The sequence below is a fragment of the Pyrus communis genome, chromosome 1 (genome assembly GCF_963583255.1).
Source record: "Pyrus communis chromosome 1, drPyrComm1.1, whole genome shotgun sequence".
NCBI classification, from domain to species: domain Eukaryota; kingdom Viridiplantae; phylum Streptophyta; class Magnoliopsida; order Rosales; family Rosaceae; genus Pyrus; species Pyrus communis.
The window spans coordinates 37,531,127-37,657,189 of record NC_084803.1 but is presented as its reverse complement, the minus strand read 5'-3'; the positions used below and the strand labels follow the sequence as shown (position 1 = coordinate 37,657,189).

Genomic DNA, 126,063 nt, shown 5'->3' with positions numbered 1-126,063 from the left:
TTGCTTGCCCTTCACACTTGAGATATGGAAAATTAGCAGATGGTTTATAGTAGTGATTTTGATCATGATATGTAAAATTAACTACCACTAAATCTAATTGTGCCAATTAAGATGCAGAAATGACGGTGGATCTTCTACAAAGATGCATTTTAAATACCTCCGGGGAAGCTTCCTCTCAAGCTGCTGGCGAAACTTGAATTACTTCAAAAGCATTGATGATTAGGCGTATTGGTAAACGAATGGGGGTAATGTTTGGACCTAGATTTGTCATCTCTCGTTATAGTCAAGTTAGCGCGCTAGCTTGAGTTAATTTACAAGTCGGCCACTCGAGTTCGAACTCGTCCTAATCCAAGTGAGCCAATTTATTTTCTTACCATGTTCATGGTCCAACGGAGTTTTTCAAAGTTAACAAAATTAGTGTGTATGATGAAGCAAGAATAGAGTTTCGAAGTTCTAAGCTTGAAATGTCAAAAGAGGCATCAGGTTCAAGCTAGCTAAATGTAGCTCCCTCTTAACTCGTTTTAGAGCCTTATTTTTCAAATTAGAATAATTGATTCAAATTCAATGATTATATTTGAAAACAACCAACAGTAATTTAATTTAATTAACCATTAAATTTAAAGTATAAACTTAAAACTAATAAATTGTTAAACGTTGGAGATGGTATATGAGCATGGTCTGACTCTGTTTATTTAAAAATAATTTTTTTGCAAGAGTATAATTTTGAACGAGACTATATTATGCCATTCATTTATTTAATTAATTTTTATTTTATTTTAAGCTCAAGATCAATTGGCCATGTGAGTTCTATTTATTTGAACCAAGAGTTGGTGCTGACGTGGGCTTTGTTATTAATTTACGGATGAGGGATTTCAACCGAACAATTTTTTTTTTTTTTTGAAACTACCGATCGACAAGCGGTGAGAGTAGATACAATTTTCTAATCCCACCGTTGGAGTTTTAGTCAAGTGAAAGCAGAAAGAACGATGGGAATTTACTTTATAAATTCTATTTCCAGTTCGTGTGGTTTTGAGTACAGCGAGATGAATTGGGCATTCTTGACTTTTGATCAGATTGGAATTAGTTATGATTACTGTAGTTTTATAATTGTTCAATCCCTAGATTTCAGATTGATGATTAATTTTCATTCACCAGTTGAATTTGAATTTTGATATTTGGTTCTTTGTGCTTGACCAAAATTATTTGCATATGAATTAATTTCTGACCATGAATGGGATTCTATAGATGCTTTGAGAATGAGAATCATGAACTTATATTTTGATGATGAATATTGGTTTGTGTGGCTTCCTTGTAAATTAGCTATTTGTTTGACGTGACTAAGTTGATGAGTAGTTAATTTGTTTCTCACTATGCTTAATTGGCCGCTTGTTTATGTATACTGAACTATGGATATATAGATGGTAGGAATAGCTGGGTTTAAGCCTAACCATGGTAAATGTGTACCTGACCACGTACATATGTACATAAGTTATTTTTGTTAATATCTGATAATTCATGAATTGACATTGGATTTTAGGATACGACAATTAGTGGTGGAATCAAAGCCTTAAGAGTTTTCTTACATTTGTTTTCAACCATATTTCTGCTTATTCATTGTGTAGGTTTAAATTTTCTTCGATACAAATCCAATCTTTATTTCAATTCATTAAGTCATAGTTATAGACTCAATTGGTAATTCAACCCCGGTGGATTCGATGTAGTATTTACAAATTTCTACCATAACTGATTCGTGCACTTGCGATTAAATTTAGTTTGAATTAATCTATTTACTAGGTTGGTTTAAATTCACGTCACTAGCCATAGTTTTGCATTAGATCACTCGCTTTCCATTCTACACTAGGTAAAATTTATCTTTTTAATTATTTTTTGTAATTCGCTTTCATTTCATGTTTGCATTGCACTTCAATTCAATAATTTAAAGTCTATATCACTATTTTAATTTTGTAATTTCGACTTATTTTCCACCTCGCACTTCAAATTTTAATTTAGATTATTATAGTTTACATTTGAGTTCCTTTTCGAATCAATCCCCACAACCAGTTCGCTCGGATTGATACGATTCATTGTACACACTCAGGTCACCTACCACACCCCGATAACCAAATCCACTACCCATTCATTATATCTATCACATGCAAGTATCTCGACCTACCGATTTCTTGCCCTTCACAAAAACATATGAATTCACACATCATGTAACAAGACCCATCAAAGTCCTTGCACATAAGGCACAGGGATCCACGACCAAGACGCATTCCTTCCTCAATATGCACAATGGTTTTGAAAGAAGTCAAACAAACCGCCAATTACATTTTACTCAACTGGCCTCCAAGCTATGAGTTAGCATGCCCGTAACACAAACTTGAAGGACCAAGAGATTTTGAAATCCTCAGCTTTGCAATTGAGATTGATTTTGAGACTAACATCTATTGGCACACCCTTTGAGACTGAACACACTATCGTTATATGTCGAAAGACATGAAAATTCGGCTTTCATGAACGCCTAAGAAATTTAATGCTAAAGTTAAAGGTGGGTTCAATTCATTTGGTTCGGTTGTTTGCCAAAACCGAAAAACCAAATGGAAATTATTTTTCGGTTTGGATCGATTTTGTTTTCTTCGGTTTTTTTCTTGGCTTGGTTTGTTTTCAGTTCCATTTGGTTTCAGTTCAATTTTGATATTTTTTAACAAATTTGAAAATTGGTTTAAAAAATAAAAAATAAAATATGAAAAATCATAGCAAGGAGGATGAGATAAGTATGTGCCATAAACTTCGATGTGGTTCTCCAAGTTTGCAAAAATACTGTCGCACAAGAGTTTTATGATTAAGAAGTTGTCCAAGCAAATGGACTAGGATTATCTCTCCTCTTCTTTCCATCCCTTCCTCTCACACTCTTTATTTTGCTTTCTTTTTCTATAAAAAATTAATACAAGATGTTGACGTGGCTTAACCGTGACTGTTCAAATAGGAGGAGAGAGAATGAGAGGACAAAAAGAGGGGAAAGAACCCTTATCCCCAAGCAGATGAGGCAAGACAGGCGCATCCCCACTTGATCCGTGTGAAGGCTGACAACACAATCAAGTACAATGCAAAATGTAAGCACTGATGTCGCGCCAAACTCGGACTCTAAGGTGCTTTGGTACAGAGCCTTATAAGAAAACTTGTAAAATGACGTTGTTTTAAGACAATTTGGTTCAGCTTTCAAATCGCTAAAATCGAAACTGAAGTACTTCAGTTCGGTTCGGTTTTCTAATTCAGTTCGGTTTTTTTATTCATTTTTATTCAACTAGTTCAATTTATTTCAGTTTTTCATTTTTTGAATCCACCCTAGTTCAAGTAAAAAAAAAAAATTAATAATTACATTTCATCTAAATTAAGAAAAATAATCCAAACTTCTAAATCACGCCCCGACCAAATCTCCTTCGTTGCAAGTCTCCCACTTAACACCGGGTGCTGTTAGGAAGACCAAATTTGACACGCCCCGACCCCGATATTCCTAAATACCAGGATAGACACGTACTGGCCAACACCTAAGGGTGATGAAGCCATTTTAATATGCGTCTAAGTGATAACGGTAAACGAAAGTAAGTAAAATATGTAAATATAAAGAAATAAGCAAATGCGAAAATGTGTTCAGAGCATACAACTAATCAAGAATACCATGAAAGAATTATTATAAATACGAACAAAGGAATGAGTCCTACATTGGGAAGACTCGAATATACCTATGGGAGAGTGCCTTGACGCTGGAATCGTACGCCTCGATTCTAAATCCTGAAGGGACGCAAACAAAGTGTGAGTGAACCAAAGTTTATAATATAATAATAAATAAAATTGTTTTTCTTTTGAACATACTAACCCCCTGTTTTGAAAAGCTCATATAATATTACATAATAGGTTTGTAGACATGTAAATTTCATTGCATACAAATGATGCATCACAAGGCTCCACGTGGCATATGACTCATCACAAATGGACAAGTCATCAATGACATGTGGCACAAATCAAGCTAAGGAAATGTAAAACATTCCTAAAATTCGGCAAAAGGGAGAAAATCCCTCTTAAAATCGGCAAGGGGCCCAAATTGCTCCCAAAACCGGAAAGAAAGTTAAAGCATCTTCATAAAACAAGCAAGAATTGAAGATTGCTCAAAAAATAGGCAATAATAAGGCCTATAAATTTCGGCCAATATGAGGAAGGTGGCTAAAATTAAGACACAAAACATGCCTAAATTCTCCCATGGACGAATCAAGACACAAATCAAGGTCAAATCCATCCAAAGGCATGGCTTTGGAAGTCTTTAAATACAAGGATCCAAGACACACAAAGGGGTCGAAATTTCTACATTCAAAAGAACCTCTGCACAAATCTTTGAAGACTAACACGCTGCCAAAGCTCTCTTCGAAGAACACGCAACCAAAGCTAATGCTTTCTTTCGACCAAAGCTGAAGCATTCCCTTGAAGAATCAACAAGCACTTGTGCCGATTCCTTCAAGACTTTGTTGCAAGCTCAAAACTTGTAACGACGTTCGATTCAAGATCAAGTCGCCAAGACCCTTGAATCAACAAAGTCCTACATCAACTCTGCATTTGTTGCAGCCTTAAACCTGAGGTGAAGACTACCCACACATTGTTTCAAGCTCAAAACTTGAAGCAATCGTTTAATCGTTCGTCCTAGATCAAGTCATCGTGACCCTTGGATCAACAACCTACACATCTACATCAAATTTGAAAACTAAATCAGAGGAAAAGTTGTAAACAGAGATTGTAACTTACAAATTCAAATCAATACAAATCTACTTTGTACATGTGTTCTCATTTCATTCGATACAGAATTTTCGTGTTTACAATGTTTTCTAAAAACTCTACATGCTATGAAAACGTTCGTACGATAAGATCAATAAAGTACTCAAACTAACAAACTAATCCCCTCCCAAACTAGCTCTAGCCCATTCGGGCAATTGGGCTAAAGAGGAGCCCGTGGAAGATGGCAGGTGGGAGTCCAAGGCCCGACTGCCCGAGTTTAGGACTAATGCAAGGCTAATATCAGCATGACGTCAGCCACGTTCTAAAAATATTTGCGCTAAGCATGTGGCTAACAAGTGCGTGTGGGGGTGTGTCTCTGACACATTTTTAGATGTTGGGACTCGCATGTCAGCCCCACTTAGTTACCTTTGAATCTGGGCCTTTGATTTCCAAATCAATGGTCTAGGTTTTTAGACTTTAAAAATTAAAAAAAAAAAAACAATGGAAAAAAACCATAAATGTTATGGTGGGCCATGTGTCATTCTGGACGGTTGGATTTCAAATTTTTTTTGTAATCCAACGGTCCAAATTAATTAAGTTAATAAATTAAAAAAATATATTAAAGCTCCCAAAATTTCAAAAAAAAAAAATATATATATATATATATATTATAAATACCTTAACATTTTCTCCACTCTACACTACATTTCAATATTTTCAACAATTATAAACAATTAAGAATATGTCGCGCGACAGAATTGGTTAAAAATCTTATTGTAATCTGTGATATCTCGTCCCTAAAATTATGACTGGGACTAGTTCTTTATTTCTCCAAATTTGAGAAAAACGAAGTGAGGGTTACTTTAGTCATTTCCAATTTTCTCGACCTTTTTGGTCAACTCTTGAATTGGTTAGGTAGAGTTCGAACGGAGAAGTTAGAGTCATTAAAGTTGGTGGCATTTTGGTAATATTACCAAAATACTATAAATGGGAGGGAAACCTCCAGAAAAGGGGGAGGGGTTTTCAGAAAATGGGAGATGGAAACTGCACTAACCCGTTTTAGGGGGAAACTTGACCCATAAACCCACCAAACTTGACCCGCTTGTATCTTTTTCATCCGAGCTCCGTTTTGGATGATCTTGGTGTCCATAGAAAGCTCTTGATGAGCCCTACATCTCTGTGATGTTAGATTTTCCCATTTCTTTTCCATCTTTGCAGTTCGAGGTCGCAAAGTCCACGACTTTTCCGGTGGTTTTATCATTTTTCCGGCGATTCCGGCAACGATTTTCTTCGAGTGAGGTATGAAACTTCATCTACCCTTCATAATCTTCAAGTGGGTATGCTTAGTTTGTGCTTTCGTATTCATTTTAGAGTTGGGTGTTTAGAACCCTAGAAATTCGGTTTTCTCCGATGAAATTGGACGGTTTCCGGTTAGAATTTAGCGTCGGCCTAGTTGTGAAAAGTGTTTCCCTTGTTGAGCTCTAGCTACCATGTAAATTTGAGCTCATCTAGTTAATGTTGAAATTCGGGGTTTGTAAACCCTCCATCTTGACTTCCACCACGTATGGCGGTGTGTGGGATAGTTCACAAGTATTATCTAGGTTTCAAATACCTTCTAGTGACCATGTGAACCTATGTCTAGCTTGGTTTCCAAAGATTCAATTGTTTGGTGTGGTGATCAATTTGGACCGCCACTTGTTTGTGTGATTGTCGACAATTCGACCATTGGATCAAAATGAAACTTTAGTATGTTATCCTTGAAGCATAATGTGGACTTTGGGAAGTTATGGATCGTAAATTTGATTTGCGGATTGTTGTGGACCCCATCGTTGACCGAGAATTGATTTATGGTCAACATGTCTCGGAATGTTCTAAATAATAAAATTAGTACTATGGGAGACTTAAGTGAAGTCTAGTGGGTCTACATTGGTTAGAGAGTGACTTGAACATATGTGATATGGTTATTATCTTGATTTCTTATATTGGTATCATCGGTGAATTTGACTTGGTCTTATAATGTGATTCTATTGAAATGTGATTATATATATATATATATATATATATATATATATATATATATATTTGTATATATTTAGCCATAGACCTATGTTTATCAAACATGATTTGGCTTGTGTACTGATGATGATCGTGGTATGTGAATTGACGTGCATATTTGAAAGGTGTTTGATGTACATAGATGGTATGTTATGATGAAATGTGAGTGACTTTAATATATGTGAATATGAAATGGTTTTATAATCATTTTTCCTATAAATTGTTAATTTTCATATTTAGCCAATGATGTTGTTATATGAAGTGGGATTTGACGTGCATATTGGAAATATGGTTTGTTTTGTTTGATTGGCTTGATTTGATGAAGGTGAGGGCTAGTGGTGGACCGTTAACCCATTGTCATGGGGTTTGTTGCTTTGAAACATGTGTCAATGCTCGTTTCATTATTTCATTTCTTGTTTCATTGAGCCTTTATAACTTGAGTAACTTGATTCATGTGTTGTTTCATTAATTGGTGGTTATGCAATGCACTCTGCGATTCCGTTGAGTGATGGTCCGGAATCATATCCTGGTTTGGATTCCGCTGAGTGATGGTCCAGAATCCTTCCTACTCCACTCTGCGATTCCGTTGAGTAATGGTCAGGAATCGTATCTTGGTTTGGGTTCCGTTGAGTGATGGTCCGGAATCCCTCTTACTCCGCGATCCCGTTGAGTGATGGTCCGGGATTGTATCCACATTACTTCATTGAGTTTAGTTTGAGATGGTTGCAAAGGTGTAGGCTTTGGATGAACAGTGTCGCCCTAATTATACTTTCATTGTGTGTATGTGAATATGGGTGTGAGATGTTATGGTTGTTTGAAATGAACTTTTGGATGTCTGGGTGACTCCCTCAGAGTTTTCAAAAGTAGGTTATTGATTTCTTATGAAAGATTTATATTCAAGGTTTATAAATTATGATTGATGGCTAGTTTTATTATTGTATCACATGCTTATTTTATTGTCCCTCACCCGAGCCTCTCAGCTTGTCTGGGTGCCTGATTTGCCAGTGCAACAATTCCATAATATTTGGCATTGACTTTACATATGACAGGTTTGGGTAGATTATGAGAAACCGCTTGATATTTTGGTTCCGTTGAGTGGTCCGGAACCCAATGTTGTTGGATTCCGTTGAGTGGTCCGGAATCCTTGCTCTTGTTCATTCCGTAAGGTGATCTTAGAATCCTAAATTCGAGTAGATGGGAATTACCCACAATAGATATTGTGAAAATAAATTAGAATCGTCATGTTATTATTCATAACCCAAGTTGGGAATTATGTAGAGTTCATTAATTAAATTCGTGAAATGATATGTTATCTCACTGATTGATTAACATAATTAAATATTAACATTGTGCTTTGTGATTCCTTGATATGTTACAAGCTATGTATTGAGATATAATGTTGGAAGTATAGTGAATTGGTAAGATGAAGTGAAATGTGATTTGACTTGTGTATTGGAAATGGTTATGACACATGATTGTAATGCATATTGAATTGCTTGAGAGATGTGAGGTCTAGTAATGGACCGATAAGCCATTGTGATATGGATTTGTTGTTCGAGATTGTTTCGTTGATTTTTTGGGAATTGAGTAACTTGAATCATGTTTTGTTCCTTCGAGCCGTTGTTATGTTTCTTGGACTTCTGTTCAGTTCTGTTGTGTGGTCCGGAACTGAGTTCGGCTTGGATTCCGTTGAGTGATGGTCCGGAATCATATCTTGATTTGGATCCCGTTGAGTGATGGTCCGGAATCCCCTTTGATGCCTTGATTTCGTTGGGTGGTCCAAAATTTCCCTTTTTCAAAGATGTAGTCTTCGGTCGAACTGTGTCACTCTAGCCCACGTGTTTCGACGTGTTGTATGTGTTATTGATGATGTGATGGTTGGCATTATTAATTGACGGGATTGTGGAATGATGTTGGATATGAGTGTGGTTATCATGAGGATTTTAGTTGATTAATATTTCTAGAGAATCATGTGTACTTTGTTAATTCTTAACTATGTTACACACTATGAAATGCGATTTTATGTGGAAAACGTGATGAATTACGTGATGGATGAAGTGGAAAGGTTAATCGTCATGTGGGATTGTTATGTTGGATATCATGGTTATTGTTATGATTAGACTTGTTGATAAATGTGGCTAGAGAATGGTATTGTGCTTCGTTGGTTCTTTGAAGTGATATATGTTGTGAATTGTGGTATCATGTTGTGACATAATGATTTATATATAGTTGGAGGGGAAATCATGTTTTTCAGATGGGTTTGTTATGTAACCCTGAGTCTAGTATTTTCATGCTTGTCATGTTCTATTGATTGATTGAGAAATGTTATACCTTTCGACTTAATCGGACTGTGTTATATGTCAATTATTGTGCATGACGAACTACGAATGGCTTGATCCCTGTTTAGGGTACGTAGGCAATCTAACGGGGAGGTTAGATGCAGCCATAAAACATACGAAAATTAACTATGCGATTCGATTTTTGGGTTGTGCTTGCCCATATCCCGGAGGTGGGATATGATAGATACGGATTTTTGGTGACGTCACGTGTCAATTCTGGACGTATGTCGGGATTGGGGCGTGACATAATCTATCTACAAAAATTTTACTTTCGGATAATGACATATAGCGTGACAAGATTGGTTAAAAATACTCTTCGAAATTTAAAATTAAATTTTATTATTTTATAAAATAAAAAATACTAATATTTTGTAACTATTGCAATGGCTATTTTGTCTAAGAATGAAGATGCAAAAGACAATTACTGTTCATTGAAGATAATTACTATTCAATGGAGAGGATTCAATTGCCAATTGCCAGGTGTGCCTTCCTACACTGGAAGTGCTCTCAAAGCATCCCCAAATGGAGCTTTATCCTCCTTCAAGTTACCACATTTGTAGCTCTAATGAAAATTTTCATTTCTAATGAGCCGGAAATTGGGGCTACATCTAGCACATGGGCTAGCAACTTCAATTCTTGGGTAGCAAAAAGTTAGGTTACATCTAGCTCCAAAAAGTAGGATGACCCACATCAAATTAAGGGCCCAACCTTGGTTCTTTGTTTGTTTTTAGTTAAGAAATGGGTAAACCCCATTTTTAATTCCAAAACATGATTTTAAGGTTATTTTTCAACCATTTAGGATTTTAAGGTTTTATTTTGAACCGTTTGTTTGATTAAGAAAACATACACAAACATAGGCTATTTTTTTGTGTGATTGATTAGAAAAAGTACATAGTGCTTTGTGTTTAATTTTTTAGATTGAAAATTTCATAAAATAGTGATGAAATTAACATTGGTAGTTTAGAGACCTAAACCAAATATATAAACAAATAACATAACTAAATTGTGATAAGATAATCCAATCTAATGTTTGTTATGAAATGAAAATCTTGTTTGATTTCGGAGAATGTGTCAATCAAAGAAATAAACCAACAGATGAGATTGAGATAAGGTAATCAAATTCAATGGTTGTTATGAAATGAAATCTTATTTTGTCTGATTTCATAGAAACAAACCAACGGATGAGATTGAGATAAAAGAGCCTACAACAGTACATAAGTGATGAAATTTAACTTTGTCAGAATTTGAATTTTTTTAGGTTAAAAAGTTCATAAATTAAAATTTAAGATAACAAGTCAAAAAATCAAGTTAAGAAAAATTAAGACAAAATAAATTTACCACATAATCAAATTACTCATAAATAAAATATATAACCTCATATAGAATCCGAAAAATGTATAACTCCTGATTGGAAGAGATTTTTTTTAGAGCTCCAAAATATCTCAGAGCTCAAAATTGAACTATCACTTTTCTAGCCCCTGTACAGAGCCCCTCGTTTGGGAATCGGGATGCCTCTCACAGACAACAAAGCTCAACATGGCTTTACTTCGTCATCTCTCTTTCCCCACTGAACAACTCCTCCCTCTCACACTCCGACCACTCTTCTCTCTCCACCTCTCTTTCCTCCCCCCTCTCTCTCTCTCCCAAACCCACACTTGTTCCTCCTCCTTCAGGGCCAAAAAGCTCGGAATTTCGTCCTTCAATTCTCCGCCGCCGCCCAAGACCAAGCTCTCGACGAAACCCCAGTCCTCGAGGCGGATCCCCTAGAGTTTTCCGACACAAGACTGCTTGCCCAGAATGTTCCATGGCATTGCACCCCGGAAGACATCCGTACTGTATTCGAGAAGTACGGCACCGTCATCGACGTTGAGGTTGTCATTTTTCTCTGGTTTGAAGGAGAATTTTTTTTTTTTTGGGTATTGTGATTTTATTTGATGGGTTTTGATTGTTCTTGTCTTTTTTTTTCTTTTTTTTTTTTAAAATTTTTGTGGTGGTGTTAGCTTGCCATGTATGACAAGACCAGGAACAGGGGTTTGGCATTTGTAACAATGGGTTCGCCCGAGGAGGCTCGTACGGCTCTGGATAATCTCGAATCGTCTGTAAGTATATTCGGTTCTGTTATCTTATGTGAATGCTTGTGTTGTTGTAAGTTTAGTTTTGTGCTTGGTTTGGTCAGTTAGAAAGACTACTAGTTGGGAAAGTGAAATGAAATTTGGGAATTTTATAGTTTTTCGCTGTATGAGAGGTAGCGTTCTACTATTCTACTTGACTACTATTTTGTGTTTGTTTCGTTTCGTATTGGAAATTCGTTGCTCTCCAAAAATATAAGAAGAGAATTACTTTGGAGCTGAATTTATTGGTGAAATTCACTAGTATCCCTTCGACTTTAAGTTTAACCTCTGTTCCGTATTAGGCCCTTTATCTGGGAATGCAATTATTCATCTGATGGAGGTGGCACATGAGTACTAATTTGTTATCTTATTCCTAGAAGGGAGGTCTACTGTTTCATCTCTTCATTTGTAGATGATTAAAGTCATGCATTCAGTAACCGAGAGAGCATAAATGACAATCTCTTAGAGGCGTCCGACACCTCCAGAAACCAGTTAACTCCGTCATCATCGTCATCAATTCATTCCAAGACATCTATACATCGTCATCAATTCATTCCAAGACATCTATACGCCCTCATTCTTTCTCATGGCGTCATTATTTAGCATCATACCCTATCACACACTTACTTCTTTACCTTCTTCCACCTCTTCCATTGGTTTGTGATCTTCTTACCTTTGTTGAACATACCTTCAATTTGTGTTCAACCTGCAGAGCTACTCCAACATCAAATAACAAGGGATTGAGCTGGAACTATGGTGTACGGTACTTCTACTGTGCACATTTTAGTTTTTACTAGTTGTGGAGGTTGTGAAGGTTTCCTCATCCACTGGGTTTGTTCCTCTTCTTGTACCGAGACTTTTTGGTTGTAGGAGAGTCACAAAGTGGCAAATTTTGAAAACAGGAGAAAGCAAGAGAGGATTTAACATGAAGTTTTAAGGAGATGAGAACAGATATATGTTTCAATGGAATGATAGGGTGGTGAAGACTAGAAGATGTTTTAGGGAAAGGGAGAGGGAAGTAGTCAATGGAGGTAGTGCTGCCACCGTTTTCTCAATATTTGAGAAAATTTTCAACCTTCGCTTCTTTCCGTGATCTGTCCTCTCCTGATTTTTCCTGGAATACTCTGTATTGTATAATGATATCCCATACTTGTGATGTGTATGCATCAAAATATCGTGGAATGATTTCCCATATTTAAGATGTATGCATTGCTTTTTGAAGAAAACAAAGTCCTAGATGTGGAGAACAAAAGATTACGGAGGCTATACCAGAAGGAAAGAAATCATTCTGCGTCTGGTGGAAAACATATCGACAATGCATCAGCAAATATGAGACAAGGGGCAAATAACAGCTTTGACCCGTTTGTTCTATGTGTTAATCTGCTCTAACATATGCACTGTTTCTCCGTTGCAGTCAAATAAGCGCAAATCAAGCTCTAACATAAGCAGCCCAATTCAAGTGAAGATTGATTTTAGTGAGCAAGAAGCAGCAAGACAGCCCCTATCACCCTTGCGCTCTAACTCCCCTAACTATAGAACCTATAAGAAGTAGTAAATTTTTCTTTCTTCAAACAGTCCCATTTGTACCTTGTGTATTCAGTATACCTTATGATTGGGGTTAAGATACAGAGTTCGGAATGACTAACAGTTTGATTGTAAGAATCATTTGCTAAGTCTTTTAGTAAATGGTTGGGGATTTTTCTTTTGAAAGGCGATGCCAAGTTCTCGCCTTCACAGCTTCGGTAACTTGTAGGGATGCAGAAGTTACTTTCAGTTGTGAAATTGTTTGCGGTTAGAATGTTCTTGTATCTTACTATCGCCTAGTTGCGTGATGCGATATGCGTGTATATATTTCTTCAAAAATTTGTTCAGAAACAGGTGTATTTCCGACAACGTTCTCAACCTGTTCATGTTCTTGTATCATACGAAAACCACAAAACTAATAGATAGAGAAGTTTAACTAACTGTGAGTTTGTCATGTCACTATTATAGTACTAGATGAAGGGAATTTTAACGTAACACTTCCTCGTATACTGTATTTGTGTTGACCAAATTGCTGTAAAATTGCATACAAATTATGGAGCTGTTGCAAATGGCTATCAAGGAATTCCAAGACCCCTTCACAAATTATAACACCTCTGCCTCACATAACATCTTCCTCGTATACTAAACTCACCCCATACTCCAGCTCTCCCAGTCTACCGTAGACCTCACGCTCAAATGAAAATTCAAGCTCACTGATATTCTGCCACTCATTGCCAGTAAAGAATTCATGCAGTGGAAGGAAGAAGAACAAAAGTTGGCGCGTCTTTATACGACTGTATCCCTCCTGGGCCATTAAACATGCTTTTCCATTGATGCTCAGTTTTATGTTACTCGTATCAACATGTATCCTTTGGAAGACTCCACACACCGCAAATCCCTTTAACTTATGATCACTAGACCACCCTGGATGCAGCTCCACACTGATTGACATTCCCACACTTCTGTGATTGAAACACGCTGGAATTTCACTTCCAGGAACAACAAACTTGCATCCTAAACCAGGACGTTCTGTACTCGTGCAAGCTTGCATCTCCACACGCTTGAAACAGTTAGCAAAAAGTCTATTCACGTCTAGACGAGCTGATTCCAATGCCACGCAATCGTAAGCTTCAACAAAGGATATTGTAGAAGGAAGCCCTGGGATTAATGTTTGAAGACTGTAGCATCCAGACACACCAAGGTATTCAAGTTAGGAAAGTTGACAAATACTCATGGATAAGCTAGAAAAATCATTTCCACCTAGATCCAAATACCTTAATGATTACTCATGGATGGGCAGCCGATATCATTTGGAATTCCTCCCAAATTATTGCAATTACTTAGACTCAAGTGCGTTAAAGATTGCAAACCAGATAAAGAAGGCAGTTCAATTATAGCAGTTCGACTCACATCAAGCCGTTCCAAACTCTCAACATGGCCCAAATCTTCTGGCAATTTTTTAAGCCTCGAGCAACCATAAACATCAAGAACTTTCAGAGACTTTAAGCCAGAAAAACTTCTTGGAAGACGTGCAAGGTTTTTGCAACCAAGCAACCTCATAACCTTAAGTCTTTCAAGCGTCCCCACAGATTGGTCAACTTCATACAATTGGCTGCAACGTAAAAGAATCAGACGCTCAAGATTTGGCAGACCTCTGAAGTCTGGGGTTTCCACAAGATTTGGACAGTGAGAAAGATTAAGGATTTTCAAATTGTATAAATGCTGTTATCAAGTGAAAACATAGCAAAATTAGCTTCGCATGATATTAATGTAGGTAATAAAAATCAATAAGTGAGAGAAGTACCTTTATTCCCTTCCAAAGATGTTCAAGGCGACTACGAATCATGTGAAGTTCCACTAGATACTCTGGACAGAAAGATGATGGCAAAGTTTTTAGAGGAAAGTTGTGCCATTCAAGAAACAGCAAACTATTGGGAAGATATTCAAGCCCGTTAGGGAGGTTCGTATCATATAGCTTGAGGAATCTCAGTTTTTTCATCATTGAAAAGGATTTAGCATTCACTTGGACTGCTCCTTGCTCATCTGCGTCCATGATTATACATTCAATTGTTTCTGTTCCCTAGTCAACATGAATAGATTCTAGGTCATAACATAAGCAAAGCAGTAACCAGTACAACACCATGTTGTATACAAGACATAATAGCAACTAGCAATCCAATTTACTATTTTAATAAAAGCCTCTTACTGTATTTTCGCTCAGGACACGATTGATGTCAGCATTACGCCACAACCTGCTACGCTTGCCTAGATCATCAGGAGATTCTCGGCGGACAATTTCTCGACCCATTTCTTGGAGTAAATCATGCATCGATAGCGTGCCTTTTGAATTAACAGTTAACAGAGATTTCTCAATAAGGACATATATTCCAATATATGGATCTAAAGCACTAGCTTCAAGCGCCTGTCCTACTTCATCTTTGTCCTTCCCAATAAAGAAACATGCAATGTCTAGAAAAATTTTCTTCTCATCGTCATCTAGACCATCGTAACTTATTTTAAGTGTCTCAAAAACTTCTGAATTACAAATTTCTCTTAGTTTATCCAACGCACTGTTCCATGCACTTAAACCTCTTCCGTACAAAAAAGATCCCAAGACTCCAAGAGCTAGTGGAAGACCTTTGGCATAAATTACCACACGATTCGACAAATGAACAAAACTTGGTTCAGGGCAATCTTTCCTAAAGGCATTCCAGCTAAAAAGTTGAAGAGAGTCATCGTTATTGAGTCCTTTAACCTCAAACCGTCTCTCCACTCCGTGTTTAAGTAACAAATGCTCATCTCTAGTTGTAATGAGAACTCTGCTCCCCAATCCAACCCACTCTTGATTTCCAGCCAAATATTTTAATTGATGCAAATGGTTCACATCATCAAGAACTAAAAGAACCTTTTTGCCACATAGGAACCTGCGTATGATTGCTGCTCCATCTTGAACATCCAATATGTCATTTTTTTCCATCCCGATTTTATGAAGAAGTTGATTTTGCAGGTAAGGTAGACCACCTTTTTCAACAGTAGTTCTAACATCAGCTAGAAATATTTGGAATTCAAACACATGAGAGATTCTCTCGTACACAACTCTTGCAATAGTTGTCTTACCAATACCGCCCATCCCCCATATCCCAATAAAGAAACCATCATTCACCGTTGCATCTAAACACAAATCAATAATCGGTTTCGACCTTGACTGGATTGCAACAAACTTTGTCCATGCCATTGCATCTAAACACTTTTTCCATACCACTTGAACAATATCTTTGACAAGCTTTCCTTCAGACCTATGGAAAAGAATAGAGTTAGATATACAAGTTCCAAAATGTTTTTACTATTTTTTGCATTGAATCAAGTCAAAACACAACAATCACCCACCTATATATGATGTGCATTGTATAAGAGTTATCGAACTATAGATGGAATTCGTTTAATGGCATTTATAGCTATGTCCATTGTAATTTGTGATATAATTGGTTCTATTTCTATTCCTCAAACAGAAGTCACACAAGGGGTGTGGGTGTGTGTGTCATTATATAAGGACACGGTTGCGAGAAAAATCAAAACGTTACCAGTCCTTTGAATCCCACCCAGAGAAATTTGCCACTTTCGTTAAAGCATATCTCCAACTTTCCACCACCCTTTCGTCAACCCTAGGGTTGTTTCCATATTTAATGAAGGCTTCTGCAAAACGTCCTGTTTGCTTTCGTACGTCAGAGGGATCAACATTATAAAAAATTGGCAGCACTGCTGCTCTTCCTTCCATGCACTTAAGAATATGTAAAAGTTCAGTCAAGCACCACGTTGATGATGCATAATTTTCTGAGAGAACGATGAGTGCAAATCTTGATCGTTCAATTGCAGTAAGAAGTAGTGCAGGAAGAGGTTCCCCTTTATGAAGTTTAGGGTCATCCATAGAAGTTATTATTCCTTTACTTTCCAATGCGGTGAGTAAGTGGTCTGTGAATCCCTTTCTAGTGTCTTCACCTCTAAAACTCAAATATACATCATATTTCCATTCAGAAGCTGAAGCAGGGAAAGGTGTACTGGTTTCTCCCGTACTCATCACCACGGTACTCCCAAGAGGATTCATCATCATTTTAAGACTTGCCTCTTGGATGTATAGTAGACGAGAAGTTTTCTTCTGTTATGTGGTTTCTCTACTGCATAGAAAACACAAAATATGAATGAAGCTTTACAAATACACTACAAAGTGGCAAACATCCGTTGTTTTCTATCTTTTTATTGCTGTTTGTGTCATGGCTTTATCTTGTTCGGAATACATGAGAAAGACCCCACACACACATTAATGTATAAATGGTAGTATTTTGGACATTGCCAATTCTAAACTACAACGGATATATACATGCTTTAAAAACATATCTGATCATGTTAGACATTAGTGTCTCTTTAACAGAACAACATCAACAACGAAATTTATTAATTAAAAATGAAAGAGCAAAAAATAGCTAGGATTTGGAAAAGTAAAGAAAACTGTTGTGTGAGAGCGAGGTTTGGGAGTTAATTGTACTGACCGGTGAGGTACCACTACTGAGCTAACAATGTTTTGTTGCTTAAAACAAATGGGTCGGTCAGATTCATTGGGACTTAATGAGAGACATAAAGACAGGAGGAACTTATTCGGTTTCCTATTGCAAGTCATCAAATTTATAGTGCACTAGACAGGGTTTGAATAAGTAGGAGCCCATTTGTTAAACTTTCCGTTTTTAGTTTTCATTTTTTGTTAGATACACAAGGGAAATACATGAAAGAAATGAGGATTAAAGAGTGGTGGAGGAATTGTTGTGACAACATGAACCTAAAAACTGAAATCAATTGTAAGTAGATGGGAAAAAGTGAAGTTTAGGCTTAGTTAACACTAGTTAATGGTGCCCGCGCATTGCTGCCGGATTAAAAATTGTATGAAAACTTACGTTTCAAACATGTAAATGATTGCTGTGACAGCATGAACCTAAAAACTGAAATCAATTGTAAGTAGATGGAAAAGAGTGAGGTTCAGGCTTAGTAAACAAATAAAACAGTGAATAAAAATACAACAGTGAATTAAAAATCCAATTTTCCTTGTTTACTTTCCTTTGTCTTCTCGCGTATTAAGCAAACAAATAAAACATTGAATTAAAAATACAATGATTAACTTATAATTAAAGCATTTGAAGTGTTATGCTTTTGGAATAACAAAACAAAACAACCCACACAGAATCTTACATTTTTCACAGATGAGCCTCGACTATCAAAGATGTCGTCTTGAAACCACTCCACCCTCCCGCCACAAACTTATAGGAATCCTAAATTCCTAATCCTGCATTAACCAAAATTCAAACAATTATTCAGATTCCTAATTAAAACTGCATGAACCAAAATCTTAGTAACATGAAGAAGAAAAATACTACTCACACAACAAAAATTGATAATATAAAAACCGAAATTCGTTTGAATGAACTCAAAAAACCAAAATCTTATAGGAGCTTCCTTTTGAGAATCTCAAACTCTAGCCATTTCAAAATAAGTTGTTCGTATTTCCTCGAATACATGCTAAATCTCTCTCTTAGTGCTCAAAATCCAAATGAGAACTTAAAATATACAAAACTACATTTAAGCTGAGGCTAAAATGCACTAAATACCACAATACAGCAAAACAAAGATGAATTCAACACCTTGAATGTGTAAATATTAATATCTCAAACCAATTTGAAACCTAATTTTCGTCCTGAAAAACTTTGATCTATAAAACCCATTGACAATTTTCAACAAAAAACAATCAATTTAGGAAAGCAAATACAATGCAGCAAAAGAGCTGTTCGATTTAGCTCCATTTAGTATGGCCAAAAGCTTGAAAAACAGCTTAGAAGCACAATTCCAAGTATTACCAAAAGCAAGCAACTTTGGGGCAAAGAGCCCACTTTCCCAAACTGAGCTTTAAGTTCATGCCACATGATTCAAATTAATTTATCACTAATCTAAGTTCTAAAATGGTAAAAGTGAGGAAATATACCTATCACCCTGCTCGCTGTGATCTGTGAAATCCAAGTTCCACTACAAGACCCTCTGCATAGCTGCGTAACTTCCGGTGATGAACACCCTGAGAAGGTTTAGAGTAGCAGCAGATAGGTAATAGGCTCTGATCAGTCTCTGATGATCTGGAGTACCATAATAATTTCCACCAAAAAATATACAAATATTTAAAGAAAATATAACTACTCTCTCAATTTTGCTGAGAAATATCTGCCACGCCATTAAATATTTCTTAAAACCTCTGTCTTCACTATCTATGTTGTATAAAAATTGGCAATAAAACCGTAAAAGACCTAATTAATTGATATATGTTTTCAGTAACCAAAAAGTTGCAATTTATTAAATTTCAGAATCCTTGACAAACTTCAATCATGACCGGTGAAGACACGTTCAACCCAGATGGGTCAACAGCAAATCCATGGGGACTTTGCAGTACGCATGAAGCGGAGGAAATTAAGTGCTTGGTGAGAGAAAAAAAAAAAACCAACCCCAACCCCAGATTTAGCAGATAAATGATAAATCACTCGATAAAGCTTGATTACTGGGAAGAAGGAATCTCTGAAAGAGAAACTCACCACTGCTATCACTGAGCCTCAGCACAGAGGCCTTCAAACGCTGAAAAGAAAACGAAATTAAATAACAAAAACGAAATTTGAACACAAAACCTAGCTAGCAACCTGCTAACGTTGCTCAACCTGGGTTCTGGGCGATTTGAACAGGGGCAACCTTAAATTGCTTGCCCTTCACACTTGAGCTATGGAAAATTAGCAGATGGTTTATAGTAGTGATTTTGATCATGATATGTAAAATTAACAACCACTGAATTTAATTGTGCCAATTAAGATGCAGAACAGGCAGAGGATCCTCTACAAAGATGCATTTTAAATACCTGCGGGGGAAGCTTCCTCTCAAGCTGCACGTATCTTCCTGCGGAAACTTGAAATATTAATTCATTTAAAAGCATTGATAATTAGGCGCACTGGGGCTGTTGGGTTGAATTATAAAAAAAAAAAGACAGACTTGCAATATTAATCAATATCTTTAGGAAGGAAGACCGATGACGGAAGCGTGGACTTAAAAGGGTAAACCGATCATTTTACTGTGGGAAAGCTTCCTCGCAAGCTCCTAGCGTAACCTCTTTTAAGACCGATGACGGAAGCGTGGACTTAAAAGGGTAAACCGATCATTTTACTGTGGGAAAGCTTCCTCGCAAACTCCTAGCGTAACCTTTTTTTTTTTTTTTTTTTTTTTTTTTTTTTTTTTTTTTTTTTTTTTTTTTTTTTTTTTTTTTTTTTTTTTTTTTTTTTTTTTTTTTTTTTTTTTTTTTTTTTTTTTTTTTTAAGAATATTACGAAATTGTTGTAGATCGAACTCGCAAACTCCTAGCGTAACCTCTTTTTTTTTTTTTTTTTTTTTTTTTTTTTTTTTTTTTTTTTTTTTTTTTTTTTTTTTTTTTTTTTTTTTTTTTTTTAAGAATATTACGAAATTGTTGTAGATCGAACTAATCTAGGAGATTAGAGAAACAAAGGGCCGGTGGCAATTAGAGAGAGGAGAGAGTGATTTAAATGTGAGGTATGTATGTATCACATCATTGTGCCTTTATTTATGGTGGTAGGATAGGTAAAAACATTTTCCTATATGATTACAACTCTTAATAGGTAATCAACTCTTAATAGAAACATAAGATACATTATCATATCTTCTATGATTTATACAATCATATTCATATTCTAAATATGATTGCAACACTCTCCCTTGAGTGTGTAAATACTTAACAAATTATCGCATCAGATCTTCAGCAGAGAATGTAGAATAGTTGGTGAAGTCATCGGCATAACGGGTGAACGCAAGTCTCAAATTTAAGAAAGTATGCATTTGTAGTAAAACTCACAAAACCTTACTATGGTAAAATCCAAGGTATGGGAAAAACCCATAGACTGAGGAAAAAAGTAAAAAGTATGCGTAATGTCTAAAACAAACGTCAAACAGGACGAAACTAATGAACTCAACAGAGTATGATCATCCCAGGATGGGTGCCTCATTAAAACCTCGTTCCAGTGGGAAAAATGCTTCTAATCGTAGGGAAAAAAGTACATTAAGATCAAGTGAGTATGTTTCTAGATACTTCCCCTGAGTTAGACATAACTTCTAAATAAGAGAACTACAAGCGATTCAACTCAGATAATTTAAACATGCTGATTCCTTAGACAAGCTTCTGAAAAGTAGACTTGGGCAATAACTTGGTGAAGAGATCAGCCAGATTGTCCTAGGAACGGATTTGCTTGACTTCAATGTTCTGATACTACTGTTGTTGGTGTGAGTAAAAGAACTTTGGCGCTATGTGCTTAGTGTTGTCTCCCTTGATGTATCATTTCTTTAACTGCTCAATACATGTTGCATTGTCTTCAACGATTGTCATAGGAAAGTCAACGACAGATGTAAGACCACTAGGGCTTTAAATACGTTCCATGACTTCTCTCAGCCAAAAGCACTCACACGATGCTTCATGCAGAGCGAGAATCTCAGCATGGTTTGACAAAGTCGCAACTAGCGTTTTCTTGGTAGATCTCCAAGATATAACGGTGTCTCTAACAGTAAAGACATAATCCGTTTGAGAACGTGCCCTATGTGGATCAAACAGATATCTAGCATTTGCGTAACCAATAAGGTGGGAATCATTTTGAGTACCATAAGGGGCAGTAACACTTGAAGATTCGCGGGTATAGAACAATCCCAAATCCGTTGTACATTTGAGGTAGCGGAAAATGTCTTTAACACCATTCCAGTGTCTGTGTGTGGGCGCATTGCTGTATCTAGCCAAAAGATTAACAATGAATGAGATGTCGGGTTTAGTGCATTGAGTCAAGTACAATAAAGCCCCAATTGCACTTAAGTACGAAACTTTGGGTTCCAAAATATCTTCCTCATCCTCCTTTGGACACAAGGGATCTTGTTTAACATTTAGAGTCCGAACGACCATAGGTATACATGAAGGCTTCGCTTTATCCTCATTAAAAAGTCGCAACACCTCCTGGGTGTAATTTGATTGATGTATTAGGATTCCATCCGAACAATGCTCGATCTCCAAGCCTAGGCAATATAGAGTTTTCCCAAGATCTTTCATTTTAAAACCGATTTCAAGTGCGTAGCAATTTCTTCAAGCTATGTGGGAATTCTGATGAGGTTCATGTCATCGACATAAACTGCAACGACTGCAAATCCGAAATGTGACTTCTTTATGAACACACATGGGCATAATTCGTTGTTCACATAACCCTGACTTGTCAAATAAATATTCACTCAGACGGTTATACCACATTCACCTAGATTGTGTCAATCCGTAGAGTGACCTCCTCAACCTAATTAAGATACATTCTCATATCTTCTAGAATTTACACAATCATATTCCTATTCTAAATATGACTGCAACACTCCCCCTTGAGTGTGTAAATACTCAACAAACCATCGCATCAAATCTTCAGCAGAGAAGGTAGAATAGTTGATGAAGTCATCGGCACAACGGGTGAACGCGAGTCCCAAATTTAAGAAAGTATGCATTTGTAGTAAAACTCACAAAACCTTGCTATGGTAAAACCCAAAGTATGAGAAAAACCTATAGACTAAGGAGAAAAGTGAGAAGCATGCATAATGCCTAAAACAAGCGTCGAATAAAATGAAAGTAGTGAACTCAACGGAGTATGATCATCCCAGGATGGGTGCCTCATTAAAACCTCGTTAGGTAGCAAAAACCCAGTGGGAAAAATACTCCTAATCGTAGGAAAAAAAAAGTACATTAAGATCAAGTGAGTATGCTTCTAAATACTCCCCCTAAGTTAAACATAACTTCTAAATAAAAGAACTACAATCGATTCAACTCAGATAATTTAAGCATACCGATTCCTTGGACGAGCTTCTGAAAAATAGACTTGGGCAATGACTTGGTGAAGAGATCGGCTAGGTTGTCCTGGGAACAGATTTACTTGACTTCAATGTTTTGATGTTGTTGTTGTTGGTGTGAGTAAAAGAACTTTGACACTATGTGCTTGGTGCAATCTCCCTTGATGTACCCCTTCTTTAACTGCTTGATACATGCTACATTGTCTTCAAAGATTGTCGTACGAAAGTCAACGTCAGCTGTAAGACCACTAGTGCTTTGAATATGTTCCATGACTTCTCTCAACCAAAAGAACTTACACGATGCTTCATACAGGGCTAGAATCTCAGTATGGTTCGACGAAGTCGCAACTAGCGTTTGCTTGATAGATCTCCAAGATATAGCAGTGTCTTCAACGGTAAGGACATAACCTTTTTAAGAACGTGCCCTATGTGGGTCAGACAAATATCTAGCATTTGCATAACCAATAAGGTGGGAATCATTTCAAGTACCATAAGGGGCGATAATACTCAAAGATTCGCGGGTATAGAACAATCCCCAATCCCAAATCCGTTGTACCTTTGAGGTAGCAGAAAATGTCTTTAACACCATTCCAGTGTCTGCATGTGGGCGCATTGCTGTATCTAGCCAAAAGATTAACAGCGAATGAGATGTCAGGTCTATTGCATTGAGCCAAGTACAATAAAGCCCTAATTGCACTTAGATAAGGAACTTCAGGTTCCAAAATCTTTTCCTCATCTTCCTTTGGACAGAAAGGATCTCGTTTAGCATTTAGAGTCCGAACGACCATACGTGTACTCGAAGGCTTCGCTTTACCCTCATTAAAACATTGCAACACCTCCTGGGTGTAATTTGATGGACGGACTAGGATCCCATTTTAACAATGCTCGATCTCCAGGCCGAGGCAATATTGAGTTTTCCCAAGATCTTTCATTTCAAATCTGATTTCAAGTGCGTAACAATTTCCTCAAGCTCTGCGGGAGTTCCGATGAGGTTCATGTCATCGACATAAACTACAACAATTGCAAATCCAGAATGTGACTTCTTCATGAACACGCATGGGCATAATTCATTGTTCACATAACCCTAACTTGTCAAATATTCACTCAGACGGTTATACCACATCCACCCAGATTGTTTCAATCCGTAGAATGACCTCCTCAACCTAATTGAGAAAGTTTTCCGTGATCTAGAACTATTTGAACCATTCAATAGAAGTCTTTCTGGAACTTTTATATATATCGCCGTATCTAGATCCTCTTAAAGATAAACGGTTACCACGTCCATAAGCTACATATTCAGTTTTTCAGAAACTACCAAACTGATAAGGTAGCGGAACGTTATAACGTCCATTACGGGATAATATGTTTCCTCATAATCAATCTCAGGGCGTTGAGAGAAGCCTTACACTATCAGGCGTGTTTTGTATTGCACTATTTCATTCTTCTCATCACGCTTCCTCACGAAAACCCACTTGTAGCCAACAAGATTTACATGTGGATGAGTATGAACTATGGGCCCAAACACCTTACGTTTCGCAAGCGAATCGAGTTCGACCTGGATTGCCTGTTTCCAGTTTGACTAATCGGTTTTAAGTCGGCATTCATTGACGAAATATGGTTCAATGTCATCGCTAAGCATGATATTAGTAGCTACTAAGTAATCAAATGCATCTTCGACGATCATCTCATTTTGATTCCAAACCTCATCCAATACCATGTAGTGGACTGAAATCCGACGATTCTTAAGAGGCCGTCATGTTTCGTCTGAAGCATCACCGTAATCTAGAATAACTTCATGCGTTGGAACAGATGAATGAGCGATGGTCGGATTCAAACTAGGGTCACTAGTTAGTGTTGTTTTCCTCTTTCGGGGTTGTGAATCCTTTGAACCAAGGGTTTTGCCACACTTCAGGGTCGAAGCAAATGATTGGCTAGTCGCCAATGTACCTTGCCGTGTTGAAGGTGCAGCTTTCCCACCTTCGGGGACAGTCCGGCCTTCCCAGGCGGGTTCTTGATGTAAGTGAGGTACATATATCCTTGCAGGTGCGTTTGCAGCGGGTATATATGATCTTGTCACCTTTGCTAGATCATTAAAAACAGATATGTTTTAAGCAATGCTCTAAAGATCTATAATTCGTAGCAACCTCAGTTTCAGATTGGGCAGTATGGGGATCTAAATGAGACATAATGGGAGCATACCATGATAATTCGCTACGTTCTACTGGAACGTTAGCATACTTATCTCACCCTAACGATGGGAAGACCGTCTCATCAAAGTGACAATCCGCAAAACGTGCAGTAAAAAGATCTCATATCAAGGGTTTTAAATAGCGAACAATTGATGGCGAACCATAACCGATATAGATTCCCATTTTTCTCTGAAAACTCATTTTGGTACGTAATGGCGTTATTGGCACATAAATGGCACACCCAAACACCCATAAATACGAGATGTCAGGCTCGTATCCAGTGACCAACTGTAACGGTGAATGTGGTTGAGTAGCAGTGGGCCTTAGGAGGACCAGCATGGCTACGTGCAATATTGCATAACCCCAGACATATACTGGCAGTTTAGTTCGCATAACCAAAGTTCGAGCTATCAATTGATGGCGTTTTATGAAAGCTTCTGCCAGGGCATTTTGGGTGTGAACATGGGGTACATAATGTTCCACATCAATCCCTACTGACATGCAATAATCGTCAAAAGACTATGATGTCAACTCTCCAGCGTTGTTCAGTTGAATCAACTTAATCGAATAATCAGGGTGATGAGCCCTTAGCTTAATAACTTTTTCTAAAAGTTTAGCAAACGCAGCATTACGTGTGGACAACAGGCAAACATGTGACCATCACGTCGATGCATCAACCAACATCATAAAGTATCTAAATGGTCCGCAGTTTGATTGGATAGGTCCACAAATGTCCCCTTGAATCCTCTGAAGAAACTTAGGGGGTTCGTGAATAATCTTTGTATGTGAGGGTTAGGTATTCAACTTCCCTATAGAACACGTTTTGTATGGTGGGAATCCAACGTAACGAGGTAACTGATGCCTATGTGATAATTTGAGGATACGGCGTATCAAGTCATGTCCAAGATGTCCCAAACGATCATGCCAAAGTAGTAGAGTGCTCTGGAACTCAGTCATAGGGCCAGCCGTACTGTGGGCTTTTATGCCGCAAATGGTTGCGATGTACAACCCATTAGACAGACATTCAAACTTCTTATGAATACGCTTCTGGCCATATTCGTACGAAGTGATACAAAGAAATTCAGAACCATTATCTTCAAGGGTTTCAATATGATATTGATTATCTCGAATATCTCTAAAACTCAGCAACGTTCTTCTGGAACGTGGAGAATAGAGTGCCTCCTTAATGGTTAAGATAATACCATTGGACAACATGATACGGGCCTTTCCATATCCTTCAATCAGGTTGGATAGGCCTGAGAGAGTTGTCAGATAAGCTTTCCTGGGTATTAAGTTAGTAAAATAGTGTCGTTCACGCAGATGGTGTGCATGGTTGCACTATCTGCCAGACAACTAACTTCCTGACTAGACATACCTATAAATAAATTGATAAATTGGTCACATGCATAAATATAATTCCATTCATTCAATTAAGCAATTTGAGAAAATAATATCCATCACATAACAATCCATAATTCAAAACAAACCAAATCCAAACAAATTATTCCAAAGACTTAGAAAAATTGTTCAAAATTAAACCATAAACCTATAAAAATATGGGAGAATGGCCGATCACTCCTAGTGGGTTTGGCCACTAGGGGTAAACACCCTAAAAACAAGTCTAATTTATTCATCCGTAGGAGCTGACGCCTCCTGAAAATCCGTTATCTCCATTGATGTAGTTGCATCTTCCGGATGTTCCATATGTGCAAAGTTAGACTCACGATAGAAATGATACTTGGCAATAGCCTCGGGGAAAGCTTCGCATACGCATGACCAATGATCCTTTGATCCGCAGCAATAACACATATCCATTTCAGTGGAAGTTGACTGAACGGGAGCTTTTCCTTTGTTCTTGAAGTTTGGGGCCTTATGGGCAAGTGGTGGACGCTGCCAGGTCAGATTTCCTCCCTTAGGTGCGGCACTCTATTGACCTTGGGCCCGTGGTTGGGCTTGGCACCCATTGCCACGGCCACGATGATTCTTTCGTTGTTTATGGTTGCTAGAATTGGTTGCATGCGCTTCAGGCGCAACGTTCGAGCCAGTCGGTCAAGCTTGATGATTCTTCATCAAAAGCTAGTTATGTTTCTTAGCTAGAAGTAAAATAGAGATTAAATCTAAAAACTTGATGAATTTCTAGGCCCTATATTGTTGTTGCATGACAATATTGGTGGCGTGGAAAGTCGAATAGGTCTTCTCCATGAGATCTGATTCGATTAGTTCCACTTTGCATAATTTCAATAGTCAACGGATTCTACAAACTTCAGAGTTGTACTCATTCACGGACTAAAAGTCCTAGAAGCGAAGATGCTGTTAGTCTTGTCTTGCTTCAGGCAAGTATATGTTTTTCTGGTGATCGAAACGGTCGGGCAGAGCAAGCTAGAAGGTGCGTGGGTCCTCCTCAATGAGGTACTCGGTCTGCAGTGCATCATGGATGTGTCTTCGAATGAAGATCGTTGCAGTAGCTTTTTAAGCTTCATTGACGGGTTTAACGTCATTTGGTTCCTCGATGGTGGCTTTAATTCCCTTTGTAATGAGATGGAGCTTCATGTCTTGAACCTACTTCATATAGTTTCTTCCGGAGACTTCTAAAGCGGTGAAATCGAGTTTGTTCAAGTTCAAGATGTCCCTAAAACAGAGGAAAAAAACGTGATTAGTCATATGGTAAGCCATAAACATATATTGTAGAACATATAGGTTCTATATATATGTATTGGTTTAATTTATGCATAAAAACTACAGGTTTCATATGGTATTTTTTTAATGAAAACTTCAGGTTTCAAAGCAATAAATTTGAAACTACATGTTCAAATTAGTTTTTATGAACAATTAGTTCATAATGAGAGGTTCCTGTAAGAAACATATAATGCAATGGACTAATTTAAATGTAATGGGTTTGAGTTTCTTCGGGAACTCAAGTGTGAAAGCTTCGTTACTACGAAAGTATGTCAACGGTTCAAAGTATAAAAATAAATTATTGAATCATTAATGTCTTAAAGTGATCTTCAGGTCAATAATTTTGGATTCATTATCAGATTAATAGACTGCAGGTCACTTTTAATTAATTCAATAGATTGAGACCAAACGAGGTTGATCGTAGAAGCAAAAATAATAATAATAATATTCAGGTTAAAATTATTTAAAATGCTAAAATAATAGCATTAGGTCAAAAAATATATAGCCCAAGAAAAATTGGGTTGGGTGTCATGAGTAAAGAGCATGGCCCTAAAATTATTTGGGCCTCGGGAGTGGGTTGCAAGCCATAGGCCGGGGTGTGAAACAAAAAACCAGCAGCCCAAGCTGCTGGTTTGGGCCTCAAGGGGCGCGGGGGACTTGGGCCCATCACGGGCTGGCCTGGTTGTGGTGTGGGAAGCCCAGCCACATGGGTTGGCTGAAGGGCTGCGGGCCGAGGCAATAATAAGGCCCAGCAGGCATAAATGCTTGCTGGCAGTCGGGCCAAGACAGCTTGGTGAGCTCAGGACTTCAGGCCCTGTCGCGATTGATCCCAAGGCGAGGCCTGGTTGCTGCAGCGGTTAGTTGGGCTTCAGACCACCGATTGTGCCGACTGTGGTGCCGCACCATGTTCAAGTTTCCCTTTTTTATTTTCGAAATTTCTTAGGGTTTTACAAACCCTAGATTTGCTTCTAATTTATGAATATACTTTGACTCACAAATCCACATAACAATTTAATTGCGTAATGCATGAAAAATATATATATATATATATATATATATATATATATTGTGACAAATATATAAACATATACAATATATATATATATATATATATATATATCGTAAGGAAAATATAAACATATAGGGGTTCATGCATCATGGGGAATATTTTCATGCTTCGTGGACGTTTCAAATATCTTACTTTATTTTAAGCATACCTGATTAGCAGAAAACAATTATAAGCCTTTGAAATTTATAGAAGATAGCCTCATCCTATGATCCATCAATTCCTCAACTTATGGCAAGAACGTGTTGATAACATGTTGTAGGCCTATTTGATCGAACTAATCTAGAGGATCAAAGAAAGAGAGGGCCAGCGGCAATTAGAGAGAGGAGATAGTGATTTAATTGTGAGGTATGTTTGTATCACCCTATTGTGCCTTTATTTATAGTAGTAGGATAGGTAAAAACCTTTCCCTTTATGATTACAACTCTTAATAGGTAATCAACTCCTAATAAGAATATAAGATACATTCTCATATCTTATAGGATTTACACAATCACATTCCTATTCTAAATATGATTGCAACATATATTCATTAAACAACTTAGAATACATACAAACAAAGAATAGTGTGCATACTGGGCCTCGATAAAAACCTTGTCGGGGATTGTAACCTGAAATAAGAAAAAGAGTGTCCCGCATAACGATAGACCTATCCTCAAATGACCAATATAAACGGAAATTACAATCCCTCCTCAAATAAAATATCCTGAATCATATCCAAAGGCTCCTCAAACCACAAAAACTCTTGAGAACTACTAAGACCCATTCGAGCAAGGTGATGCGCTCTTGAGTTACCTTACCTTTGGACATGGCCGAACTCCGAATGCGGCAAACCCATGAGAAAGAATCTCAAATCATTTATAATAGAACCCCATAAAGAGTAGCCATCCTCTTTACCCTTAATAGTAGCCATCACCACACCAGAATCTCCTTCAAAATTAATCTTCACATTTTCAAGATAGTATCTCTTAATCATCAATACCACACAGTGAGGTGTAAGCAGCTCCGCTTGGAGAGCAAATGTTAGTCTCTCAATGGGACCTGTAATGGCTACCAGAAACTCTTCCCGATGATCTCGAAGAACTACTCCATAACCCCCCTTCCAGGAAAACCATTTTGAATCCATACCCTATCAAAATTACATTTGATTTACCCTCTTCAGGTTTACTCCATTTTTGAACCTCTTTGGTAGCCTTCATTGCCACAGACTTATGCTATATGTGAAACTTGTGCATCCATCCCTCGATTCTCAAAAAAATCTCTTGTGGTGCCAACCGAGAACCATTCCATAACACATTGTTCTTATGCTTCCATATTGCCCATACCAACATCAGACATAACTCAAACCCCACCTTAGGAAGTTGCAGCACACTGTTAGATATCTATTGCACAAGAGGTAATCGGTCCCCAGTATCCACCCTTAGTCCTAAACTTCGAAACCACACCGCCATTGCCAAACTACAATCTCTAAGCACATGCTCTGTTGATTCAACTTGCACACCACATACCACACACACCTTTTCACCTATTACTCGCCTTTTGCTAAGATTCACACATGTGCGCAAAGAATCCAGACACGCCAACCAAGCAAAGATATTTACCTTCCCTGAGACACTTGCATTCCATAGTTTCTTCCAAAATTTATCCCCAACACCGTTAGAAAAAGGGAAAAAGCCAGCTACACCATTCCTGTTACTTTCAATTATACCCCAAGCCACTTGGTAAACACTCTAGACTGTGAACTTGCTGCTTTATTCATAATGCCATAATCGTTGGTTTTCGACATCCCGTACGCTAAGCGGAATACTTTGAATTAACTCCATTTCCTCAGGGGGAAATAGATCAATCAACAACTGAACATTCCAATGCTTCATCTCATTCTAGAAAAGACCCTCCACCATGGCCTCTAAGTCCCAATGCATTGGTGGTGGGATCAAAATCTCAAAATAAGACAGTTTCGGCACCCAATTGTCTTGCCATATATGAATCTTCTTCCCATTACCCAATTGCCAACGATGCCCTTTGTGAAGCACCTACCATGAACTATTGGTAGTCAACCATGCTTCCATGAACTCAGTCATAGGAAAATATCAAGCTTTGAAAACATAAAAAGGGAGAGACTCAGGTTGCTGAAGAAAACGCTATGCTTGTTTTGCCAACAAAGCTAGATTAAACACATAAAGATCTCTAAATTTGAGGGCCCCCTCATTCTTTGGTTTCAAATTAAGCCAATGTATTTTCCTTTTACTCGGATCACCACTCCACTAGAATTTTGCTATCATCATGTTCAACTCCTCACACAAACATTTAGGGAGGAGGAAGCATTGCATTGAGTACATAGTTAGGGCTTGGGCCATCGTTTTCACTAATAATTCACATCCCACACTGCTCAGTAGGCCTTCTCGCCAACTTTGTAATTTTGTCCACAGTCTATCTTTCACATACGCAAGGCCAAAAGGGACCCACCCATTCATATGGCAGTACGAGCCCGTCCCCTGGCTCTGATACCATGTAGAATTTTTCAGGTGGATGGGTTGAAGGGCCACTCCAACAACACCGATACTGTCCCCACTTTACCACCTGCTCAATCCTCAGGTGTGAGGTTTTATCACAAAAGGCATCGGTGTTAGTTGGAGTGGAGTAATTCTATTTAAACTCATATTCTCTTCTCCCTCTGTCTGATGTGGGACAAATGGAATTCCAACAATTTTCGAATTTCGAATCTTGAGCTTGAAATGTGGAGAAGATCGTAGCAAAAAGAAAAACTCATATTAATTCCAAATCAAGGCTGATGGAGGCAATCAAGGCAAAGAAGATCGTAACGAGTTTGAATGAAATTAGAATAGATAAATAAGACCATCTCGATCATTTGTTAGATCATCTCCAATGGAGAGGGTTAGAGGTCCAAGACCAAAGGAATTGCTTGATTTACTCAAAAACTCATCTTCAATCGAAGGTTGGGTTATAATTCTTTGGAGTACACTAGGCCATTATTTTGTTAAAAAGGCATCAGGCTGGTCAAATGTAGCTCATTCTTAGCCCTTTTCAGAGCCTTGCATTTCAGTTAGAATAATTGATTCAAATTCAACGGGTATATTTGAAAACAACCAAACGTAATTTAATTAAATTAACCATTAAATTTAAAGTATAAACTAAAAACTAATAAATTGTAGAGGATTGGAGATGGCATATAAGTATGACTTGACTCTGCTCATTTAAAAATATTTTTTTTGCAAAGCTATAGTTTTGGACGGGGATATATTATTCCTTTCATTTATTTAATTATTAATATTTTATTTTAAGCTCAAGATCAATTGGCCATGTGAGTTCTACTTATTTGAACCAAGAGCTGGTGTTGACGTGGGCTTTGTTATTAATTTACGGATGAGGGAAGTTACTTTACAAATTCTATTTCTAGTTCGTGTGGTTTTGAGTACAACAAGGTGAATTAGGCATTCTTGACTTTTGATTAGACTGGAAATAGTTATGAGTACTCTAGTTTTATAATTGTTCAATCCATGGATTTCAGATTGATGATTAATTTTCATTCACCAGTTGAATTTCAATTTTGATATTTGGTTCTTTGTGCTGGACCCTAGCCTAGGATTTTGATATTGAAATTACTTGCACATGTATTTATTTCTGACCATGAATTGGATTCTATAGATGCTTTAAGAATGAGAATCATGAACTTATATTTTAATCCGACCATAGACGAATATTGGTTTGTGTGGCTTCCTTGTAAATTAGCTATTTGTTTGACGTGACTAAGTTGATGAGTAGTTAATTTGTTTCTCACTGTGCTTAATTGGATTTCTGCTTGTTGTGTATACCAACCTATGGATATATAGACGGTAGAAATAGCTGGGTTTAAGCCTAACCATGGTAAAACCCACATCTCTTTGGGAAATTATTAACATGTGTACCTAACCACGTACATATGTACATAAGTTATTTTTGTTAATATCTGATAATTCATGAATTGACAATTGGATATTAGGGTATGACAATTGGATATTAGGGTACGACAATTAGTGGTGGAATCAAAGCCTTAATGCTTTCTTACATTTGTTTTCAACCATATTTCTACTTAATCATTGTGTAGGTATAATTTTTCTTCGATACAAATCCAATCTTTATTTCAGTTTGTTAAGTAATAGTTATAGACTCAATTGGTAATTCAACCCCGGTGGATTCAATGTAGTAATTACAAATTTATACCATAACTGATTCGTGCACTTATGATTAAATTTAGTTTGAATTAATCCTTTTACTAGGTTGGTTTAAATGCACATCACCAACCATATTTTTGCATTATATCACTCGCTTTCCATTCTACACTAGGTAAAATTTATCTTTTTAATTATTTTTTGTTATTCGCTTTAATTTCATATTTGCCCTGCACTTCAATTCACTAATTTAAAGTCTATATCAATATTTTAATTTTGTAATTTCGATTTATTTTCCACCTCGCACTTCAAACTTTAATTTAGATTATTATAGTTTACATTTGAGTTCATTTAAAATCAATCCCCACAACCAGTTTGCTTGGATTGATATGATTCATCGTACACACTCAGGTTACCTACCACACCCCGATAACCAAATCCACTACACATTCATCATATCTATCACATGCGAGTATCTCAACCCTACCGATTTCTCGCCCATCACAAAAACATACAAATTCACACATCATGTAACAAGACCCATCAAAGTCCTTGCACATAAGGCATATGGATCCATGACCGAGACGCATTCCTTCCTCAGTATGCACAATGGTTTTGAAAGAAGTCAAACAAAGTGCCAATTACATTTTACTTGATTGGCCTCCAAGCTGCGAGTTAGCATGCCTGCAACACAAACTTGAAGGACCAAGAGATTTCGAAAATCCTCAGCTTTGCAGTCGAGATCGATTTTGAGACTAACATCTATTGGCATGCCCCTTCATACCGGACACACTATTGTTATATGTCGAAAGACATAAAATTTGGCTTTCATGAATGCTTAAGGAATTTAATGTTAAAGTTAAGGTGGGTTCGGTTCATTCGGTTTGGTTGTTTGGCAAAACCGAAAACCAAATGGAAATTAATTTTCGGTTCAGTTCTATTTTGTTTTTTTTTTTTTTTTTTGGATTTGTTTACAATTTCATTTGGTTCAGATATTTTTTAGCAAATTTGAAAATTGGTTTTAAAAAATAAAATATGAGAAATCATAGCAAGGAGGATGAGAGAAGTATATGCTGTAAACTTCGCAGTGGTTCTCCAAGTTCGTTAAAATACCGTCGCACAAGAGTTTTATGATCAAGAAGCTATCCAAGCAAATGAGGCAGGACAAGCGCATCCATCACTTGATCTGTGTGAGAGCTGACAACACAATCAAGTACAATGCAAAACGTAAGCACTAATGTTGCGCCAAACTCGGACTCTGAGGTGCTTTGGTATTTAGATGTGAGCCTTTATGAAATTAAATAAAAAGGTTTATTGCCATAGATCAAAAGGTTTAATAATTTTGGGTTTAAGCACAGAGCCTTATAAGAAAACTTGTAAAACGACGTTGTTCTAGATAATTTGGTTCAGCTTTTAAATCACTAAAATTGAAACTGAAGTACTTTAGTTCGGTTCAGTTCAATTTTCTAATTCAGTTCTGCTTTTTTTTTTAATTCTTTTTTAACTTTAATTCAATTTTTTATTTTTTGACCTAGTTCAAGTAAAAAAAAAAGTAATAATTACATTTCATTTAAATTACGAAAAATAATCCAAACTTCTAAATCACGCTGTTATAGCCAATTTTATTCCAAATCTCCTTCTTTGCTAGTTTCCCACTTAACACCTAGTGATGTTAGGGAGACCGAATTTGACACACTCCTACCCCGATATTCCCAAATACCAAGATGGGCACGTGCTGGCCTACACCCGAGGGTGACGAAGCCATTTTAATATGTATGTAAGTGATAACATTAAACGAAAGTAAGTAAAATATGCATACAACTAATCAAGAATAACGTGAAAGAACTATTATAAAAATGACACATCCCGACCCGGAATGCCCATTTGAACTCCGAATCGAGCTGTGTTGGCCGACACCTGGAAGGTGACGAAGCCATAAAGTGTAGTGTAGTGGAAAATGTGAATAAATTTAAATCTAAAAGTGCCTAAAATATAAGAGTGTGTTGTGAGCGGGAATGAACCCATTTCACCTTTGTTTTTCACCCCTTCAGGTTTTAATAGCTGAGCTTTCTTATCAATAAAGATTTGTGGCAAATTTTGGTATTGGAGATGACCTTCGATGGTATGATTCTTAATCCACTTTATTGAACTTTACTTACGCACGACAATGTCTAAGTTGCCTATTGCAACCTGTACGACAGTGTCGGAGTTTCCTAAGAGTCGTACAGGTTGCATAGGCAACTCTGACTCGTGTGTTATCATAGATTGATGAGCATCAGTTCAGTCGTACAGGTCGCATTAGGCAATTCCGACTTGTGTGCTAGTATAGATTGTTTAAGCACCTGATTTTACTTATATTAATGTTGAGATTTTGTGCTTTTGGGATGTGATGCCTTATTTACGTTTTGCAGGCTACGATAAGTATTTTCATACTATATGTAATATGTATATTTTGGAAACAATACATGTTTTATGGCGAGGGGTTATAACGTTTTCAAAGGTTTTTATTAAAACTTTATTTTCAGGCCCACTTTCCCTTGTTTTTCACCCCTTCAGGTTTTAGCTGCTGAACTTTTGTATCGACGAGAATTCTTAGTAAATCTCAGTATAATTGCCTACCTTTGAGGGTATAATCCTTATCCTATCTTATTGTATTTTACTTATTCTCTACCGTCACGTGTGAAATGGGTTCATTCTCGCTGACCAGTGCACTCTTGTATTTAGGCACTTTAGGTTTAAATTTATTCACATTTTCCACATCACTACACTTTATGGCTTCATCACCTTTTAGGTGTCAGCTTACATAGCTCGATTCAGAGTCTAAGTGGACATTCTAGGTCATGGTGTGTCAAAAAAGGTATGAATAAAGGAATGGGTCCTACATTAAGAAGACTCGAATATACTTATGTGTGGAGTGCCCTGATGCTAGAATCGTACATCTTGTTCTAAATCCTGAAGGGGACGCAAATAAAGCATGAATGGACGGGTTGCCACTAATAAATGCACCTTAGGCACATTAAATAACCAATTAATGAAACTCTACTAAAATGATTGAGTTTGGGAAAACATACGTCGGATTTGGATTTGGGGTGTCGAAAAACCTAAGGATGAACCTCGAGTTCCCTCACGCGCCACCCCAGCCTGGGAGGCCATAAGCCACCGCAATTGCCTAGTTGAGTCGTTGAAAAAATCCCTTTCGTGGAAGGCGACGAAGCACAGTACCTCTAGTAGAAGCACGTGTACTCCTTCCACCGGGCATTGCAACACCACTCGCAACCCCACAAATATGCCATTTTCTCGCATTCTCCACGAAACCTGCATATTTTGTAGGTGGAAGGCCAACTTCCAAAGCTCATTCTGAGCTCGATACAACACCAAATTGAGTAATTCAAGGTCCTATGTAAAGCTAGAAATATAGAAGAGATATACCATTTCAAGGCTCGACGGAGGCCGAAAATGGCCAGAAAAGTGACTGGAAAGTGGCCAAATGGCCACAGTTTGGGATTTCCAGAAAATGCACAGTGCTTCCCATCGGGTTTTCCCTGTGTGCACGTGTGGTCAGCACCTAAAACTAGCCTAATCCAACACTAAAACATTATCTAAAAGGTTCTATGGGGTTTACCTTCACCGTAGATGGTAGAATTCACCAGAAAACACAAGCACAATGGTAGTGACACATTACAGGGAGAGAAGGAGATGGATGTCTGCCGTTGCTGCAATATAGTGGTGGTCAGTTCTGGCTCAACGGGAAGGGTGGTGAATCCACCTTTTGTGATGCTTGCAAATTACAGAGAACAAGAGAGATATGAGGGAAGAGATGGATGAGAGTTAAGGGAGAAAGATAGATAGGGTTCATGGGAAAGAGAGAAAAAAGGGGAAAAGAAAGAGAGGGCTAGGAGACCAAAAAGCAAGGGTGGCCCCCACTGGCTCACCAAACAAGGCAAGAAAAGATGAAATGGGAAAATACCTCGCGGAACGTAAAATTATCGAAATGCCTTTATAGTTCCGAATTTCGTAAAATTTTCATTCTAGCTCCAAACTCAATTCCACTTGCGCCCACATGTTGTAGTGACGAATACTACAAGGATACGCTAAGGAAAAGAGTCTTACGCAACACAACAAGACAGTCAACAAAATTCAACATTTTTCACCTCAAAGGGCATTTTCGTAAATTCATGTTTTAAAATTATAAAAATCGTAATATTTGGGGATAGGTTGTTACAAAATTTTTAAACCAAATTATGTAAATCAAATAATGTGGTTGTTAATGATTGAATTATTAATGAAGTGTCAATTAACGTTTCTATTACACATTATTTAATTTTTAAATTTAATTTAAAAATTTAGGTCCTGTTTGGTATTTTATTTGAAAATTTTTATCATTTTTCAAAACATTTTTTAAGAACATTTCTTGAAAACAATTTTCTTTAAGACTAAAAAACTTGATTGGTTTTCGATTTAAAATTTTTAAATCTTACAACTTAAACTAGACAAAAAGATCTAAAGAGAGAGGGTCGCATGAGAGGGAGAAAAAGGAGAAAAGAGAAAAGAAAGTAAGAGATGATTGAAGGAAAGAGAAGGAAGATAGAGGATCAGACGAGATAGAGAGGAAAATGAGTAAGAGAAAGAACTGAGAGAATGAAGATAGAGGATTGGAGAGAGACGAAAAAAATAAAATTAAAAAAAAAAAAGAGGAGAGAGAAAGAAGAAAAGAAAGATAGATTTGGAGTGAGAAGGGAGGTGGAAGAGAAAAGAAATGAGTGAGTTTAAATTTAAAAACTCACTTTTTATGTTTTTAGAGAATATATTATATTTTTGAGTTAGTTTTAAATTCAGTTTTTTAAAATAATCATACTAAACAAAATTTTAAAGCTTAAAACTTGAAAATTATTTTTGAACTTAAAAAGTTGAATTCAAGTAGCCAGGCCATCTCCAAATGAGATGTTAAAAATACTACATAGACATACAACGGTAACAATTGACGTGCCGTTTACTCCAACTGAGATGTCAAAGATGACATAGAGAAGAAGACTATGCTAACATGGACAAAGAGATGTCAAATTTGAAGCTGCCTTCAAATTTGATTTTTATTATTTCCAAAAGCATTCCACTTGCCTTATCTTATATGTTAGCATATTTAAGTATTATTTTATTATTTTTAAACAAACAACAACCCAACTTTTATTATTTTTGTTTTAAAAAAAAACATAAGTAAAACAATAAATTTTGGCATACGATAGAAGGAAAATATTAACAGCATATCAAATTACCAATTCAGCCATCAAATTTAAACTTGGTGTTTAGAATCTGACGTTTCATTTGGAGAGGCTGACACCCTACTTGAAACTTCATACTCCCGCCCCCTACTTGAAACCTCAGACTTCACAGACAACAAAGCTTAACAGCAATGGCTTTACTTCGTCATCTCTCTTTCCCCACTGAACAACTCCTCCCTCTCACACCTCCCCTCTCTCTCTCCAAAACCCACAACGCCTCTCCAAGCACACTCCGACCACTCCTTCTCTCTCCACCCCCGCTCAAGACCAAGCTCTCGAAGAAACCCCAGTCCTCGAGGCGGAGCCCCTAGAGTTCTCGGACACAAGACTGCTTGCCCAGAATGTTCCTTGGCATTGCACCCCGGAAGACATCCGTACTGTGTTCGAGAAGTACGGCACCGTCGTCGACGTTGAGGTTGTAATTTTTCTCCATTTTTCTCTGGTTTGAAGGAGAATTATTTTTGTTGGGTATTAATAATTTTTTATTTTATTTGATGGGTTTAATGTTTTTGTCTTTTTATTTTGTTTTTCTTGTGGTGGTGTAAGCTTGCCATGTATGACAAGACCAGGAACATGGGTTTGGCGGTCGTACGGCTCTGGATAATCTCGAATCGTCTGTAAGCAGATCGGGTTCTGTTATCTTATGTGAATGCTTGTGTTGTTGTACGTTTAATTTTATGCTTGGTCTGGTCAGTGAGAAAGACTGGGAAAGACTACTAGTTGGGAAAGTGAAATAAAATTTGGGAATTTTATGGTTTTTCGCTGTATGAGAGGTAGCGTTCTACTTTTCTACTTGAATACTGTTTTGTGTTTGTTTTGTTCGTATTGGAAATTCGTTGCTGTCTAAAAATATAAGAAGAGAATTTTAGTTCTTTGTTTCATGTATATTTGTGTGCACTTTTCCTGTGCCTGTGCTTTGGAGCTGAATTCATTGCTGAAATTCACTAGTATCCCTTCGACTTTAAGTTTAACCTATGTTCCGTATTAGGCCCCTTATCTGGGAATGCAATTATTCATCTGATTGGAGGTGGCACATGAGTACTAGTTTAAGGGCCTAATTTGTTACCTTATTCCTAGAAGGGAGGTCTACTGTTTCATCTCTTCATTTGTAGATGATAAAAGTCATGCATTCAGTCACCGAGAGAGCATAAATGACAATCTCTTAGAGGCGTCCGACACCTCTAGAAACCAGTTAACTCCATCATCATCGTCATCAATTCATGCCAAGACATCTATACGCCCTCATCCTTTCTCATGGTGTCATTATTTAGCATCATACCCTATCACACACTTACTTCTTTACCTTCTTCCACCTCTTCCATTGGTTTGTGATCTTCTTACCTTTTTTGAACATACCTTCAATTTGTGTTCAACCTGAAGAGCCACTCCAACATCAAATAACAAGGGATTGAGCTGGAACTATGGTATACTGTACTTCTACTGTGCACATTTTAGTTTTTACTAGTTGTGGAGGTTGTGAAGGTTTCCTCATCCACTGGGTTTGTTCCTCTTCTTGTACCGAGACTTTTTGGTTGTAGCAGAGTCACAAAGGGGCAAATTTTGAAAACGGGAGAAAGCAAGAGAGGATTTAACATGAAGGTTTAAGGAGATGAGAAGAGATATATGTCTGAATGGAGTGATAGGGTGGTGAAGACTAGAAGATGTTTTAGGGAAAGGGAGAGGGAAGAAGTCAATGGAGGTAGTGCTGCCACCGTTTTCTCAATATTTGAGAATGAGATCATAATTTCTATTCCCTTGAATAAGTTTTCCATATGCCACTGAGTGAGTACTCCCTTCAGTAATGTTAAAAGGACCAAACATACAGAGTATAGTTTAAAGGGTTAAGTGTCTCATTTTGAAGTTCAAGAATCAATGTAACATTTGGGTTAACTAGTAATTTTTTCCAAGTTGATACGTTGGCTTTTTCCTGTGTAATTTGAGCCACTAAATGTATGATGCTTATGCGGCTTCCTTCCCATATTGTCTGGTAAATGATTTCGCTTATTTTGGAATGCCTTATAGGAAATGGAGGGTCGTGTCATAAAGATGGCTTATGCCAGGCCGAAAAAGATGAAGATTGCTCCCCCTTCTTCGCAACCCAAGCCAATAACTTTCAATTTGTAAGTGGAAAATTTGCCGTATGAAGCAAGGTCTAAAGATCTCAAGGAGCTCTTCGATTCAGGGGATTATAATGTTGTTAGAGCGGAATTTGCATTCCAAAATAACCCGCGAAGGTCCACGGGATATGGATTTGTGGGCTTCAAAACCAAGACCGAGGCTGAGGCAGCTCTTTCTGCTTCCCACGGGAAGGTAATTTTCCCCTTGGAAACTTCTTTTCCTGCAGCTGCTTATGGGAAGACGAATTTGTGTGGCACGCGGTAAACAATTTGTTAAAGTACCAAAAACAGAAAGTTCAGAGTTGGGTGATAAATCTACTGAATTGAATTCTAGTGTCGAGGAAGCAAACACAGTTGTCAAATGTCAACGATACAAGCTGAATTTGGCTGGCACGGTGAAATTTCTGAATTTGGCTCGCTGAGATTTTCACCGTCTTTGGGTGGATTCCGTCGCTCTAGTACTTGTACAAGGTTGCTGGAAGGCTAGAGGCTGCTTATGTACGCAAGCTACAAGTTTGGATAGATTGAGCTATTTTTACTATAAAACGTTTTAGTGTCTTGATATGTATCTTGTCACCTAATAGTCCAAAACTTTAGGTTAAACATTCATTTTTGAGATCTTTATTTCTTATACATGTGACATATAGTCTTCATTTTAAAGAAATATACTCGACTCATGCCGATGAACGCCCAAAGAACCACTAACCTATAAAAAGAAACTTTGTAATCTTTCCCTACATTATTAGAGTGAATAATGTGTCTTCAATTGAAAAGAAAAACACAACCAGAAAAGGGACTGAATGCTTTTGACGTTGAGATTTTACCAAAGGATTAGGCACATGCATTATGGCATTGGAGATTTTTCTGGATTTGTTTTGGAACTTGTCCACTTCTAGTCTATTTCTTACAGCATGCTGAAAGTGTAAATAGATATTCCTTGCATCCACCTCATGGAGTGGATACATCTCTATCTATTGTGAATAATGTAATTTTATTTATGATACAAATTTGATAATGAAAATCGTTCAATTTCTTAATTTTTATTTGAAGATTACTCCTACAAAAAACAATTTGAAATGGAGATCGTTTGGTTATTCAATGTATGAAATAAATTCGTAGTGTAGGCACCAAGTAAGATTTTTATGATAAACCATTTATTTATTGGACATATTTGGATGATCAAGTGATCTACAATTGAATGTGTTTTTAAAAAATGATGATTAAGAAACTAAACGATTCTGATTATGAATTATTACCGTGTAAATACATTATTCATAAAAGAGTTGATATGTGCAACTATCCCTAGGGGACTGCATATGCTATCTTTTTCTAATTAACTAGTTGCGGTTTAAAGTACAACTCTCTAGAAACAATAAAAAGGCTTCGCCAATATTACAAGTGCACCAATTCTCAATAACTCTGAAGAAAATTTAAAGTTTGAGAAAAATCCCAAGACTCAATCTTTCATCGACATCGAGTATAAGATTTAAAAGTAAAACTACGAATACGTAGAACCACTAATCACCAAAACTCGTACGTACGTAGGTAAGCTCAAATGTCTCTTGTCGCTTGGAACAATGTATTCATAAATTTTTTTCCTTCCAATTACATTATGTTGACAGAATCGAATAGTTGATCTATCTTAATCCTAATTCTTTGCGTTTTTCTCTCTCAAAACTTGATTAGTATCATAATTCTGTTCCCTAAGCAATTGAGCGTACTAGCCAGATTTCCTTTCAATGTAGTTGGTGGAACCAAATGACCTCAAACAACCATTACCAAAACCAAAAGGGGTGTGCTATTCACACATCTCATTTTACTTTTTACGCACCCCTTGATAATTTCAGTATGTTGATTTTCTTCAATTCATCTGATCCAATGGCCGAAAATTTAAAAAATATGTAAGAAATAAAATGAGGTGTGTAGATATCACATCTCAACCAAGATAACCAAACCCCAAATTTTTACATCTGAAAAAGTTTGGTACGTGGTGAGATGGACCCAGATGTTTTATTTGGGTCATGACTCATCTCATGCATGAAGAGAAAATATATATGCCCATGATGGATGATGGCTTCTAGTAACTTGTTAGGTGAACCGTTTTGCTCAGAGAATGTGACTTCCCATCTCCGACAGATCAAACCCACTTTGACCTATGTTTGTAGTTGGACAAGAATAATAATATTAACCAGAACTAAATTTAATATTATTAAGGTTTACTTTCTATTCATGCTAATTAACAATTAACCCACTTTGACAATTTTTTTTCTTTATATTTGAACTAGGGTTAATTGCAAATTTGATCCCTGAACTTCATGGGATTTTCTAGCTTCGATTCTAAACTTATTTCCATCTTACTTTTGTCCTTGAACGTTTGTAATTTTGTCCATTGAAGACAATCTGTAAGAACTTTGATTCATCTCAATGAAATTTGTCTTATTGCACTAAGTTAATTATACAATCTCAAATCTCTCGAAGTCGAGAATTTTGTATGTGTCCTTGCCAATCAAAGGTTCGGCTCTCCCTTGCCTTTTAGCGTTCTAGGTCATGAAAGTGAAATCACCTCCACCTTGTTTCATTTAAGTGTTATGTCAATGCTCAACGAATAAAGCTCACATTTCTATTAGGAAAATGTTATTGGCTCTTAAAACGTCATTATGCACTCATTTTTAATGTTATTTTTCTCCTATATTTCTTTGTTGAATGCAAGCTGTAATTTGGAGTAACAAGAAGTTTCCATATATGTATGTAATACAACCTCACGTTCAGTTAACCTTTATTATGCTTTGGAAAAATGAAATAACCCTTATTATGCTTAGTGTGTAATACAATTTTTTTTGGAAAAATTAGTATCCGGTCCCTAGTTATTAATGTTCATTGACTAAAACCTTATTAGTTTTTAAGATTTTGATCAAAGTCCCTAACATTAATGTAATAATGAATTTATATGTCAGTTACATAATTTTTTTTAAATAAAAATTAATAATTGATTTAGAATTTTAATACTCACACCTTTATTAAACTCCTAACTAATTTTCAATTCAAAACATTTCCAAAATAAATAAATAAAATAGAATAAGTTTGTACCCATTAGCTTTTTTAAAAAATGTTTTCAATTTTTTAATCTTATATGTACCCATTAATGTAATTTTTTCAAATTTTTAATCTTAAAATGTACTCATTCTTAAATATACCAATTTGTTATATGTAAAATGTACCTTTTTTTTTTTTTTTGTATAAAATCTATTCAATTTTTTTCTAATCCATTTTTCAACTTATATGGGTACATTCTTTTTTCTTTGATTTGAGAATGTATCCATGTCAAGTTTAATCAAAGAAATTTACTAATGTTATTAAGCCTAATATCTTTTATTTATTTATTTATATGGGTACATAGAAATAAATTATCACATTAATTTCAGGGACTTTGATCAAAAATTGAAAACCAACAAGGTTTCAATAAAAAAAATATTCATAACTAGAGACCGCATCCAAAGTCTCCCCTTTGTTTTTTCTCCAATAGGACTACAAAATTTCAAATGTGGATAATCTTTCAAATATTTTGTGTCTAAATATGCTTATATTTGGAGATTGGATTCTATTTGGCATTAATCATAACTCTTATGACCTTAACATGTTAATCCTTTCTTAATTCGCAATCCATCATCAAAGAGATGATGAAAGGTCTACCAACAAAGCCATATAATAAATTAAAAGTATACCACCCCTTCGATCACATTTCTTTTAATTTAATTAGTCCACTTTGGTGCTTAGAATTGGGTTTGAAAAAAAAAAAAAAAAAAAAAAGAAAGATAGAAGTTAGAACATTATTTATCATAACAAACCTAGATGATGATAGCCTTATTACTCATCACATTTATTTCTTTTTTTTTTTTCTTTCTGAAAGTTAGGAGATTAACAATACAAAAAGAAATAAAAAGAAAAACATTAGGTATGAAGTCTAACTAAAGTCATCCTGCAATGAGTTCCTAGACAGAACATGCTGCATTTCAATTAAGTGGACCAAACCCTACTTACTCCAGCCCCCTTCATGCCATTATATAAGTGAGTTCCACTCTATAGAATTATCATCACAAAGGGCCTCTCTCTCTCTCTCCCTCTCTCTCTGGTCGTAGCTGGGCTAGCTCATAAAAAATGGCCAGAATTGGGGGTTTAGCCCTAGTTGTTGCCATGGTCATGCTGCCAAGCTGCTTAGCCACTGTCTACACCGTTGGAGACTCCTCTGGGTGGGCTAGTGGTGTGGATTATACCACTTGGACTAGTGGCAAGACCTTTAAAGTTGGTGACAGCCTAGGTAAAAATCTTATTCCCCTTTAATTATACTATCATGCACATGCTTCAAAATAAATGTTTATGTTATCAGATTGTAAGATAAATTCTTGTTTTGATGTGTCATTTGAAAGTTATATATAGATTATCCATCTAGACCATTTATTAGAGGAGCTCTTGTTTAATGAGTACAGTTTGAGAATTACGTAGAAGATTTCAATCTAGATTGTTGATCAGAATTTTTTTTTTTTTGTTAAAGTGTGGTTTGAGAATTATGTAGGTGTGAAAATTATGGTCTAATAACACATCAGGTATCTAGTGAAAACAAAAGCACCCCCACTTTGGTTATGTTTTAGCTAATTGTGTATATTTTTCCTAAATTTTTGTTACCTGGTAGTTTTCAACTATGGAAGTGGGCACACAGTGGATGAAGTGACTGCTAGTGACTACAAAACATGCACTTTGGGAAATTCAATTACGAGTGATAGCAGCGGAGCCACCACCATCACCCTCAAGACTGCCGGGACTCATAACTACATTTGCGCTACGATTGGGCATTGTGGTATGGGGATGAAGCTTTCTGTGACTGTAGGGTCAGGATCAACCGCAGCACCATCCAGTAATTCAGCATCCGGTGGTTCCGGCGGTAACTCTACAGTTACAACCCCTGCAAGTACCACATCCTCAACAACTGGTGTTGGGATTAGCCACTCTAGCTCTCTTGTTGTGGCTTTGTGGAGTGTCATTAGTTTGGTTGGTTTTTGTATGTTCCTTCTTTCTTAAGTTTGGCAGGTTGGTGAGATGATATCACTCTAAGTGCCAGGATAGAGGCAGTGCTATTTTATTTCTTCTTGTTTAATTTTAAGTACTCTGAGTTTCTTATGTTATGATTTAGTCCAATTTTATAACTTTTTAGGGTCCATGATACATTTATGTAGTATAATTGAGGGTTCATATATATTATGCACTTTGCTTTTGAAGGGCCATGATTCCCTAACCCATCTCACTCAACAACCGTTTTAATGTATAATGCAAGTAAACATTCCAAACGTAAGCGATAATGAATCTTATTCCGATTTTATTTTGGTAGTTAATCGAAATTCGCTATTAAAAATATTAAAAATATGAAAATTTAAAAAAGAAAAATAACCTTGGAGTAATTCAACAAACTTCATTTACCGAAAGAAAATTATTAATAATTACATGAGTGAATAAAAAGTTCCAATTGAAAACTTTTGAATTTTTTGAAATATGATGTTGTAAAGAGAAAATGAAAGAAAAATGACGGAGGCAATGAGCTGGACCACCATTGGAAACAAGGCCGAATTGGTCGGAGCCCAATTGTGACACACAAGCTGAACTGAAGCCCAATGGATGCACAAACTAATAAACCAAATTATGAAATGAAAGTAGACTAATAAAATTCAAGTTATGTCAAAGTAAGAAATGAAAGTATGTACAAAGGAATTTTATATTTTTGGAAAATTAGAAGGGATAAGTTATATGTGTTAATATCCTACATTTTCTATTAGAATTGTAACATGCAAACCACAATCTCAGACATCTCGTCACTTAACTAATTAAAATTACCAAATGAATGTTTATATGCATGTTTCGAATTGTAATTTATCTGTAAAGAAGAACGTCTTCCTATTGATAAGCAGTTGTCTGTCCTCCACTTGATATTAAAACAAGTTCATTAAATACATCTTAAGGCTGCAAATTGGAACACCATAAGCTTGGGCTTATTCCACAAGCTCATTTCCATATGAATAATACTTTCCTCCTCCGCTAAGAACGAAAGTCTTTCTTCCCGGCCTAACGTGACATTCTTTTATCGTACAAACGTTATAGTCAAAATCCGTTATAGTCAAAATCAATCATTTTTTTTATCATCACCTAAATATATATGACATTTGAAAATAATTATTTAATTCAAAAATAGTTTAGTCATCAGTGTGTGTCAAATAAATTGACAGTACGGTTGTAATAATAAGTAGCATCCTTACAATTGAATTGTTAATTAATTTATTAATTTAGATGGATGATTAAACAATCCTCATCAAATTGAATGAATTATCCAGAGATGGTTTTTTTGTTTCAAACAATGACATATTTTTATGGGAGAGAATAAATTAGTATAAACATTCATAAGACTTGAACCTAAAACTTCTTACTTACAAATGTAGAGTATTACCTCCAAACCAAAATACTAACTGAGTTCAAGAGGTGATATTTAAATTATAATAACGAGATAATAATTTCAATTATGATGTTTATATAGTAAAATAACAATATTAACAGTTTTGGACTTGTTCCACATGTCTTATTATCTCACTCATTGTCATTTTTCACCCATAAAATATAACATAATGTAAAATGCTATCAAAATACAAATTTCATGCACTTGTTTAACTTTCATACCGAGTAAGACCAACGCAACATTGTGAGAGGAACGTACACTACTAAGGTTTTTCTCCTAAACTAGAGGAATATAATTGCACATTTTTAAGCAACATGAACCGTTATCAAATCACATTACAGAGTTTCGTGTTTATGGTCATAATTATTTATATTATAAATCACTTTGTAAAGATCATTTTTGCAAAAAATAAACTAAAAGTTAGATCATTTACTCAATCTATTGTAGCAAATATATAGATTGTTTGTAATATTTTTACCAATTTCATTGATTTGTTTTTATAGAATGATTTGTGATATGAACACACAGATTCGATCATAAACAAAAAATTCTTTGAATCAGCTACAAATAATTTTAAGTAAAAACTCTTATTCATCTTTTGAGTAACCTGTTCAAATTTATAAAGGGGAGTTTTAACGAAAAGTCTACGGTATTGTTTACTTTAACGAAAAATCATATTTTTACACTAAAAAACCAATCATAGTACTATTCATTTTACCTTTTATTTTGTCCTTATCATTAAAACTCAAAATTTTCAAATATTTTTCATTAGTTTTTTTTTATAAAATCCAAAGGCCTAACAAATTTAATAATACTAAACCAGCATAACCTAGCTACTCTATTCTCAAAGCTAATGGGTTGCTTTCTGCATGTCAGTTTGTCGCAAACCACGTGGCTTTCGAGACCGTTGCTCTACTTTTTCTTCCCCAAACGACAAAAACCAAATCAATTCAAGAAAATTAAAAAGGAAACTATTTCCACCTGATCCACTATTATGAAATTTAGACTATTAAAATTTGATCTAACGGTTACAGTTATTATCACTTTTAAAATGGCATTTTGTTTGTAACAGTTGAATCAAATTTTAACAATCCATATCCCAAATTAGATGGAAAGAGATCTAAAGATGATTCTTTTCGTTTAATAAGTAAATGATAAACGAACGCTTTTAAAATCTTTACCCACATTGTTTAATTATTCAAACGAAGCAATCTATTATACTTCTCAGAGTAATGTTAGGAAGACAAACTTTGTAAATAAAATTTACAAATTAAATAATATATCACCAATTGAAAATGAGCATGTTTACAATGCTTAAGTAATAATCTAATCATAACCCTCCATATCATTTAGTTATAAAATTTTATCTTCAAATATTGTCTTCTTAGCATTACTCAATTCTCATCCTCTAGAGTTATCCAATGAGTTAAAGAGTCCAATTTTCTCTTTTATACAAAAAAAAAAAAAAAGAAAAAAAGAAAAAAAAAAGACCCTTTAAAAAATGAGATTGTTCATAAATTATTTGTCAACTTATATTTTTAGCATATTATTTTATAATATAAGCACAATAATTAATATAAATACTGTATAAGAGTCTCCTTGGCATTTTTCATGCTTAAATCAAAGATATTAAACTCAACGAATTAGATATAATTAATGATATATATCATTAGATCATAACAAAAGAATTTCCATAGTCATCATCATCAGCAGCGGGAATGATCAAGTAATAATAATAATTATAATTAATAATTAAGGCCGATGGATTAAACCATCAGCCGCAGAACCCCCGTCCGATCAAATCAACACCGTCCAAATAATATCTCCATCACCAATAATAACCCACTCTATAACAACTATAAAACCAAAAATAGTAGTTAAACTCTACCCGCTAATATACGAAACTCAAGATCCGCCCGCCGAATCTCTCTTTCGGTGACCCAACAGCGGAAAAAGGCCTCGTCCGCAAAGCACATCTAGGCCAAGATCGACGCCGCAATGACGACGGCGGCCACGGATCCGGCGGCGAAGCCTCTGTTCACGGCGGCTCCAGATGGGGCGGGAGCCTCAGCAGAAGTAGTCGACTCGGAGGGAGCAACCGAGGTGTCGGAGGTGGATGGGCTGGAGGCGGGTGGGGAGGGTGGAGAGTCGGATGATGTAGAGCTGGATGGGGAGGAGGATGGGGAGGAGGACTCGGATGATGTAGAGCTGGATGGGGAGGAGGATGGGGAGGAGGAGGAGGAGGAGGAGGAGGAGGTGGACGTGGTGGGGGCGGAGGATGGAGAGGAGGATGCATCCGACGACTTGGGAGCCTTAGAGGAGGCGGACGGGGTAGCTGCTTGGGTGGCGGATGGGGTCGCTGCTGGGGTGGCGGATGGTGTTTTGGCAGAGGCTGCTGGGGTTGATGATGGTGGTTGAGTGGAGGATGGGGGAGGAGTGGAGGATGGTGATTGGGAGGGAGAGGATGAGGGGGATTGAGCCTTATCCTCGGCGAAGGCGGAGGTGGCAAGGAGAGCCACTGTCACCATCAACAACGCGAATGAAGAGCTTGCCATTGTGAGTTCTATATGGGAGAGAGAAAACACAGGCAGGGAGAGAGAGAGTGGGAGAGAGATAGGGAGCAGGAGGGTTTGTAATTTGGACAAGGACAGGGTTGAGAGGGAAAGACAGAAGGGAGGAGTATATATAGTGGGGTTTGCGTTAAGTTGGTTGACGGTGAATGCGCCACCGTAAACGTGCATGGAAAGACCAGGCTTTTGCAAAAATTATGGGTCAGGTGAAATCCCAGCCGTCCACATTGGTAGTCCTACAAACGCGTTTGTTTTTTTCTGGTAAAATTCTTATTTCGAATTTCTTTTATTAGCCGAAAATTTATGCGCAATAATGATCGACGTGTTCTTATATTTTGCTTCGATTTTCTAGTTTTTTTGTTTTATCAAAAATAGAATTTCATTTTTTTAACCTCTGAATTAATTTGGTAATTGTGTTCTGTAGTAGCATTATCCGTGCTATTTATGGTAAATATTTCCCACTTTCAAGAGGGTATATGAAAAACGCGAATCTCGTTCTATTTTTATGATACTGTTATTCACATGTTTAATTTTACTTCTTTCACATTTTTGTTAATTTTTTTTTATCATTTATTCTCTTTAATTCATTCAATCCGACGATCGAAAACTAAGAGGGACGTGTGAGAAATAAAAATAAATGTGTGAATAGTACTACCTTGTATTTATACCGTATAGTATTTTTTTTTTTCATTGTAAACAAAAGGAAAATAAAGATTTTAAAATGTGAATAAATTAGGGTTAATCACTCAATCCACGATGGATAGAATTTGCTCTGTAGGTCTAAGTTTAAGTCCAACCTCTTCATACAATCAATTACTTTACTTAATTACAAGTTCGTGCTAAATTGTCGTATGAAATTAAATGTTAGAACTTTGAATTTAAGGTCAAAATTAGAGGTCGGGGCCCAAGTTCTAAGTCCGACATCTAGGGTTGAGGTCAGATTACTTGGCAAACTTACGATATGTTGAAAAACTTAATCATCATATGACTCTTAAAGAATCGATTGAATTGAAATCATTAACCCTACTTTATTCGCATTTTAAATCTTTTTTTCCTTTAAAAACATACTACCCTCATTGGCATTGCAAAATTGTCTTTGGAGCTTACTCCATTTTTATCCAATACAACAATGAGTTAGTCATAATAATTAGGTTATGAACCTCAAGTTATGTGATTCAAACTTAAGATCTTTCACTTATAAGTACAAATATGTTATTAGACTGTAATATGCTAGTGGCAGTCGATATCATTTTAGATTCTTCATAACAGAGAATATGAGAGAATGAAAAATCATTATGCATGACACTTGGCTAATATAAAAATCACTAAGGCCAACTGAACGATAATTAAGATACTTATATCTAGCATCTTGTATCAAATAATTGTATTCCTCAACTCTACTTTCTTCCTTATCGATCCCTCAACCAATGGCGAAGTCAGGGCTTGTCGGCGGAGAGAGGGGATTTAAAAGAGCGCGAGGTTACAAAAAATAGAGACAACTAAATTCTTTTTAGATGGTAGACAATATTAATGTCATTCATAATTTATCAATACAAACAAGTTACAATTGTTGCCTCGATGCTTCATGTCGCATAACAAACTCATTATCAGTAAAAGTAAATACATCTCTCTCAAATTAAACAACCAACAATCAATAATCATATATATTAAACAAAAATTCAGCTAGCTAATCAAACAACAATTCAACAATTCAACTAATCAATAATCAATCCAATTTTTTAGATTGTCAATTAGGGATTTAAATTTGAAATATTAGAGTTTTACCTCAAAAATTACGGTGGCCAGATGTGAGCCTGGTGGCTGACGACTAGTGGTTAGGGCAAAGGTGGGCTGCAATGAAGTGTGATGGTAGATTGGCTGTGGCTGTGGTTTGTGGACCTAGTTGGCTGTTGTTTCCAAGTTTCAAATGGATGCTTGCTTTTGTCAAGTACCAATTTTCTATTCACGTGGGTGTCTATTGCCACCATCATCATGTTTTGAAGCAGTGGGCAAAGTTTGAGCAACTTCGATGAGATTGACCATACTTGTTCCCCAAGATACAAGAACCTGATAGAACATGGAATCAACCAAGTTTCATATATTCTTGGAGTTCCTTCAATTTAGGAATTGGTGTGCGCCACAAGTAATCACACTCCTAAGAGGATGCAATAAATACCCCTAGATATCATGTGGGATTCTCCTGACTTAATACATGATTCTATCCTAAAAAGGTCTCCCTCTCAACTGGTATAAATACACCATTCTAGGGCTCGTCTCTGGTAACGCAATCATCGCATTCTAATTTTCTTGCCCACTGCTTGAGTCTTATACTTGCTTACTAACTTGATCGTCGGAAAGCCTTTGGCCAGCACACAAGGTCTTAGGCTTGCTCACAATTGTTTGATCTTTCACAGTTTATTCGGATTTATGCATCTCCATCACCTCGCCGGTGCGCGAATTTAGTTCCAATAGTAACATTTCAGGCTTTGTGCACAGATGATATGATGGCCCATCATGATTACTATCTTAATGGTATAACCTACAGGATCGCACACTTGAATCCAAACGTCTCCACTACTTCATATCGGTAACAGAAATGGATTGACGCGTGTAAAAGAATTCTGAACAGTAAGATATTTTGATTTACTTCGAAAGTCATGGTCTTTGGGTAACTATCCATCCTCAAGTGGAATGCCCTTTCAAAAGCATAGTTAGTGGCATTTGTGGACCTTGAACTTTATTGTGCTGAGTAAGGTAAATTGGAATACCAGTACCTCAGAAGTCCAATCATGGATGCAACGACTCCAATCAGACTAAGCTGCCTAAGGACCAACAGTGCCACCACACCCTATTGGCTCTGGAATGGTTGGCGAGGCTGGTAGATTTGTAGCAAGCAATGTTTTAAAAAACTCGCCTTAGGGTGCGCCTAGGCGGCAGTAGAGGCTAGGCAGCTGGGTTTTAGCCTCTGTTTTGTGGGGGTGGGCATAGGGCGGCGTTGGGGTGCGCCTAGGGCGTTTTTTCCCTTCAAAATCCATGTTTGTTTCTAAAATGTAGGAGACTTCTAGTTTCAAAGAAAAAGAAAATGAGGGTTTCTCTCTCCAAATCCTAAGTGATAAAGTCTAACTTTAACTCTTTTCTATTTTTTTTTTAAATTGTTGTCCATTCAGATTCCGCCACCTAGCATTTTTGATTTGCAAAGTTTTATTTCTCTTCCAATTCCCTATAACTACTCCACTCAGCCTTTATTTTCCTTTAAATTCCCTATAATAATTGCTCCACTATTTCCTTTTAAATTCCCCTATAATTGCGACATTCATCCTTTATTTTCCTTGAAATTCCCTATAATTGTGGTCACTCACCCTTATTTCTCTTGAAGATCTCTATAATTACTTACAATAAAATAAATAATACATAACATTTTAAGACATTTTGACATAGTTTCTAAGTACAACTAGACTTAGGAATAAAGAAGATGATATAATCTTTGATTTAGTTATAATTATATTTGTTTACAAAGTATTTTATATATATATATATATATATGTATGTATGTATGTATATTAAAATTTTAGATACCATGAGGCAAGGTGGGCCTATCCATGGGATGCCTCGCCTACACCTTCGCCTTTTAATACATTGGTAGCAAGACACATAAACCTAATTCATTCAGGGATTAGATTAGTTTTCTATATTCTTGGAGATTCCTACAATTTAGGGATTAACGTGCGCCACAAGTAATCACATTCTTAAAAGGAAGTAAGATCTTATGCTAGATATCCTCTAGAATTCTCTTGGTTGAATGCGGATTTTATATCCTAAAAGCACTCTCTCCCAACTAGTATAAATACCCAACTTAGGACTCGTCAATAACATTTTCATCACATACTTTGCTCTCTAGCCACTGTTTAAGTTTGAATACTTTATACTAACTTGGTCATAGGAGACCTTGTGACTGATACGACACTGGTACCTTAGGTTAACTACAATCGTTTGTTCTTGTCTGTAGGTGAGCATTCACAAACAATTTCTTCATTCACGATGGTGCAGAAATTTGATTCCAATAGTACTTCAAAAGGAGTCATTATTCCTTACAAACAAATCACAATCTGACATGTACATAAAATAAAAACTTTAATTAGTTACTGTATATGTTATTCAGACATAAATTTACGGTTAGAGAGGGACGACTCCATCTAGATGTAGGTTGCAAACATTAAGGACTTGGGTAGAACGTACTGACTGCCACTATAGCATCCCAAACCGTTAAAAGGTCCAAAATAACTTTGTATTAGCGATTGATTCAAAAAGCCACAATGACGATAAGTCTGTTTCATAAAAGTTTGTCTCGCAAACAGTTGGTAATACTAAACACAGTTGGAAATTCGTTGGTCGCTTGTATAATTGTAAAAGTGGATGTAGACTGCAGAGAGTTGGAAATTCCCAAAACATGTCCACTTTTATATTTCATAAATGTTTATACCAACAATCTCTTCACTGTTCTTGATAAAGATGGATTGTCTAAATGTCTGCTACTGACCATGCTTTTATTCCAATCATGTGGCAAGACACATGCAACATGTTCACGAAATGCGTACAGTGACCGTTACGTCTACATTTACCATTTCAACTTCACCAAAGAACATGTCAATAGTGCAAAGTTATGCTTGCATATCTCCTCAAGAGACTATCTTTGTTGAGCTGCCGCGTCAGACGTCTTCCCACGAGGGTGGAAACCCGGATTCAATGGGACAGCTTCTGTACGCAGCAGCTTGATTTTCTCCTTTTACCTCAGGCATTGTCGTTCATAAGATGAAATAACAGTAACAATAGAACCTGAATTGCATCATTGGATGACCGTACAACTTAACAAAAAGGTCGAACAATAAATCGATCTTTCAATTCAATTGCTTTGATAACATACACGAATTCAATCCGAAAAGTTTTGGATATCGATTAAGTTACAAGTGTTTCATTTCTCCGTATGTAAGTTCACTATAAACCTCGTTTATTTCTAGTAATTACATGCCCTCATAGCTCCCAGCATATACATGGTTGAGGCTGGTTGTTCCACTTATTGGTGATCTGAACTACTCTACTTACTTTATTGGCCCCCGTCACATGAACATGCATCTATAGGGTTCAAGGACTTTAAATATGAAAATAGAAAATATTGTTCTAAATCGCAAGAACCCGAATGCTTCACCCAGCTTCCAGATAATCCAGCTTATTTGGAAAACTCACCTGCAGGCAGCTTCTGATGTTATCTCATCACTTTGCTTGAAGAAGAATTGAGGAGAAGGGGGCCATGTTATAAGTGCCTTCAATGCCCGGGACGCCATCAGGCACAATGTCATTGGGAGACTCCAGATTCGTGTCAACCTGCAATCCAACAGGACTTCTATTCAGTTGAGTTTAGAAATTGGATGATAATGGTACATGAGGGATGATAATCAAAAGCAAAACTAACGGAAGTGGCAATCTATGACTAAGATTTTCTAAGGTCTATATATAGTAAAAATGCAGGTTTTTTTTATGAACACCGTCGAGAAAACAAAGGATTATGCAGAAATGGGAATAAAACCAACCACACGAAACCATCTCCTCTTTACTGGTGGTGCCGGTATTGGAACTGTAATAAAACAGTCATGAGCATTGAATGCCAAATAGATGTCGCCTTCACTACTGTCATGAAACCTGCAAAACAAAAGTTTCAGTATATATGTTTCTGATGCATTTAACAGTCTTGAACTTTGACCCTGAAGGTTAAAGTTTCTATAAAGAGAAATAAAAATTGAACAAGAAAAAACAGAAAACGGAAAATGCTATACAGCAAGCCATAGAAACAAGTCCAAGATCGTGCTGTTAGCAGAAAGGAAAAAATAAGGGAAAAATCAGATGCTTTTCTAGGTGGTAAGTATCCAACTTAACAGCACATGCTCAAAATTACAAAACTGCATTAAGGACCAACAGCCATCAAACGTAAGGACACCTTGAAGCAAGACACGATCACTTAAGAAAATTACTCATCCACTTTGTTTTCTAACTCAATAAGCAAGATCGTGATTCCAAGGCCGAATCGCACAATGAAAATACCATGCCACTCCCCTCATGCAATATCTTGAAAGAAAAATCAAACTTACGGTACCAACTATCTGTACTTTACAAAGAAGATAGGCATAAGTCCTTACGTAAATGCAAGGAATTTGCTCTCATAGTTGTCCCAGTTGTCTTCATGCCATGTCACATCATGCTACACAAATAATTGTTCAATGAGTCTTCAAGGAAGTAATCGTTCAGTTAAAATTAAAGCATGAATGCATAAGAAATAAAACAAAAAGAAAAGGAGAGTACCTTCTCAAGAAAAGTTTCACGACCAAATACATGATGTGCTCGTCTAAACTTTATTGCCTCCTTGAAAAACCTGAAGTGATTGTTGTTCCGTGCCTCCAACTGCCATGCCAAAAAGATTATTTCATGCCAGTCATAGATTAAAGTTGAACAAAAGCCAAACAAAACAATTTACTAGTTTCCAAAGGAAAAAAAAAAAAAAAAAAAAAAAAAAGCAATTTACCTGTCCCCACTGGAAATGGTTAAGAGCAGTATCATGTCCATAACTGTTGTTATTTCCATGTCGAGTATGCCCATATTCATCTCCCATCAGCATCATTGGGGTTCCCTGGTCAAGTGCATTCAGAAGCTTACATCAGCACTAAATGTGCTCAAGTGACAATATTGCAAATTAAGTATTTTAAAGATATAAATGCTGCTAGACCCGAAAACGAATTGTCTAGCAAGAGTACATGATCATACCAGAGGTTTAAGTCTATTTACTGCCAATCAACAGGCAGAAAAATGGCTCCTGGTAGGACCCCATTACAAGGGGCATAATAATTTTCAATGCTTCCAGATTTGGAAAATATAAAGTAAAATCTGAATTTTGAGACCATGTATCTGAACTTAACAAGTTTAAAATAGTTCAAATGGACAAGATAGCGCGTGCATAAATGACACGTGAAGTTAGATTTTGAATAAATTTACCTGGGATATCATTAATGCCAAATGAAAATTTTTCATTTGGCGGGAACGTATAGCTTTAATAGTAGAATCATCAGTTTCTCCTGTCAAATAAATGGAAAAATTGAAATTTCAACGCATGCAAATAGAAACACAAAGGAAGGTATACACAAACTAAAGCCGCAGGGACAAATTATAATATAATTTTTCAATTAAGCAGTACCCATTTATACACAACAATTGCACTAGAGGACTGCCATGTCCCATTTGCACGAGTATGTTCATCTCCTCTTACAGAATATATGTGCAATACTCGAAATTGCACCTACACCATACTTATTTACTTTGTGGTTTTACATAACATGGAAATGGAAAGTTCACTACTTAATACTATCATTGTAATTACAAAGACGAAAACTTAAACTACCTAGGCATTTAGGAAGTTAGTGAAGATGACAAATAATACCAAATCTAATGCCTTGATAGTCCAAAGACAAAAGAGATAGGACATGAACTTTTATTTTTCAGGTGTAGTATTGGTACTAATAACCACCCCCTCCCAGGCCTTCCCGATACACTGACTAATACAATGCTAGCTTGAAATTGAAAATGATGGATCCATTTTGATACCCTGTGGCCTTGACTACAAATGTTCTGTCCTGCCAATACACTAAAGCTGGAATAATAACAAAATATATCAAGGAGCAAGCGCTGAAGTTAGGCCTACCTTCATGACCACAATTCCAGCTCAAATTATCATTACTTCCATCATTTCCTCCTTCTCCATTAGCATCGTTGTGCTACAAAATCAACAATGAATGGACATAGTGGATGATGTAGCCTTAAATGAACAAAAATAAATAAATAAAATGATGTATTAAATGTTGAAGTACCTTGAAATTGTATGAAACAAGATCATATAGAGTGAACCCATCATGGGCAATAATAAAATTAACACTGTGATAGGGTTTGCGCTTATTCACCTGTGGAATAAGTGAAAATAATGAGAAAATGTAACGAGAACTTGCATTAAATCCAAACAAATTCACAGATTTTGAACAAGAGCGAGTAAAATAATACAAATCCAGATTAAGATGTTGCTAAGTTGACCATACAACAACAACAACAACAAACCCTTATCCTAAAACAAAAGAAATAATAATTGTAGTTTAAGGTTGTGAAATCAGATACTCTACATCTTTCTATTATTCCAGATGATAGAATAAAAACCATAAACTTAAAAATGAGTTATGGGGTATTGTAGAAACGAGAAAGGAAAAAAAAAACACATTCAATCATTTTAAGCATGAGCATGAGGGTACTTTGGTTGCATTGCAATAAAAAGTTTCAGTAAGCAGGGTAATGAGACCAGTTGCAATCAAGATAGTTTGTGGAGAAAAAGATCATTTCCAGAACAGAAAGATGTGTGGCTGCCTTGATATGAAATATAAGGCCTTCCGTTCTTTTGATTGTAATGGGGTATCTCGGTGTCCCAACATCACCCGAGACAATAAATCTTGGGGATAAGTTTTCGATCCCAATAATGAACCCATCTCCATGTTCAATTTCATTGAATTTTAAGCTGGGGGCAAATCATCCCCGTTGAAATTCAAAACACAGAATAGACAGCTTAACAAGTTTGCATGGCAAACATCAAGAATACCAAATTGATGGTTACGAAGAAAAGGAAATGATAGTAAACGGCAAACAGTAGTTAATGCAATAGTATTGATGAAAATACTTACTTTGTAAAGGTCAGCAGACCCAGAAACACGAGTTGCAAAACTTCCCTTCATACCAGAGTCGCCCTGTATAAAGGAAATTCAATGAAAAAAATCTAAAAATATATATAAATATGTACATGTTTTGCGTATGTGTGTGTGGCTCTATGTAATTTACAATCCAAATGTTGCTTTAGCTTCCCTAAACACCACAATAAAATACAAGAAAGTGGCGCTAAGATGCTACAAATAATGACAACGATAAAAAGTTAAAATAATGCCAAGAAAAAGAGGGAGAGAAACGTAAATGCAATGCTAAAGAGAAAGGATCATGGAAGTCAAAAGAAATAATGACTAACAGCATTGTATACTAAAAATTTATTCCATTGCATCAGTTTATGGAAAAGCTTCAGAAAGCATCCACCGATATAAATAGATGAACCCGTTCAATCTTATGCAAACCACTCCTTATCAAATTCAGCCTCTTTTGGATTCAATTGAGAGGAAATCCCTTTCATTTATAATCCATACACATACTTCAATATCTTATATCAGTTCTTGTACTTTGCACTAAAGTTAACAACGCGGATAAGTTATAGACTATCTAAGGCAAGTGTCATTTCATGGGAATACCTTTATAAATCTCCTTAGGTCATCACGATATTTCCCATTCCATTCAGCCCACCTGCATTAAAGGGATCTCATAAGTAACAGAGGAGAGCCATCCAAACTTTCACAGGCATAGAAAGATCTTTACAAACAAATTGGTGCATAACTAAAGTTGATAATATCAGGTGCCTTATACTACTAGATACTTCATGGAACAGGCTTGCCATTTACCAGGATTTATAACATTGATGATGGGAAAAAATAAGCTATAACTTCTTCAAAGGAAAAGGTATAAGGCCGAGTGCGCTTCAAAAGAGCAGAGGTAACATCAGAATCTCACAAATTAACTTACTTTGTGACTCTCATCGATAAAGCTATAATTTTCAATCATCCATTTTTAGTATATCCCCGCAAAGAAACTTTGTCTGCAAAGCACTGATATTGGTCCATAGGTCTGGAATGTTAAAATTAATCTCTTGTATTGATTATGTCATTGTAACTAGGAATAGGATAAATGAGAGCTCCAACAAATTAATCCCTTCATAATGAGATGTATCGGATGGTTGCAAAGTCCTTCGTCCTAGACTCCTAGTGGATGCTTGCTTTAGCTACAAAAAAAGTGTGTGTAACATGTATTGGCGGAAAAGTGTTAAAGAAAACATCAAACACCAAAAGGGAGTGCACTGAAAATGTAACCAAGTTGGGACTCACTCTAGTGAGAGCATAACCTCTGAAAAACCGTGAGGGCTAAAAGAGAAAAAGAGTGCCCACCATGTGAAAGAAACAAATTAGGACTTCCCAAGAAGAAGCCAACCTCAGAGTTCTTATATTGTGAGGGAGAGAACAATACGCCTCTACCAATATTGAAATACTAAAAAAACAAAAAAGGTAAAGGAGAAGCCAAGTGCCCCCTTGCCAAAAATAATTTTTTTTCTTCTTCTCTTCCTTGTCAAGGTTCCAACTAGAAAGCCACATTTAAAATCATCTGTTTGCTTTTCATTGTTTCTTTCATGTGGCTGCAATACCACACAAGTTAATAATAATCTAAAATGCATACAGCCGATCCCTGACATACTCGGGTTTATGATAATGTTCGACATCTCTTGGATACAGTAGATAGTAGATACAACTTGGCTAACAAAGAACAACCCCTTCAAAGTCCAAGATTAAACCTTTTGGTGCAAGTCTATGTACGAGGGCTTGTTTATCCAGGGAGGAAACTTTGTGATAGTCTAGGAGTTGGTCGATAAAAGAAACAAATAAGCAAGTTAAACAACCAATCTGGTAGTACGCGTATCCAGTTTTTCTAAGAGTCTTAAGCTCTTTTATGTCTGTTACTAAAAGTACAGGTTTCAGACACAAACTCCTCTGCCAGCATTACAATGAATCTGTAATTTCCTATCAACCAGCCAGTAAAACCACATGTTTAATTGATGCATCAGTAATTGGTTATTTCCTAAACTTCAATTCAAAATTATCATGTTTTTAAGTTTAACTTTTATGCATATTTCTGATATTTCCACCAACATCAAATTTGCATCCTTAACCAAACAATAGAAACACCTCATGCACAACTCCTAACAATACAGACCAAGAAGCCGTCCTTCAATACAATGTGAAGCACGACAAGGAAAAAAAACATAATCCAAAAGCAAAAGACTTAGCTATTGATGGAGACAATGAATTGTTACATTTTCCCAGCAAGTCAGCTTTATTCACAAAGAAGTAGAAATAAAATTAGAGGGTGTAACACAGTCTCCTCTTTTTTCTTTGAGAATAAAGTACTTTTATTTGTAGAAATCTCAGGTTAACAGCATCTCCAACATAACTATGATGAGGTGTACATTTGTAACATGAATTACCTGTCCCAATTTGGAAATCTTCCAACAAGATAAAGGCCTCCACAATCCCAAGGTTCGGAAATGATTTTACATCTTGATAGGATAGCATCTTTTGCAATAGCCTGCTCCAACAAACAAGGGTAAGTCAATCCTCATACAACTAAGTTTCTAGAACTTCACTCAATAACTAGAAGGCAAATCTACATAGAAAAGCACATATAATTATGCCCATAGCAATGGCCACAAACTTGTAACTATAAAAGTAACAACGCATATTTTTAGGAATTCGTAATAACAAAGATATTGATTTAAAACTAGATATATGAAGAGAACTTCCATATGGGTGTATTTGCAGATAACTTACCCTAATAACTGGTGGTGCGTCAAGAGGAGTTCCATCTGTTCCCCGACAAAGAACACTGGCAAGGTCAAATCTAAACCCATCTACATGATATTCAACAACCCTGAAAATGTTTAAAAACGATAAAGTATGAAGCTTGATATGAGCTACCTATTCAGTATATCAATGAATAAAGACCATTTATGAAACAATGGATATTATATTAGTCAATTATGTAGACAATTTCAAACTCTTATATTGGAAATTCTAAGTTAGGGCTGCATGCTCTAATACTAACATGACACCAGAACGGGCGAGTTATATTGTCCGGCCCAATTTGGTCACACATACCCAACATCACCCAATTTAATACATCTACACGTTTGGTTGAGTCTAGCCACGCAGGCCGGGGCTTAATGAGAATATAAAATCCCAAATCGGGAATTCTAAGTCTTGCACCACAATATACAAACTCTTGGGCTTATTGCCAATTGGTTTTGGATTGGCTGACTTAAGTTCAACAATATTAAATTAAATTATGGGTCATTTTCGGCTAAATATTAATTCTTTTCCTGAATCATGGGAGAAGGTATAATTCCATGAAACTACTAAGGAAAGGTATTAGGGAGTAGGAAGGGACTAAAGCCATAGACTTTTATGTCATATATGACATTTGATTAAGTTTATAAGTGTTACATGATAAAAGACATCACAAATACAATTAGGACATTTTTAACCAGATGAATAGAAATGACAGCAGATTGAAGGTGGCTACACAATAGGTTAAAGAACATATACGTTGCAATCCTTTGTTCTTAAAAAACAAAAGAAGATAAATTAGTACTCTATGAATTCTGACCTTACCAATGTCTTAAGCTGTCAAGAATGAGCTCCATGACAACAGGATGGTTACAGTTTAACGTGTTCCCTGAAAACCAACCGAATACAAAATCTTAGAACTTCACATGTTAACAATAATAGTTTTAACCTTTATTCAAGCACAAAGTCAAATCCTGTTTTGCATCCAAAATCCAGCAGTACAGTCCATAAATTTCGTCACTTTCAAAGTTTGCTTCGGTTTAGTGAAATACAGATACTTGCCCTTCATTGACATATCCATTCCATATATATATAAGATATCACATCCATACTATAAAACATTCCATACATTTTGACTTGATAAAAAGGCACCGTCAGAATATCCATCAATTGCTGATGAGACAGATAATTAATAAAAGAGAGTAGAAAGTTCATTTAATATAAATCTCTACAGCAGCAAGAGACAATTTACAGGTAAGGAGACAGTTAGAAAAGACACTTGAATTACCACAGCCAGAGTAGTTCAGTAATTCGCCATTGTTGTTCACGTCCAGCATGTAGTAAACCTGTAGGCGTAGGATGCATCATTTATAAAGAATATCTGATATAATGAATACAATAACTTATTTTAAAATAGATGTCCAGTTTTTTAAAGTTGTACATCCTGCCACAGCCAGAATTTATTCGACAAGAGAACCATGTAGGTTAACTCCGAATTCGAAAATGTAGGTTAACTCTGAATTCCAAAATTCAGAACCCTAAACAGTTGTAGCCTATCCTTATTAGCAAAATTCTAGCTTAGATTAGATGCACGATATTTATAAAGGCTAAAAAGAATCAGTTCACTCTTATATAGTTGACTAAATTCCAGTCTTTTAGACCTAGGAGGTGCAAGGAAATTTTTTCTCTATTTGATGGCAGTAAAATATAGTTGATCTCAGCCATAATTCCAACTGTTTGGGGATTAAAATTTAAAACATATGGTTTGGGGATTAAAACATATGGTCAGTTCATGAAATAATGTAACTTAAATAGTGTAACAGAAGTGTGACACCTTATTATCTATGCCACGAAATGAAGTTGTATAGGGGTTTGCATCATCAGCTTCATTAGTATGATTGTAGACAACATCCAAAATGACCTGTCCAAAAGGATAAAGTTTTGCATTGTCAGCTTCATTACTAAGATTGTAGACAACATCCAAAATGACCTGTCCAAAAGGATAAAGTTTCACTACTGCAATAACAGGAAAATTGCAGAAAAGACATAATTTACCTCTATCCCAGCACCATGCAAGGCTTTAACCATTTGTTTAAATTCCTGAGAAGCTTTAATGGGTCCTCCACCAGCACTTGCATAGCGGCTCATAGGAGCAAAGAAATTTATTGTCGAGTAGCCCCAGGTATTTATCTTCAAAGCACAAGAAGCCATATACACACATTGGTAAACAAATTAGATCGCTTGCCAGGCTGACAGTTAATGCTTACAGGCTTTAAAATTCAGAAAAAGAAAAATACAGGACAATTATTCAATGTTCAATTTATTGGACTTCCTTATGTACAAACAACAACCAAACCTTATCCCACTAAGTGCGGTCGGCTGATTGGAGTTCATCATGTAAATCACAAAAAATAATCAAAATATCATCTTGTTGAAACATCTTGGATATCAACCTATAAGTTCAGAACCACCCAGAATAACCTACTTATCAGTCACTAGCATCTATTTGTGACAATGATAACATCCAGATTTTCATCTCCAACTATGAAGAGAAGTTAAAAGGAAAGCTACAACAATGTATATATTATAAACTTCAGTAAACAAATGAAGAGAAGTAGATTTAAATACCATGTGATCTCTAGGATTTCGTCGCCTCTGAAACTCAAACTCATCAAATTCGAAGACAGGCAGCAATTCCACTGCATTGATACCAAGCTCTTGAAGGTGTGGAATCTAAAGATAAAATGGAGAGGAAATATCAGAGAAGTCCATCAACAGTTGAAATTGAAATATGAACCATCCATAGCATCTTCCAGAAAACAATTAAAGAGCTATCATTCTACTTAATGAATGATAAAAGGATAAGTCTAAGCACGTAAGGCAGTATATGTTGTCATTATTCATGATCTGTCTTTAACTTGCCACACTTTATTGCATGTAAGAAAGCACTAGATGTATTCACATTGCAAATCAATTCTTTAAGAAAATTAGAACTGAGGGCCCCTTGGACAATTTCTTCTGAGGGCATAAAGGTTCACTAGTCTTGTCTCCTGGAAATCGTGCCCGGCAAGAACAACTTGGCAAAAAATTTAACTTTTATTAGACATACTTATGGCCAATTGGGCATCACTTCAAACAAATATAGAGCTCAAACAAAAAATCAAAGTTATTTTATTTAAAAGTGAGGCAGCAGATAAAAACCTGAGATACCGTCTTTTCAAAAGAAAACAGAAAAGAAAAAAAAAATCCAGGATTTAAGATATCATTATACATGTCTCCATAGGTATCTCCTTACCATAACTTAGTTATAGTTTTCTGGTCAACGTTATCTATGGAAGCATGGCTTGGAAATAAAAGGAAATAATCGAAATTTCAAAAAACAAAGCAAAATGTTATTGAATCAAGGTAAAGAAGGATATAGGGTGCATTCAGATATTGTACTTTGTATAAAGAGATGCTATTATATGGATAGATTGTCATTCGTCTTGTTATAACCAATTAATACCTTCTCGATCATACCAAGGTAGCTACCACGAATATCTGGATCCAAACCACTGGATTCATCAGCTGTATATGCACGAACATTCATCTCATATATAACAAGATCCTTCTGAAAAAACGGCAGAATACATACAGGTTACGATGTGATGCGATGTATTTAAGTCTACATTTAACTCAGAAACAAGATGGAGCATCAAATGATTAATTGCGTAAAAAAAGAAAATAATTCAAAATTTGAAAATTAAATCATATCAACTATGAGCATATAAATAATACAGATATTAATAAAAATGTATTCAGTTATGATTTTCTCATAAACCATAAGATGTGATGTTGAGGGGAGAAAGAGAGAGGAACTATCAAACTTCCATCTGATTGAACAAATGTATCAAGACAACAATTTATCATGTTCTCTGCATAACTTATTTACCTCAGGTATATTTGGGAGCTTGTAGTTTTCTCCCCAGTCAAAAGGCAAGCTATCAAAATCATAAGTTCCGAGAAATTTAGATAACTTTTTCGTGGTGTCTCCAAACATCCGACGGCCTTCAACTAGCTTTGCATAAGGATCTACAAGCACAATGCTGCTATCAAATCGATGTCCCTGATGCCAACCTCGTGGCCCATCCATACGATAACCATAAAGAACATTGCTCCGGGGCAAATCCTGGGAAGAAATGATTTCATTATCATGAGTCGTAGTTCATGAAAACTACACAAAGAGATATATTCTCATAGGAGAGTGACAGAGACAGAGATAGAGACAGAGGAAGACAGAGAAAGAGAGTAGTGAGTGTTCAAGCAAAGAACTAATGCCATCATTAAATCAAGGACAGCTCAAAGACAGGTAGTGCTGTGAGTAACCTATATCAAATATTACCTTGATGCACATGTGCCAAATGTCACCAGTCTTGTTAACATTAGGATCCAAAGGCAGCTCCATCATTCCACCATCCAGCCCTCCAAGCCTTTCCCTGACAAAAATTATATTTATCAAAAGTTGGTCTACAGAAGATGTCCATCTAGTAACAGCAATTAATAAATTGAATTTTAAACCAACAGGCATAAATCAAAGAAACTCTTTAGAAAGACAGACATTTTTATAGGAAACATAACTTTTACTAAAAGAGAAAGAATAAATATCTCCAAAAAGGCTGCAGACAACTTCCATGATCCATCTACATCAACACTACAGTCTGTCCTTAAAAAAAAAAAATTAACTTCCATTCAGATCAAAGTCCCTCTAATCAAAGTTACATTCAGAAGATGTTTAAAATCTACTTTTTTCAGTTTCCTACACACAAAAAAATGATCTAATCAGTTTCAAACAAAGGGAAGCTTCCACCACCTTATCAAATAGCCTATCATTTCTTTCAAACAAAACACCCACATTGCTGCTGAGCCCGAACAGCACAAAACAATAATTACCCTTGTGCTAGCCCCAACACTCAAGTACACTTCCACCCAGGAATGAAAATATCTAGACCAAACCCCGACCACTTCAAAATTATGCATAAACCTAAACCAAAATCGCATGGTGAATGGAGTCAATGGACAATGGGAAAAAGAATGATGAATGCTCTCTGCTGCTCTTTTATGCAAAACACACAATGTGGAGATACACAAAGGCCCCAGTCCAGACCACAAGTTTCAGCAACTGAGAGAGAGAGAAGAATGAACCAAAGATATGTATTCTCAAAGGAAACTAAAGAAACCTGTCTCTACAACCAGCGAGAACAACCCCCAGATTGATTTCCAAACTTACATTTTTAGATTGTCAATCTGTAACAAAACAGGCCTGGTATATGGCAAGATTTTTACCCATAAATACAGATGTTCATATATACATGAGTTTACACAATAGGATATTAGGCAATGAACAAAATGAAAATACGATGTTACCTTTCTGGAAGTGATAAGCAAAGTGTGACAGCAGTTGCATGCTGTGAAAAGATAGCAAAATTTATCCCACTGTCAACTTCTGATACACCCAGCGGAAAAGCTTGACCTGGGAAAATTTTCCATGATAAGCTGGATTCTGACAGTTGGGGGGCTTCTTCCTATAATCACAAACAGTGAACACATGAAAATGTCGAATATTCCCATTCCGCCATTGGTAAGAAGTCGATTAGGGAAAAAAGTCATCAATCAGTTTATGGCTCTCAAGCATAGATGAATCACTACTGTTTTAGTATTGTGTTTATGAATATTGCATAATTTGGAAGTTTCAGCCAACGGATGTAGAAGGTAAAAGATATGATCCTACGTGAAAAGAAGTACCTCAAGCACGCGTTCTTGAGCACGCTGACCATAAGCATTAGCTGTGCTATGCTTGGCACCATCCCGGGTCTAACCTATGCCAAAAGTCCATCCATATAATTACCAACAATGCAAAACCAAACCAAATACAAAGGCTGATTTCCCTGCACCATAGAAAGATAAACATGCCTTTCTGACAATTCCTTGCTGATTGCTACCCGATGCTTGTTTATTCCACTTCAATCTAATAAACCATCAATGCCGAAATCAACAATAACTCGATTTCATCACAAATCAAAATAGTACCATAACATGAAATTAGTCATTCCAACAAAGAAGACAGCACTTTTCACCATGTATCATACTACTAAAATGCTGGAAGATGCACTGCTACAAATGCATTTTTGGTACAATTTTGTACGATACTCTTTAAACTTGAAAGTTGAAAAGTATTCATTTTTATGAATTTAAAACAAAACCCACCAAAGTTTAATCAATAAAATGGACCCAAGTGCGCAAAAAATGAAAATTCAAACCACAATACTGAAAATTCAATCTGTCATATAAAAAAAATCAAGAAAACAGAGAAATACAAAAGAATTACCCCATTTCAAGAACAGGAGAAGCTAGTGTGCAAGAAGCGCCAGGGTGAGATGAAAGGGGAGATGCAAAGAGAGGGAACTTGGCGACATTTGAATCGTACAAATGTGGGGTTCGAAGCATCCTTGATCTTTTCGTTGGATTGCAAAGTGTACGATAAAAGTTCTAAGAGAGTATATTAAGAGCCAAAAGGGGATCGAATTTTCCGAGAAAGATGATGAATCTGAGAAAGCTAGGACCAAAAGGAGGGCACCATTTTAGTGACGTTTGGATTGAGCCAGCTGAAGCTACATCACGTGGAAGGGAAGTCGGAAAGTGGAAGAAGAGTGAGAGTGAAGAGAGAGAGGCTGTGAGGAAAGAGAGGGAGAGGATCAAGTACCAAGAGCGGCATGGAAGCCGGATGCATTTTCATGTCTGCCACGTGAAAGGATACGAGAGAGTTGGGTCAAGTTTGATGTTAACAGGCGACAGGTGTTCGATAACGGTTCTTTTAACATGATTTTTGTTTCTTTTGATTTTTGGACCGACTTATTTGTGATGTTTTCATTTTTATTGGAGACTTATTTGTGACACCACAAGTTTTGTGATACTTTTTGGTTTTTTTTTTTTTTTATACATTTTCAGTCAATATTCTAAACTATATTAATAAAAATATTTTTATCAACTAAAAGAGTGTAAAAGGATAATTTTATCCTCTACCATAAAACGAAATTATGGGTAGTAAAGTAAATTCACAAAAATCAAATTTTACAATTTTTTTTTTCAAAACCTCACCCAAGGGCGGTTTTAACATCCTCAATTTTGCTACTTAATAATATGGTCTAGTAGTATTTATCTTCACTTGTAAGTAAGAGTTCTTATGTTTGATTCTCATCAAAGATGAATTTGAATCACGTTATTGCTAGTCCATCGTAAGGCTAAGTCCATTTCCCTCCCCATTAGTGGTAAATAATATCAATTGTTCATAAAAACATCCTTTAATTTTGAAAAATAAAATATATAAAAATAAAAAATAAAAAAACTTCTCTATCTAATCCACATTCCTTTTTTCTCCCTTTTCACACACAAAATGTGGACATATGCCAGTATTATATTAAAAAGACATGATTTTCTTTCTTAATTGTTGAAAAGTATTCATTTTTTCTTAGAAATTTTCTATGGTACGAAGAAATATTCATTTTTATTAATTTAAAACAAAATCCACCAAAGTCAATCACCAAAATGGATCCCAAATCGTTCACAATTTTTTGTTCTCGACTGTTATTTTAAAAAGATATAGTTTTTGTTTTTTATTTAATTTTTGATCTCGACTGCTATTTTAAAAAGATATAGTTTTTGTTTTGAATAAAACATTTTTTCGAAAAAGATTTTCTTGCTATAAACTTCTTATTTAAGTATAATTGTGTAAATCTTAGATTAGATTTGATTCTAATTATTTTTCTCTATTAGGACTTGTATTCTTTGGAGGAGAATGATTTATTCCATCCCTTATTACTATAAATAAAGGCATTGCGTAGGGGCAATAACACATCCTCTACGCAACCTTACAAACACATCTCTCTCTAAATTTTCTCTGTGTCGCCAGCCCCCTTTCCTTGTCAGTTAAATATAGGCTACAACACGTTATCAGCACGCTCCTACCGCTACGCTTAGGCATCTGACGTGAAAATTATTCGTCTTCAATCAGGAGAGTATTATATTTCAATTATTTTTAATTGCTTAGATTTTGATTTTATTGATTCATATACTTTTATTAATTCAATTTAATTTTTTTGTGTTGAACGTGATACAAGCTTTGGAGATGAAAAGCCGAAATTGAAGAAAAAAATTATGCATTAAACCAATTCATCAATATCATCATGCAATCAAGTTCTTCCAAAACAACGATTTTTATCTTGATATTTTTGCAGCCCTGATAGCATGAACATTCACCATAATGTATGACCCAACTTTACATTTTTCGAATTTTAGATTCAACATAAATTGTGTATGCATTATATTCATAATTGTTGAATTATGTGAATTGATATTGCCATGAATTGCCTCATATGTTGGATGCTCATGCATTGAATTATATGTTGAATATGCATTGAATTAATCTGAAAATTAAAAAATAAAATATAAAAAATAAAACTTCTAGGGTTTGTCAAACCTAAACTCGAGCTCACGCGAGCCTTTTTGAGCCACGATGCACAAGGTAAAACCCCCAATGCTCCATCTGAGAAGACGATGACATTTTGGCATTGAACCCACAAACCCAATGTTGCCTGCAGTCGGCCACGGCCACACCACCGTCTCTCTGGGGAAATCATGACTTGCTGTCGTGTTTTTGGGACCTAACCATCATCGAAGATGATGGGCTTCTAGAAAAACCGATGAACATCGATGATTTTTCGAAGGATTCTTCGAATCCTCACTGTTTCTCAGCCGCCCTCCCTCCCCGGGGACATCGAAACTTAGTTTTCCATCCCAAATTAGGGTTCCAATCGAACCCCCATGCATCGTCGTGCCATAACTGACCGAGAGAAGTTGCTTGAAGTGACGTCGGAGACTTTTCCAATTCGAATCCCACACCCAGCGCCGTTAGGGTGTTCTGGGTTTCCAAACCCAAGCCCTAGTGGGCTTCAGACCCTCAGGCCTGCATTGAACATCTCCCTTTTTAGGCTACTGGTTGCATTTGCTGCCACAACCCAAATCCAAAAAGCCAATTGGTCTGAATTTGACTCTCGGCCCGCAAACGACACCAGCCCAATTGGGCTTTGGTGTCCTCATGTGTGACAACCCGTTCCGAATTTTTCGTTTTTATTTTATTTTAAAAGCGTGAATTTACTAAATTGCCCTAGAGGCAAGGATTTTGACTTCCGTTGACCATCGACTTGAGAGGTGTGGGACTTATTCTTTAAGCATATCCTCGTAGTACTCTTTGGTACGAACGTATAGGCGAAAACCGTTTGCGCGTCCGGATTATAACGGTATAGTTACGGACGTTCGAAATTGGTTATTCAAGGTTTAGTGTGTATTTAAATTAAACCCCCACTTTGTGGGGGAAGCCCAAAATCAGTAACGGAGGGAGGAAAGAAAGAAGAAAAGAAAAAAAAAAAAAAAAAAAAAAAAAAAAGGGAAGAGAGCTTCCCGTGCACCCATACCCGCGCCACCACGAGACCATCTTCCAAGGCCGATTCCGGCCAACTCCGGTGGAGTTTTTCGATGCCACCACCACCATCTTGAAACTCTCATTCCCCTCTACAAAACCCACCCAAGAACCACCTTGATTGACCATGGTATGAGGCGGTTTGAGGCCACGAAAGTTGACGAAAATCAATGGTGCTCCGGCCACCCTTTTCGATTTTCCGGCAAATCGGCAAAGCAATGGCCGATGCCACCACTTGGGCTTTGTAGCCCATCATCCCAGGAGCAAAACCCAACCAACCTTGACCCCGTTGGACCACCGTAGACGACGAATCGACGTCGGGAAGTTTTAGGCATCCGCCGGCTTCGTGGGCAAAATTGACCATCTTCCGTCCACTTTTGGACTTCGTGGCAGGTATGAAAGTTGCTCCACTCACTGAGATCTTCATTTCTGTGAAGTTTGAGAATTTTTGGAAATAGTTGGATTTTCCGGCGAGTCGGGGCGGCCGACCGCCACCCGCGGCGGCGCGTGCGGCGGCGCGTGGCCAGTGGGCCGCCAATGCTATTTTTAGGCTATGTCAAATGTCTTGAATTCAGTTTTGTCATTTGAATGACGTAGGTTGATAGTTGGAACCTAAATTCGTTACGATACGTTACTTGATAAAAATGTGAATCGATGATCCGACCGTTGGATCATCACCAAAATGGGATATATTATAATACGTAATATTTAAAGATTATAGGAATTTACAGATCGGGAATCCGACTTACGGATCTTCCTGAATTGGATTTGTAAGTTAGTAAAATAAATGTTCATGGCCACTTGTTTTAGGCAATTGGCGGAGATCTGACCGTTGGATCGTAATGAAATTTTAGTATGTTATTCTTGAAACATATTGTGGATCGTTGGGAGTTGCGGATTGGAAATCTGATATGCGGATCTTCCGGGTCAAGTTATACAGGGTTGTAAACCCTACCATCGATCTTTGATCGACGGTTGACTTGTGGTCAATGGGTATCAAACTATTTTAGAATGTCGTTGAGGTTGTGTTTTATGTGAATTACGTACTCTTCGGATAAGAGTTCTGAGATGTGATTTGATAATTGGTCACAGGGACCAATCATTCAGGACGCCTCGATGTGTGCGCTAGAGAATCATAGCGTGGACTCCAAGTAAGTGGATCTTTTCCTTTTTATCGTACATATTATTGAGACTTCTATCGACAATTTTAAATTGATTAGGTATATTACTTTCATATTTAATTATTGTGAATGCTTGAAGTACGATATGAACTACGAATGGCTTGATCCCTATTTAGGGTACGTAGGCAGTCTAACGAGACGTTAGATGCAGCCATAAAATATTTGAGACCAAAGCCTTGCTTGGGAAATTGAGTAAGGCGAAAGAAATTGGTAAAGGCAAGTTTTAGTTTTATGAATTAGTTAGCTAAATTAGTGTTAATTGGGTCGTCATGGATAATTATCCCTGAAAATAAGTAGTTTGGGAGTAATGCGTTATTGATTGTACACTTCTCACTGTATTGTTTATAATTGAACATGCTACGACATGGTTGAGTATTAGATTGCATCATAGTATATCAATATGTATATTACTTGCATATAATTATTGGGAATGCTTTCAAGTGCAAAGGTGAACTCAGGACACCCAGGTAAGTTCAGGTGAGTTTATGGTACTAGTTGAATCGATTGCGTTATAGCATGACTACAGTTATGTGTTAGGCAACTTCGATACTGTCGTACTGGTTGCCATGTGTTGCACATGTTATATTGAGATGCATTGAGAGCTCATAAACCTGCACCCCGGTGTTAGTGCTCCCGCCCGTGGCCAGGGCACAGTCCTTCACGTGATGTTCACCTCTCGCACCTTATGCTCACCTTGGATTCAAGGTAGGTGCACAGTCCTGTCGTACAGACCACTTTAGGTGGTTCCGACTCGTAGGTGACCCGCGATTATTCGCCCAGTCTTCACGTGATCGTAGCACTTGAGCTTATTTATTTACACCCAGTCCTGTCGTACAGACCACTTTAGGTGGTTCCGACTCGTGTGCAGGTATACTTATTGAGCTATATGCTAGCCAGGATTGATGAGATATGGATAAGTCGTACAGGTCACTATAGGTGACTCCGACTTATATGCTAGCCAGGATTGATGAGATATGGATAAGTCGTACAGGTCACTAGAGGTGACTCCGACTTATATGCTAGCCAAGATTGATGAGATATGGATAAGTTGTACAGGTCACTATAGGTGACTCCGACTTATATGCTAGCCAGGATTGATGAGATATGGATAAGTCGTACAGGTCACTATAGGTGACTCCGACTTATATGCTAGCCAAGATTGATGAGATATGAATAAGTCGTACAGGTCACTATAGGTGACTCCGACTTATATGCTAGCCAGGATTGATGAGATATGGATAAGTCGTACAGGTCACTAGAGGTGACTCCGACTTATATGCTAGCCATGATTGATGAGATACGGATAAGTTGTACATGTCATTTTAGATGACTCTGACTGATATATCACTTTGTATTGATTTAGTTCATTTGGCCTACTTATTAATGTATGGTGGAGTTAATGGCAAACCGTGGTTTTGGTCATTTCTGAGTATGGTTTGGATATATGTATATATGTTGTACTGTCTTATGGAAAACGATACGGGTTTTACATTAGGGCATTACTTTTAGAGAGGTAATAACTTTGGGAAGCTTGGTTTTATTGCTTACTCACACCTTCTGTTTGGTGCCCTCCAGGTTTTAGCTGCTGAGTTTGTATCGACAACAATCTGTGGTGAATCTTAGTATTAATGGATATTTTGAGGGTATGATTCTTACCCATACTACTGTACCTTACTTATGCTCTGACATCGCGTGTGAAATGGGTTCGCTCCCACTCGTAGCGCACTCTGGTACTTAGACATTTTTAGATTCAAATTTATTCACTTTTTATACACTATCACATTTTATGGCTTCGTCACCTTCCAGGTGTCGGCCAGCACAGCTCGATTCAGGGTCCAAGTGGACTTTCTGGGTCGGGGTGTGTCATCATGTCTTTACCGCAGTAGAACACAGCCCTCGTAAGGCTCTCCTGGTTCCCTGCACAGAGCCACACCTGGTCCCAATCAGTAGCTAGTGATTCGATGCACCTGACCGACAACACACTGGATTGCCTCCCTTGGGAACGTCCACGCTGCGAGGCAGTGGATCAGTACCTTTTTACGAACCCTCTTTGTCTTAAGCCTGCAGCCCAACCTAGCCAAATTCTTAGGCCTGGGCCGCACGATCCAATTTGCTCAACCCACATGGGTTTGAGTCCTTATTTTTGGGCCCCGAGCTGAATTATTTATTTTTTAGACAATTTAAGTTTTAATTTTTTTTTTCCCAACTTTTAATTTTGGCCCGAAGTTCAAATAATTATTTCATTTATAATTCTAGACCTAAGGATCTATTTGCATATTTTCTTGTTGCATATTTATGTATATATATATATATGCGTTTGTTTGTAGGTACTATGAACCTGAAGTTCATAAACTGTTCTCAAAAAAATTAATTGAATGGATTAAGTTTTCGAACTTTTGTGCATGTGACTGGTTTAATTAATTTTATTCTAGGTATGACTAGTGGGAAAGTTAGTTGTTTGGCAGATAGTGCAACCACGCACACCATTTTGCGTGAACACATCTATTTCACTAACTTCGTACCTAAGAATACACCTCTGACAACCCTCTCAGGTCCATCCAACCTGATCAAAGGATACGGAAAGTCCCGTAAATGTTGTCCAATGGCACTATTTTGACCATTCAAGAGGCACTTTATTCTCCATGTTCCGGAAAAACGTTGTTGAGCATTAAAGATATTTAAGACAATAATTACCACGCTAAAACCTATGTAGAAAATGGAGTTGAATTTTTGTGCATCACTTTCTACGAATATGGCCAGAAGCGTATTCAAGAAAAGATTGAGTGTATCCTGAGTGGTCTATATACTACAACCATACGTCTTATTGAAAGCCACTATGTGGCCGACTTTACCTTTGGGACCGCACATGAAATTATACTTTGGTATGATCGTTTGGGACACCTTGGATGAACAGCGATGTGCCGTATCTTCAAATCATTATACGGGCATCCACTAACTCGAAGTTTAGGTTCAATCCAAGGAATCGCATGTCATACTTGCTCTATGGGAAAGCTTATTATTAAGCCTTCTTATGACAAGATTCGCTCGAATCCTCCTATTTTTTCTACAAAGGATTCAGGAAGACATTTGTGGACCGATTCACCCTCTCTGTGAACAATTTAGATATTTTATGATTTTGGTTGATGGTTCCACATGTTGGTCACATGTGTGCTTGTCCACAAGGAACGCTGCACTCTCCAAACTGTTGGCTAAGTTATCAAGCTCAGAGCTCACCACCCTGATTATCTGATCAAATTTACTCGATTGGATAATGCTAGATATTCACATCTAAAACTTTTGATGACTATTGCATGTCGGTTGGGGTTGAAGTTAAACATCCAATACCCCATGTTCACACCCAAAATGGCCTGGCAAACACATTCATTAAGTGCTTATAAATGATTGTTTGATCATTGGTCATACGTACCAAGCTCTTGATCGCTGCTTAGGGTTATGCAATATTGCACACAGCCATGTTGATCCGCTTGAAGCATATTGCAACCCAACCATATAGCGCCATTTAGTTGCTTACCGAATACGAACCTAACATATTGCATATGTATGTTTTTTGTTGTGCAGTCTATGTGCTAATTTTGTCGCCCTTACGTTAAAAAATAGGGCCTCAGCGAAGTATGAGAATCTATGTTGGATATGATTCTCCTTCAATCATTTGTTACTTAGAACCTTGGACAAGCGATATGTTTATCACTTGTTTCACAGAATATCGCTTCTATGAGATAGTCTTTTCATCGTTAAAGGGAAATAAGAACATCACCGTTCCTGAACAACTCGTGGATGACTCCCACTTTGTCTCATTTAGATCCCCTTACCGCTCAGTTTGAAACTGAAGTGCAACGCATATTAGATATTCAAAACAGAGCTCAGAGCATGCCAGATGCTTTCACTAATCTAGCGCGAGTGACAAGATCACATATTCCAGCTGCGAATGTGCGAATAGTGAGATTTCGGTCCATTATGCTAGCTTGGATAATGTTTGGTGTAGAAATGAGATGATCGTTATGATGCATTAACATATGCAGTAGTTATTAAGATCATGTTGAGTGATGACACTGAACCCTGTTTCGTTGATGAAGGTCGACGTAGAACTAATTGGTCAAACTGGAAACAAGCAATCCAAGTCGAACTCGATTCGCTTGTGAAACATAAGGTGTTTGAACTTATAGCTCATACTCCTCCACATGTGAAGCTCGTTGGCTACAAGTGGGTTTTGGTTCATAAGCGTAATGAGAATAATGAAATTGTGCATTACAAAGCTCATCTTGTTGCGCAAGGTTTCTCATAACACCCCGGGATTGACTATGATGAAACTTATTCACCCATTATGGATGTAATTACTTTTCGCTATCTTATCAGTTTGGTAGTTTCTGAAAAAACTAAGTATGCAACTTATGGACATAGTAACTGCGTACCTCTATGGGGATCTTGATACGGAAATCCATATGAAAGTTCCCAAATGACTTAGATTGACTGAATCAAATATTTCAAACCTTGGAACATGTTCTCAATTCGACGAAGGCGTTCACTCTACGGTTTGAAACAATCCGGAAGAATGTGGTATAACTGTCTAAGTAGTATTTGACTAGTCAGGGATATGTGAACAACGAACTATGCCCTTGTGTGTTCATTAAGAAGTCATATTCTGATTTTCGATTGTTGCAATATATGTCGATGACGAATCTCATCAGAACTTCTGAAGGGCTCCAAAGAACTGACGCGCATCTGAAGTCAGAATTTGAGATGAAAGATCTAGGAAGGACTTGATACTGTCTTAGTCTCAAGATAAAGCACCATTCGAATAAAATCTTAGTACATCAATCGAACTACACCTAGAAGGTGTTGCGCCGCTTTAACGAGGATAAAGCGAAGCCTTTGAGTACTCCTATGGTCGTTCGATTGCTAGATACAAAACAAGATCCTTTCCGTCCGAAGAAGGACAAAGAAAAGATTTGGAGCCTAAAGTTTCTTATCTAAGTGCAATAGGTGCTTTATTGTACTTAGCCCAATGCACTAGACCTGACATCTCCTTCGTTGTTAATCTTTTGGCAAGATATAGTAATGCACTAACACACAGACACTAGACTGGTGTTAAAGACATCTTCCGCTACCTTAAAGGTACAACAGATCTGGGCTTGTTTTATCACTAGGAATCCTCGAGTGATGCTACACCCCTTTATTTAGAGTCGATTCTCACCTTGTTGGTTATGCCAACACATGATACTTATCTGATCCGCGCAAGGCACGTTCTCAAACAGGTTATGTTATTACCATTGGAGGCACCTTAATCTCTTGGAGGTCAACTAAACAGACCTTAGTTTCCACTTCGTCTAACCATGTTGAAATTCTTACATTACATAAAGCAACTCAAAAATGCTTTTGGTTGAGAGCAGTTGTGGACCATATTCGAAGCTTATGCAATCTTTACCTCGTCATTGACGACTCGACGACAATCTATGAAGACAACGCAACATGCATCGAATAGCTCAAGAAAGGTTACATCAAATGAGACAACACCAAGCACGTTACGCTGAAGTTCTTCTTCTCACATCAAAAGTATTAGAAGATTGAAGTCACGCAAATTTGTTCACAAGACAATATAGTCGACCTCTTCACCAAATCACTACCAAAGGCGATGTTTCAGAAGCTTGTTCAAGGAATTGGTATGCGTAAACTTAACATTGTTAGTTCTCTTTGGAATTGTGTCAAACTCAAGGGGAGTATCCTGAAGTATACTTACTTGATCTTAATGTACTCTTTTTCCCTACGATTAGGAGCATTTTTCCCACTGGGTTTTTGCTACCTAACGAGGTTTTGACAAGGCACTCACCTTGGGTTGGTCATATCCCCGATGACGTCCATTTCATTTAACTTTGCATTACTCATGCATTTTTCTTAGACTATGAATTTTTTCCATACTCGAGTTTTTACCAGCCATAGGGTTTTTTGCGAGACTTACTTCCTTATGCAAATTCCTATCTTATTTGAGACTAGTGTGTTCCCAGAATCAGTGTCGACAAGTTGACTTCCTTAACTCTACATGATGCTGAATCTACCTGAGTATTTACACACTCAAGGAGGAGTGTTATAAACTTATTATTTAAGTGTGATTATTTAAATCTCAAATTATATTTGATTCTAAATATCCTTCCCTATTAGAACTTGTATTCCTTAGAAGAGAATGATTTCTTCTCTCCCTTATTACTATAAATAAAGGCAATCCGTATGGGGAATAACACATTCTCTACACAACCCTATAAACATATCTCTCTATATTTTCTATGTGATGCCGGCCCTTTCTCCTTATCAGTTAAATATAGGCCACAATATTTCTACTATTTTGCGAAATTTTGTTTTACTCCATAAATACTAACAAAATTACACAAGTTGTTCATGTATTATGGACCTTTTGTAGTTAAGTATGTTATCATCTCAATGCGCCTAGATTTTTTTTTTTTAAATTGTCACCAATTTTTTCCATGTTCAGATTATATGCAAAGATTTTTTTTTTTCTTCATAAGTAATATCCAATTTTTTAAAAATGTCAGTGTTTGGTGCTAAAGGTTAAATTACTTTTTGCGCCCTCAAGTTTGGGTGCAATAACAACTTCATATCTCAAGTTCAAAACATTGCAAAGTCATAAACAAACTTACGAATTTATTACAATATCATATCTCTGTTAGTCGATTCACTTATTTGACTATTAAATGATGACTTGAAAAGGATGGAACCCACATTTATGTTGGTGTGGAATTCATAAAAGTGTCACGTGATCAAATTAAAATGGTACTTTTAGGAATGTTATTTTAAAAAGAACATAATTCAGTCATTTAGTATTACGGTCTAGTGATATTCCTCTTCATTTGTAAGTGAGAGGTCTCAGGTTTGATTCTCGCCAAAGATAAATTTGAACTACATTATTACTAGCATATTATGAGGCTTAGCCCACTCTCTACCCGTTTAGTGTAGCTAATATTATTTTTTCCAAAAGAACATAATTTAAAAACTAAAACGAAGAGAATAAATTTTGGAAAAATTTAGTGGGACCCAACCTTAGCCAACGTGAAGTAGATACTTTATCATGACTAAAACGTAAGCTTACACGTGTTAACTATAAATTTTAATGATTTACAATAATTTATTGACATATTCTTCGTACTTTATAATTTAGAAAAACAATTAATAATGGGTTTTTATCACCAATGGTTCTTGAGATTGACCAAACTCATCATTTTAGCCCCTTACTTTCAAAATCAATCAATGTCATCTCTGACATTCACTATCATACATCAATTTGGTCATTCCGTTTAGATTCCGTCAATTATTTTGTTAGTCTGTATGTGGGACCCATAAATCCAATAAAATGGTGACATGTCGTTTACACAAAAGAAGGGTTTTTATCACTAATGGTCCTTGACATTGATCAAACTCTTCAGTTTGGTCTCTGAGTTTCAAAAATCAATAAATTGGGTCCCTGACTTTCACTACCGCACATCAATTTAGACATTTCGTTAAAATTTTATCAATATTTTTTGTTATTGTGATAATATGGTTCCAATAATCAAATCATATGGCGCCACATGGAATAATTATAAAAAAATAAAAAAAAATATAAAAAATAAAAAAAATTATTTTTTTAAGATTTAAAACTATAAGTAAAATAAGAAAAAAACCAAAAAGAAAAAAGAAAAAAAAAGACATCATAGTCTTCATCTTGGTATGCTCAAAAAGAAAAAGAATGCACCAAGACACCACTAAAGCTCTTGGCCTCCTTGAACTCACTCCTAATTCTCTCTGGTTGGTTATAATCCTATCAAATTTGAATTAAATTTGGATTCGGTTTTATCGAATTTAGATTGATTTGTTTTTTCTAATTGGGATTGTGGGATGCGAGAGAAATGACAGCGCGGAATACTTGTCAGCTGGTTTACTCTAAAAAAATAGTTTCTTATGTTGATCCACTTGGCCCCATATGATTGGATTAGTGGGATTACATCAGCATACTAACAAAAAATATTGACGAAATTTTAATGGAATAACTCAATTGATGTGCGATAGTAACAGTTAGGGACCAAATTTACCATTTTTTGAAACTCAGTGACCAGAATGAGGAGTTTGGTCAATGTCAGGGACCATTTGTGGTCAAAACCCTTCTTTTGTGTAATCCACGTGTCACCAGTTTATTGAATTTGTGGGTGCCACATACAAAATAATAGAATAATTGACGGAATATTTAAACGGAATAACCAAATTGATGTGTGGTAGTGAATGTCAGGGACAACATTGATTGATTTTGAAAGTGAGGGACCAAAATGATGAGTTTGGTCGATCTCAATGACCATTTGTGATAAAAACCCATTAACAATAGACGAATTAATAATATATGCAAAAGTAGTTTGTTTTTTTTTTTTTTTTTTGGTCAAGCGATAATTTTATTAAATTAGATGTTAAATTAGTCATGGATGGAGTTTGAACCCACTCATGAAATAGCTCAACTCATTTTCAACATTGTGATAAAGCCACTTGCAACCTATGCAAAAGTTGACTGGAGACAACTTAGAGGCAATATAAGGCGTTTTCTTTAGAATAGAAACCTTTAGAGCATCTTCAAGAGAGTTAACAGATTTTTTTTTTTTTTTGTTAAATTTAAAGTACCACGTAGAATTTATTTGTTCCAACTTCCAACAGAGTTAGATAAACTCACTCATCAAATTTAGGACCCTTGCTTCACTCTCTACATTTGGAGACTTGCCGTCCCTCTCTTCAAACATTCTTTTTATTATAGTAATGTATTTCGTCAATCTCTCACCTTCATCAAGAAAAATAATATGATGTGGAAATTTATAGTATGTTGGAATGTAAAAATGTGAAGTAAGTAAAATGTAGTGTTCAAACTGTCACATACGTTAACAAATTTGTATTTAAAATTTTAAATTTGTGGAGACCATTGGAAATGCTCTTATCTCATTGTGTTGCTTTGGTAACTTACAACCAAGCATGTCATATAGATAGTGAAATATCTTAATTACTACCTCCCTGTATCGCCTCTAACAAAGTTAACCTAGTTCCACTACTTGTCCCTCCTTTCTCATTGGCCAACTATCATCGCCATCATACGTCCAACAAGGTCATCGATCTCTTCTATCCAAGTTTTATTAATCAAAAAGAGGATGATGAAGGATTAGGCGAGTTGAGCTACATTCAAAGCTTGGTCATCGGTTTATATAATAGCCTTACTCTCCAAATTGAACTCTGTTTCGTAATATTATCACTCCATTTAAGTAAATTCATCTTTATGTTCCTCGTCTTAATCAAATACCAAAGAACATGTTTGGTTCGACTTCTTAATTTATAATAAAAGCATTTGAGATCAAATCAATTTAGCCAGAATGTTTACTATAGCCAAACAACTTGTGGAGAACAAACCACTATAACCTTGGTTTGTAGATACTTCTTGTGCTGATAACAGTGTTTTTTTTTTAAATTTTAAATATAATAAAGATAAGAAGAGATATTTAAACTAAAATGATAGTAGAAAATCTGCTCTAAACAATGCTTTATCATATTCATGTGGGTAAGGTCTTCTTTTATAGATGATAAACTTTTTTGGCCCAACATGGTTTGCTTACAATACCGATGTTATCCCCCATTTAATCACCTATCACTAGGTGTGAGGTTTTATTATAAAAGATCTCAAAAATATTATCTTGTTGTTTATCTGATGCAGGACTCTATTCTCCAACATGCGCTCTCACGAGTTGTCCCACATTGGGTCACACGGGAAACCAATTCCAACATCAGGTGCTGGTCAATTCATTATATCGAAGCTAACAAAACTTATCGAGAGCCCAATCATGCACTAGAGCCAACACAACTTTTCGAAAGCCCAATCATTCAATAGCCTAAGTTGAAGCTAGCACAACTTTTGAAAAGCCCAACTTAAAGAAATAAATTTAAGCCCAATAAACTGGGTTTAAGACGTGTTGAAAGAATAACCTGCTCTAAGATTATGATAAATATTTGGGGCATTTAGATTGAGATGCCTCATTATACTATTTCTTTATTAAACATCTGTGTGTTTTAGAATTTTGATCAAACTACCTCCTAAAAATGTGGCGCCGCCTAGATTATAGGAAGCCCATTTCTCTTTAAAAAGAAAATTACATAAGATGCCATTGCATTTAAATGGACCAAGAATCCTTCATGATTGACAATTGATATTTCTTATGGACAAATTTTTGAAATGTCATATGAACTTATTCGCATTTTTCAATTTGTTATATAAACTAAAATTTTAAGCAATTTGTCATACCAACTTTTTGAAATCATTAATTTGTCATCTCTCCCTAACTCCGTTAAATTTTTCATCCAATATAAGTCATGTGCGATGTGCCTCGCACATGACTTGTGTTTAGGGTTATTTCGGTCATTGTAATACCTTACTTCCCTTTTATTAAGTTGTATTCGACAAAAAACTGTAGGGGTTTCTCAGGCAATAGAACATTATTTTCTATATGATAGCAATGAAATGGTCATGCAATGCACTCTCTTCTGATTATTCCAAATATGTAATGATAGACAAGTGGGAGTTTGTATTTTAGCATGTCACGAAGACATAATTTCATACGGGCTCTATAAATGAGAAATAGGTTGACGTTTTGTGCTATAAATGGAGTTGTAAATACATATGCACTAAAGAAAAGTAAAAAAAAATAAGGGTTGTACTAAATAAAAGTAAAAAACTTGTGAAAAGATGTTAAAATGACCTAAATAACCCTGCATACAAGTCATGTGTGAGGCACATGACTTATATTGAATGGAAAACTTAACGGAGTTGGGATGAGATGACAAATTAATGATTTTGTAAAGTTGGTATGACAAAGTGCTTAAAATTTTAGTTTATATGAGAAATTGAAAAGTATGTACAAGTTCATATGACATTTAAAAAAAAATTCATGTTTCTTAATTTTTGGAAGTTAATAATTTGTCGAAAAATTTTTTCCAAATGTCGTGCTTGGTTATGTATATACATGTTAATGGCTGCCACATATTGTTCATACAATTTTCTCCCCTTTCTTTTTTCAATTTTATTCTCACATCTTACCATATAAATCTAAAGTACAAGTGTCAACAAAATTTAGAAAATGTACCCATATGTACATGTAAAACAAACTTACCCAATTTATTTTAGCAACGAATGTATTGAAATTTATAAGTTAATTTAAATAAATGTACCACAAATGTACCAAAAATGTACCACACACGTACCTAAACTTATGGTACCTTTGAATCCAAACGCACCAATATAAACATAGTGTACCAAAAATGTATCACAAACCTACCTTAACGGTACTTTTGAATTCAAACGTACCAATATAACTCTCTCTAAATTGAGATGTAAAAAATATGAAATGTTAAAAAAACATACAGATTAAAAGTTAAAAAAACAAGAGACGACTATGCTTATAGTCAATCATATTAATTATTAATAAAGAGATAATTAAGCTTGAAAGTTCCCTAAAAATATGTCTCCAGATGGCCAAATTGGGGAATCAATCTATAGCATTTGAGTGTAAAATATTTTTTAAAAAATGACATTTAGTTTATATAAATAAGTAGATGCTGATGTGGATATTAGTTAAAGCGCTCTAATCAAATTCTTAAAATGAATAATTGTTTAGTCTAAAAAATATAAAAGATAAGTGGGGAAATCTAATTATTAGATCGAAATTATTGATATTGTCCTCAACTTAACCACTTATTACTAAATGTGGGATTTTATTTAAGGTCTTATGATATTATTTTGTTATATCTTCAATGTAGGACTTTGTTCTCCAACACTTACAACCATAATGATATGGACACATAAGTTCATAGATTACAAGCACCTAGAAGGGCCATTGGTTGCACATACTTATGAGGATCATAAATTCCATGTATTTACACTACGGGTTACACACAAATGCTAAGGGATGAAATTCATGTGATTCGTTACGAAAAATGAATGTCTTAATAGTTTTGTATTTGTCTAATTTTTTGCAAAAATAATCCATGAATTATGTATTAAAATATAGATGGTTCGGAACGCTGGAATAAAGTTTCGAAATAGTAACTACAAATAAGTATTAAAATATGTGTCAAAAAAAGTGTCCCTGATCCAAACTCACACACACACACACACGTGTATCAAAATGCAGTTTCAGACTTACAAGGTATTCTAATGCATTTCCATTCATACGATATAGCACCCGAAACATGTGCATCATGTTTTATCCCTACCTCCGAAACGAACAAAGAACAAACGTAAAAAATCAAACGAAACAAAAGGGTGTACTGTTTCATTGGCGGGTAAATCACCCGGATCTAAGCACCATGTAAAAAAAACCATGTACTCTCGACACTGTAGTTACAAACCTCCGTAAAGCTTTGTACGAAACAACTATCTGCATCAATTGACAGATATATCAGCTACTCGTGTAATTTATGGCAGTTATGTCAAGCACAAGCAGGAACTAAAGCGGTATGCCGAGATCTTTTTATCGTTTGTTTCGATCATCTGCAGAGATCCTGGTGTTTACCTCTGAACAAAGCTGGAGCTGGCGCATAATGACCAACAGCAGAGACGAGCAAGCGAGCCAAATACTAAAAGAAGCATGAGGTTAGTCGTTAGCAGCGTGATGAATTCTTCTATATGCGCCATCCAAGCAAGTTTCTATCATCTGCTTTGTTGCAGAGCTGCGGAGGCAGCAGCTGCCTCTGCTATTAAGGAGACAGGTTGACGGGCCTGTAGACAAGCACATATCTCAAAGGGGTGCAACTCAGAGCCATCAAAAACAAGATTAACACCAGGAAGGACTACTTCTCTGCTGTCAGCTTCTTCTTGCTCAACTTTTGTAGTGCTCAACGGAGGAGCTTCTTCAACTGGCCTTGTGGCAGCCTCGTAAACAGAACCCAGAGCGTATGATCTAAGTACCAGTAAATACAAAGGAGTCAGAGCAAATTCTCTAATACCATCACACGTGAGAAGCTAGAACATATGATCTGAATACCAGATATACGAGGGAGTTGGAGAAAACAAGTTGAATACCATCAAATACGAAGAAGATAGAAAATATCATCTGAATACTGTTAATTTACAAGGGTTCATTCATTATTCCTCATCCATGACTCATAGAAAACTTCTCCAAAGTAGAAACTGATTTACTGAGACACCTTAGAATACAGACACTCTTATCCATTCATGTCCGACGCTCATTTCAATATTACTAATACATGAACTATAGGGATTAGTGGGAAGTCTTAAGATACTGTAAGTGGGAAATATGATTGTGTCCACAGAAAAGCACAAACGTAAAAATGCGGTGTATGGTGAAAGTTACGATGATCATATAGCAAACAGTGAATACTATAAAAAGAAAATCTGGTTGTAATACTAAACATATAGATGTTAGGGAAAGGAATAAGATGCAAATATATAAGAGAACAGTTTGAGACAAGCCTTAAAATGCTTCCATCAAAGCTCAACACTTCAGTTCGGGAACGATGCCGGTTAGCAAGTTTTAGTCTCTGTTGCTCACTCGAGGCTCCTGAAATGGGAGAGGATGGGTCGACAAGTGGATTCCACCTTCCACTAGCATAATTCATGAAATGTCGTGAGAAGTCCTTTGATTGCTCTTTTTGGTAAAGAAGTTTAGCAGCAGAACCTGTTGCTTGGTACTCTGCACAAACATCACGCAACCTTTTCCTTAGGCTTTGCATTGCATCATGATGCTTAGTGAGTAAATCTTTTTCAAGTAATTGCGATGAGACCACTCTTTTACATATGTTATTACACAATTTTGGACTAAACAATGGCATTCCAAATTCGACGCTCAACGGGACCCATTCATACTTCTCATCATCAGGTGCGAAGTGTTCTGAATCTCTTTGTTTAAAAAGTTTCAATAAGCGAATATAGCCAACCGTCCACAACTCTATCTTGTTTCCCATATCACGTAAGAGAGATTTCAGTTTTGACCTTTCCTTCTCGCTCAGTTCCAATTCCTCCCCTATGCAACCAACTGAACCGTCATAGTTCTTTAAGGGTAATGGAATATCCATGGTGATGATTCTTCCAGATTCGTCGAGGTCGTATCTACTGAGGGGCTGCACTAGTACAGCAGAATATTTCAGAAGTGAATTTAAACAATGTAAAAGTACATTTCCATTTACTAGACTTCCATCAAACTTGCCCCCCAACCCTCCAATTGTAGAACCATCCCAAGACCACAAAAGGGCTTTCTCACAACCGGCCAGCGGGGCAGGAAGCAATCGTAAACATTGTCCCTTCATCAGAATAACAGATAGGGGTCCACATGCCACAGTTGAGTACAATACTAGTTTCATCCAAGGTGTCATGCATGAATACGAGGGAGGCCCAAAATTAATAGGACCTGCTGGTCCAGGAAGTACTGACGAAGGTGGAAGAGGAATAATAGATACAACAATATCATAGTCACGACGAAACAACCGATCTAAAGTTGATGGTGCAAGAGACGCCAAGCTTTCACAGCGAAGGATATCCACTCGGAATTTCTTTTTCTTCTTTAACATTTCTCTTCCAACATCTAACCCTTCAGCATGCATCGATTTCTCATTATTCTGGAGATTCAAGTCTGGTTTAGGGACTTCAGTTGAGCTGGTGATATCTTCTGCTGGTGTACCAATTAATGTTCCATCACTTCCTCTATCACTAACAGGTTCAGCCAAAACAGAACCTTCCTCAGGTATCCCTGACTTCACAGCAATATCCCCAACTTCACGTATTGCTAAGTGTTCTGATTTATTTGTCAAGGTGACATCAGCTATGAGTGTTGCCTCGTCATTGTTTGATGTCATCATATCCATGTTCTTGCAAACTTCTTCTGTTTTCACATCAGTTGCAACTCCTCCTGATTGAAGGCATTCCAAAACACAACGGAGGCTAAATGCATGATTTGCAAATTCCTGTAGTTCTCCTTCAAATTTTGTTCCCACTAGTGTACTCAGATCCTTACAGAGATCGGTAATACTACCATGACCCAACTTTCCTGCTTCATACAACGTCACAGCATGTGATTTCAAGCCTAAAAGAAAATATGTGAAATCAAAATGCATATAATACCCAAGTATAAGATTCATGGTTGGGAGAACATATAAAAGCATGAAATGTAGATAATACAAAGCACAAACACAACTTTTTGTACAAAAATAAAAATTCAATCTTCAAGCCTTTACGCCATGCTTGATATTCTTCATGTAATTAATGCAAATTTAAATGTATAGGTCTATTTTTTGTAGCGTAATATTCATTGTCTTTGAACCTCTCTACATCAGATGAACAATATCTTAGGTGTTGTTGATTATGTCTTTGAACCTCTTCCTTTCCCTTACTCTCCATCCTGCATGAAACTTATACTACATGGAAAAACTAGGATCTATTTGACGCATATCAGGTCCTCAATTTCCTTCAATCCATCAGATCCACAATTTCCTTTGATGCACATCATCGGCAGCTCATGTAAAGTCTCCTACAAATTCTATCTGGTTAACTCCTTTTTATAGATTGCTAGTTGGAACGTGGAACAGATGCTTATAGCTCGAAGATGGGACAAGCCTTTAGCTATGAAATCCATTCACAATGTGCTTAAGTATTATGAAATCCATTCACAAGCCTTATAGCTCATGCCATTAAATTGAAACTTAATCTGTTATCCTACTCATGAAAAATGGGAGACAAGTAATACATATAATGATGTTACAATTAACGCAAAATCAAAGTCAGTTATGGCACCATCTGACATTCCATGCAAGATGGCATGGATTGTTTGGCATAATGATAAAATATTAGGGTGTGTAAAGTATTATGCTTAAGTCAGCTTCCAGATTACAAAGAATTGTGGGTGACTGTTTAAACGTTCAAGCAGAAATATGGACATCACTTAAAGACTTTAACGAAGTTGAATGAGGAAAACTAATAATTGAGTTCAAGAAAGTCTGTCTCTCTCTCCCATGTGCAAGCCAGATTCTGGGACGGAGTCTATGTCACTTGCCAACTCAAGCAGAGTCCACCAAAATGAGAATAACCTTCACTATTTTGCTTGAGAAGCAGACTTGTGAAAGGTTTTGTGAAAGACTCATCCCTATAGTACTTAACTCGATAAAAAAAAAATTGAGTTCATGAAAACTGTAGTGCCACCTTGAGAGAAACCAGCACATAAAACAAAAATTGTACGACACACTATAGGTGCTAAGAGCTCCTAATGAACTGGTACAGCAGCTGTAAAGAATATGCCGGTACCTCTTCTAGACACTTAAACTGATCTATCTTAACGTAAGGTTTCAAGCACAATTGCTTAATAGACAACCCTCCTTATCTATTTCAACCACATCAGATTGCAGATAAGTTGATGATATTCAATATAATAAACTAATTCGATCTTGAGAAGAAGAAACAAACCCGGTGAGACAGACCCCATCATAAGGTAGGATGTTATGTTAGCATCAACAACAAATGCAACACGATCATGCAAAGAGTTTCCTGTCCCTAAGACATCTCCTTGTAGACTAGCTTCACCATTGGCAAACATATTTGCTGAGCTTGTACTACAACGAGAAGTATCTTCTTCACGGAGACTGTTTCTAGGAGATCCAGGTAAACTTGTATCTCGAAGCACAGATGCTGGATCAAATACTTTTACCGCCCATCCCAATCGACATGTAAAGGATGCAGCAGCCTGCAGCTGTGCAAGGTCAGCCTGTAATGTTGTTGCCAGTTCAGCAACAGTTGCATTCTCGCTTGAAACGACAAAAACTGCATATAGTAACCTGAACGACAGAGCGTAGAGTATTATGATCCTGGTTCCACTGCCAGTCAGCAGAATTCAAATGACAAATTGACAATCAAGGCATTTTTGTAATAAACAACTGCCTTACTCCTCTATAGGATCTTCATAAGATTGCTCCCTGTTTGAAACAAATCCTTCAAGCCTGGAAACTGAACCAGAACATTTATTAATATTTCATCACAATATTCCACCACCATATAGAATTTCGACTCCTTAGTGCAATACATTAGAAGTTCAGTTTCATTCTTAGTGGGGTTGGTGGGAGCTTGGCTTGGATGTCCATTCACGGTTTTATTTAGAATAAATGAAGTAAGAAAGAAGGCACTTGTACCCTAGGTTTTGGCTCAGATGGTAAGGAGTGGGGTGGAAGTACGGTTGGTCAAAAGTTTGGGCTTCACCAGATACTTCAAAAGTTAAAAAAGGAAGTACAGGATTATATGTTGAAACTTCATACTGGCTAACTATTAATATATAGACTGTAGAGGACTAAAAAAAATGAAGAATACAAATGCCAACACCAAATTTTAAAAGATGAAAGTTGATCAATGAGTCAATGACCATAAACCATCTGTGTTGGTTTTTGGAAGGTAAAACCATGTAAATATTTGGGCATATAATCCAATGAGGCGGTAAACAAAGATAAAATCAGAAAGGCTAGACTCTGCATGCCAATTGTTCATCCATACAAGTTACCTTTAAAACGGTCATCAGGATATACAGGGACATCAAAGTATACTAATCCTCGTTGGTGAAGACCTTTAACAATATCAGAATCGAATAAAATATATAAATTTGCTTCCTCTTTACATATTTTATCTATTGTTGCCATTTCCTCCTCCGAGAGTTTCTACAAATACAGAAAATTACTGTAAGGTCATCCAAAAAGCACGTACCTGATGATATTTACGGTTCGCAAATTTCCCAAAACACCTAAGAAATTCAGTAGGCTAACACTGTTCAGAGTTCAAAGTGATTTCAGTCTCAGTTCTCACCTTAAATTCCTCCAGCGTGAAATTCACAAGACAAATTCCCCACCACGGTTCAATTGTAAAATCCACAGGTTGTGTAGGTAAAAGTTCTTTTGCAATTGACTTGTTCAGCTTCCACATGATTTTCTAGATAGCTCAAAATAAAGTAAACAACAGGTAAGACAATGCCACACACCCGCAGCATCGAAACAACCCGAACTCATGAAGTTCCATTTTGTTATAGTAACTCTATGTAATGCCTAAAGGTAAAAATATGCACCTATAGAAACAACCCGAACTCATGAAGTTCCATTTTGAAGCACTCTTTAAGGTAAAAATATGCATTCCCATCATAAAATTACATAGAAGAATCCAAATAGTATGTCTAGCATTAATAGGAATAAAATTATAAGGCAAATGACAGTGGATCCACAGCTCATTATGCATGACCAAAATCATTTAATATTGTGATGCAGAGTACAGACCTTCATCTGAGAACTCAGAAAATTCATCTAATTTAGATGTAGAAATTGCAAGCAATGAACAGGAAGGAGATGCCAGAAATTTTTTTTCCCTAGGATGTCTTCAAGTAGAGAATGCCGGATGGAAAATTTAGTTTCTAAGACCAGGAGTAGTTGCTCTAAACTATGCCAAAGAATTCATAAATTGAGATACTTTCATATATATCTGGGTGCCATGAAATGTCTGTATCCGATCCAGATACCAGGTATGCATGCACCATAATGCGGACCATAAAGAAAACGAGCAGATTGATTAACACCTTAGATCTGCACTTGTTCATTATATCAATAAATTCATTCCTCCCTATCCCTGTAAGGCGCAAGGCATCTGCTGCACTAAAATTGGGGATGCTGTCATAAGGTTGTTCTGCAAAAAATGTGATATGCATGAGAATATGCATAAGCTGATAAGTACCTCGGTGAATAAACATTTCACAAAACACACTCTTAGCACACACGTGTTCAACTTGATCAAGCTGTATCAGCACCAAATTCTCTTTTATTTTCGTCTTTTCTTTTTGCAATGCGATGTAATGAAAGGCATATTCTCAGTTAAATTTTGTATATCTAATGAGAAAATACTGTAATGTTTTGTTACGTGTTTTACTCGCAAACTAAGCCGTAGCCTGTAAGACGAATTAGCTCTTTCAACTAAATGCTTTTTCTAGATCTCTAGTGCATTCAATCCTTTCCAAAAAACAAAAACATCCGTAATCTAATCCCTGTGAAGTATGGATACTCCAAAAATTTTAGATCTGGCATGTCAGATACGCTACCCCACCAGATATTTCCTGGATATATCCGACACTTCAAATCCCAGTTGCTAAAGTTACACTATCCCTTTCGTATACCTTTATAAATACATATACAGACACTTTTAAACTAATAAGCTCATCCCCCATTTAAGTCGCATCTTGTAGCCAAATTCACGCCCTTACAACAGGTTTCTTGCTTAGAAGTTAAAAAACATCATTAGCATAATGTACCTATGATTTGTGTTAAGTTTGAATCTCAGGTCTCCAATAATTTAAATTGATACTGCATAAGCAGGATGCAAAATCTTTGAAATCCAAATTAGACAACAATTTGTGGTTCCAACACAGTTTATACGCATCATTGCTCGAGCAGACGAGGTCCACAAACTATACCTTCAATCAGAAAATTATTCTAACAATTAAAAGTGTTGCAAAAATGAAAAATGGATAAGATGCCTACTTTCTAGGAGAAACTGTCATACAAATCACAGGAAAATAGCAGGAAAATTCAGCATAATAAGAAAGGATTTGGTAAAGAAGCTAATACCATACCATTTCTCATAACTTCAAAAATCATATCGCAGTAATATCTGAATGGGGAGACCCTCATTACGCGGCAAATGTATTCCGCAAGGTGATAGGGAAATAGCTGCAAGTAATAAAATAAACACGTTAACTGCAGAAATCTATGATTCAAGCATTAGATGACATAATACTTCATGTAAATAAAAAAGAAAAAATAACTATAATGCTTCGATGGCGTGGTTCTTTCATTATGCGGAAGAAATAGGTTTTCGTAGCATGAAAACTATTAACGCAATGCAGTTCAGACTAATTCAACGAATGTACTTCCACCCAAATTCAAAAGTAAGAAACGCACTGCTAAATTCCTTCGCAAGTACCGCATCATGTCTTCATAATATTCACTTTCTTTGCACACTTTCCGAGCAAAGCAAGTGTTCCATGGAAGTCTTTTCTTGATGCAATGCTCAATTACCCTGCACACAGTTAGCAAACTTAAGCCAATACCAAAAACCAAGTAGGAAACCACGCTACTAATGGCAAAAGCATTAGCTACTGTAACCTTCTGTGCCATTCGTCTTTGGAAGACAATGTCACTTGAAGCCGTTTCGGGAGACTCTCCCACGGGCATTCTTCTTTGATTGCTTTCAGTAACAACTGTTCCTCGACCGTCGCCGGAGCACGCTGCATTTCCACTCAGTTTCCTAATACATTGAAAATCAATCACTCCCATATTCAAACAATTCAAATCATAAACCCCAAAAATAATGAAAAAAAAACAAACAAATGAATAAAAGATCCGTAAAAAAATCAAATTAAAGTGCTTTTTTTTACAAACTTCTCGATTGAAATCAACAATGGCGACAGAAAACGATCGCATTTCTCTGAGAACGTTGGATTAGTAAATGGCAGTGATGGATTAGTGGATTGAGAGAGTGAATGAAGTGAAAGAGGAAGATTAGAGGTACCTGATGAAGATTTGAATGCGGGAGAGTAGCAAATTAAATTTGAGTGCCGCGTTCAGCTGCGAAGATCTGATAGGAAACGCGAACGTCCAACTTTCTGAAATTTCGTATGTCTGACAGGGGTGACCTGTTTTCGCTAGTGTGACCGTTACGCACGTTGGTTTCCCGGGCTGGGGACAAGTGACCCCGTATGTCATCTTGCCCGCTAAAGTTTGGGTCGGTACTGGGTCGGGTGGGTGTCTTTTTATTAGACTATCGATAACGTGAGTGAGTTAAATAATTATGTCTTGTTTGTAAGTTTTTTCAAAATCAATAAAAGCTTTTTCTACAAAAAAATATTTTTGAGTTCCAAAAAATTAAGCGTTTCATGCACGAAGTACTTCAACTACTTTTTTTTTTTTAATGAAAAGGGCTATATGATTAAAGAGAATGCCCAAGAGCACAATCTGATTGCATAGAAGAGCGCTACTAGCAACACTAGGAATAGATCTATCCCAAACATGAAAGTTGCTATTAAAATTCAGATCCGTAATCACATCCGTTAGGAACCAAGCAGCGACCCCACTTCAATTACGAAGTCACAAACTCATGGAGCCATGGCCCACGTCATCCATTATTTCAAGACGTTTCTAACAAATGTGAGGGGTATAAATGTAAAGGAGAAAGAATTCCACTCCATATTAACATCCCATGCCAAAAGAGCATACTGTACAAAATGGCAGAGACCACAACACTCAAGAAGCTCAATGGCAAGGTGGCCATCGTCACCGGCGCCGCTTCCGGCATCGGTGCAGTCACAGCGCGCCACTTCGCCGAACACGGCGCGCTTGCTGTCGTCATCGCAGACGTGCAAGACAACAAGGGGCGAGAACTCGCCTCGTCCATCGGTACCAACCGATGCACCTACATCCACTGCGACGTCACCGACGAGGAACAAGTTAAGTCCCTCGTCGACTCCACCGTCCATATGTACGGACGCCTCGACATCATGTTCAGCAACGCGGGGATTGTCAGTGGGTCCCACCAGACCGTGCTGGACCTTGACCTGAAACTATACGATAGGGTCATGGCTGTGAACTCGCGAGGGATGGCGGCGTGTGTCAAGCACGCGGCGAGAGTGATGGTGCTGCTTATTTTTGTGGTGTTTAGCATATATTTTGGAGTGTTGATAATATAAACCTGATAAATTTCATTTATTACTAACAGATCGAGGGGCAGGTGAGGGGGAGTATTGTGTGCACGGCTAGCTTGGCGGCAGAGAGTGGGACAGAGTTTGCGACGGACTACACAATGTCGAAGCACGCAGTGCTGGGGCTGGTGAGGTCCGCAAGTAAGCAGCTGGCGGCGCGTGGAGTGCGTGTGAATTGTGTGTCACCTGGGTCGGTTCTGACACCGCTTCTGTGTGATATGTTGAAGGTTGGGATGGAGGATCTGGGGAAGATGATAGCGCCAATGTATGCTAGGAGCGGTAATGGAATGCTGACGGAGAAGCACGTGGCGGATGCGGTGGTGTTTTTGGCTTCTGAGGAGGCTGAGTTTGTGACCGGACATAATTTGGTTGTTGACGGTGGCGTCAATCCCCTATGAAATATGTTTCTTTCAACAACAAAATAAAGATAAAAGAAAAAGGTAGAATTTTGCATAAATTTGGTTGTTGATGGTTGGTGCCTGTTTCTTTTGTAAATTCCGAATGAGGATCCTTTTGGGTTGATCTTAAAATCCTCATTTTAAATATTTTTATTTACAATTAAATATAAATAATATTAAATAAAAATTAATTGTATAATATATGATAAACGGATTCTTTCAAAAAATTTCGGTATGGTTACAAAAAAATCCTCGTTGCCTCGTAAAATTTGGAGCCACTGAATTATGAACACGTGAAGTACGGTATATTGGCTGCCACAATAAAATATTCAGGTAGATTTAATATTGTTATCCCTTATTATTGGTGGGGCCTTATGCCATGCCAGCTAATTGCAATAAGTATAATACTTATGAGTGCATTTGTAATACTAAATTATTTCGGATTGAATTAGTTTCACAAATTAAATTGAACTGGTTTAAAATAGATTAAGAGTTGGTTTGGTATTGTTATGTTTTGATAAAAAAACTGTTTTTACTGTGCTATGAGAATAAGTTCATTTTTGTTACTTCACTTTTTCATATTTTTTTTATCTAAAACTGTAAAAATAAGATGTATTTAAATGTTTACCAAACATATTTTTGAGCTTAACTTTTTTTTTATATCTATTTTTATAAAAATATTTCAGTACCAAATCAATACTAAATTTTATAAACGTAAAATAGATTAAACTAAACCGATAATAAATATAATAAAAATTTCTTGTTTTCTATTTTTTTTTTCTTTTGCTTTTCATTTTCTAAAACTCTCTACCTCCCCCATCACTTTTCTCCTGTTCTTCTTTTTCCATTTTTCTTTTTCTTTTTATTTCTAGAACTCTCTATCCCCTCCCCCTCTAGTTCTCCATTTGTCTTCCCCCAAGTTAGTTAAAGGGGTGTGATATCTACACACTCTATTTTAGTTTTTACACATCTTTTTAATTTTCGGTCATTGGATCGGATGAATTGAAGAAAATCAACAGACAGAAATTATCAAGGATGTGTGAGAAGTAAAATGGGATGTGTGAATAGCACATCCCTAATTAAAGTGCACAGGTTGATCATCACCAAATGGAGACATGCCTCCCTTTCAATTCTCAATTCCTAATTTTTTCCCCAAATTTCCAATTCCCACCAAAAACCTCAATGACTCCTTCCATTTCCGTTAGTTGCCATGGCATGTTTTCCCGTCCTACAATCTCTCTCTTTCCTTTGTTTTCCCGTCTAAATCCATTTGGTCAAATCTCTCTCTCTCTCTCTCTCCCTCTCCCAATTCTGTCAGCGGCCATGGCAAGTTTTCCCATCTAGGTGGTTCTGATTCTAAGATTTTAGGAGGTTTGGGTCGTAATCGGATTCTGGGTGAGTGATGCAAGCTTGCGGTGGTGGGTCAGGGGGTCTAGAAAGACAAGAGGCAGTGACATTGTCCTAGCTAATACCAAGCTTTTGGTCGGGGTTAACTACTGACACTTAGCAAAGCCTTGAGTCAAGGAGAGTCTGACCTAGCATCATTTAAGTTAATCTCTTGCTACAATAAACATAGAAGAACTACACGGACTATTAGTCCAATCTAGCCCAGTTAATGCTAACGATGGCAAACAACACCCATATTTTCATGTAGGTACTGCAGATAACCCTTCATTTTCTAAGAAGGCATTTCGATGGTATAAATTCAATGAGTAGAATAGGGTTTAATTTCTTAATCTTTATTTCAAAATCACTTTCATAAAAAACAAATCATTTAAATTGGAAGGTATTTAATCGTCTAAACTTATCAAGTAAATTTGATTGTTTATCATTTGGTATTTACATTGCTGGTTTGTTTAATACATTTTGAATAAATGATCATAGATTCAAGTGATGTTTGTAGGACTAATTTTTAAATGAAGATTAATAAAGAGTAATGTTAAAGAGATTAAATTTAAAAATAAAATTTATAAATTAAATAATTTGTTACTAATAAAAATAAGCACGTTTAAATAATAAATTAATCATCAACTTTTATATTTTTTAATTTTTAAAATTTTATTTAAAAATTTAATTTTTCTACCACTACTCATTAATAAACTGTAGTTTTGTTCGTAGAATTTATACATTCAAGAATCATTATTTATAAAGAATGAATGAGCCCATTCCTCAAAAGGAAATAAAAATCTTATCCTTGCAATAATGACGAATCTCAAAAAGTAGATATGAAATGAATTGCAACAATGACGAATCTCAAAAAGTAGTGTGTTGTAACAAACCAACAAAACAATCTCAATCGAAAGTGTCACACCATCACAAATGAGATGATTTTTTTTTTTTTTAACAAATTTAATAAATAATATTATCTATTTTAAGAGAAAATTGATGAGTTTAACTTTACAATGAGTTTAACTTTACAATGAGTTAAAAATATCGATGACATTAAATTATCAGTTTATATTTATAATCATATTTAATGCATTGGTTAACCAGGGGAGAGGATCCTCTCCAAAGCCGCCGGTTCCACCGGAGGCTCGGGATCCTCCTCCTTCCTCTTCTTTCTTTGCACTTTTTCGGCTCTCAGAGTGGGCTTCGTGCTCCCTTAGAGTGGGCGTCGTGGGCTCCCCGGAGCTAATCATCTGCAAAGTCGTAGTAGTCGTCGGCGACTATGTGATTTTGAAGTTTTTCGATAACTAGCTCTAGGAAAGTCACGACGCCGACTCTGGAAGTTGAAAACCTGCAGAGAAAGAAGTGGAAGGAGGAGGATCCGGTGGAACCGGCTCCGGAGAGCATCCTCTTCCATTAACTAGGAGCACCGAGTACTCATATGTATATATATTGGAAAGGGTGCATGACGGATATTTTTTGAAAATTGAAAATAGTAAGACTGTAAGGGTCTGCTTGTTATCGTTTTGCAAAATATTTTTTATTTTATTTTGTGGATACAAAACGGCACGCTTGAGCATGCTTCTCAACATCTCCATGATTGTTCGTTCTTTCTTTCCCTCAGGCTATTTTTTTTCTCTGTATCATCGGATTCTAACCTTGCTAATGTTGTCATGTGTTTAAATAGTACATCATCCGCTTCGTCCAATAGGTATGCAAATTCCGACGAGGCATAATTCTAACCTTGCTAAAGGTTCGTGAAGTGAAGTGTGAAAGAGTTCAACATGGTCACCTGAATTATGAACGCGTGAAATACGCACGTTATGTTCGTTACCACAACAAATTATCTACGTAGATGTATTTGTTCAATTGATGTTTCATATTTTTGCTGTGCATAAGAAAAACGTAGTGATTAGAGGCATTATGACTTCATTTTTGTTTTTACTTTTTTTTATTTATTAATTATTTTTGAAAACTAAAAACTAACAAAAACTGAAAGTAATCATACGCACTCCAAAAAGAGTTCAACATGTTTGAAAGAGTCCAATTGGTGCACCTACGTCCACAGCGATGTCTTTGAAGAGTAACAAGTTCAGTCCCTCATCGGCTCCACCATCCATCTGTACGGACGCCGCGGCATCATCTTCAGCAAAGCCGGGATCATAAGTGGGTCCCACCAGACCTTGCTAAACCTTGACTTGAAACTCTACGACAGGGTCATTGCAGTGTGCTAGAAAGTCAATGTTCTTAGTTAGGAAGTTTGCATGTAACTGATTTACATTTTATTTTGAATTTAACACTGTAATCCCTACATTGTAGGCTTACCTATTGTATAAGGAAAGCCTCTGAAAATATTCAGTTGAGCCAAATACAATGTCTACATGGCATGCAGAGCAGGTTGCGAAACCCTAACTCTTCTTCTCTTCTTTTTTATCGTGCCCCTTTGACATGGGTGATGAAATCGTCAAACCTACCAGCAACAGCGTTTGCAAACACAAACGTTGCACCCTGCAGATCATTATTTCCTCCATCCTCGGATCATTCGAGGTTGGTTCTTGTTTCCAAAAAAAAAAAAAAAAAAAATCAGTAGTGAAAACTACGGTGCGTGGAGCCGTGGAATTCATCTTTCTCTCAGTGCCAAGAACAAAATTAGTTCATAGATGGAACCGTCAGAAAGCCGAGTCTCAACATGGCAGCGATGCAACGCCATGGTCGTCACATGGATTCTGGGAGCACTAAAATCTGATATCCAAGACACTGTGGTTTACTTGAATACTCCTCAGGAGATTTGGAGGATCTCCGCCAGCGTTTCTCTCAAAATAATGCTCCTTGAATCTTCCAAATTCATAGGGACATCGCCTCTCTTACTCAAAGGCAATCCAGAGTACTTTAACCGCCTATCATGAAAAGAAAATGGTAAAAGCGTTAGCTACTCTAACCTTCTGTGCCATTCTTCTTTGGAAGACAATGTCACTTGAAGCCGTTTCGGGGGAATCTCCCACGGGCATTCTTCTTTGATTGCTTTCAGTAACAACAGTTCCTCGATCGTCCCCGGAGCATGCTGCATTTCCACTCAGTTTCCTAATACATTGAAAATCAGTCACTGCCATATTCAAACAACTGAAATCATAAACCCCAAGAATAATGTGAAAACTAACAAATAAATAATAGATCCGGAAAAATCAAATTTAATTGCTTTTTTTTTTTTTTTTTTTTTTTTTTTTTTACAGAGTCCGCATTTTTTGTTTTTTTACGTACTTCTTGATTGAGAGAGTGAATGAAATGAAAGAGGAAGATTAGAGGTACCTGATGAAGATTTGAGTGCGGGGGGAGTAGCAAATTAAATTTGAGTGCTGCATTCAGTTGCGAAGATCTGAGAGGAAATGCGAGTATGCAAGTTTCTGAAATTTATGCGTCTGACAGGGGTGACCTGTTTTCGCTATGAAAACCAGAATTGAATCTTCTATTTTGGAGAATTGGACTTCTGAGGAGAGTTGTCATTTGGATTTTAATACACCAGAATTCAAGTTTTCTACCCATTATAACCCAGCCCAATTCCTAAAACTCCAAATCTGCCATTCAAATCGACAAGCCCAGGTCTCATTGCTTCCTTCGCTTCACCTCCTCGTGAATTTACACCCCAATCAACCAACCTTACAGAGAGATTTTTCAATATGACCGGAACATCGGGTAAAACATTATTTATCATTATACAAATAGTGGAATATATGTTTTAAAATTTTAAAAATTTAAAAAATACAATTTCTTACTACTTATATAAAAATATATGGTGTACCATCTGTATTCCGATCATAATGAAAAATTTCTCCACAATGGCGTCTTTAGATATCAAGGTGCGGTGGTTGTTCGTTGGTTGCTACTTCTTGGTCATGTGGGAATGGAGATGGAGACGTGAGAGAGATGGATCCGCATAAATAATGATGAAGGATGCGCAGAAATAATTTCGTGGTTTACAATGTTGTTAGCAAACGGAGGGATATGTGCAGTAGGGGTGGAATTTTTTGTCAATTTACCATACCAACCATATCAACCATACTATACCAAAGTTGTGACAAAAAAATTTGTATCATTGGTAATGATACGATTTTGTACCATACCATACATTTTCTATATGGTAATGGTATTCAAAACCATTACCAGTGGTATACCGTACCGTACCACTATTATTAATATTATATCATTTATTAATTATGTATTATTATCATTATATATGCACTTTATATTTTTTCCTAGTCATTTATCCAATCATCTCACCCTCTAACCTCTACTTTCCCAATAAAAAAATCTAAGCCTTCTTACGTTGCGACTCTTCATCTTTTCACTCATCTAGCCATCGGCTTCATCTCTATTGCTCCCATTCCGTCGACTCTCTCTCTCTCTTGGCAATCCATCTCATCTTCTGCTTCATCAAATTGAGATGTCTTTCTCCCTAACTTCATCTATCAAGTTAATTTTTGTACGATTTTAAAGAATGTAGAGATGGAATTTAGGAATCTTTGTACTATTTTTTTCAGGGATATTGGGTTCTTTCAGCAATTGTTTCATTTATTTACTTCTTGTTTCTTAAATGAATCTCCATAAAATTCTCATAATTAAATAAAAAAAAAATTAGAAAGCCAAAGAGAATGCCAAAACACTTTTGGGTCTTGAATTGGGTTGCAAAAAAAAATCAAATTTTGGCCCAAAAGAATGGCCCAAAACAAAGTGGTAATTACCATTACCATACCATGTTAACCGAACTATTTGGCATGCCGAAATTCGATATACCAAACATTTGGCACAGTACTGGTAATAGATTTTGTCATATCAAAAGTTTGGTATGGTAATTGGTACATGAGTTTTGGTAAGGTAATTGTACCAATACCACCCTGTGCAGTCCCCCCATAGGTATACAAATATCATAAATGGGCCCTTACTATTTTTAATTTTCAATTTTCACAATAGAAATGAAAGAAAAGGAGGGGGGCGGCATCATGATGTGATCTTAATCACATCAAAAAAAAGAGGGGATATGGCGAAATTGGTAGACGCTACGGACTTAATTGGATTGAGCCTTTATATCCATCATGTACCATTCCCTATATGTACAGTCATCCTTGAACTCAGGTTGTGCTCGATGCTTCTAATTAATAAAATGCGTTAGAAATGGTTAAAAGTACAAAACTTGTGCCATTGTCTTAATCAACAACTCCTTGCCCGCACTACTCAACAAGTTGCCCCACAATCCATTCAATTTTTTCCATAAGCGATCCTTTATGTAAACGAGTGTAGCCTTCTTTGCTTTTCCCATGAAAATCGGTAAACCCACATAGTTATCATGGTATGCAACTTGAGACACGCCTAGACAATCGGCAAGTAGTTGCTCATTGGTCTCCGTGAGATTTGAACTGAATGCTACGCACCTCTTTTCATGGTTGATTGCTTGCCCTGATGCATTTTCATAAATCTTGAGCAACACCTTGACCCTTTGACATTCTTGGAGTGAATTTCGAGCGAAAATATAACTATCATCCGTGAACAAAAGATGGTTTACACTTGGTGCACCCTTGCAAATGGTGACCCCTTTAAGCTGCCCCCTTTTCTCTCTTGCCGTAAACAAGGCAAACAAGCCCTCGACACAAAGCACAAACAAGTATGGGGAGAGTGGATCTCCTTATCTTATCCCTCTCTTAGACATGACATAGCATACTGGATCCCCGTTTATTTTGAACGAATAGGTGATTGTAGTTATACATATCATAATTAGGTGAGCCCACACTTCAGCAAAACCCATCCTTGTCATAATTTGCTCTAAAAAACTCCATTCAATCTGATCGTATGCTATACTAATATTGAGCTTCAATGCCATGGATATCGTACTTTATTCTCAAAAAAAAAAAAAAAAGTATGATTGCAATTTTCTTGTTTTATTTTAGTTATGTATTGAAGAAAGGACTTGCCTATCACATGTACATGGAAATAGCTAGGAGGATTTTTTCTTGTTTGAGTATCTAACCCCGATATTATCCAACACCGATATTCTCTCTAACTTAATCACTTGTAGCCAAGAAGTGTGAAATATTACCTTAAAAGGTCTCGTTGTAATTAGACTGGAACCATGTAATTATCAGTTGTACATTAGGGTTAGACCCTCTCACAGGACAACCAAGCAGTGTAGGATTTCTAACACACCCTCTCAATGGAGAATTCTTTCTCATCTTAAATTTAAAACAGAGTTGATTGGATTTGCACCATCGGAAACCATACATTTGATACCACAATAGAAGGATAGATTTTCTTTTTAGATATTGAATGGAGTTCCATTCTAGTCTATTCACAGGTACTGATCGTTGATACTGGATCAATTGTTTTCTTTCTTTTGTCCTAGCCCATGTTCTGAATGAGTCGCACATACACCCTAGTAAATGTTCCTCAACCTTGAGGACATCCCCCAAGAGTGGGGGATTTTGTGACATTTCAGATTGGTTGTCTTGTGTTTCCAACAAGTTGTTTAATAGTTTGCATATTGAATCATATACATATACATAATGGGCTGGTTTAGATTGATCTTAACCGAATCTATCACACTTTTTTGTTGCAAGTGATTAAGTTGGGGAGAACTTTCACATCGAAAAATGAAAAGACAATCACGTGAATTCTATGCACTTGGAACATACCTATTAATGTCACATCTCAGACTGGCTCCGCCATAGCACGATATTGATAGCTTTGGACCACGCCTTCACAGTTTTGTTTCTAGGAACTCACAAGCAACTTCCCAGTGGGTCACCCATCCTAGGATTGCTCTAACCCAAACTCGCTTAACTTCGGAGTTCCTATGGAATCCGAAGCTAGTAAGTCCCCAAAAGACCTCGTGTTTTATGGAGGTGGGCATGTACATATAAGGCACATCACCCTCTCTCTGTTAGTCGATGTGGGATGTTACAATCCACCCCCTTAAGGGCCCAACGTCCTCGTTGGTACACTCGCACCACACAACAGAGTGGCTCTGATACCATTCTGTCACATCCCAGACCGGCTTCGCCGTAGCATGATATTGTCCGCATTGGGCCACACCATCACGATTTTGTTTCTAAGAACTCACGAGCAACTTCCCAGTGGGTTACCCATCCTGGGATTGCTCTAGCCCTAAGTTGCAAATTCGAAGTTCCCACGGAATCCGAAGCCAGTGAGTCCCCAAAAGGTCTCGTGCTGTATGGAGATGGGCATGTACATATAAGGCACATCACCCCATCTCCGTTGGTCGATGTGGGATGTTACAATTAATGAGCCTGAAAAGAGTACAAACACAATATTTGGGCCCAAACAAAACCTGCTTTGATACCAAGCAATCCCATCCGCATGTTTTGTTAAAGTAGCCATAAACTGCCTCCTTTCATTCTCCAGTACTACACCTATTACTCCAATCTCCATTCATTCGTTCCATGCCACGTCAAAATTGCACTTAATGAGTTCAATAGTTAGAATATCTTCAATCACACTCTCTATTTTGTAGTAAAACTATCAAAAAGTTATTTTAGGTACTCTCTAAAAATGTTGTAGTTTAACTATACTCCCTACTTTAGAGAGTTATAATGACCATGAGTCAATATTTAGCCCAATAGGAATTAATTAATTATATATAACAATATTAAATCAGTTAGCATTAATTATAAAGAGCCACTAAGAGCTTCTTCCTCTCTCCTTATATAATATATGAACTCATAGATTAATCTCTATCTTAGGAGGTGGATAGAGAGCATGAAGGGTTAATTTTGTGTTTTGAAATCCTCAGGGGGGGGGAGAAGAATTGATGAGGATTGAATCCGCACTATTATGCATAGGCATGAATTTTCCACAACTACAGTAAAACGTCACCTATTTTTGGGCATAAACACTTCCTAGTCACTTGGGCTTACTCCAAGTCCAAGGATTTTTTGTAAGGTTCTAAAAAATGCTAGGCGCTAGTCAGGTGGCGGCGGATTTAAGTAAATTTATTAAATATTGTATAAATAAGTGCATATGTATACTTAAAAAAACACATAATTGTATTGGGATACGTAAATTGCAAAATAAAATGACATATATATATATATATATATATTATAAAGTATCATAACATATTGAAAACATAAGGAACAAACCTATAATGAGTGTTTGTCCAAGTATTCAATAAGTTTCTTACATTTTATTGACAAAATAAAATGCAAAATAAAAGTTATCAACTTCTCGTCTAAGTCATAGACGCAATCTAGACGGGCTAGACGGACGTGTAAGTGGATCTAACCTCATTTTCTTAAATTTTAAATGGCTAGGGACTAATCAGAACGATGGTCAGTAGTCTAGCGCCTAAACAGAGCCTATGCAGAGCTAAGCAGAGATTTTTAAAATGGTTGGTCAATGCAAGTCCAAGGATTTAGATCCCCAACACTTGACCCAATGTGAACCCAAACCAAAATTCAAAAGACCAAAATCCAAAATGCAAACACCCAAATCTACTTTAAAAGGCGAAGAAGAAAAAGAAAAGGAAAAAGGAGGAGAAAAAAATCACCGAAAACGCAAAATGGTAAAAAGTAGAGTACGCGCGCGACAAACGTCAAACTTGAGCTCAAGACCCGCCCTTCAATCCTGTATAAATTCAGAATCCCCGCCGCCCGCGGCTTTCCAAGACTCAAAACTGAAACAGATAACAGAACACCGCAAACACCGCCAGCGGCACACAAAGCTCCACCGCTCGCTGCCCTTAGACTCTGCCTCATATTCCAACTCTCTTCTTCTTCTTCTTCTTCTTGCTTTTGTATTCTCTGGGTCACTCTCTACGGTCAATACATTACAAGTTAAGGTTTTGGGTTTACTAAACCGCCATAAAGCTGCTTCCCTCATTGATAAATTCTTCCCCAATGGCACTTCGTTTCGAGGTGGGTTTCGAAATCCAGGACCATGGTTTCTCTAACTGTTTTTTCTAATTCTTATAAATTTAAAGTTTGGAACTTTCTCGCCCCCAAAAGGCACCTTTTATTTTGTATTTTGCATAGGAATATGAATGGATAAAAATCGATAAGCTCCTTATCTCCATTCATTCGAAATCGATACAATGTTTGTTGGTTCGTTGGGTTGTTTCTGTTTATTGATGTGGGAAGTTTGTTTTCTCTGTTTTGTAATTCAGGTTTTGGGGAGGTTTAACCGTGCTCGTGCAGCTAGACTGACCCTGCCTCACTTCGTGTGCCAGACACCGCTTTTCATGCCCGTTGGAACGCAAGGTTATTGCTTTAAATTTCATACATTTTGGTACTAAATAGAAGCTATTCCTCATGAGTAAATTAATCTTTCATCTGAGCTAATTAGCTTTCAATTCAATTGGTATTTGATATGTAAACGACTCAGGTATCGAGGATTTGTTGCTTCAGGAATATATTTTTGTGGGCTAGCTTTAGGTGCTGACATTTATAAAACATTATCAGTATGTGCATTGTGTGTAAAATCTTCAAACGTGTGTGAACACACACATTCATTTTCACTTCTATTGTCCAATATTCAATGGGTTGATAATTTTTTCTTTGTTCATATTAGATGTTGATGTGCATATATGAACAACATTCATGTATGCCCTTGGCTTTGTTGTATGGAGTAATCAATGATATGGATGAGGTTTTCTTGGTTTCAGGAACTATAAAAGGGTTGACAACTGAACAGCTTGAAGATATTGGTGCTCAAATAATACTTGGGAATACGTATCATTTGGCACTTCGTCCAACCTCCGAGCTTCTTGATGAGTTGGGAGGTCTCCATAAATTTATGAACTGGCCAAGAGCATTGCTTACTGATTCTGGTGGCTTTCAGATGGTTGGTTTACCTCAGTATTACATACATGTTACATATTGATTTAATTTAATTGTTTCCACATATATAGTTTTGTTGATGTACTATTGAAAGACAAATCCATCTGGAACTACTTATGCAACACGTCCAATGGATGCTTGTGCATTTTGATGAATTTATTATCTAATCCTTCCGCCTCTTCCCCCTCCCTCTTTTCCATTCTCATTATCCAGGTTTGCCACTAATTTATGATTCTTATTAGTTATATTGAACTTGATGTTACCATAGTTAAGCTTTCCCTTATTTAAGTATGTTGCATTTGTCCAGGAGGCATGGAACATGTCAGTATCTACTGTTCCAATGACTTGCTTGCTTGCTTACTGTACTTTGTTAATAAATTACTTGACATATCAAAGATGTGTTTTTAAATAGAGATATGGTTACTAGCCAACTTACTTTTTCTATTATATGCTATGCTGGAAGTAGAACGGGCTTTCGTTCATAATGTGTAGGCCAGTTTTTGATAATTCTTCTAAGCTTTGATTGACGAACTCATGCTATTGGCTATGGTTGTTTTGTTGGCTAGTGTGCTGTTTTTGTGGACTCTTTTTTTCTGCATCAGTAATAATGTATGCAGTGAACTCTTACAATTCATTTTGTGTTTTCAGGTATCATTATTGCATTTAGCTGACATCACCGAAGAAGGTGTAACATTTCAGGTAATCTCTTATTTTGTCAGTGTATTTTGTAGCTTGGATGTTGCTGAATAATGATTGTGTAATTCACTCATGTTGCGCTATTATGGGTCACCGGATCAAGCTCTGTCAAAATTTTACAATCACCAACAAGTTGTCTCCAGTATCTTCTTCCATGAATGAAAGGAGAAACATAAATCACCGAATTTGATTGGTTTGAAATGAAATTTAGGTATTGTTGGGATGAACAAAGCCACTTTTGTGAGGTGAAAGAGTTACTGTCACCGATTATTTCTACTTTTGGTTGCATTCCGAATATCAAATATATGTGAGTCATAGTGGCCAAATGCAATGGTGGACATGGGGAAAGAAGGGTGATGTTGTTCATGTTTGGTTTGGTGTACTTGGAGAGAACCGAACAGAACAGCTGAGGGCATGGAGATACCTCTATGCTTAACCTTTTGTGCTCTTAATTATTAGTGACTTGATCAGCCACCTGCCCCAGTCTTAAGGGCCAATATGTCATTATAAACTTTCTAAACAATTGCATTGAAGTAGCTTTTCAATTGTTAGGAAAAGAGTGAGTGATGTAAATACTTTGTGTGGTCCATAATGCTATATTTTATTGGAAATGTGGGGTGGGGGGTTGATGGAGACGGTAATAAGCGGATATCATTTTGTTTTGCCAATGAACAAATATTTATCTTCATCTTTCGTAGATTACAATAATCGTTTCATACTTTGGAAAAATGTTGTGTATCAAACTTTAAAAATTCATTTTCTTATATTTTTGCATCTTATTTTGCATAGGTGGGCGTTGCCATTTATTCTATTTAAAAATCAACTCTTTGTTTATTGTCAATGCTATGTTACTTTTTTTTCATTTTGTACTTATATGATTCGTGCTGTTTTATTATGTGTATTCAAGAATATTGTTATTTTGCGTTTGTCCATAAGGTCCATAACTGGTTATTCGCCTACTTCAGTCACCAGTTGATGGAAAGCCAATGCTCTTGACACCTGAGGAGTCAATTCAAATCCAAGTATGTACATCTATTTCATTTTGGTTTTAGTTATCTGGGGGCAATTTTTGGGTTAATTAGCAAGGTCTTATCACCGGGTGTCTTTGAGGCATACTATGCCATTGAATGTCCTGCATAGAGATGTCATAATGATATCAATGTAGCACTAAGAGATGGAATTATAGAAAGAAGAGAAAGCAAAATAGAACAAACTTTTAGAAAAAAAACCCATCATAGAACTTGTTACAGTAACATAATATTTCGGTACTAGTAAACTTCTGTTAGTTAATACTTCAATTCATAGATCTCATTAAGTGCTTCCCTCTACCTTCCCTTACGCACCTTCAATGATCCGTGCAGAACAGAATTGGAGCAGATATTATTATGGCCCTCGATGATGTAGTCAAAACCACCACCACTGGTCCAAGAGTTGAGGAGGCTATGTATCGCACTATACGATGGATAGATAGATGCATTGAAGGTGAAATATGTTGTAGTGATGGTCACTGGTGTTTCTTGTATATGTATATGCATGATGTGTATATGTTTACTCATATATAATCAACTCAGTGTGATAAGGCTATGCTGAAAATCTGCCATAAGGGCCTAGATTCCTAGAAGATTCATCCTTGGGCTTTAGAGCTACTGTGCAGTGCTAAGTTTATTCAATTAGGTGAAAGCCTGTTCTGATGGTCCAATTTAATTGTTAATAGCGAGTTTCTTACATTTACAACATCATGACTAGGCAAATTTCTCATAGTAGATTTATACGATATGTTATGCTTACATCCCAACCATTTGAATGGTTATCTTTATGGAGCTGTTTCTTCTTCGGTTCCTTAGATTGCCAAGTCATCCATAATAGGTGTATACATTCTTAGATTGTGCGCACCTCTTTCGTTTTATTGCCCTAGCTTCATTTGTTATCCTTTTGTGATGTTTATTGCATATTATTTGTTCTCCATTTTATGCTTTCGAGTCAGCTGGTCAGCATTGTTCTTATATCTGCATTGCTTTAATAACAGCTCACAAGAGACCAACGGAGCAGAACTTATTTGGTATTGTACAAGGTGGCTTAGATCCTGTACTAAGGTGAACTTCAACTGAACCTGTAATCTTCCTGCTTTATGTTGATTGTTTAGTGCATTTCTTTGTTATTACTCTGTTCCTTATACTAATTATATCTCTGTAACAACTAACAAATTGCTTTATGCCATGACTTGTGAACAGAGATATATGTGTTAGGGGCTTGGTGAATCGAAATTTACCCGGGTATGTGCTCTTTGGTGGCTGATTTGTTCTAGGTTGCTTTATCGAACACATTGATATCCCATTCTAGTTTTTGAAGTTAACCAATAACGATAATTGTTGAATTTGTAATATAGCTTATAATAAAGGGACTGGCTACAATACTTACATGTTTTTAATTTAATCACCATCTGACGGTCAGGTATAATTCATGTGAATATATGTATATAATACAATCATCATCTGACCATAGGGTGGTGATTGTATTGAATACATGCAAGCATTGTAGTCAAATGCCATAATAAAATAGTAACAATTCATCTTGTATGTAAAAATGAACTATGACGCCACACATAGAGAATCTTCTTGCACCTGAGGTCCCGAGTTCAATTCCTTCTTCTCCAATACCGTTTGTATCAAGAAAAAAGAAAAGATAATAAGCTCAGCCTGCGGTACAAAAACACCATAAATATCCTGCATATTTAAAATTTTTAATCATTTATGGTAGTCTCTTTGAAAGCTAAAGCTTATATTTTGGAGTGTACTTCAAGTGTGGAAGAAAAAATTAAAAACTCTTCTTTTCTTTCCAACGGGAAAAAGAACTTTTCTGTATAGTTCCTTAAATTCAACTTTATTGGTTCAGACCCTCTGGAATTAGCAACTTGTTTTCACTTATTTTAATAGTTAACGGGATTTGGAAATTTTCCACTGAAGGGAAAATTTTGCAATACTACTACACATGCACTTCTGTTTCATATTGGTGGCGTGGGTAACTACTAATAGCAGCTGAAGTTTTCTTGTTGACAAAGTTTTCTTCTGTGACAGCTATGCTATTGGCGGTCTTGCTGGCGGTGAAAGTAAGGATTCATTTTGGCGTGTGGTTGCACAGTGCACTGCTGCATTGCCCGAGGAGAAACCACGATACGTTATGGTGCTGTAGACTTGTCATTTTGACTACTTTCCTTTAGGTCTTTCTTTTATGTTTCCTAACTCATGATATTTCTTGCACATCTTTCAGGGTGTTGGTTATCCGCTGGATATTGTAGTTTGCAGTGCTCTAGGTGCTGACATGTATGACTGCGTTTATCCTACACGTACTGCTCGCTTTGGTACAGCTCTTGTACCCGAGGTGATTACTTAAACATTGTGATCTACATGTTTACATTTTTATTGGATATATTTATGTATTCCGTCCGACTGTAGTTATTGGTTATCGTCATAAGTAGCTAATCTTTAACCATTACATCTATATGATTTAAATACTCCTTTCATCAGGATGATTAGTTATTTATTTTAGTTGCTTACTAGAGAGAATGAATACACCCAAAAAATTAGTTATTTATTTTATGTGCTTACAAGAGCCCCTCTATGCGTGTGTGTATGTGTACTAAAGATTTTTATATGAACGATTTATATATTTGAACACTTCAATAAATAACCGTTGGATTGATGATGCCGTCAAGTTTGCAACTAAGTGTGGTTGTTTGGTCAGGATTATTAGTTTGAATTCTGAACTTCATATAGTCTTGTTGTTTCTTTCTTAATTAGAATGGGGGAATAATTTCTTATTAGATACAAATTTTGATTTTGCTTGGATGCTTGCATCTTGTTCTATCAGCTAAAGCTAATTGTTTTAAAATTTGTTATTATATGAATGTGACAATTACGCTTACTTCTTTCAAAACTTCTGAACGAACTTTGTACTTTATAGTGCTCATGCTTGAAACAAGTTGGTGTTTTTTCAAAGCTTTCCAGCTACTGTTTCATGTTTGCTAATGCACTTAGAACTGTGTCATGCAACGTTCATGCGGATATTGCCAATCAAGTGTACTTTTATTTGGCGCTTCTATACGGTATAAAGGGGACTAAATTTTCTGTTGATATGTGGATGCATAGCTCAACCGTAGGAAAAATATCTTATGTGATGTTTATTTCAGGGAGTGCTGAAACTCAAACACAAGGCGATGGCTGAAGATACCCGTCCTGTTGATCCTACATGTGATTGTATGGTACGCATAAATGGGCCAATCTTTTGCGTGAAATACTAATGCGGAAGTTGATTAAGGATGCATAACTGCTTCATTCAATTTCTTCAAATGTAGGTCTGCAAAAATTATACTAGAGCTTACATTCATTGCCTGGTTACAAAAGATGCTATGGGATCTCAGCTTCTATCATATCACAATTTATATTACATGATGAAGGTTAGAACACAAAAGTACTTATAGTTTATTTTCCCATAAATTTTTTCATATACAATATATAACTAAAACTCTCCCGCCCGCTCTTGTTTCCCTTTTTAAATGCAGCTAAGTAGAAATTTGCACTCTTCAATAATCGAAGGAAGGTTTCCAGAGTATGTTTGCCTTTGCTTTACCCTTCTCAACCGTAGTCTTTATTTGTTGTGTGATATACTTACCGTCATTAATTTTATTATCTGTCGAAGTTATTTCCCCAGCAAGATGTTAATATGCATAACTGTCATTTTGCCTATATTTTTTTTCAATTGAATTTCTCACTTGTTCTTCTTGTTGCTAGAGTAACCCTTTTATATTTTTGTTTTACTTTTTTTGTGTGCAGGTTTGTATGCAACTTTCTGCAACAAATGGTATTTTCTTTACACGCCCTTCATCTTTTTATATCTGCTTGTCCAAATTTTCAATCTCTCTCTCTTTTTCTCTCTCTCAACATATTCCTGGTGCACCCAACATTTAGCATTCATATAATCATCCTCGAGGAGAAGTTGAAAATTATATATTTGATAAACGATAATGTAATTAGCCAAAATTATTGTAATCTCCATATAGCGTTTCTAACAAAAATCGAATGTTCTTGCGAATAATCTTAAAAGGAAAAGTTAAAAAACGATATTGCACCAACCATTTTCAGAATCACTACTCTCTTCTAGTTGTCTACTATGCCATTTGCCATTGGTATAAAACGATTGTGTATACAAGGATTCTCTCGTTTCTTCTCTGTTATTGTTTGCTTAGAGAGCCTTGTGCTTTTGTTTCCCCTATGTGCAATACCTACCACATATTTTTGAAATGTGTCGCATCTTATTGTCTTGTAGTTTCCGAAAGGTGATGTGCCCGAGTGGGTGTGTGATGCCATGGAGGTTGCTGGAATCGATATTTCTTCCTGCTCCACTCCATTTTCATCGTCCCAAGATTAGAAGTAGGAATTTACAGCGCACACAGGTTCGGTTTAATCAAATTTTGCTAGAGAAGAGGTTGACATTGAAGAAAGGTAAACTAGGTAAGGGAGGCGTAAAATTGTTTGCCCTTGATTTGTTTCACTAGAAATTACAGGATGGTCTCCTCCAATTTTGTCTTTACTAATTGGTCAAACACAGAGCAGCTAAAAACTGCAAGATTTAGAGTGCTGGAAATTTGTTTTAGAATAGCACCTAACAAAGATTACCTTTCCATTTTTGTTCCCTGTCTTCACTTCTTGTAACTTAAAACAATATGAAATCAAATGCAGTTAAAGTACTAAAGCTTGTATTGTGAAATTTAAAATTTTTTTTCTTTGGTCCTTGCGTGGCCCAATTACATACCGACACATGTGGCTAGGTGGATCTCTTTCTCATTTTAAAATTTCTTTTCTTAGAGTCTCATTTCACATGTAAATAGTAACCTCAGTGAACATATGTCTAGATGAGAGAAACTTACCTACAATAGAGATGTCATTGTGGCAGTATCTCGACTCAATCATGCACTGCCATGCACTACTGTAGTGTATCCAAACATGGTAGTGCATGCTTGATTTGGGATACCGCAGTAGATGCATTCCTATTGTATGGAATGGAGATGATCAGAACCTCAAAACACAGTAAGGCTGGAAATTCATATCATTTCTAGATTGAAATTTGAGAACTTGACTCAACAGGGAAGGGAAAATCTGACTCTGGCAGAAGTGAGACTTTGGGACCAAGTGCCCTTAATCCCAGTGGCACAAATGAAGTGTCCCACAAGGAACCTATTTCTTGTTGGCATGTTATGGCAGAACCCAACCTGCAAGGCAACCAGATCAGACTTTAAGGGAAACCTACCCCTTGTCCTCTACCTAAATCCATTGAAGCTGAGAGAATGAATGTGCCTTCCTCTCCTTTAATGGGTGCTCCCCATAGCCAACAGAAGTTGAGCAACTGTTGGATAATTAAGGCCATGGCTTGCGTCCATTTTCTTATCCATATTTTTGTTTCAATTATTTTCAATCAAATGTTTTTTCTTTACGCTTTAAAATTTTAAATGACTAAACAGTTTCAATTTAATATTTAGGATGAAGAACCTAACACTAAATGACATTATCGAGTTAGCCCTAAGAAGGATGTGCATTTAAAAAAAAAAAAAAAAAAAAAAAAAACCTAGGGAAATTGACCATTATAGAAAGGGGTAATTGAGACATTTCATCCTATCAATATGTTGTCTATATTGTTGTTCGTGTCTATATTTCCATTTCAGCTAAACACTTTTTGAAATTATAGGATAATGGCCAATTTCTCACCAAAAAAAAAAAAAGAAAAAATCCTATGAAGGATTTGCCCTTACATCTCTGAGTTATAACCCCTTGCATCTCCTCAATATTATTTCCTAAAACTGATACTTTGGTTGAGAATCACCTCGTACTGACCATGTACAGTTACACCTATATAAATTAATAGCCTTGAAACTACAAAAAATTATTAATTGAGCAAAATATTAAATAATTGGTAAATTAATAAGTTATTAATTTAGTTTCTCGTTTAACGAACTAACAATTCTATTGTTTAGCCAAGTAAAATTCATGCAAGCGGTGTGAACGAAGGCATAAAATGGTGCCCACAAATTCTGAGAAAGTATTTTCCTGTCCCTATTTGGTACTCTGATGCTGACAGTGACACATCTCCAGCAACAACATTATTCTGGCTAGAAGGAGGTCTTTCCGGCTCGTACACAAGCTGGATTCCGAACTCCTTCACCCGATAAAAAAGATGCATCTCCACCGAAACACGTATTTGGTCCCCATCCTCCAATTCATTGTTTCCAAATCGAAAATGGCTAAGCCACAACACATCTTCCTTCTCAGTTGGCAAACCTATTGTGAGTGGGCAATAGGTCCACATGAGAGCCTTCGTCTGATTACTAACTTCAATCAAATTTTTTATACCGGCTTTAATCCGATGTTCATTTTTGGCATATAAAACGCCTACATTCAAGCCTTGGATTTTGAGATTAGGATGTGAAGGTGCAATAACTGACAGCACAGATGTCTGTATTGTGAAGTCAAATCCCTCTGGAATCTTGCTTGCATGAAGGAATATGCTATATATGCCACACTCATAGACTGCCTGTTTCATCAAGAATCCACAATTCAAATTTAATTATTCAAATAGTTAGGCCCAACTAATTCATATATATAATAATTAGAACTATACATGAGAGAGGAGACCAGAGAAAGACCTGGACAGGAACCTTCCTCCTAGTAGCGGTCAAGCGGTTGAGCATTTCGACATCAGTGCTTGCTATGGATTTCAAATCGAACAGTCCCATATATCTTGTCATTTCTATGTCAGCGCTTCTCAACGTTTTTATATTCAACAAGCTTTCAACTTCAACTAACCGACCGCAACCCCAAAAAGTGAATTCCAATGGTTTCAACAAGTTTGGTAAATTTTTTAATCTTTTCAATGATGTACAAGAAGTTGCTTCCAAACTTTTCAACCTTGCTGGGAGCTCTGGAAGCATTTCGAGGTTTGTGCAATCATTTAACAAAAGAGTCTCGAGCATAATAAGACTCTTCATGTTTTGTGGTAGGCACAAAATTGGGTTACTACTTAGATCCAAATACTTCAATGAAGATATTGTACACAGATCATTGGGAACCTCTGACAGATTGCAACGAGACAGATTTAAGCTTCCCAAACAACGTGGTAAACTTGCCAGTGAGAAACTGGTTGATTGAAGAGTCTTTCCCGGCCATGCCCACATCCACCAAGACCTGATTGGTGTCCATGATAAAGTTGACAACAGTCTAGGTTTATTCATATCCCCAGATATCGCGTGTACATGAATTACCGTGGCACTGTCATGAAGCACAAGCTTTGAGCAACCGCTAAGAATAAGTTCCTCAAGAGACCTCAACCAGTTCATTCTTTTTGGAAGCTTCACAAGGCTTTTGCAGTCTTTTAGATTCAAGAAAACAAGTTTCCCCAAGTTTCCAATGGATTCATCAACATCAACCAAATTAATGCAATCCTTAAGAATTAGTTTCTCAAGGTTAGGGAGTCCAGACAAGTCAGAGGTTGTCCTAAGACCATGTGAATGACTGAGATTAAGGATTTTCAATCTTGTAAGAATCTGTATCAAAGTGAAGTCATTAGTTGCTATGAATACAGTTTAATTTCACTGAAATCTATTTTTATTTGTGTGTATTGAGAGAGAGAGAGAGAGAGAGAGAGAGAGAGAGAGCACGGGAGAGATTAGAACATACCTTGGTTCCTTTCCAAATATGTTGCAGACTGCTGTACCGTAAGTCAAGAACAACTAGATGTTCCATACAAAAATTGGATGGTATTGATTTTAAAGAGAATCCTCGCCAAGACAGCCATATTAAATTTTTTGGAAAATCTTCATAGCTTCCACTCAACTTTACATTATCAAGCAGAAGTAGTTCAAGATTGAGCATCTCTGTAAATGCCTTTGTTTCGAAACCTAACTCATTTGTCGGAGATGAATCTGTTGGGAGAAAGTGGAGCATGAGGCCCTTGACAATTCTCGTACCCTGCTAACAAATAAGAACATTGGATAAGTTACCATGCAGAACACCATTGCAAATATATACACATAAAATTCATGTTTCTTACCGTTAATTTTGTCAAAACGTTAAATGCATCTTTGTGCCACAGTCTAGTGCGTTTTCCAGGGTTCTCAGGTGATTCTTCATGAATTATTGCCCTTCCCATGTCTTGAAGTAATTGATGCACGATTAACTTGTTGTTTTTGACATTAATTTCCACAAGGCATCTATCAACCAGATGTTGAAGTCCAACCTCTGTGGCAAAATCACATTCGTCAAGGATTGTAGTTGTAAAATCCTTGTCCTTTCCCACAAAGAAATAGGCTATATGGAGGAATAAACGTTGATCATGGTCTTGTAAAGAATCAAAACTTATGCAAAGAATCTTTTGAATTTTTCCCTCAGTAATCACGTCTAAGTTGTGTAATGCATTTTTCCATACATCTGCTGTTTTTCCAAATAGAGAAGATCCCAGAACTTGAAGAGCTAATGGAACCCCTCCACAATGTTCAACCACGGGTCTTGAAAGCTCCATATAACCTTCTTGAGGATGGGGTTGTCGAAAGGCATGCCAATTGAAAAGCTCAAGCGATTCATCCTCATGCAATCCTTCAACCTTAAACCTTACAACTTCATGAACCTTTAACAAATGTTCATGTCTAGTTGTTATTATAATTTTACTTCCAGGATGGAACCAGTCTTGCATTCCAATTATTGCATTTAACTGTTCCGAGTTCTCCACATCATCAAGAACAATAAGAACTCTTTTGCAACGTACAACCCGTTTGATCTTTACTATACCTTCATTAAGGCTGTATATTTTTTCCATTTTCCTCCTTTGGATATCTGAAAGAAGGTTCCTTTGTAAGTGAACAAAACCATTGGCTTGTTTGGAAGTTTCCCTAATATCTGAAAGAAAGCTGCTAGCTTGAAATTTATGGAAGTTCTGGTTATAAGCAATTTTAGCAATGGTGGTCTTCCCTATTCCACCCATTCCATGGATGACAGCTACTCCAACATCATTTGATCCATCTTCCAGCCACATGTTTAGGCTTTCCACATAATTACCTTTTCCGATCACATAGGGATCAACTCTTAATCTCCTATTCGTCATGTAGTCCAGTTTATTTCCAATCGCTTTAACAATATCTTGAATAAACTGCGACTCGTACCTATACATTATGGATGTCAAAATATTTGAGGCACAATAAGTTCTTTCTTTTCAGACCAAAAGAAAAAAACGAGAGTTATTTATTTATTTTTTCAAAAAAAAAAAAAAAAAAAGAAGATAAACTTTCACAAACTTGAGACTAGCAACTGATCTACTTGACTGAAAATTGGAGAGAATGAAAGGTTACCGTTCTCTTAAAACCATCCCTCCCAAGTCTGCAACATCTCTAAGAGCTCGTCTCCACTCCTCCACCTTGTCTATCTCGTCCTTGAAGCGCTCTTCTTGTCTAGTAAATGATTCTGCAAAACTGCCCGTCTGCTTCCTGACATCTGATGGTTCCACATCATAGAAAACTGGCATAACCATGTATCCATCTGTTCTTTTACGTTCCATGATGAGAGCAAGTTCATTCAGGCACCACCTGGAAGAGGCGTAGTCCTTGGAGAAAACAATGACTGATACTCGTGACTCTTGTATTGCTGTCTGTAGCTCCTGTTCAATGTTTGCTCCTCTCTCAATTTCATCATCATCTCTAAAAGTGTGGATTCCTGCCGACTCCAAAGCACTGTAGAGGTGATCTGTAAAGCTCTTGCGTGTATCTGTGCCTCTGAAACTCAAGAAGGCATCATACGTGCACCGGTAGGAGGACGAAGAAGCATTCTTCTGCTGCTCGGTGCTCATAGCTATTGAATAGTCTTTCTGTAGCAATGAATGCATGAAGAAGAGTTTATTATATACAAATGGGAATGCAAATTGAGAATATATTCTCCAGCTACCAAACACATCTGATTTAACAAGTCACAATTTTGGAAGTATGTAAGAAATGATAAACATAATAATAGTGCAAGAGACACCAGTTATTGGTTAACAAGTCACAATGCAAATTCTTATTTATTATAGAATGTGAACAGAAAACGCATTGAAACATTGCCACAAAATTTGGGATCTAAAAAATTGATGCAAAAACTAATAAGTTGATGGCTCTAGTATTACTCAAATAACAACAACAACAAAACCTTTTCCCACTAAGTGGGGTTAGCTATATGAATCCTAGAACGCCATTGCACTCGGTTCTGTGTCATGTCTTCCATTAGATCCAAGTACAAAGTCCTTTCTTAGAATATCTTCCAAAATCTTTCTAGGTTTTCCTCTACCCATTCGGCCCTGAACCCTTGTCCTGTAATCGCATCTTCTAACCGGAGTGTCAGTAGGCCTTCGTTTTACATGTCCAAACAACCGTAACCAATTTTCTCTCATCTTTCCTTCAATTTCAGCTACTCCTACTTTACCTCGGATATCCTCATTCCTAATCTTATTCTTTCTCGTGTGCCCACACATCCAATGAAGCATTTTCATCTCTGCTACACCAATTTTAAGTACGTGTTGATGCTTCACCACCCAACATTCCATGCCATAAAGCATTGTCAGCCTTATTGCCATCCTATATAATTTTTTCTTGAGCTTAAGTGGCATATGACAATCACACAACACATTGAAAGCACTCTTCCACTTCATCCATCCAGCTTGTATTCTATGGTTGACTTCTCCATCCAACTCTCTGTTCTTTTGCAAGATAGATCCTAGGTAGTGAAAGCGGTCGTTCTTTGGTACTTCCTGATCTTCAATCTTCACCCCTAACTCATTTCAACCTCTGTTTGCACTGAACTTGCACTCCATATACTCTGTCTTCGACCTACTTAGGCGAAGACCCTTGGGTTTCAACACTTCTCTTCAAAGGTTAAGCTTCGCATTTACTCCTTGAGTTTCATCCATCAACACTATATCGTCTGCGAAAAGCATACACCAAGGAATATCATCTTGAATATGTCCCGTTAACTCATCCATTACCAATGCAAAAAGGTAAGGACTTTAAAAATGAGCCTTGATGTAACCCTACAGTTATGGGGAAGTTTTTGATTTGTCCTTCATGAGTTCTTACGACAATCCTTGCTCTATCATACATATCTTTGATAGCTTGGAGATATGCTATTCATACTTATTTATTCTGTAAAATCCTCCAAAGAATGTCTTTTGGGACCCTATCATACATTTTTTTCCAAATCTATAAAGACCATGTCCAAATCCTTTTTCATATCTCTATATATTTCCATTGATCTTCGTAAGAGATAGATTGCCTCCATGATTGAGCGTCCTAGCATGAACCTGAAGTGGTTGTCCAAGACCTGTCTCTTGCCTCAGTCTATGCTCAATTACTCTATCCCAGAACTTCATTGTATGACTCATTAACTTAGTACCCCTATAGTTCATGCAATTTTGTACGTCGCCCTTATTCTTGTAAATACGCACCAAAGTGCTCTTTCGCCACTTATTTGGCATCTTCTTCGTTTTCAAAATCCTACTGAAAAGGTCTGTGAGCCATGCTCTACCCGTCTCTCCCAAGACTTTCCACACTTCGATCGGTATATCATCTGGGCCCACTACTTTTCTATGATTCATCTTTTCAAAGTTACAACCACTTCTTCCTTCCTAATTCGACAGTAAAATGAGTAGTTTCCACACTCTTTTGAGTTACTCAACTCCCCCAAAGAAGTACTCTTTTCATGTCCATCATTGAAAAGATTATGAAAATAACCTCTCCATCTGTCTTTGACCGCGTTCTCTGTAGCAAGAACCTTTCCATTCTCATCCTTGATACACCTCACTTGGTTTAGGTCTCTAGTCTTCTTTTCCCTTACTCTAGCTAGTTTATAGAAATCCAACTCTCTTTTGGTATCTAGTCGCTTATACATATTGTCAAAAGCCGCTAGCTTAGCTTCTCTCACAGCTTTCTTCACCTAATTCGTTATTCTATACCTTTCACCATTTTCTTTGGTCATATCCTTATATAAGGCTTTACAACATTCCTTCTTAGCCTTAACCTTTGTCTGTACCGCCTCCTTCCACCACCAAGATTCCTTTTGGTGTGGAGCAAAGCCCTTGGACTCTCCTATCCTTTTTGCTACTTTTCGGATACTACTAGCCATGATTCTCCTTTGCACTAGCTCTCTTAGAGCCCTTGCAATCGATCTCTTTACCACTCATTTTGTGGATTGTCACTTCAATGAGACAGTCTTCCTGCCGTTAAGGGGAGGGGAGATAAGAACGTCAACGTTCCTATAGAATGACGTGAATTTGTACGGACGCTGCTCACTGTGTCTCATCTTGATCCCTGTACTGCACAAGTTTGATAAGCAAGTGCGATGAATTCTAGCTTTCAGAATGTTGCTCCAGACGTATTCCTCTGATCTAGCAAAAGTGACGAGATCATATACCAGCTACAAACATGCCTATAAGGAAAGACGTATTTAACGGACGTCAAGTCAACATCCCCAAAGGGTGTGCAGCCCCTAAAGGACGATTTGGTATACCTAGACCTAGCAATTTCTTACATGATCCGTTAACACGACACGTAAACGACACGAAAATAACGGGTTTCGGGTCAACACGATAACTAATCGGGTCATTATCGGGTCACACGATAATAACCCGTTAGTAACGGGTCCTTAACAGGTTTACACGAGAGTGACACGCGGGTAACCTGTTTCGACACGATAAGAAAAATGCTATTTTGATGATTTTAATTTTTTAAACTACTAAAAAAAACTTACTATAAAATGCAATAGATATAATGAATATGTATACATTGTTTATTAATTATTATTCTATATAAACTTTAAATTTTAAGTTTTATTTATTTATTTATTTTTATAGTATATTATAGGCAAAGATTGAGATTAAAAATCATAAAACACATTAAAAATAAAAATATCAAGTAATATAAAAATACCAAACACATAAAAAAATTATAATAATTAATTTCCCGCCTAATATTTCAAGAGTTTCATCTATTTCCCGCCTAATGTTTGGGAAATTTTGCAGCCTATATCCATCCATTTCCCGCCTAATATTTAACCCAAAGAAACTCTAAGTGTTAGTTAATGTATCGTTTTGATGGGATACGCATCCTATGAAACAAATTTCAATGATCCAACCGTCAAACTTGTTTATATATGCTTCGAGATCGCATACGCCAAAATTTGAAAGAAAAAAAATATTCAGAGATCAAGAAAAGAGACAAAACTTTTCAACGGTTATAAACGAAAAACCACGATTTAACGGTTGTTTTAACTCTGATTTTGATGATTTTTTACAGCTATACTCTTTGACCCTATATGAATATAATGAATGAATTCGATCTTCAATTTAAAATATTTACATTGGTGGATACCACAAATCTTATGTTATACTTGATAAAAGTATAAATAAACTCTCAAGTATTAGTGAATTTATCATTTTGATGGGATACGCATCTTACAAAACTAATTTCAACGATCCAACCGTCAAACTTGTTTATATATGCTTTGATATTGCATACACCAAAAATTGCAAAAAAAAAAAAAACATTCAGAGATCAAGTAACGAGACAAAAAAATTTTACGGTTATAAACGAAAAATCACGATTTAACGGTTATTTTAACTCCGATTTTGATGATTTTTTACAGCTACACTCCTTGACCCTGTATGAATATAATGAATGAATTTGATCTTCAATTTAAAATATTTATAATAGTAGACACCACAAATCTTATGTTATACTTAATGAAAGTATAAATAAACTCTTAAATGTTAGTGAATTTATCGTTTTGATGGGATAAGCATCCTAGAAAACTAATTTCAACGATCAAACCGTCAAACTTATTTATATATGCTTCGAGATTGCATACGCCAAAAATTGCAAAAAACAAACATTTAGAGATCAAGTAACGAGACAAAACTTTTCAATGGTTATAAACGAAAAATCATGATTTAACGGTTATTTTAACTCTAATTTTGATGATTTTTTACAGCTACACTCCTTGACCCTATATGAATACAATGAATGAATTCGATCTTCAATTTAAAATATTTACACTAGTGGATACCACAAAATCTTATGTTATAATTGATGAAAATATAAATAAACTCTCAAGTGTTAGTGAATCTATCGTTTTGATGGGATACGCTTCTTACGAAACTAATGTCAACGATCCAACCGTCAAACTTGTTTATATATGCTTCAAGATCGCATACACCAAAAAATGAAAAAAACAAACATTCAGATATCAAGTAATGAGACAAAACTTTTCGACGGTTATAAATGAAAAATCACGATTTAACGGTTATTTTAACTCCGATTTTGATGATTTTTTATAGCTACACTCCTTGACCCTATATGAATACAATGAATGAATTCGATCTTCAATTTAAAATATTTACACTAGTGGATACCACAAAATCTTATGTTATACTTGATGAAAGTATAAATAAACTCTCAAGTGTTAGTGAATCTATTGTTTTGATGGGATACGCATCCTACGAAACTAATTTCAACGATCCAACCGTCAAACTTGTTTATATATACTTCGAGATCGCATACGCCAAAAATTGCAAAAAACAAACATTCAGAGATCAAGTAAAGAGACAAAACTTTTCAACGGTTATAAACGAAAAATCACGATTTAACGGTTATTTTAACTTCGATTTTGATGATTTTTTACAGCTACACTTCTTGACCCTATATGAATACAATGAATGAATTCGATCTTCAATTTGAAATATTTACACTAGTGGATACCACAAAATCTTATGTTATACTTGATGAAAGTATAAATAAACTCTTAAATGTTAGTGAATTTATCGTTTTGATGGGATAAGCATCCTAGAAAACTAATTTCAACGATCAAACCGTCAAACTTATTTATATATGCTTCGAGATTGCATACGCCAAAAATTGAAAAAAACAAACATTCAGAGATCAAGTAATGAGACAAAACTTTTCGACGGTTATAAATGAAAAATCACGATTTAACGGTTATTTTAACTCCGATTTTGATGATTTTTTATAGCTACACTCCTTGACCCTATATGAATACAATGAATGAATTCGATCTTCAATTTAAAATATTTACATTAGTGGATACCACAAAATCTTATGTTATACTCAATAAAAATATAAATAAACTCTAAGTGTTAGTTAATGTATCGTTTTGATGGGATACGCATCATATGAAACTAATTTCAATGATCCAACCATCAAACGTGTTTATATATGTTTCGAGATCGCATACGCCAGAAATTGCAAAAAACAAACATTCAGAGATCAAGTAACGAGACAAAATGTTTCGACGGTTATAAACGAAAAATCACGATTTAACGGTTATTTTAACTCTGATTTTGATGATTTTCTTACAGCTACACTCCTTGATCCTATATGAATACAATGAACTAATTTGATCGTCAATTTAAAATATTTACAGAAGTGGATATATACCACAAAATCTTATGTCATGATGATCTATGAAAATTGAGGATTTTGTAAAATGAATAACATGTAAGCTTTGAGTTCCATTGGCAAGGTTACATGGTCGTTTAGATTTTTAAAACCCTCCAAATCTCATGAACAATGTTATTTATTTTAGTGAAAAATTAATAAAATTAATAATAATTATTGTAGAAGTGTGAAAAATGTAATAACTCGTAATAAAAAGCTTTACAACTTTCATTAAGGGGTCAACTCCGAAATTTAGTATGCATATACTGATTTAGTATTATGTTTTACATTTTTTGGGGTCAAATTATGTTTTTCATTTTCATTTTCATTGATTTAAAATATATTTTTCTTAACGGGTAACGGGTCGGGTCATATTACCTGAAAATATTAACGGGTTGATTTCGGGTCGGGTCATATTACTCGTTTACTTTAACGGGTATTACACGACACGACCCGTTAAGCTATCGGGTATGACACGAAAACGACACGAACACGAGAAACACGACACGAATGCCAGGTCTAGGTATACCCACGGATAGCTAATCAATATGTCTTGGCCTGAAGTACGACAAATCACTCGGTTCATAGGATTCACATCCCTAAAAGAGGAAGATCACGACACACATTGAAATCCATACTCGATCGTTGTCTCAAATCATTTCCATCTCATGAGATTAATCCGGATTACTCAAGAGACTTGGAATTCTTGGTCCAGTATACTAGTTTGGATGAGATTATCATCGATGATGTTTTCACTTATATGGTAGTTACCGACATAAATGAAAAATGACGATATCAAACCATGTTTCGTTGATTAGTGACAACGTAGAAGTGATTGGACAACCAAAATTACAATCCAGGTTAAATTCCTTACCAGTGTAGAAGTGATTTCTCCAGACGCATTCCTCTGATCTAGTTAAAGTGACGAGATCATATACTAGCTGCAAACATGCATGTAAGGATAGACGTACTTAACAGACGTCAAGTCAACATCCCCTAAGGCTGTGCAGCCCCTAAAGGACAGTCTGGTATACCGACGGATAGCCAATCAATTTGTCTCGGCCTGAAGTACGACAGATCACTCGGTTCATAGGATTCACATCCCTAAAAGAGGAAGATCATGACACACATTGAAATCCATACTCGATCGCTGTCTCAAATCATTTCCATCTCATGAGATTAATCCGAATTACTATGGACACTTGAAATTCTTGGTCCAGTATATTAGTTTAGATGACATAATGGAATTCAAATGAGATTATCATTGATGATGTTTTCACTTATATGGTAGATACTGACATAAATGAAAAATGACGATATCGAACCGTATTTCGTTGATTAGTGACAACATAGAAGTGATTGGACAATCAAAATTACAATCCAGGATAATGGAATTGAAATGAGATTATCATTGATGATGTTTTCACTTATATGGTAGATACCGACATAAATGAAAAATGACGATATCGAACCGTGTTTCGTTGATTAGTGACAACATAGAAGTGATTGGACAATTAAAATTACAATCCAGGTTAAATTCCTTACTAAAGTGGGTTTTGGACTCGTAGTTCCTACACCGCCAAGTAACCCTGTTGTGTTACAAGTGGGAAAGGAAGCGTAATGAGATGAATGAAATAGTTGATATGATGCACCCGCCCTACGACCCAAGGTTTTCCTCGAACGCCTTGTGATTGATTGGAGCATTATGAAATGTAGTTAGTGTTTCTCCATGGGGATATTGTTACGGATATTTATATGTAAGTTCCCGAATAAATTACATGGATTGGAAGAGCTTGAGAAAACTGCCTTGCATCTAAAGATGAAATTTGAGATGAAGGATATTGGGAAAACTCGTTTATGCCTTGACCTAAAGTTCAAGCATTGTTCTGATGGTACTCTGGTCTACCAGTCGAACTATACCCTGAAGGTGTTACCTTTGAGTATACCTATGATTTTCCAAAGCTATATGCAAATGAGACCCTTGAAAAGGTTATGGAATCCAAAGTTTCATATTTGAGTTCAACTTTGCGCTTTGGTGTACTTAGCTCATTGCATTAGACATGACATCTCCTTCGTTGTTGATCTATTGGTAAAGATGCAACACTGAGCCCACACACAACCACTGAATTGGTATTAAAGACAATTTTCCGCTACCTTGAAGGTACACCGAATTTAGTCTAATCCCAATGCATCCCAAGCGAATCTGACCGCCTAGTCCTCAGAATGATGATTGCCTTGTTTGTTATACTGATGCTGGTTACTTATCAAACCCGCACAAGGCACATCCCCAAATGGTTATTTCTTTACTGTTAGTAATATCGCAATGTCTTGGAGGTCCACGATTTGACCTTAGTTGCGAAATCTTCGAACCATTCCAAGACTCAATGCACTTCACGATGCCACACGTGAGACATGGTCAGGAGTTCTTGTTGAGCACATTCGAAGTACCTGAGATGTTTTCATCCATTGTTGAGTCTCGACGACGATTCATAAAGACTATGTTGCATGTATCAACCCGACCAAGACATGATACATCAATGAAGTTAACGCCAAAACATACTGCATCTACTCCACATCAGCAAAGTATCAGGAGATTAAAGTCATACAAGCCGATCCTAGACAACCTTGCCGACTTCTACACGACGTAACTGTCGAAATCAACCTTCCATAAGCTTGTTCGAGGAATTGAAATGCCTAATTATTCATATGTAATGCTTGTAGTTCCCATTTGAAAGTTTTGTCAAACTCAGGGAGAGTATTCAGAAGTATACTCACTTGATCTTATTACACTCTTTTTCGCTACGATTAGGAACATTTTTCCTACTAGATTTTGACAAGGAACCCATCCTGGGTTGGATATACCCTTGTGAGCTATTCTACTTGCGTCCAGAAGATGTATAGTTTTGACTTAATGCAACTTCTCATTTTTCTTCTTATTCTATGAGTTTTTCTCCCATCTTGGGTTTTACCATAGCGAGATTTTGTGAGTTTTACCTTTTATGCATTCTTCCATTGATCTAAGTCTTGCATTTGCTCATTGTGTCTACAACTTAATCAACTTCATCGGTGAAGACCTAATGCGCCATTTGTTTGAGTATTTACATACTCAAGGAGGAGTGTTGCAGTCTTATTAGATTAGAAATGTGATTGTGTATTGAAACCCCAACCCCCCATCGCCACCTTCTTATCACCCACAATGAAACCCCTAAAGATCTTAGCCATCAATGTCCTTTTCCCGACCTTTCGCTGGCCACACAATAGCTCTCTCTTCCATGTAATCCTTCTAACATGTTCGAATTATGCCGAAATTGTTGACGTGTCGAATCTAATTGTGTTGGACCATATGTTAATAATACCATTAATTTTTCCAAAAAAAGAAAAAAAAAATATATTGACATGTTTCTTTTGGGTTTTTTAATCGGGGGTTGTTGGGAATAATGTTTTAATTTCCAAATTGTTGTGGGTGGTAAGGGAGGTGGCGGTGGGGGATGGGGAGGTTAGAAACTGGGTAGTTGAGATTTGAAGAAATAGGATGGCTGGAGTTACTTATTGTTAAATTATTATTATTTTCTTTTTGTTCTTATTAGGTGTAGAAAGAGAATTATTTGGTACATTTGGAATTTCAAAAAAAAAAAAAAAAAAAAATTAGGTGCAGAAAGAGGATAAATGAATCTAAATAAAAATTTTCGAAAAGATATCAGATAAAGTTAAAGCGTTTAATCAAAATTTAGAGAACTTGAATAATAAACTTAAAAACCAACAAATGTTTAATTATAAAATGTAACGCTTGAATCTAACTATGTCAATCAGGGATATTATGTGGAGTTCATTGGATAAGTTTATGATTTATTTCATAAACAAAAGAAGATGACCCATTGGCTTACAAAA

General features: G+C 36.5%; 8 protein-coding genes, 1 long non-coding RNA gene and 2 pseudogenes across 10 annotated transcripts; 5 read left to right on the top strand and 6 right to left on the bottom strand.

Annotated features, from left to right (window-relative positions):
- Positions 1-10,672: 10,672 nt before the first annotated feature.
- LOC137727123 (28 kDa ribonucleoprotein, chloroplastic-like) lies at positions 10,673-40,649 on the top strand (annotated as a pseudogene).
- On the bottom strand, positions 13,416-19,826 carry LOC137741223 (disease resistance protein RUN1-like; annotated as a pseudogene).
- Positions 40,650-44,328: 3,679 nt separating the features above from the next.
- LOC137731486 (blue copper protein-like) lies at positions 44,329-45,496 on the top strand. The gene is made up of 2 exons (XM_068473677.1): positions 44,329-44,542; positions 44,915-45,496. Exons 1-2 carry the CDS (start codon positions 44,383-44,385, stop codon positions 45,298-45,300), a joined length of 546 nt encoding a protein of 181 aa, XP_068329778.1. The 5' UTR covers positions 44,329-44,382; the 3' UTR covers positions 45,301-45,496.
- A 2,943-nt stretch (positions 45,497-48,439) lies between these two features.
- On the bottom strand, positions 48,440-49,355 carry LOC137717497 (cell wall integrity and stress response component 1-like). The gene has a single exon (XM_068456885.1). The coding sequence runs from the start codon at positions 49,273-49,275 to the stop codon at positions 48,697-48,699; it is 579 nt and encodes a 192-aa protein (XP_068312986.1). The 5' UTR covers positions 49,276-49,355; the 3' UTR covers positions 48,440-48,696.
- Positions 49,356-54,168: 4,813 nt separating this feature from the next.
- LOC137707499 (isoamylase 3, chloroplastic-like) lies at positions 54,169-67,614 on the bottom strand. Of its 2 annotated transcripts, none has more exons than XM_068446380.1 (24): positions 67,219-67,614; positions 66,804-66,858; positions 66,636-66,704; positions 66,258-66,415; positions 65,236-65,329; positions 64,786-65,022; positions 64,360-64,464; positions 63,483-63,587; positions 62,910-63,044; positions 62,689-62,844; positions 62,143-62,200; positions 61,680-61,743; positions 60,840-60,939; positions 60,497-60,597; positions 58,659-58,710; positions 58,050-58,112; positions 57,198-57,287; positions 57,032-57,104; positions 56,329-56,408; positions 55,862-55,966; positions 55,642-55,740; positions 55,479-55,540; positions 54,876-54,984; positions 54,169-54,669 (listed from the first exon to the last, which is right to left on the bottom strand). In XM_068446380.1, exons 1-24 carry the CDS (start codon positions 67,335-67,337, stop codon positions 54,559-54,561), a joined length of 2,400 nt encoding a protein of 799 aa, XP_068302481.1. In that variant the 5' UTR covers positions 67,338-67,614; the 3' UTR covers positions 54,169-54,558. The 2 variants fall into 2 exon arrangements, with proteins under 2 accessions (XP_068302481.1, XP_068302489.1); XM_068446388.1 differs by having other exon boundaries at positions 62,689-62,775; positions 67,219-67,613.
- A 2,739-nt stretch (positions 67,615-70,353) lies between these two features.
- Positions 70,354-73,280, top strand: LOC137729097 (uncharacterized). Its single transcript, XR_011067964.1, has 3 exons — positions 70,354-70,758; positions 71,458-71,516; positions 73,122-73,280. It is a non-coding gene; the product is annotated as an uncharacterized lncRNA (long non-coding RNA).
- Positions 73,281-84,208: 10,928 nt separating this feature from the next.
- Positions 84,209-89,635, bottom strand: LOC137717946 (uncharacterized). Its single transcript, XM_068457459.1, has 6 exons — positions 89,419-89,635; positions 89,120-89,273; positions 88,515-88,575; positions 88,039-88,406; positions 85,060-86,665; positions 84,209-84,526 (listed from the first exon to the last, which is right to left on the bottom strand). Exons 1-6 carry the CDS (start codon positions 89,533-89,535, stop codon positions 84,277-84,279), a joined length of 2,556 nt encoding a protein of 851 aa, XP_068313560.1. The 5' UTR covers positions 89,536-89,635; the 3' UTR covers positions 84,209-84,276.
- Positions 89,636-92,858: 3,223 nt separating this feature from the next.
- Positions 92,859-93,937, top strand: LOC137707542 ((+)-cis,trans-nepetalactol synthase NEPS1-like). Its single transcript, XM_068446432.1, has 2 exons — positions 92,859-93,280; positions 93,364-93,937. Exons 1-2 carry the CDS (start codon positions 92,873-92,875, stop codon positions 93,742-93,744), a joined length of 789 nt encoding a protein of 262 aa, XP_068302533.1. The 5' UTR covers positions 92,859-92,872; the 3' UTR covers positions 93,745-93,937.
- Positions 93,938-103,778: 9,841 nt separating this feature from the next.
- On the top strand, positions 103,779-111,396 carry LOC137717735 (uncharacterized). The gene is made up of 15 exons (XM_068457200.1): positions 103,779-104,048; positions 104,297-104,390; positions 104,795-104,973; positions 105,618-105,668; positions 106,631-106,687; positions 107,027-107,147; positions 107,692-107,758; positions 107,897-107,938; positions 108,740-108,845; positions 108,933-109,043; positions 109,852-109,923; positions 110,017-110,118; positions 110,224-110,270; positions 110,495-110,522; positions 110,988-111,396. Exons 1-15 carry the CDS (start codon positions 104,031-104,033, stop codon positions 111,087-111,089), a joined length of 1,197 nt encoding a protein of 398 aa, XP_068313301.1. The 5' UTR covers positions 103,779-104,030; the 3' UTR covers positions 111,090-111,396.
- Positions 111,397-112,700: 1,304 nt separating this feature from the next.
- On the bottom strand, positions 112,701-113,284 carry LOC137727112 (uncharacterized). The gene has a single exon (XM_068466051.1). It carries the CDS (start codon positions 113,253-113,255, stop codon positions 112,701-112,703), a length of 555 nt encoding a protein of 184 aa, XP_068322152.1. The 5' UTR covers positions 113,256-113,284.
- Positions 113,285-113,286: 2 nt separating this feature from the next.
- LOC137727105 (disease resistance protein RPV1-like) lies at positions 113,287-116,546 on the bottom strand. Its single transcript, XM_068466041.1, has 4 exons — positions 116,053-116,546; positions 114,762-115,866; positions 114,389-114,679; positions 113,287-114,255 (listed from the first exon to the last, which is right to left on the bottom strand). The coding sequence occupies exons 1-4, from the start codon at positions 116,544-116,546 to the stop codon at positions 113,302-113,304; spliced, it is 2,844 nt and encodes a 947-aa protein (XP_068322142.1). The 3' UTR covers positions 113,287-113,301.
- Positions 116,547-126,063: the final 9,517 nt, after the last annotated feature.

Coding starts and splice junctions, on each gene's coding strand:
- LOC137731486 (XM_068473677.1), top strand. CDS start 44,383: ATGGCCAGAATTGGGGGTTTAGCCCTAGTTGTTGCCATGGTCATGCTG. Junction 44,543..44,914: donor TAAAGTTGGTGACAGCCTAG/GTAAAAATCTTA, acceptor GTTACCTGGTAG/TTTTCAACTATGGAAGTGGG.
- LOC137717497 (XM_068456885.1), bottom strand. CDS start 49,275: ATGGCAAGCTCTTCATTCGCGTTGTTGATGGTGACAGTGGCTCTCCTT.
- LOC137707499 (XM_068446380.1), bottom strand. CDS start 67,337: ATGCTTCGAACCCCACATTTGTACGATTCAAATGTCGCCAAGTTCCCT. Junction 63,045..63,482: donor GAAATCCTAGAGATCACATG/GTATTTAAATCT, acceptor TGTGCTTTGAAG/ATAAATACCTGGGGCTACTC. Junction 55,967..56,328: donor TGGCATTAATGATATCCCAG/GTAAATTTATTC, acceptor GCACTTGACCAG/GGAACCCCAATGATGCTGAT.
- LOC137717946 (XM_068457459.1), bottom strand. CDS start 89,535: ATGTGGAAGCTGAACAAGTCAATTGCAAAAGAACTTTTACCTACACAA. Junction 88,576..89,119: donor TCCTGATGACCGTTTTAAAG/GTAACTTGTATG, acceptor GTTCTGGTTCAG/TTTCCAGGCTTGAAGGATTT. Junction 86,666..88,038: donor GATGGGGTCTGTCTCACCGG/GTTTGTTTCTTC, acceptor ATTTTCTTTTAG/GCTTGAAATCACATGCTGTG.
- LOC137707542 (XM_068446432.1), top strand. CDS start 92,873: ATGGCAGAGACCACAACACTCAAGAAGCTCAATGGCAAGGTGGCCATC. Junction 93,281..93,363: donor AGCACGCGGCGAGAGTGATG/GTGCTGCTTATT, acceptor TATTACTAACAG/ATCGAGGGGCAGGTGAGGGG.
- LOC137717735 (XM_068457200.1), top strand. Junction 107,148..107,691: donor GATAGATAGATGCATTGAAG/GTGAAATATGTT, acceptor CTTTAATAACAG/CTCACAAGAGACCAACGGAG. Junction 110,271..110,494: donor ATCGAAGGAAGGTTTCCAGA/GTATGTTTGCCT, acceptor TTTTGTGTGCAG/GTTTGTATGCAACTTTCTGC.
- LOC137727112 (XM_068466051.1), bottom strand. CDS start 113,255: ATGAAACAGGCAGTCTATGAGTGTGGCATATATAGCATATTCCTTCAT.
- LOC137727105 (XM_068466041.1), bottom strand. CDS start 116,546: ATGAGCACCGAGCAGCAGAAGAATGCTTCTTCGTCCTCCTACCGGTGC. Junction 114,680..114,761: donor ACGTTTTGACAAAATTAACG/GTAAGAAACATG, acceptor ATTTGTTAGCAG/GGTACGAGAATTGTCAAGGG. Junction 114,256..114,388: donor ATATTTGGAAAGGAACCAAG/GTATGTTCTAAT, acceptor ACTTTGATACAG/ATTCTTACAAGATTGAAAAT.